The following is a 144179-nucleotide window of genomic DNA, read 5'->3' as shown; positions in this document are numbered from 1 at the left end:
AGTTTTCTTGTCTGAATTTTCCAAAAGTCATTTGGTGATGTTTTATCTCAATTTTTTATTCTTTTTAAAGTTGCAGTGTTCCTCTTCTTATTTAGTGAAGATTTCAATTTTCAACAGATGTTTTGTTTAGGAAGAACATATTATTTTTGGTAAGTAAATAATGTATAATAAGATAGCTTGATATCCAGATCCACACAAAAGACAAGGAAAATGCTCAAGTTAGGGCTCAGGAAATAATTACATGAGAGGATCACAGTTTATTTTCTTCTTTTTTGAGTTTGTGTCTAGTTTTTAATGATGCAATTAATTTGTGTAGTTTATTCTTAACAGGATCACAGTTTATTTTCTTCTTTTTTGAGTTTGTGTCTGGTTTTAAATGATGCAATTAATTTGTGTAGTTTATTCTCAACATTATTGAAGCTGTTTAAGATCTATTTATTAATTGTTTTATATATTATAGTATATTCATCAAATTTTATGAGGTTGCAGATAATCACACCACAAAATTTAAATAAATTTCTTACAAATAACAATATGTCACAGTTTAAGAAAAGATGGATTTCAATATCATGCACATAAATGTTCAAATCTAAACATAATAAAGACTTGCTATGGAATAAAGTTTACATGAAGCAATTTACCTAATTTGATCTTTTTAAATATACATCATGATTCATGTGAAGCTTAAGGGCAACAATTTACTTCTTTCCATTCCAAACAATACAAAACAACAGATGAAATCAATCAATAACTTGTTGAAGGTTTTCTATTATTTTTTTTATGATAACAAGATGGATAGATGATTTCCCTTTTTTGGGGGTACAATAAAATGGATTTGTTATGATATAGATGGCCAAGAAATACAACAATGGAGAAAAATCAAAGTGGATGAAAAGAAATTTCAATTGCGAAGAAATGAGCTCGGTGATGAGTATCACTTCTATCGGCCAATCATTAATAGATTTCTAGAAATGAATTTGAGCATCAGCATGAGAATGACACTCTTGGAAAGATTTGCTGAAAGACGGTTAGGTTCAGTGGCAACGCCCCTTGAGTGTTACCTACAAGTGCACGGGTTTGTCGAGTAATAAATTCCCAGGTGAGTGGGGTATCGTATCCACAAGGAGTAGGGAGTAAAAATACTTAAATTTCTACTTAACCAAGTGAAAATGAACAACAATTATGTTGATAAGGTGTGGTGTAAACAAGAGTAAAAGAAATAAGAAAAAGAAACACAAGTAGGTAAGAGATAAGGCAATCAATAGAAGTGGGATACTTGGATACTGTTCCGCCTAAGATAATCGTTTCAAGTGCAAAACCAACTATTATGCTTCCTAACTAATGCATTAATGAGTCATAGAGATCCTAAGATACATGGTCCCAAATCTAAGGTCAACCATGACTAACTCTACACCAAGTCCCGGTGGAGAAATCGATCAATCTCAACATCTTGCACTGTGTACAGTTATAAGGCGCTCTAGGGATTCCAAGTGATGAACCTTATTCCTATATGTAGACCTAACCCTTTGGTCCAGGCGGAAGGTCCCTAGTCACGATTAAGCCCTAGGTGCTAAAATCACTTCAACGCTTCACTCTATTGCCTTTGCAACTAAGCCCCAGTTGAAGGTCATCCCTTAGCCCGTTCACTCTACTATAACCACAAAGAACTCTTGGAACGTGGAGGTAGAGTAAATCAAATTGAAGGGGAAAGGGGACGCTCCGCTACCTCTCGACTCACCCTCTCAACCCTCTCCAATCTAGCTTTGTCTAACCCTCATAGCGTGTCACCCATCCACAAAGGTTACCACAATAGACTCTCAATCCTAGTGTTACTCTACGGGAGAAATCATTCAACAAGCATTTAAGATTGGAACTCAATTAAAACATTAATAAAGGAAAGCATAATAAAAGGTTTAAAGAAACAATAGAGCTAGTTACAATCAACAGTGAAATCAAATGTAAAGACAAGTAATCCATAGAAAAACCCCCTCGGTGTTCGTGTCGATGGTCATGTGGAGTAGTTGAGTCTTCTCCAAGGGTTTCCTTGTCCGGCCTAGGGCACATCTCATCGGATCAATGTCGATGAAAGCTCCCCCAATAACCTTCTTCCAAGCGAATCGCGATATCAAATCCTTCAAACCACTCCTAAGACATGCTAAAAGCCTCTCGAACCCCTCCGACGACCTCGCAAACGATGGAGAAAAGTGGAAGAGAAGAGGTCCAAAAGATCCCTAAAATCGGGCTAAATCGAGGCTTAAATAGGGCTGGAATCAGGCATCCACATGCACCTGTGGATGTTTACCACGAGCATGTGGATATTCCACGCAGGCGTGGGGAATGTTCACACGCCCATGTGGATTCTCTGGACATCTCATTTTCGGCCGGCTATGAACAGTATTGCTACAGTATTTGGCCAGAACACTCCCAATTCCATACTCTTCATCGATGCAACATAAACGGGTGCACATTTATGCCGTATATCGCACGTCTTCTTCAATCAAAAGCTTCATTGGCGGAGATCTTGTCATCAATGCACGAGTCGGGATATGCAAATGTGACTGCCTTTGTGCCCTCTCCAATCCATTGTAATGACTTGAATTTATGGAGGTTGGCACACATTCACGTATCTTGGAGTCTCACTTGTGTCTTCACATTTGTTCCTTCCAAGATTCCACCAAACAATGCGATTATGATCTACTTTTGGCTTATTTCTTCAATACTTAGCTTCACAACCCTATATGCATGAAAGCAACACAAATGCATAAGTATTAGAACTAAAACCTGATAAAAGTAATGCTCATCATAAGGAAAAGAACACTTCGCATTCTTATAACACAAGCACTTATCATTCAGCAATCTAAAAGCGATTCCTGATAACCAAATCTTCTAATGCCGATGATAAGCACCCCGTACTCCCGATGAATTTCATTTGAAATTTATCTTGGTTTGTAATTTCTATTGTGCCTAAGTTTGTCGTGAATGCAATTTGCAATCCATTTTGTTGTTGCTTAACGGTGGCCGACATCATCTAATTGCTCGCAAGTGTGCTCAGGTGCTATTGTCCTTATCCTAAATGTGCTGGCATGTAGGAGCTTTGATGTATGCATACGCCAAGTATAGCCTCCTGTAGCACACTTGAGAAAAGGAGCAAAAATGGCAAATACTGATTGCGCACTTAATATAAGTAAAATTCACAACCAATACACAGTGTTTACAAAAAAAAACAACTACAAATCATTATTAAAATATTAGCATAGATACATCAATTGCTCCTGAAATTTTAAATGTCTTTGTGCTAACAAAGTCATGTAATCATCACTCATTAAATTAAATGATGATGTATAACATAAAGCTTATTAATATCAGCTGATAGCATCAGAGAAAATTAAAGATTTATGTAACAAAAACCATGTTAAGCAACATGAATATCAAGGACAATCCAAAAACAATTGACTAGAAAGATACAAACTTACCATAAAAAAACAATCTAAAGATATGCACAATGCACATACAACTCAATTTTGGCTACCTGATGTCACACTAATGAAATAAAAATATATTTAGGCAGTAATTTACAATTAATTAAAAATTAAACAAGAAAATTCCTATAGCAAAAAATGATTGTAATGAAGAACTAGATTTGAACACACACACCTAGCTGTGACACGACACTAGTCTGATCATATCATATGAAGCTCAAAATTTGCTGCAATGGTAGCACTAGCCAGTGCATTACAAAAGGTCCGCACATCCTCGTACTCTTGTCCAACAACCAAAGACTGAGAGTCTCTTCAGAATGATTCCCCTGATATAATAGAACCAATCAATGGATTTCTCAAGTATTCTCTCTTGTGATAAGTTCCAGATGTGCTCAAGCCAATTTGGTATCCTAGTCCTTATGGTCTCACCATTGTCATCTTTCAGCATTTTCCCCGCAAAATTATATTAGTTCAACAAAAGTCAACAATACAGATTTCACAAAAGGAAGAAACTAATATGCAATCTTTCTAACAAATAAAATGTCAATTTTGCAAAACAAAATCAATGAAGTAAGATTTCTCAGTCTCTTAAAATTATGGTTTTCTATATATGCAATCTTTCACACAATGCATTTTGATTTCTCAATATAAATCCTGAAATTCTGCAAAACAACAACAATGCAATGAATCATACTATTTTGATAACCACATCATTATATATATATAGATAGATAGATAGATAGATAGATAGATAGAGAGAGAGAGAGAGAGAGAGAGAGAGTTCATGAATCAAAAAGAATCACCTAATGGTTTTCTTAGACTGGACATCTAGCTTGAAGCTGTAGCAGAATCACAATAACAGTGAGCCTTCACGTCAAAAGAAAAATAAAGTCATATATTATTATAAGAAGGGCATATTATTCCAGTATCAATTTGGATAGACTGTAAAACCAAACTAGAGCTTTCTATTTAATTACCTGTAGTTGCACTTTAAAAGCCGCTTGCCTTAGCATTTCATCCCCAACAATATTCCTGATAACTCTCAAAAAGTCATCTTTGCTGACTTCATTGCTCTGCACATAATAAAATGCAGGTTAGTTTCTTTTCTGTTGATAAACACATTGCAGCTTGCTTTCAAAAGAAGCTTATAAAAGAATCCACTACCAATCTGTCACGCCCCGAACCTGGCGCACTGACAAACGGCCGCAGACCCACAGGGTGGACCCAGTGAACCTGCAAGGCCTCAAAACCTAAACACAGACTAGGAGTAGAAAATAAACTGACAGAAATACCAAATAAGAGTACAACTTAAGGTTTACAACCAAGCTCGAATATAAAGCAAATGAAATACAGCATGACCTACAAGGAGGTTCTTAATAACAATACAACTGATACAAAGACATAAGACATAACTCCAAAGAAGACATCTACTAGAAGACTTCTAAGATCCCTGGGTCTACTACTCCTGATCTGAAAAGGATTTAAAATAAATCCATGTGCTCACTAGCCCAGTAAGTAATCTAAAACAAACTGAAAGCAAAAGTTCAAGTCTGAAATTTGCACAAAAATCAATAACACAAAATAGTGTAAACAAAATCAAAAGGTAAAACAATAAATAACAAAATCCAGAGTATGTCTCCAAATTCACTATAAGTGCCAAAGGTCATTTGTTTACCCTCGGTGACAGACCCGAGCCAAAATAACAAAAATCATTTATTTACCCTCGGTGACTCGAGACTGAATATTAGGTGGTCGTTGATTATTTCACCGAACGGACACGGTGCGAAACTATAGTCTCATTTTCCCAAAATTACTTGTCGACAAGGTCAGGGTTTAACCCCACTGACAAAGTTGCATATCTCTCATTTGGAGACCAAAATAATCAGACACAATTCCAAGCCAAAAATACAGAATATTCACAAGTATATATTTTCCAAAAATTCATCAAATAAAATAAAGTAAATAAATAAATGTAAAAGAATATACTCATTTTTCCAAGCCTTAGCCTGGTTCCCACTTTGAAGAAATAATAACAACATTTCACAAATATTTTCCCAAAATTCAAGAAAATAAATGATTTACCAATAAAATATAATACCACAAGTATAAATAATAGTGAAACCAATAAATTATTATTCAACCAATCTCAAGGATGAAATGCGTAATTATTAATACGATGAAAAATACTAAAATTTGCAAAAATACAAAGTCTAATGTGTCTCATCAATTGAAGAAAAATGACCCACCTAATTCCAAAATAGCTAGAAAAATAAATTCAAAGAAAACAATGTCAGAACAAGGATGGTAACAATTTTAGGGAGGAGGTAGGCAAGGACCTAAAGACAAGTGGATTTTTAAGAAATAAAAATATAACCAAATAATAAATAGATAATCTAAGTTAATGGCAGGTGGACCAAAGATTCAAACATTTATTAACCTTAAGTTTTTTTGTTATTGGAAATAAATAGGATTACAAAAAGGATAAACACTTTGTCAAAAAAATTGAAGGTAATAAAGGGAAATAACCTATATAAGTTTTGGCAAGGTAATAATACCATGGTTCCAACTAAGTATAGAAACTTCTCTTCATCTAAAAACATAAGTCATGAACATGATGGCATTCCCACAATAATTTTCAAAGAATAATTGCAAATAAATTTTCATAAATTTTACATGAAAGTAAACCCAAAACAACAAAATTTTAAATACAAGAGTTTAAGGGATTACTTACTTGGTGATCTCTTAAATTCAAAAGAAATCCAAGATGATGCTCAAGGTGGTCCTATAATCCAAGGGAAAACCAACCAAATAGACATAAATACTTGGAAGTGTTCGAGCACAAAGGCTAAAGATAAGCTAGTTTAAAATACCAACACTCTACTACAAAGCATGGTCTTTCTAAACACAAATTAGAACTCAAGGATTCATAGGAAGCAACAAAAACACAAAAACAAAACAAAACATCAAATGCTATAATTAAATGAACACAACTCATGCCCTACCAACATAGTGGTTTACTATGTCAATACATAACTATTTCAATTTATCACAACCAGGATGCATGCCATTTAAGTATTATTGTCATGCACACATAGTAAATAAACATAATCTATAAATATATATATATATATATATATATATAGGGCAGGTGTATGCATGCAAAACTCATACACCAATGCATGAATCATGCAAGCTAACATTTCAAGAGTGTAAACATAAGGTTTCATGCAAATGAGAACATGGTTTCTTGCACATGTATGAGTGGTTTCAAACATATATGTATATACATATGGAGGTGGTTTCATGTGTGTAAATATATATAAATATACATCCTTGGATGCCATGAACTTGAGGTATTCAAGGGACACAAGAGTGATCTAAACCTATAGGTAAAAGTGGTTCAAGTATGACCAACTATTAGTCTCTTGCATGAAAATGTAAACATACATATATATAGCTTCCTACACACTCAATAGCCATGGTTTCATGTATGCAAATATAAATATATAGCTCCATGCAAGGATAAGCCAAACACAAATCAAAATGGTGAAGCTCTACATGCAAACATCATCATCAAAGGCAACCATACACACATGAGAGCATAGATCGCCCACTAAGAGCTTCAAAACATGAATATTTATTAGAAAATAATCTACCACCAAGCTCAAGATTTTCACAAACACAAGCTTCTCCCAAGACTATAGCATACCACTCTACCATCACCAAGAGAGAGAGAGCCTACCTAGCCTTTAGGGAAACGCTGATGGCTACTTGATATTCTTCTCCTCGCCTCCGGATGCCAAGACTACCGGTGGAGACCCAAACTCCGGTGATGAATGATCCTCTTCTTCAACTTCCAAGGGAGTAAGATCAAGTGGGAGAATGGAGAGAAAGAAGAGAGATGGAGGAATGGAGAAGGGAGATGATCATGGGGTGTATACATTCGGCCAAGAAGGAGACAATGACGAGATGGCATCCGGGAATCCCTCCGGGAATTCCTCTCTCTAGAAAAAGCTCCCAGCAAGAAGAAGAAGAAGAAGAAGAAGAAGAAGGGATTAAGGGAAAAGCAAACATGGTTAGCACTTAACTAGGTTTTAAGGAGACAAATAAAAGAGATAGGTCCACCATTCCTAGTGGGGTCCACACAATCAGCAAAAAAGTTAATCCATTTGTAGCATCACACAATCTTAAAATTTCAGGCTTTTATTTTTAAATCTTCACGATCAACTACAAGAAAAATAAGGTTGTGGACTCTAAACTACCCAAAAACTTATACAGTAGGATAAAAATTGCTTACATGATTTCTGAGAAAAGGTTTGAAATTCAATGGATTCAAATTGTGAAGCCCTTTTATTAACATTTAGCATGGCCTAATTGCTTCATCAAATATCAACCTTTTCCAATCACTCATGCTTATTTGAAAGAAAATCCATACAACATGAAATGCCAAGTAGAATTAAACATTTACCCTTAGTTTAGCAAAAATTGATTGTAGCTACATCGATCTATCTTTATCAAGATGAGGACGTAAGATAGAAATCAACATGTGAAATGGTATGGTAGGTGTGATTTCCATCCACCTCATTAAGTTGTTCTCTTGGATTATAGACAATGTTTGTTGACCATTTTAACTCTTGAAATTTATGTTGATATTGGTTCTCAGCTGATGGATCTCGTCTTGCTCTGAAGATTGAACAAAATTTTGTTCAGGTTTCTTGGTCTGGTCATCTTCGGTGTTAGGATTACAATTCACTTCAAATAGCTCTACTTGCTTATCAGATGGAGGCTTGTCCAGGTTTGACAACTACTGATCATGCTCCGAGTGGCTAACAATTTGTCTATCACTATCTTTGGCACCAGACCCTTGATCTTTGGTCTCCACCTCAGATGATGAATTTTGCACACTAGGCTGTTGTTTTGGATCTTGTTGTAGGACTTTCTGGGCAAGACTACCATCTTGACTTGAAGATTTCCATTGTTCAAGCAATGGTTTTGCCGAAGAGCTGATCCCTTGAGATAATGCACATTCATTAGAAATTGTCAGAAGTGAAAGAAACACAATCCATACAAATAAATAAATTATACCATATTTCCTTGATAGAGAACTTTTTGGATTTTTAGTATACACATCCTTAGCAAAAATGGTAGGTACATTTCACTAGTAAGCACAATGATAGGACTCCTCAACAGTTGCAGTAGAGCAACAAATAGACCTTGACATTTTCTGATACAGATACAAATATAATTTCTATATGAGTGAATGGAAAAATAATCTTAAGGCCCATTTGTTAGCCATGATTTTGCCAAAAACAAAAAACATGATTGAAATGATGTCCATCCATTGTCAACTTGAATCAACTTTCATAATGGAGAAATAATTTGGAAAGTAAAGATTCTGCAAATGCATAACAATAATTCTTTGAATATGTAATGTAAACAATAGCATGAAGAAGATAAATCTCATAAGTTAATTCACTTCATAATATAAAACCACCTCCTACAACTAAAATCTCATAAGCCAGAAATATTTTTCACAAATACATGAAGAACAACTCAAGGAACTGAATGGCGACAATAGCTACAGTAACAACCCCTTGCAGATTGATTATCCAAAGGCAAAGTTAATAACCCTGACGCAATTTATAAAGCTCTTCTCAATCCCCAGATTTCCTCCATGAAGAGTGCGTCGATCATCCTGATAGCAAACAAAACATACAACATTAGATATAAAACCAAGATATTATCTAGATTCTATGCAATATAAAAGCTTAAGGAAATAGTATGAAAACCTCTTCTCAAATAGTCCTGTAAATGGATCCTTATCCTCTTGAGCTCCTCCCCCACCTCCCGAGCATCAGGATGATCATCCTGATCTCCGGCAAGGCATCAAAAAGCTAGCTCGCCATGGCTTCAATAGAAGCAAATGCCAGGCCTTCCACATGCCACATCAGCAGTGGATCTAAATGCAGCTACGCGAGCGCCATTGCAATCTGGACGGCAATCTCCACACACACAGGCCACGACAATGAGTGCTTGCGATGAGAATGATCGGCAAGGGTTCTATTGGGGACGTAATTGTAGATGAGAATCAGCCCGCTAGCTCAGATCGACAGCTGGAATCCAAGTTGGATCATGAGATCATCTCCACAAGCTATATATGGGATTATTGGGTTTTTCCATATGTTAAAAGGGTATTTTGATATTACCGAATTGATTACCATGAAGAACCAAACATGGTAATGAATTATTCATGGTAATAAGAGTTCTCAACCAAACATGGTTATATCAAATTACCACAATATTCCCAACTATATAACATTCCCACCCATACTACCAAGGTAATCTCATTACGTGGTAATATGTCATTGCCACGAACCAAACGGCCCCTTATGGTGAAAGCCCTAGTTATCATATTTGATATGCTTTGTGACGAGCAGAAATACACACCTAACATAGACATATCGCGATTAAAGGGAATTGTGAGTAAGCTTACAAATAAGGTACTTTTGAGATTTCATCTCCCTCAATTCTCCAAGTGTGTTAATGAGAATTTCCGTGCTCTTTGCAATCATATGGAATAAATTTTAGGAGAAATCATATTTTTGTTATGTATTTAGATTAGGGGTAATCTCTTTTCACAAAGGAGATTATCTACTTAAGAAATTCTCGTTAGCTCACATTGAGGCTTCAAGGAGTGTTAATGCGATTGTGTAGTGACTGCATCAGCACTACATCGATTCAGTTACACTTTACCCTTGAAAGAGGGGTTTAATATGATTTAAGAAATCTCTTGGTTCAAATAGGATTGCATACTTAGACAACCTTTGTCCTATGCTTTATTAATGACCCTAGAGGGATACTATACCCGGACATTGTCTCTTCCCCTGATTTCTCTTCTACTTTATTCTGTATTTCTTTTGTTCACACATACCTCCACTTTTTTAATAGGTTAACTTTCAGAATTAGAGTAAATACTGGTAATCTCATTCTTCTCTGTAGACCGACATCCTGCTTTCATTCACACTTTATTACATAATCTGCATGTACACTTGTGTTCCTATCATGTCTTCATTTAGATCTCACTAAACTAGGCCTCCGAGGTAGTTAATCTTCTATGGTTGATTCACTTTCCAAATATGGATGTGACTCCATCTAGCTTTGCCTTTCATATGGTCATTGTTTGCACTTCAAAAGATCCTCCAAGTTGATTACCTTGCCAAAAATAACTCCTTCAAGGATATCTTCATATCTTTCTTGTTATCTCTTGCCACATCACCTTGTCTTGTCATTACAGTCTTGCCATGTCATCATTCTTTGCAACATCATCTTGTCATGTCACCATTGACATGTGTCAAATGATGCCAACTATAGAGCCTAGCTCTAACACTTCATAGCATTTGGTAGCAAATATTCAAAGGTACTTTCTTACATCCTTCTACTTCACATTTAACACTAGCTAGCAAAATATTGTTTAAATCTATGTATTCCATCACCTAAACTAATTTCAAGCAATACAAATATAACAACTTCCCTTTTCCTGACCTTATCATTGCAAGCCAATTGCAATGGCGCCAAACTAGATCTATTTTTCCCCCTTGTACTTGTTTTTGGCGAACTTTGACAGGAATTTAAAGTGGGTGCAACTTGTGAGGATGGTATAGAATCACTTGAACGACTGGTATGTGATTCAATGGTGATAATCTAAAGTTTAATTACAAAGAAACTATTTACTTGCATTGTAATTTCCAACCTTGAAAATTTAATTACATTGCAATATTAAATACCCCAAGGAAGCGAGCAACTTTAAAGGGGAGAATAGTTGAGCTTAATGAGAGCTCAACCATTAAACTCCCCATTATGAGAGTTTGGTGCCCACTAAGCGATTAGTGGCCACCAAATGTTCAATCAATGGGACCCATTCAATTTTTTATTAAAAAAATGTTTTTTTTAACATTCAAATGTTAATTTAGCCCACATGTTTTGAAACTTAAACCATTGCATTCATGTAAGAGTTATTTTTTTATTTTTTTTTTTTTAAGCTTTTTTATCTCTATAAATATACTCATGTTTTTAAAGAAACCCTACATTCTACTCCACTTCTTCCTCTTTTGGTTTTATACTCTATTACTCCTCCATCTTCCGAGATTCCAAAATTTTCAAATAATTTTTAAAATTTTCAAAACTTTCAATGTTCTTTCTTTCCATCAAATATGCATAAAATTTTCAATATTCTCAAAATTCACAAAAATTTTCTTCACTTTTAAACAAATATCCACAATCAATCAAGTTTTCCATATGCTTATCCTATGTTTTTGGAACCAGTTTTTTAATCCAAGAATGGCAAGTCAACAACCCAATGCAGAAATAAATAGCCTTCCGATTCCCACAAGCGACCCCAAAAAATTTGATGGATGTTCTTGTGCCAATCAACAAAATACAATAAAAAAATGTTCACTTTTTTACTCTCAATTTTCTCCTTATTCCACATAACCAAAAATTAAGAAGATCATTCTAGATAAAGAACATGAAGAACTAGTTGAAAAGTACCGATCATGGACTATAGAAGATGATAAAATTCTTACAAGTACATTTCTTACGATTTCAATTGATACCATTGTAGGCACTGGCCAAAATGATAGGACATTTTGAAAACAAGTAAACAAGTATTTTGATGCAAATCGATGATCTCCTCCAAGAAGAAAAACAACTAGCTGTAAGCAATATTGGTTCTGAATGCTTCCACTTATTAATGAATTCAATTAATTGTACAACAAATTATTGGGGGAGCATCATAGCTGGTGAATGGAGTGATAACCAAATGGAGGAAAATGCTTGTACTCTATATTATTATAATCATGAAAAAAAACATTTCATCCATGAGCATGTTTGAGTTCTGTTGAAAGACGATCCAAAATGGATAATAAATACTCCTCTTCCTATGTCTTCAAGGAAATTAAAGATCAAATAAAAACGGTGCTTACACCTCTTTTATTTAATGCAGATACAAGTATTAATATAAATAATAGTAAGGTTGAAGTCCGTCCAATTTGTCTAAAAAAAAAAAAATGCAAAAGGCAAAGGCAAAGAGAAAAGGGAAGTTATACGTGCCAAAAAAATATGCATGTAGAAATGCAAACAAGATGGGCTAAATTACGAAAATGGAGGGAAATATATTAATTTATTATAATTCCTATGTTTTTATAAAATATTTTAATAATGTATTTTACAAAAATAATTTTTTAATATATTATCTAATAATTTTATTAAATATTGAAATATTTTTAATGAAAAAAATGTTATAATAAAATGTGCAATGTAAATAGTTACAAAGATGAACAAAATGATTGTGAGTCTCATATTATGGTATAAATATTATGGGAAATAGTCCAATAGATAAGTGTATAATAAATTGATGAGGTGACATGGACATTAAAATCTTGGATAGTATAACTACTAAAAATGCCTTACTGCTGCTCCATAAAAATTGGGAATTCAATTTGATATGCTCCTTTCTTTCCCTCAACCTATATACCACTAAATAGAGCATTAGAATGGGCTAGAAACCAGCGTGATGAATCAAATATCAATACTAATAGATATATATTAGTTAAAATGTATTACAATTGCATAAGTTAGAAAATATAAAACAAAACTCCTTGAAACTTACATAAATTATAGAGGATATATAAAAATATTCCCAACTTTTTAAGTTTTCTATCCAAAATTCTCCCAAAAAAACAGAAAGACATCAGTACTTACTAAGCAGATTGTAGCTGAAGCAATCACTTAAAAAAAATCAAAAGAAAAATCTCATTCAAGATTTATAAAACAATTGACACCAAATTCTTTTTTTCTTCTATTTTCTTCTTTGCAGTTGGTTGAGACAGAATTCCTATTAGTAAAATGAACAATTGTAAAGCAATCTTGAGTTAATAAAAATATATATATATATATATCAATTTTCTAAACAACTATCTAAATTCAAATGGACCTTTTTAAGAATTAGATTCAGAGTATAAAGGATTTGCATTGGTTAATAAATTAACTAAAATAATAACTGAAAAAAATCTTGGTAAGAGTGATGTCAATCCTAGATTAGAATAAAAATTGATGGATAAAGTATAAAAATACCTTCAAATTAATTGGTAGTTCAAGCTCAAGGAAACTTCAGTTTGCCTTGTGTAGGTCGAAAGCTTTAAGAAGCAACAATAAAGATATGGGTCTACTAGGGTTTAGATGAAGAAGAAGAAGCCCCAGTGTCCACTTCAGCCAAAGAAAAAAAGAAGCCTCCAACCCCTCACATTCTTCCAAATTCTAATTTTGTATTTAGTTTTTTTCATTTTTAAAGTTAATTGCATTTTTTATTCATTTATTTATTTATTTTTTTGTTGGATTTCACTCTTAGAAAGTGGTGGGATTTTATTATTTTTTAATTACTAAAAATTTAAATTTCAAGATAAAATGACAATTATAACCTTTCATCTATTGCTTTTTAAACAAATTCATTAATGCCATTTTAGACATCTTACTGATTCTAAATTATCCTATTCACATAAAATCGTTTGGTTTACATGGTTAACTACAAAACAGTAGATTCATACCAGTTCTTAGTGGTTAAAATGTAACACTAGTTCAATTAGGGAATTAGATGGATTTTAATATGGATTCACCAGTTAAACTGGTCAGATTGCTAGTCTTGTTCATTTCTTATAATTATGAATTATAGAATATAATAAGATTGTTAATTATTAACTTGAGTTGTCCTCAAGCCTACAAAATACACTAAATAATTAAAAATTTGACCAAAATCACAACTAAAAAAGTTCTAATTAAGTGAATAAATACAATAACACAAAATAGAGATATAAAGTTTTAAAAAAATGTTAAAAATTATAACAAAAGATAATTATATATAAAAAAAGCTGTCCTTTTGAAGAATGTTTTTTTTATAAAGTTGACAAAAAAACAAAGCAAAAGACAAATGGGTACGGAGGTGCACTAGTTACGGTGGCTTGATTACCTCTTAGTGATAATCCCCCGTATGCAACCCTGGAGTCTGGAGAGAACATTAGGTGATTTCTCACACAAAACTCCCACAAAAGATTCAAAAAGTGAATTGTAACAAACAAAGTAATTGTCATTGAGCTAGACCATTTGAAAATTGGATGTGAGATTTAATATGGATTAATTTATAGCGTAAATTTTTAAAAAAGGGTTATTTTATGTTAGATTGTAAAATGTTTTTATTTTTTATTTTTTTAAAAAAATATTAAAAGTAAAAAAGAAATATGACATATTAGATTCAAATAGACTAATGCATATCAAGTAAAAAGAATTAGAATAAAAATCATATAAGTCATTATAAGTAGAGAGGTTAACCGTAACTAAAGACTTGTAATGTTACAGTACTATTTTTTTCTTACAAAAGTGATAAGTATTATATATATAAGGGGCATATACACGAGTTGAAAATTAATCATTCAACTCGTACAACTTTCAATTAAGGATGAGATATTTGAGCTGTGAATCAGCACCTATTGATGATTCATAACCATTATTATTTTTAATAAATCTGGAATTTGAATTTTTTTTATTATCTCACTTTTGTTTTTGCACATGGTTAAAGTCTATTACGTTTTGTCGTTGCTAAATATTTAGGAGGGTGTAATTAAAAAAAAATTAACATAATTTCTACAAAAATTTCTAGAAAGAATAAACTTATAAAACGGACGACCAAGATATCAACAGCTTATAATCCACTAAACTCAACGATAGGGCTTCACTGGAGAGTTCTAGAAAGCGCCACAATTGTGTTTTTTTATTATTATTATTATTATTTAAATTTTCTCTTATTTAAACGCTCTCTTCCATTTCAATTCCATTGCTGAAGCTCAAAGACACGAGAGATAGCTAGAAAGATCGCGAGGTACACTTCGAAACCCTAATTCTGTTTTTCTCTTCCAATGATCGGCTTCTTTTGGATGATTTCTATTCTCATATAAATCTTTGCTACCTTCGATCGTAACGAGTCCAAAATCTTCAAATTTCTTCATTTTCTGAGTATTTCGGCGTGTTTGGAGTGGGAAAAATAGAGGAAAATTAAAGAGTGTAGGAATGCTGTTTTTTTCTTGTTGTGTTCTGTTTGGGAAGAATTAAGCATGAAATTAGTGTTTTTTGTTTCTGGTTTTCATCAATTCTCCCTCAATCCAAGCATACTTAATTGGTTTTTTTTTAGGCTTTTTAAATTTGTTAAGTTTGTTTCAGACACTATGCTGATGCATGAATGGCTTAATCTGGTAAAATATCTGATTTATACGCGTTTTTTTTTGTTTAAATTTCACTCTACTATGCATTTACCGCAGGATATATGTTTTTTTTTTTTCAATGTTTAGTAGTTGAAGATCATTAGTGATGTGCACTAAATTTGAGAAATTTGAGATTTTTTTAGGTAAATTGTCGAAAGGATGAGTGTAGTGGGGTTTGATATTGGCAATGAGAACTGTATTGTTGCGGTGGCGCGGCAGCGCGGCATTGATGTTGTTCTCAATGAAGAGTCTAAGCGTGAAACCCCCGCCATTGTTTGTTTTGGCGAGAAGCAGCGATTCATTGGCACTGCAGGGGCTGCTTCCTTGATGATGAACCCAAAGAACTCTATTTCTCAAATAAAGCGCTTCATTGGAAAGAAATTCTCTGACCCGGAGCTTCAGTCTGACTTGCAGTTATTTCCTTTTCTGGTGACTGAAGGGCCTGATGGGTTCCCTCTGATCCACGTGAGGTATCTTGGTGAGCAGAGGGTCTTCACACCCACTCAATTGCTTGCAATGATTTTTTCAAATCTTAAGAGCATAGCCGAGCAGAATCTTAAAATGCCAGTTGTGGATTGCTGCATTGGGATCCCAGTGTACTTCACTGACCTACAAAGAAGAGCTGTGATGGATGCTGCCACTATTGCAGGGCTACACCCTCTCAGGTTGTTTCATGAAACTACAGCAACGGCGTTGGCTTATGGAATTTATAAGACTGACTTGCCCGAGAATGATCAGGTCAATGTTGCCTTTGTTGACATTGGCCACGCGGATATGCAGGTCTGCATTGCTGGTTTCAAGAAGGGGCAGCTGAAGATTCTGTCTCATGCGCATGATCGGTCTCTTGGTGGTAGGGACTTTGATGAGGTTCTCTTCAAGTACTTTGCTGCAAAGTTTCAAGGAAGAGTATAAGATTGATGTTTATCATAATGCTCGAGCCTGCCTCAGGCTCCGTGCTGCGTGTGAGAAGCTTAAGAAAGTATTGAGTGCAAACCCTGAGGCACCCCTGAATATTGAGTGCTTGATTGATGAAAAGGATGTTAGAGGTTTCATTAAGAGGGAGGAGTTTGAGCAGATAAGTGTCCCTATTTTGGAGCGGGTTAAGGAGCCACTGGAGAAGGCAATAACTGAGGCTGGATTGACTCAGGATAATATTCACTCAGTTGAAGTTGTTGGATCAGGGTCTCGTGTGCCAGCAATTATCAGGATATTGACAGAGTTCTTTTGTAAGGAACCTAGGCGTACTATGAATGCAAGTGAGTGCGTAGCTCGTGGTTGTGCTCTCGAGTGTGCCATTCTCAGCCCCACGTTCAAAGTGCGGGAATTTCGGGTAATATTCTTTTAATAGTCTGCTTTATTTAGAATTGAAAAAGTTATAAACTGCTGTTTGCAAGTTCTAGCTTAGGAAATCATGTTTCATCTTATCTATGTTCTTTGTCTGTAGCTAAACTATCTTTTTCACATGCAAGAGCATTGAGGTTTCACTTTTTTGTTTATTGGTTTTGAAGGTCTATGATAGTTTTCCCTTCTCTGTTGCATTGTCTTGGAAAGGATCTTCCTCTGATTCACAGAATGGAGCAGCTGATAAGCAGCATACGACAGTAGTATTCCCCAAAGGGAACCCAGTACCTAGTACCAAAGCTCTTACCTTTTATAGATCTGGCACATTTTCAGTTGATGTTATTTATGCTGAACAGGATGATTTGCAAGCAGCAACGCTGATCAGCACATACACAGTAAGTGATCTTATACCGATTCATGAATTCCTTCTAGGTTTGGAAATACATGTGTTAGTTTTTAGAATCTACAATCACAATCCACACCGGATGTTTATGGCAATCATAATTTCTCTCAAACAGATTGGGCCTTTCCAATCCACTAAAGGGGACTGTGCAAAAATTAAAGTAAAAGTCCACTTGAATCTCCATGGGATAGTTTCTGTTGAATCAGCAACTGTAAGTTCTTTGTGGAATACACTTCATTATGTTAACTGCTCCATTTGTATGATGTTCGCATGAAGCTCCTTATGATCCAATCCACCTTGTTTTGTAGATGTTGGAAGAAGGAGTTGAAGTTCCAGTATCAGCTGTGAAGGAGCCAGAGAAAGAAGCTGTGAAGATGGACACTGATGAGACTGCCAATGACTCCACTACTGCTCAAAGTGATGTGAATATGCAGGATGATAAGAATGCAGAAGAGGGTTCTGGTGCTGGGCTTGAAAATGGAGTGCCAGGTCCCGAAGACAAGCCTGTGCGGATGGACACAGATGCCAAGGTGTGCTAATCTTTTATGCTTGCTGTAGTAATTTGTGATAGAGTTCTATAACCGAAGTTCATGTCTCGCTTTACTACCTTATTGCTCTAGTCAGCTATTCCTTTAGCCTATGATGCCAATGATTTTAACATAACCATTTTGACATCAGGACTTCAGCTTTGTCTGTACTAGTGTGCACCTGTTGGCTTGCCTTTTTTTTTTTGTTCTTGTACATTGGAAATAATCTTAGACTTCGATTTTTGCTTTCTAGCAAAAAGTCCATAAGTTATATGGGTTGGAGAACTATAAATGGTTGTTATGCATTCCGCCATTTTTGGTGAATACCAATTAAAAGAAATAGATATTCACCTAAAGACATTTCTCATCATGATAGTACTGTGTTTAAGAGTAGATGGCCTCTCTTTCCGTGTATAAGTCTGTTGTAAATTTATAGCTGCCTTAGACCCTGTGTAGTAGCATTCATATGTATAAGTGTTTAGGACCTGGCTTTCTGTAATTTGGTACACCTTTGAATTCGTAAACATTGAGAAATGCATAAATGCTTGCACTTGATGCATTGCATGCCTATGATGGTTGAGCGACCTGTCAGCTGGCTTTTTTTAAACTGTTTGTTGCTTTATATCTTTGAACTTTTTACCAAGTGTCTTGTTTATTAGAGCTTGGTTTCTCTTTTCTGTTTGCTTCACACTGAGATATTACCCATATTCGGTTTCAGTATTTAACAAATCAGAATTCATCTCTAGTCATGTTATTGTGTGCTTGGTTTATAAGAGGCCCGGTTTCTGTTTTCTTGAATTCATCTTTGTGGGTTGATTAATGCATTTTTAGCAAGGCTGTTATGGACCAGGCAATTTCATTTCCGTTATATCAAATCTTAATAATCCTGTCAACCAAATCAACAATTGTTTGTCTATTGCTATATTGCAGGCACCGAAGAAGAAAGTTAAGAAAACTAATGTTCCAGTTATAGAATCAGTCTATGGCAGCATGTTAGCTGCAGATTTGCAGAAGGCTGTGGAGAAGGAGTTTGAAATGGTCCTCCAAGATAGGGTGATGGAAGAAACAAAAGATAAGAAGAATGCTGTTGAGGCGTTTGTTTATGATATGCGAAACAAGGTAAATCTGTTGTAGTGTATCAAGTAACGTGAATTACACTGTTACACTGTCTTCTGATACTTCATTATGTAAATCTCTGCATCCAGCTTCATGACAAATATCGTGACTTCGTAACACAAGCAGAGGGTGAAGAGTTCACTGCAAAATTGCAGGAGGTTGAGAATTGGCTTTATGAAGATGGTGAGGATGAAACCAAGGGTGTGTATGTTGCTAAGCTTGAAGAACTCAAAAAGGTCCATGCCTGCTTGTGTGGTCTTTTTGCAATTATTCTAGTCTGAAATATTTGATGTATCTGACAACAGTTTCCAAATGCAGCAAGGTGATCCTATTGAAGAGCGGTACAATGAGTTTACGGAGAGAGGGCCTGCCATTGATCAACTCACATATTGCATCAATAGTTTCAGAGAAGCAGCTTTGTCTTATGATCCAAGATTTGATCACATTGATGAAGCTGAGAAGCAAAAGGTCATTTAGTAATTTTCCTTTTTTTTTTATTGTCAATTAACTGCAATGTGTTAAATGGATGCAGATTTTTCAGTCCAAATATATGATGGTTCAAATATATTATACTGCTCCAGATGATATTATGTATTAGTCAGTCAATAGATTAAATTTTGGTGAAAGTGATGCTTCATTTAATATAAAAAGCTGTTTCATCATCCTCCAGGTCATCAAAGAGTGCACAGCAGCAGAAGCATGGTTGAGGGAGAAAAAACAGAAGCAAGATGAATGTCCTAAACATGCACCCCCAGTTCTTCTTTCAGCTGAAGTGAAAAGAAAGGCTGAGACCCTGGATAGGTATGAAGTAAACATAGTATGCTGCAGCAGAACAAACATTTATACACGTGATATTTTACCCAAAGTTATACTGAAATAACTCAAACTCAAACTTTCCTACTCGTCCATTTCTTTCATTTGAAATTAATATATTTTCTCAAGGCTTCCAAGTATTGAAGTGTTTTTGCTTCACAGGTTCTGCAGGCCTATTATGACAAAGCCTAAACCTCCTCCAGCCAAGCCACAGACACCACCGCCAACTGAAACTTCGGCGGAATCACAAGCCAGTGATGAGCAGCAAGTTAAAGGCGATAATGAGATGGGGGATCAGACTGCAACTGAAGCTGATGGTGAGGCCGCATCGCTTTCTGATCAAATGGAGACAGATAAATCAGAGGATGCAAATCCTTTAAGCCCCGGCACATAACTTCTAGTGTCATTGAGAGGTATTACATTTATCCAATATTTTCTAAGGTATGGGACTATAGCTGGTAGACAGGCGTTATAAGAGCGTTTCTTGTTACTTGGTGGGTGTGTTGGTTTGCTCATTAGATGTGTGTTGGTTTTCTCCAAGAACCAAATATTTTAAATGAGGTATATTTGGAGAACCATTCCTTTCTCTAATGGTGTTTGTCTACAAATTTTTGTTGTTATGATATTTGTTGAGATCTTCTACAGTTTCACATATTTGTATCATTATCTCTAGGTTTCAATGTGGTTTCAAGGAATTAATTTAAAAAAAAATCAACTGGTACGTGTATTAAACTGAAGAAACTTGCGGGTTTTTTTTTTTTTCTGAGATGAGCGGTTAATTCATTAAAAAAAAGATGTGCACAAGTTCCAGTAAAATAAGTTTCAGTAAAACATATAGAATTGGGGTTTGTGTATATGTGGATGCCGCATATAATCATTATTTATATATTTAAAAATATGTTTACACCATTTGAATTCTTGGTCGTTTCAGTCCTCTCTTAGCCTTAAGCTTTTGACTGTGGAAAAGGAAATCATAGCTCCTGTTTGTTGTTTATTATGGAGTATTTGACATTTTTTTTTATTCACATCTATCTATAATTATATATATATATAGAGAGAGAGAGACGGTAGATAGGGAGGGCTTGGGAAAAGGATTTTTATTCCAGTTGTCAGAATATAACAGTGAATTTGTAGGGGATCTTGAACTTGTAGAACTTCGAACTTGGACTTGGAGATCGAACAAAAGGAGTTGGAGTCTCTTCCTTCTTTAGATGTCGAGACCTGTAGCAGTGTGGGAAGTGTTCCCCACAAACACTCCGATGGTTAAGTCAGTAGAGAAAAACACTTGTCTTTCTTTTCTCCCCTCTTCCTCAAAAAGTCCTCCTCTTGCTTAAATGAGAGAGGCTATTTATAAATGTATACTTACAGTTATGTAAATACTTTACATGTTCGAGATCGTGGGTGCAAAGGGAGATAATGGGTGTGATGTGAGTAGTGGGTGTGATGTGAGATAGTGGATAAAGCTCTAATATATTTGAATTTATCTTTATTGTTAGATAAAGATTTATCTCTTGAGTTAAACTCAAATTTGAACTCTTACCTTTCGATCTCTATATAAGGAAGTCTCCACCCCTATTTTTAGAATGGCGCAACCTCTATTGGGTTAAAGACTTTTGGCATCACAGCTGAGTTAAAGTATTTTCGGCATTCTTCTCGTGACCATCGAAGATTTAAGCACGGCTTTGTCTCTCTGAAGTTTGAAGGTATTATTAAATTAATTAATTAATTAATTAATTACCTTTTAACTTTCATCAACCGATAGCACTAAAGGGTATAAATTAAGTAATAAATTAATTAATAATATATGTATATATATATTAATTAACTAATAATATATATATATATATTTTGTCTTCCGCCAAGCTTCCGCCATATTAGCTTTTTTTTTATTTGATTAATTAATTATTTATGTATATATATATATATATATTTTAGCACCATCTTGTCATGGCTCGAACGAAGCAAACTAGTAGACCTATTACATCTTTTGGACCTCAGTCTTACTTCGTGATAGGCGCCTGTCTTCCTACCTCTCTTAATGAAGGTGATGTTCAAAGTTTCAGGGCTAAGTACTCGATTCCTTCCGATTGGAGAATTAGTCTCCCCGGTGATCCTAGCTGTCCTTTTTTTGTTTCGCCCTCAGTATGTCCTTTGCCATTCATGCGGGCGTTGCTTGATATGGGCATTTCGCTTTCCTATGCCTTCCTTCATCATGGAATTCTTGAAGCTTAACAAGCTATCTCCCTGCTCAACTTCATCCAAATTCTTGGAGGTTTCTTATAGGCTTTCATATCTTTTTGTTTTTATAAGTGGGCTTAGGGTCTCGATCGATCTTTTTTTCATCTCTTTTTTTCGAGCTTCAACCTTGTAAGGATAAGTTTGGTCGTCATGTCCTTCATGGGACTTCTTCTTTCCTTATTGATGATCTCCTTCCTATAAAGAACTACGAAGACGGATGGGTTCTTGTTTACCCACCAAAAAGGTTCTTGGAAAGGTCCTTACCAATGGTGTTGGAGCAGAAAGGGGGTATCAAGAAAAACCTTACGCCCCACTCGAGAGAAATTTGCTCCCGAGATTCATGTCATTGAGCGTTCCCTCGCCATAATATCGAGTACACTTATGACCCCTTCTAACTTAAGGGCGGCAGGGGTGGGGCGTTCTTGCACCTTCTCCTTCGTTGTCCTCTTATTCTTCTTCCTATCTTTCATCCTCTCATGCTCGATGATACTGAGCAAAGAGACTAATTCGAGCTATGGTGATTTTTTTTTTAAGGAATATATTTGACTATGACCTTCATCATATGTTTTCATGCTCTTATTTAATTTTTTTTTTCTAGATATGGTATCCAAAAACTTTGTATTTGATGCTCTCCAAACGGGTCAACGAAAGCGTGCTCGAGACAATGAGACCTCGAAACTTTCTCAACCCGGATTTTCTCAGGTTCTTACGTTAGGTGCATCTCCTCCTCCAAAAAGATTGAAGTCTCCTACTTCCAAAGGTGCTAACCTTGTCGATTCTGAAGTTGTTAAGGCTTCCTCCAAGGGTTCTGACCCTAATCCTGATGCTCCCCAAGGTTTGAACCTTGATGTTTTCAAGGGTTCTAACCTTGACACTTGCTAGGGTTCTAACCCTCCAAATAAAGGCAATAATGACACTTCAAAGGGTTCTAACCCCTTACTATCATCTGCAAACCTTGTGGTTTCGCGTCGTGAAAGAAGGGAACTGCGTTCTGAGTCACTTTTAGTTGTCAATCTCACTTTTCCACCCATGGAACCACCTCAGGCAATTCATCGAGTATATAAAGATCATGCTGATCTTAGGAGTACTCTAAAAGGGGAACCTTTTAGGTTTTATCCTGGTTTAGTTGATACAGACAGTATTACTCGACCTGGCGTGGCTTCTAGATTGATATATTCTTCCATTCTTCCACGAGATGAGGAATGCTATTTTGCCGATATGCTAGAGAATATAGGTGTTGCTGAGGTATTTATCTCTTTTGTTTTACCTTTTCCTTACGTATAACTTAATTTTGACGTCTTTTTATTTATTGAGGATAGGCTGCTCAACGTTCTTCTTTGGCGTTTGGGTTGATGAGATCCTTGAATTAACGCGTAGAAGATTCAAATATTCATCAGAAGAAGTTGCAGTTGACTATTGAGGACCTTCGAAAACACAACAAGGAGATTACCACACACCTTCAAACTTCAGAAGCGGAACTTGCTAGTTTGAGAGGGTATGCATCCAAATGTTCCACCTTGAATGATGAGAACAAGAGACTCGGAGATAAGTTTTCATCTTTATGTTCGACTATCACTTCTCTTGAGAAAGATTTAGCTTCTGAACGACAAGCTACTTCTACGTTGAAGGATGAGATATCTTCTCTTTGTCAGGCGTTCGACGCTGAGCGACAATCTATCCGTGCTACTGCTGTCTAAGAATATCGTGAGTCTTTAAATTGTTATCAAAGGAAATTTGCAGTCGGTGTTACCTTCAGCAAGACTGGCTTTTATCTTACTCGAGAGCTTCTTGAGAAGGAACATGGTCGTGCTTACCCTGAGTTAGTCTTTTCAAAGACTAGCTCATTGTTGAGCCTTTACCTTGGAGGAGCTTTGATCCCACTGAGGAGGATGTTACTATCTCTTTAAATTCCGGCCTTCACGATGACTTAGACGATCTTATTGGCCCTTGGGAGCTTTTTGGGAAAAATGGTGTCTCCTCCGAAAGTCATGATGATGAGATCTCAGCTTTGCAGGGTTTGGATGAGGAGCAGGTTTTTGATGAGATGCCTTCCCCTGAGCCACCTGTACATCCTGCTCCATAATAATCTTTTTTCTTTTGTAATGATTATTTATAGTTTCCTTATTTAGGACTTAGTGATGACGTGTGAACTTTCAATAAAAGTGATTATTTATAGTTTTCTTTCATAATATTTTGTCATTACTTCAACTAACTCTTAGCTCGATATCATATGTGTGTAAGATATTTGTTATCGACTTCCTTTTGCAAGAATATGTTGACCTTTCTAGCTCATCTCTTCCCATATAAAAGATCAAGCTCTTAAGATGTGTGCTTTCATTCCCCCGTAGAATGAAAGTTTAAGGTGCGAACCGTTCATCTCTTCCTTTATAGAAGATCAGGTTCTTAAGATGTGTACTTTCATTCCCCGTAGAATGAAAGTTTAAAGTTGCTGAACCGTTCATCTCTTCCTTTATAGAAGATCGGGGTTCTTAAGATGTGTGCTTTCATTCCCCGTAGAATGAAAGTTTAAAGGTCTGAACCGTTCATCTCTTCCTTTATAGAAGATCGGGGCTCTTAAGATGTGTACTTTCATTCCCCCGTAGAATGAAAGTTTAAGGTGCGAACCGTTCATCTCTTCCTTGATAGAAGATCAGGTTCTTTATAGAAGATCAGGTTCTTAAGATGTGTACTTTCATTCCCCCGTAGAATGAAAATTTAAGGTGCGAACCGTTCATCTCTTCCTTTATACAAGATCAGGCTCTTGAGATGTGTATTTTCATTGCTAAGGATTTGAAGTGAGACCATGTCAATCTTGTTCTTGAAAGCTTGTTAGCATGAAAAATTAAAACACACGATAATTACGTGGAAAACCCCAATAAAGGGGAAAAACCACGGGACCGTAACTACAGTGCCATTTATTTTTATTGATTTATAACATACAATTTACAGAATGTACATACTCAGCAAATAGAGCTTCAAATGATTGGTGTTCTAAGTCTTTTGAATCTTCTTTCCTTCCAAGGATTCTAGCTTGCATGTTGCTGGACCAATCATTCTTCTTACTCGATAAGGTCCTTCCCAATTTGGGCGGAGCTTCCCTTCTTCTATAAGAGTATTGGTGATGAACGTTTTTCTCAACACGAGATCACCTTCAACAATAGGTCGTTCTTTCACCTTTGAGTTGTAGTAACGAGCTACCCTTTGTTGATAAGCTGCTAAATGTATACAGCTTTGATCTCTTTTTTCATCTAGAAGGTCTAAATTATTTCTAAGTGCTTCTGAGTTACCCTCTTCATGAAATTCAACCATTCTTGGAGAAGATGCCCCGATTTCTACTGGGATTAAAGCTTATGTTCCGTAAGTAAGGTTGAAAGGTGTTTCTCCTGTTGAGACCTTACTTGTTGTCCTATACGCTCAAAGGATTGACGGAAGCTCTTCTGCCCATGCTCCTTTCGCCTTATCTAACCGCATTTTTAGACCTTCCAAGATAGTTCGATTGCTTCTTTCTGCCTGTCCATTAGCTTGGGGGTATGCCACAGAAACAAAGCTAAGCTGGATATGGAGCCTTTCACAAAAGTCTTTAAATGAGTCACAATCAAACTGCTTTTCTCGATCTGCGATTAATATTCTGGGAAGTCCAAATCGACAGATGATGTCTTTCCAAACCATGCTTTCTATCTTTTTACTGGTTATTGTTGCCAATGGTTCTGCTTCTACCCATTTGGTAAAATAATCAGTTGCCACCATTAAGAATTTTCTTCCTCCAGTTGTTTGGGGAAAAGGTCCCAAGAGATCTAATCCCCATTTAGCAAATGGGGTTGGTTCAATATCACTTTTGAACATTGAGGTAGGAGCCTTTTGGATAGGTGCAAACCTTTGGCATTTGTCACACTTCTTTACCTTCTTTGAAGCATCATCTCTCAGGGTAGGCCAATAAAATCTTGCACGCAAGACTTTGGCTGCTAAGGCTCTCGCACCCATATGTTGTCCACATATCCCTTCATGGACTTCTGCTAACGCATATTCTGCATCTTGTTTATGGAGGCACCTCAAAAGTGGCATGGAAAACCCCTTCTTTTAGAGCACATCATTTATCAACGTGAAACGAGCTGCTCTCATCTTTAATTTTTTGGCTTCTAGTGTGTTCGAAGGTAGCTCCCCATCTTTTAAGAATTTCCTAAAGGGTATTCTCCAATCATTCCCATCTTCGATGTTTGCTATGTTCTTCTCTTCAATACTTGGCCTTTGAAGTTCTTCAAGATGTGCAATCCTTCCCTTTGTTTCTATCGATGAGGCCAATTTGGATAAAGCGTCTGCATGACTATTTGAATTCCTATTAACTTGTAATAATTAGAATTCTTCAAACTCCTGAGACAAGGTTTTAACCTTGTGAAGGTATTGGCGTATGACTGGTTCTTTTGCTTCATATTCTCCTAGAAACTGTTGAACTACTAGTTGTGAATCACTATGTGCTATCAATCTTTTCATCTGTAGTTGCTTGGCTAAGCTCATTCCTACTATAAGTGCTTCATATTCTGCAGTATTGTTTGAGCTTAAAAAGGCAAAACGTAATGAATACTCTAGTATATCTCCTTCAGGAGTCAGAACTACCCCGACTCCGGCTCCACGATGAACTTGATGCTCCATCCACAAACATCTTCCATATGTATTCATCTCGCTTTGTTTCAGCTCCTCATCTCCGATTGCATTCTACTATGAAATCAGCTAAAAGCTTGACCTTTGATTGCTTGTCTAGGTTCAAAAACAAATATCATACTCTCCTAGTTCAATCGCCCACTTTGTAAGTCTTCCGAATATTACGGTCTTTGTAATATTTTGACGTAAAGGTTGATCTGTTAAGACCACTATAGGATGAGCTTGAAAGGAGGGTCTTAACTTTCTAGAAGCCATTACAAGTGCTAATGCTACCCTTTCAGCAAAAGGGTATCGAGATTCAGCACCTTGAAGTACTTTACTAACGTAGTACACTGGTTTATCCACTTTTCCTTCCCTCCTCAATAAGACTGCACTTAAAGCCATCTTGCTAACTCCCAAATATACAAATAATGGCTCTTTAGGCTCAGGTCTAGTCAAAAGAGGTATCTGCTTCAAGTATTCTTTTAGCTCTTCAAAAGCCTTGTCACATTCTGAAGTCCATTCAAAATTTTTCCCACCTCTTAAAGTCTTAAAGAAAGGAAGGCTCCTTTCAGCTGACTTGGAAAGAAACCTATTTAGGGCAGCTAGTCTTCCAGTTAAGCGTTGCACCTCTTTGATAGATGATGGAGATCTCATCTCTAGTATGGCTTGAACCTTCTCTGGATTAGCTTTTGTCCCTCTTTGAGTTATCATGTAACCAACGAATTTCCCAGATTGAACCCCAAACGTACATTTGTTGGGGTTAAGCCTCATGTCATATTTCCTTAATACCTCAAAGACTTGGTTGAGTTTTTCCGTATGAGATTCATCTATCTTACTCCCGACGATCATATCATCGACGTAAGCTTCCATAGTGTTACCCAAAAGGTGTTTGAATACCTTGTTCACCATTCTTTGATAGGTTGCTCCTGCATTTTTTAGTCCAAAAGGCATTACTTTGTAACAATATGTCCCTTTCTCAGTGATGAAAGCAGTCTTTTCTTTATCTGAGGGATTCATCTTTATCTGATGATATCCTGAGAAAGCATCCATAAAGCTTAGCAACTCATAGCCTGAGGTCTCATCCACTATCTTGGTAAAGGATATGAATCTTTGGGGCAAGCTTTGTTAAGATTAGTGAAGTCTACGCATACTCTCCATTTCCCATTTGATTTCTTTACCATTACAACATTGGCAAGCCATTCTGGGTATTGGACCTCTTAAATGAAATCAGCTCGAATTAGTTTATCTATCTCTTCTTCTAGAGCATACTGCTTTTCTGGTGCCAAATTTCTTCTTTTCTGCTTTATCAGCTTTATACTCGGGTCCACATTCAAGTGATGAGAAATCACCTCCAAACTAATACCTGGCATATCAGATGGTGTCCACGCAAATACGTCCACGTTCTTTTTTTAGGCAAGCGATCACTTCTCTTTTTTATTTCTTCGGTCATTCCACTTCCTCAAGTAAGTGACCTTATCCGGATCATCATCTTTTTAACCTCACGGGTTCTACTTTTTTTCCATAAGCTTCGGCTTATCGAGTGAGTCTTCCGAGATTGCGAAGGTTTCATCCCTTAACAATTGTTTTTCCTTTGATGGAAGATACATAACGACTCCGAGCTTTCTTTTTGATCTCCTCTTACTTGCCCTATTCCTCCCTGAGGTTGGAAACTTCATTAGCAGATAGCTTGAAGAGAGCACAACTCTCATGTCATTAAGCAAAGGTCTTCCTAAGATGGCATTGTAAGCTGGTGACACGGACTTAATTACCATAAAATTTGCCATTCTTGTAATGTGACGTGGTTCCTCACCTAGCGTGATCGGCAACTGGATTGATCCCATGATAGGAACTGATTCTCCTGAGAAACTAAACAGTGGGGATGACACCTTCTTCAATCTATCACACGATAAATTCATCTTCTCAAAGCAATTCTAATAGATAATGTTTACAGAGCTCTCATTATCAATGAGAATTCTCTCTACTGGGAACTTCATAATGGTTGAGGAAATAACCATTGCATCATCGTGGGGCATGACTACATCTCCTTGATCTTCGGAAGTAAAAGTGATAGGTTCTTCATTCTCTTGTGATTTTCATGATGTTGTTAACTTCATAAGCTTGCCTCGCATAAAGCTTTTCCTTGATGAAGAGGTCTCACTGCTAAGGTTTCACCCCGATGATAACATGTATTCTTTGGGTGAGATGGGTTGTTATCTAAAGTGGGGGTTTTCTCCCTCGTCTTGGAGTCTTTTTTATCCTTCATCCCCCTGTTATCTTCAGATCTTTCCTTTTTTGAGTAAGTCAGTTTCTCGTTTCTCCATGCTTCTGAGGAGACAAATTTGTTAAGCTTTCCTTGGCAAACTAGAGATTCAATCTCATTCATCAGTTCTCTGCATCTATCAGTTGAGTGTCCATGGGTTTTGTGAAACTTGCAGTATGCGTCTGTAAATTTGCCCATTGTCTTATTTGCCTTAGGAGGAAAGGTAAGGAGCCTAGATCCTTCTATACTTGCTAGGATGGTAGAACGTGGTTGGCTTAATGGTGTGAAGTTCTCAAATTTGAGTTTTGGAACTTGTCTGTGTTCATTTCCCCTTCCAGTCTTTCTCCCTTCATCGTTCGTTTCATCTCTATCTTTTCTTTTCTTATCTCTGTTTCCAGCATTGATGTGCCTCATAACATCTTCCGAAAGGATAAACTTATTAGCTTGACTGAATAGATCTCCAAGAGTGAGGGGTTGATCTAGGGAAAGGGATTTTTGAAAATCTCTTTACCTTGTCCCTTGAAGCATTCCTGATACTGCCACTGTAGCTTGAAGATCCTGTACTTCTAAGGTAGCGGCACAAAATCTTTCAACATAGTCTTTCAGGCTCTCTTTCTCTTCTTGTTTAATAGTCAGAAGATACGAAGCGTCCTTCTTTCTTCTAGCATTAATGAGGAATCCATCTATAAATTCCTTCCTCAACTGATTGAAGTTTGAAATTGATCCTTCCTTTAGATTATTAAACCATATGCGTGCATGCTCTGTTAAAGTAAGTGAAAATGCTCTGCACATGATTGCGTCCTCCCATCCATGGAGAAGCATCACTGCCTCATAGTTTTGCATATGGTCATAAGGGTCCCCCCTCCCATAATAAGTTGTTAGCTGTGGCATCTTGAACTTTTTGGGTAGTGGCTTTACCATGATTTCTTTGACGAAAGGTACCTTACTTCTCTGTGGTGTTTCCTCAGTAGGAACCAGCTTCTTCTGTTTTAGTACCTGTTTAATCATCTTTTTTAGATCAGCTGTCTCCTTTATGCTAAAGGTAGATTCCTCCGTATCTCTCTCAAACGCTATTGATTCTCCTTTGTAGGTGCTTTCCACCACCTCTTGGACTTTTTCTGTGTTTTTCTCGGCTAGTGGAAGTTCAACCCTCTCTTGGTTATGAGGACATGGATCACTTTGCTCTTGTTGTTCCATAGCTTGCTTTCCCTTATGATAGAGGTTGGATGGGAGTGTTGCTTGAGGTAGAGCTTGTTGGACAAAGTGCATTAAATCATCCAACTTTCTGTTATTTTCATCGAACTTCTTTTTAAGCGCTTCATATTCGCTTAAGGGAATTGTTGGCATTGTACCTTTTGAGGGCTCAGGTGGAACTTCTAATTGTTCTTGAAGGTTTGCACTTTGGGGAATCATTTCATCTTGAGTTGTAGCCATTTGAGAACGTGATGTCTGGGACTTCTTTGGTGGCATTAGCGTAGACTGAAGAGACTACACGAAGGCAAGCTTGTGTGATGGCCTTTTGATCGGTTCCCACAGACGGCGCCAACTGTTGTTGCCAGAATACAACAGTGAATTTGTAGGGGACCTTGAACTTGTAGAAACTTGAACTTGGACTTGGAGATCGAACAAAAGGAGTTGGAGTCTCTTCCTTCTTCAGATGTCGAGACCTGTAGCAGTGTGGGAAGTGTTCCCCACAAACACTCCGATGGCTAAGTCAGTAGAGAAAAACACTTGTCTTCCTTTTCTCCCCTCTTCCTCAAAAAGTCCTCCTCTTGCTTAAATGAGGGAGGCTATTTATAGATGTATACTTACAGTTATGTAAATACTTTACGTGTTCGAGATCGTGGGTGCAAAGGGAGATAGTGGGTGTGATGTGAGATAGTGGAGTGCTACGTGGGTTTGAATTAGTCCACATCACAACTTACTATCATTTCACCGTGGTCATTGATTTATTTTTCTAACTAAGTACTTAAGTTTATCTTAAAAACGTTTTTAATTATAAGAGATTTTCAATAGTATAAAATATGATTTTCTCTCAATTAGAAGAATGTAACGAAGTCAGAAGCCGGGCATCTCTAACCGGTCTTTATATTTGAAGAAAAAACTTTAAATTTGGCACGTCAATCGGACGTGCCATTGTAGCTCCGTTATATTTTTTAAATTTTAATTTTTATTTCTATTTTGATTTTATGTTTTTTTATTCTGTTTTTTAAATTCTATTTTTTTAAATTCTGTTTATTATTTTTTAAAATTTAAATTTATAATTTTATATTTAATTAAATTAATAACTTATAATTTAAGTTTATATTTTTAACTAATAATAATTATAAAATTAAAGAAAATAATTTGCAAAATATGAATTTATTAAAATTAACGAAAATTATGTGAATGAGTTTACTATATATTTTTTTAAGTGTAGATTTTTTTATCAATCAGATTTTATTTTATATTTAATAAATATTTGTAATAAATATAAAAATTAAAATTATATTTTAAATAATATAATATTTAAATTTAATGGTTAAAAGTGAAAAAGATTTAAAGATGATTAAATTTGTTGATAAAATAAATATATAAATTGTGAAATGAGAAAAAAATATTTTTTTAAAATATTTTATTTTAGAGTTAAAAATAAAGATGGTGGTTGGAAAAGCTTTTACTATAGAAATTGTATTTTTTGAGTACCGAAGCGTTAAATATAGAATTTTGGGTTAGAGATGATCTTAGAAGAACAAAATGACACTTTTATCAGAATCAATGTCATTATCATTTCTAATACCATTCTTACACAAGAAGAGTGTTATTTTATTATCACAAGAGTGATATTTTATTATGTTCAATCAAATGATGAGGTAATGACATTTCTCATCCCATAATTTTGATAAGAGGAAAAAAAATTAATATTAGAATCAAATGAATAAGAAAATTGATAAAATGATATATAATTGACTAATTCGGCGGTAGCTGGGCTTCTTTTAATACTCACCTTGTTTTTTTCTGCAATTGTAACTACCCACTTAACACATCCATAATAATATTGGAGAAATTTTGGAGTTTGTGCAAGCTTGCCCTTATGACGTAGGCGGACTACTTTGTTCCAAATGTTGTAGTTACAGCATGCTCAATTGTTTATGTTGTTACCTCCTTTAAAAAGAATATTGCCCTTAGATAGTCTTTCTTGAATTGAGACCAATTTTCCCATGTGGGTTCTTCTGCTAGTAATGTCTCCCCTTGAATAAGAACTCATTGTGTTTATTGCTTGAGTATTTTGGAGTTGAGTAGTGCCACAGGTTGAACAATGGCTAAAGTGAATTTAATAATAGCAAATGCAAGTACATCTCTAAGAATTTGTTAATAATCTCAATTTGGTCTTTAGTTTTTGGATAACATGAGCTACTTGTGCTTAGAATACGACCTTACAATTTGAATAATATTAAAAGATATATTTAGGTTGCTATTTTGCATATGATACAAAAGTGATAAAAATTAAAGTAAATCGATGATAACGACCACAATTATAAATCATTCATAGTATTGGCACGATTTCAATGGCTAAGAATAGAAGTGAGATAGTAATGAATATTTATTTCTAGAAATGAATATATATATATATATATATATATATATATATATATATATAGGCTAATTTCTTTACTGAATGACTACAAGTTAAAAAGATTATTTCAAAGCTTGGGCTTTAATTATTAATTAGTTCAAAAAATTCCACACATAGAGAAACTAGGGCCACTAGAAGATAAACTTATATGTATGGAAAATTGATTGTTATTATTTTAGCTGTAATTATTATGATAAGTTAAAATTTGATAATCATTTTTTTTTTCAATTTTAGGATAAATGGATAATATTAGGTCAATTATTATGACTAATGGCTCTATGTGGTGAATAAATAGGAAATTTATCATGATATTACAATAAACCTAGCCAAAGTCCTTCGCTTAGATGAAGTGCAAGCATAAAAGACACAAAGGTATGTGTATAACGGTTGTTCCTCTCAAAGGTATAACAAATTAATGATGCAAAGAACTCATAGAAGAAAGGACGATGAATGGAAGAAACTTTTGTAAGCTAGTAAATATTACTGTAAGTCACCAAATTATACCCAATTATCAGTTTGGATGCTGAATTTTGATTTCTATTAAAAATGGTTACCCCATTTCCATTTGGTTTCAAAAAGATGTTAACTAAAGGAATCTAATGAGATTATTCTGACGTGGACACCGACAATTTAACATGGTCGCTGGATTTTCATATCACCTGCCGAGTGCCCTATGTCCTGTGCCACGTGGATTGAAATGCCATATGTGATCTATCATCCCCCTTCTTCTTCTTTCTTCTTCTTCTTTCTTCTTTTCATCTCTCACATTCGAGAATCCCGAGAATCCAGATCAAGACTGTGGAAACATCTAGTAGAGGCATGAAAATTAGTGCATCTTACCAAATTGTTGTTAACTAAGATTTTTCTGTTCCTATTTTCTACATTAGACTTGGTCAGTACTTAGATGTCAATAAAAGAGCAATTTGCTCTAACTTGGTAGGATATTATGTAAGATAGTTTCAACAGAATTTGTTTTGTTTTGGGTCTTTAAATTCAGCATCTTATGTAATGCTTTATTATTAAGGAAATAAGCAGAAGTTCATTCTCCAAGTATAAGTTCTATTCTATGTGTGCCTTAATAGAAATTCTACTTTATTTTATTACATGGTATCAGAGATTGATACAAGGTTCTAATCCTTCGAATTCTTAAGGAAATCAGAACCCTGTAAAAGGAAAACTGCAGCTGTCACACCCCGACTCGCGGGCCCACTGGACGTGGCAATCGCCGCAGTAATCACAAGGAAGGATGCCCCGCCACTCAACCCTCAGGACACCGCAAGGCTGATCAATACACCTAGAATTCAATAATAGTAACAACAACAACAGTAGAATACAGAAAATATAGAGGTTTACAAATACACAAGGAAACAACACTAACAATAGTAGGAAATGCTAGTACATGAAAGTTTAAGAGTTATTTAGATACTAAACCATGCAACAAAGTTTTCTATACACTAGTGGATCCATAGATCTTATAATATGTTCCATGACAACAACAACATACATGAGCTAAAGGAAATACAACAGAAGATAGAACAGTAGTAAATGCCCAGTACGCTGCCACACAGTCACACCTACTACCTGCAACAGACTGGGAGGAAGAAAGAGGGATGAGTAACTCAAGTTACTCAGTGAGGGGAGGTTAGCACAACTTTAGCAGAAATACACCAACAGTAATAATAATAATAAGACATCAAAATAAAAGCTTTACCAAAACAATACTAGTTTAAAAACATTAACACATATAATAGAAGTCTTCAAAAGGATTAAAATAACATAATAATACCAAGAAAACCATTTTTATCCCAATTAGGGTTTACAACACCAAAACCACAAAACATGGTTTTAATAAATAAGCACAATACCCAACACTCACCCAGCATAATGTGGTCTAGAAAACTCTCTAAACCTTCGCCGTGGCCATGGCTAGGTTCAGAGCCGTCAAGGTACTCATGCCCTTGACGTTGACCCATCAGTTCACTAGTTGGTGACTCCGGCTACCCGATGAATATCCAGTCAGGGCTTTACACTCCCACCTGAACTGGCCCTCATAGTACTCAGTCGGTCATCACGCCACCTCAACAGGCTGGCCATGGAGACAGCCTACTGCAGTAGGATATCATCATACAGTCACCACAATAAACACAACTCCACTCAGAGTATAAAAGTCATCCATATTCATCAATCAACAACACCTCGACCATTGTACGAGGACAAGATAAAGCACAAGGAAAGCTCAAGCTTTTAACACAATTTAATTTACAAATCCCACACAAGAAACAACATGGTAATCATTTCCTTTCAACCATTTAAAATGAGTTTCAAGCCTTAGATTTCACAAAATCAATGATTTTCACAACAAATTTCAAGTTTCATACAAAATAAGGATTTCACAAACTCATGGATATATATATATATATATATATATATATTGGTAGATTATAAGACTTTTCTTCATCAACGTATTTTTGAGAGGTCTTGTAATCTTCACAAAGAAAAGAAACATGAAGATGTGGCTGCCTTTGTGCCCTTCCAACTAGTGAATTGACTTGAATCTTCTTTGGAAGTTGGCACACATCTCCACGTTCATGAACTCCTCTCGTGTCTTGGTCCTTGAATTGAACAAGAACTCCCAACATTGTGTCTTTATAGCCTATCTTTGCTTCCTTTTTACTCTTCAAGGCTTTCACAACCTATATGCATAAAAGAACACCAAATATACAATATGAGACATAAACCATGGTAAAAATGATGCTCAATTCATGTAAAACATATATAGAAATATGTCTACTCAAGCACTTATCATATATATATATATATATATATATATATATATCAATCACAAATCCAACAATAACAAATCAAAAGCCAAATGAGACATCCAAGATTTTCTCAATAATAACAATCATTCACCAAAATACCAAACAAGCATAAATCAATAAAACTTACTTAAAACATGATATGTATATATATATATATATATATTCATCTCTAGTTATTGTCATTCTTCTAATTAAAGCTATGCTCAACAATTCCACTGACGGAATTAGCGATTTATCTTCCTCACTAGCTACTCCTCAGCTAAATCTTTGCCTCGAGCCAAGACTTCTCATTGCCAAAGTATAACAAAACACAACAATAATTAGCAAATAAAACAAATCACACAAGAAAAACCCTAAGTTTTCTTACAAATAACCCTAATTCGATCCTAAGGTTAGCTCAAAACTAGGTCTAAAGGTTACCAATGAATTCATGAGGGTTTTAGCTTCACTCTAGTCCAAATAAATCAAAGAAACAACTAAAGATTGTCAGTGCTACAGTAACATCAAACTTGCTACAGTAAAGCGCCCTTATACTATGATTTTCTCCCAATTTACAACACCAATTCAAGAAATTTCTTCACAAACATTCTCATACATGAACAACAAGTCAATGGCTTCAATTTGAGCAAATATACAACTAAATCTATGGAGAAATCTAGGTTTAAAAAAAATCTAAAAACAAGAAAATACAAGAATAAAATAAGGTATAAAACATTAAATCCAAGCTTACCAAGTTCAAGAGTGAGGGAGGAAGGGAAAGGACACTTGGTTCGCCGGCAAACCTCGCCGGAAAAAAAATTTAGGATGAGAGAAGGGTTCGACCAAACTAGGGAAGAAGAAGAACAAAAGAAGAAAGGCTTTTAGAGTAAAAATTCGTGCTGTTACAAAACCAGACTGCTATAGAACCAGCCCGCTACAGTATTGGGCTGAAAAATCTATAGAAATGGGCTAGTTCAATCTAAAGTAAAAACTGGTTATAACAACAGCTCTACACATGGAGGTGGTAAATGGAGGAAATAGTGCCAACACTCAATATGGTGTAGAGAAACTTGTAGGTACAAACTACAAGTATTGGAGAATGTGTATGGAAGCTTATCTTCAAGGTCAAGATCTGTGGGAACTCATTGCTGGTGCCAATATAGAGATTTCCGATAACACTCCTAACAATACTGAACCACAAAGGAAATGGAAGATTAAATGTGGAAAGGCTTTATTTGTCTTAAGAACTTCGATCGGTAAAGAATTTACTAATCATGTTCGTGATGTAAACTCTCCAAAGGAAGTTTGGAATGCTCTAGAAAGGCTATTTTCCAAGAAAAATATAGCAAGGTTACAGTTCTTGTTAATTATTATTTATTTTAATTATTATAATATTTGGATGACTCAATTTATGTTCAATATAATTTACTTTAATTATTATAATTAGTTATTTAAGTTAATGATTATTTTTTAATTAAATCTCAACTAGGGGCAAAATTATCATTTCATTATCAATAATTTATTTAATTAAATATCTATCAGGTAAAAGTGTAATTTCACTTTAATTACCATAATGAAATACTTTTATTAATTATTTTATTTAATTAAATCTACATAGGGGCAAAATTGTCATTTCACTTTAATTATTATAATGTAATATGTCTATTGTTAGTTATAATTTATTTTAATTATTTTAATATTTAAATGACTCAATTTAAGTTTATTAGGATTTACTTTAAATATTATAATTAGTTATTTAAATTAATTATTATTATTTAATTAAATCTTAACTGGGGACAAAAATGTCAATTCACTGTTAATAGTGTTTATTACCCTCTATGCCCCCAATTTTGGAGGTAATGATATGACTTCACTATGCATAATGATATTACCTACAATACTCATTTCCCAAGTTAATAGTAATATATCTAAACATGGTAATTATATATTACTATTTATAATCAATCTCATTCCAACAATATTTTATCCCTCAATCCAAACGCCTCCTAATACTCAAAAAATATTTACTCATGTTGCAATGAAAAATATTAGTTACAAGAACTATTCAATTATGATGAGGAATATCAGTAAAAATAAAATACTCATGCGCAAATATTAGTTGCAAGAAATACTCAATTGTGATGGGAAATATTTATTACAAAAAATACTTAATTGTAATAAAAAAATATTAATCTCAAATAATACTCAATTATGGAGCAAAAATTAATTGTAAATAATATTCTTTTTGCAATGGGAAATATTGGTTGTAAATAATACTCAGTTGCAATAGGAAGTACCAATCTCCTCACTTATTTGTGATAGTTTCCAATGTTTTTAAAACCGGACCGGACCGGCCGGTCGGACCGGAAAAACCGGGAACCGGCCCATAGCCCGGTCCGGTTTTAGAATTAATGTTGACCAAATTTTGAACCGGTCGGACCAAAATCGGATGGAACCCGGTTTTCAATGTTTTTTTGTTTTTTTTTTTTTGTAAGAAAGGACTTAGGGCATGAATTGGCTTTTTTTCTTGATTTCATGATGCTCTTTGAGTCTTGATTTGTCGAAAATATTGTTTGGATTCTTGGAACTTTGGAGTTTGGAGGTATGAGAAAATAAACATAAAAAAGAAATTTGTAAATTGTTTAAGAGGTATAGATTATTTAGGACTTATTTTATTTTATACTTTTATTTTAATGGTAATGATGATCAAATATGAGAATTAAATTAACCATACTTAGTTCTAGTTTTGTTTTGAATTTTTTTGTTCATGCCTTGTCTCATCCTCACATAATTAGTAATTTAATTAGTGGTTTAATTTATGTAGCTATCATCATCCATTTATGATTAATAGATTAAGAAATAAAAGGTTTGGGGAGTTGTATTTGTTGCTTTATCTAGATTAATTATTTGAATCTTCAACAATTTTGATAAAATCATAATGATATTAAAATAAATATTTAAGATAATTATGATAAAAAATATGATAAAGTTTGTTATTATATGTATATATATAGTATATTATTTAAGATAATTATTTATTTATGACGTCATAAATAAATAGTTTTATATATATATATATATATGATAGTTTCAAATAATTATTATATGTATATATTTATGACTAAAAATATGATAAAATTTTTTTGACCAGAACGGGTCGGACCCGTGACCCAAATATGAGACCGGTTCTCTATCCGGTCCGGTTTTAAAAACATTGATAGTTTCAAGTTCTTGCAAATAAAAAATTTATCACTTTGTTTATTACACAAATAATATTTTTGCCGGTGATCATTTAGCCTTTTGCACTGATGAAGCACCGCAAGAAGAATGCTTTTTCTATGGCTAGTTTGAAAAAATAAATGTATTACAATAAGATAGATATGACGACATATGACAATAGTCATATTATATGGATTTAGCTTTTGTGACAATAAATGATTATAAAAAGAGCAGGTTTTCTTGTTGTTCCGAGAAGAAATATTTGATTTGGGAGACTTGTTGCAAATATTCATCAAAAGCAAGAAAGTGCAACCAAAATATTTTAACAACAACAAATTAATCTACAACTACATTGTCAAAAAAATTTTGCATTCCAAGGAAGAATGAAGCACATAATTATTCGCTCCTAATTTATTCATGATCGACTCGATGCCAAAATGAATGACTGTATTGAAGTATTGTTGTCAAATCGTGTATCGTATGGTGTATCAAATTCTTAATTTTTTATCTAACTTAACATAGTGTATCTTTTATCGTAAGATATCTATATAGATAGTATATATATACAATGGCGGATTTAAGTGGCCCATCATATATATATATATATATTCATAATTATATATTATATATATAATTAAAATATTAATCAGTATAATTCATATCAAAAATGCTACTTTTATTTTTTAAAAATTCTACCTCATATTATTTAAAATAAATTAAATAAAAATAATAATATTACTATATTAGATAAATTTGATGTTGAGTGAAAATAAATAATATGTCTAGCCAAACATAAATCCTCAAATATTTTTATTTTTAAATTTTATATATAGATTTTTTTTATTGAACTTATCAATACTTAATTATTAATATTTAGGATATTAATATAAAAATAAAAATAAAAATAAAATCCTAAAAAATGCAATTGCTATTGCAAAATCTCTAAAATAAAAAAAACATTGCATATATCATGGATTGGTGAGTTTTTTCTCTTTGATCAATTATCTCCAAGTTTATGTTTTATTTTCATTATAGGGATTTATCATTTTTTTTTCCTTTGTCTTATATCTAATTTTAATTTTTTTAAAATTTTTGTGTGATTTTTTGTTGTGCAAAAGTATTTATATTTGTTGATTGATTGTTAGTTATTTGTTAAATATTTGTTTCAATAGAAAATTATTGAGAAAAAATGTTATATACTTGTGATTAATTGTTATGAAAATTTTAATTATTCATTAGATTATTTGTTGAATAATTGTTGTATTTAATAATTGACTTATATATGAATTTTTTTAAAGTTGTTTTTTAATTGCAGTATTTGTTAATTTAGTGTTTAACTAATTGAGTTAATCGCTAAGTATGTAGATATGATAGCGGTTTTATACATAAATTAAATTTTTTAGATGGACATATATTTTATATTTTTAAAATATTGATTATTATAATCTCAAGTTTGAATTAATAGAATTATTTAATATTTAAAAAATTTTAAATTTAAATTCAGCACCCCCTTAATTTTAGTTCTGCTTCCACCACTGTATATATATACACATAAATATATAACATACACATTTTCACATTTCTTATGTAACTAAATTAAACATCATTTCATAAGTTTGGAAAATAGTATAAAATCATAAGTTATAGTTTAGAATAGATAAGTACAAAAGTTTTCAAAAATCATCATACATGTCCAAATATACTACATCACTCTCTCCATATTCTCTCTGATTTAAATCTTATGAATCTTATCCAAGTTTGATCTAGATAAATATATTTAAATTGTATTATTTTTTAATTTAAAAGTTGCTATTGAAATTAATTATAAACTTATCATAAACCTCAAATCTAAATTTTTATGAAATCTTTAAAAAATAATAAATAAGAGGGAAAAAAAGAACGAATAAAAAAGTTAAAACTAGAAATGAAAATTTAAATACTAACCGAGGGTCTGAGACTCTGCAGGATATCTTCTTTAGGGTTTTTCCATAAAAAATCTTCTTAAATTATTTTTTTTCTCTGCCATCAAAACTTTACAAAAAGAAAGAAATATTTGAAGCGAAAAAGTCTTTTGGATAGAGTCATGACTTTTTGAATTCTTAAGTTTTAAAATAGCATCGCTTCCTACAATATATGCTATATTTTCATAGATACACACGATAAATTATGTTAATTTAAATTATACCGATACACCCACCGATAGTATCAAAACCTTGTTTTTTAGATAAGTATCATGTGATACGTATCCCATATCCTACGATATTGACAACTATTACATGATAAACGAAATGAATTGATGGTATGTTAACAAAGGCACTTTCATGTCAGAAGCATGTCCACTTCTTATGACTGCTTGATTAAAAAATTGACTAAATTATACTTATTCTTGCATATTTGTTTTATGTGCAGACACTAGCTCCTTAATCTCCTCTATTTTTGTTAGTAAGATAAGTTTAAAAGCAATTGCAATGAGACCTAGTGCTAGCTGACATGTTTTAGCTTGTCAATTATCTGGTGTCATGACAAGTTTAAAACCAGATTTCATTTGTTTAATCGAAATGAAATCTAACTCTTCTCCAACTCATTGTTTTTTTGTGACAAGTTTTCCAAAAGTTGGGGTTGGGTTGCAATCCCTTCTAATGGCCTCTCTGAGGAAATCATTGTGCTTTAGGAACCGTATAGTGGGTTTTGTTACCCCAATGGCAATTTCCAGATCTGGGGTTCACCTCATTATCTCATCCTCTGTTGATACTTGGATTTTTACCACGGTCTACAATACTCAAGTGTTTTCTAAACATAAAAAACTCTGGAGATCTCTTAACGGTATCTCTATCTTAAATTCTCCTTGGTTGCTCACAAGGGATTTCAACGCAATTTGTAATAATGAAGTGCACAGGGGAGGATCTTTCAGAAACTATGCTTCTAAATTGAAGTCTTTCATGTCCTTCATTCTTGATAATAATCTTATTGATCAGGCTTTGTTGGTCCCAGGTTTACCTGGTGTAATGAACAAGAGGGTTTAGCTCGGAGGTGGGCTAGATTGGATCGGTTTCTTGCTATCAATATTTGGTTCCTTAATTTCAATTCTTTCAATAATCAACATCTTGCTCAGGTTAACTCTGACCATACTCCTATGCTTTTAATGACTCACAATTCCTCCCAGTCGACTAAAAACAAAATTTTTCATTTCTATAACTTTTGGTTGGAGTATGAAGGATGCCATAACTTTGTGCTCAGAGCTTGGAATGTAAACTCTCGATGTACTTCTATGCATTCCTTTTATCATTCTATTGTTCATACTAAACAAAATCTTCTCAGGTGGAGGCACATGGGAATTTCTCATATTCAAGAAGAGTTAACGAGCACTAAACGGGAAATCATCAATATATATAGAAGAGGAGTCCATTTTCTTTGGAGATGCTTAGAGAAATACCTGGCTTAGGGCTTTGAGAAATAGGCACAATGCTCTCCTTATACAAAAAACAATCTACAGGGATCAAAGGGCCAAAAACCAATGGCTTAGCAGAGGTGATCATAATTCCACTTTTTTCATCACTCTATTAAAGTCCTGCAACACAAAAACAAAATCCACACCATCAAAGATCCCACGGGTAACATCTTTACTGAGCTGATTGATATTTTATTCATTTTTACTAAAATTTCTAGACTTCCTCTTTTGATTTCAATCTTGACTCTTTGTTTAATGCCCTATAGGATGATTACCCTAGTTTTGTGTGATAAAGATAGAGTGTTTTTATAAGACCCATCTCCAAGAGAGAGATCAATCAAACACTCAATTCAATGCCATGGGGTAAAAGTCCTGGTCCTAATGGGCTCAATGTCAAATTTTATTTGTTTCACTAGAATATTATTGATGATCATCTTTTTAATGTCATCTTCCATTTCTTTGACACTACTAAAATGCCTCATTTCCTAGAGCAAAACTTTCATGGCCTTGATTCCTAATATTGACAACCCTATCTCTGTTAAGGATTTCTATCCAATCTCTCTCTGTAATGTTTGTTATAAGATTATTGCAAAAATTTTGGCCAATTGTTTAAGATCTGTGATTCATAAACTTGTGGGTCCTGAGCAAAATGGGTTTATTCATGGGCATGGCACTTATGATAACATAATTGCAACCCAGGAAATAGCCCATAGCTTAGAATTTGATTCTTCTGTCCTCCCTTGGATGATTTTAAAAGTTGATATTGAAAAAGCCTTTGATACTGTCGAGTGGATTGGTATTCTTGCTACCCTCCAGAAAATGTTTATCCCTGAGCGTTGGATTGCATGGATTCAGGCTTCCCTGTCCTCTACCTCTTTCTCCTTTATCATCAATGGTTACTATTCTTCTTGGATTTCTAGCAGTAAAGGAGTCGAACAAGGATACCCGATTTCTCCCTTACTCTTCCTACTCATCTCCCAAACTCTGACTGTTATTCTCAACAAGGCCTTGACTCTTAATCTTGTTCCAGGTTTTAACGATAATCTTCCTAAAAATTTTAACCATTTAATGTTTGCAAATATTCTCATTCTTATTACTAAGGCCTCTAGAAAAACTACCAAGAACTGTCTCCTGTATCTTGATATTTATAAAAAATTTATCCGGCCAAAAGCCTAATCTTCTTAAATCAGCTATTTTCCTTCCTTCTTGGTGTAATTCTAAAGTTGCTAAAGCCATTTATAAGATTTTGGGGATCAAGTTAGGTAAATTCCCGTTCACTTATCTTGGGTCCCAGTCTTCCCAAGGAAGCTTGCAATCAACCAACTTAATTTGCTTCCTAATAAAGTCAAATCTTAAATCAATTCCTGGAACCAACATTCTATTTCTACTACTGGCCGCTCAATCCTTCATAACAGCACTATCTTTGCTATTCCTGATTATATGTTATTTGTTATGAATCTTCGTAACTCTATCCTAGAATCCATTTCCAAACTTGCTCAGGGTTTTCTCTGGGGCAGTTGTGGCAATAGTAGTGGCTTTCACTCGGTGGATTGGTCTCTTACTACACTTCAAAAAACTAAAGAAGTGCTTGGAATAAAAAGTCTCAGATTTGTTAAGCATGCTCTTATGGCCAAAAATATTTTCCCAATTCTCAATTTTGAAAATAAAATCTGGGTTGAGATTTTTAAAGACAAATACAAAAATTGGCATCCCTAGGCCAACATTAAGCTTACCCATTCTTCGTGGGTTTTAAATCCATTTGTAATTCTACTAATTTTCATCAAGCTCAACCTCAAAATTCTTTCTACTAATCCTGATGTTTTAGACTTGATGAATGACCCTTGTATTATGGATCTCCCCATTGCTTATAAACCCACTTTTTTCAAATATGGATCTTGATTTTGAAGACATTCATTTTAAAGATGATCTCGAGGATAATGCCTTTCAATTCAATTCTTTGAAAATCCTTTTTGGTGAGAATCTTGATGTTAAGTGAATTGAGAGCATCAAAATTAACTCTTCTGCTGAGAATTATTGGGTCGTAGGCCTCTTCCACTCGTAAGGCTTCTATTCCTGCTATTGTTTATGATCATCTTAATAGCAATAGTAATCTTGTTGAGACTTGGAAGGGGTGGAATTGCATTTGGAAGCTCTGTGTTATGCCTCGTATCAAAATCTTTTATTTGGAAGCTTGCTCATGATAAATTAATCGCAGGGAATTTTCTTTACAATTTGGATAATGGTCCTTTGGCCCTTTGCCCTTTCTGTGAGTTGGAAGAAAAAACAACTAAGCATATTATTTAGAAATGCATTAAAATTAGACATTGTTGGGTTTTCTCCTTTCTATGTTCAATTTGTTGCCTAGCAATGTGGATTTTGCACGCTGGGAATTGGTTATTTTTTAACTTTCTTACCATGAACGCTGATTCTTGGGTTAAAGCAATGATCGCTATAATGTTCTGACTCATTTGAAGGAGTGGTGTAATTTTATCTTCAAAAAAGCTACTCTTAGATCTAATACTTTAATCCCCAAGGCTGGAACACTCTGTGCTAATTTTTTTCAGTGCAACGGGGAAAATTTATAGGGAGTTTTCTCAACCCTCTTTACAGTTTAATAATATTTCTGTGTTCACTGCGATGTTTCTTGGAATCCAACGTCTAATAAAGCAAGGTTAGGTTTTATCATCATTTTAAACTCTGGCTTGATCTTAACTGCAGGGTCTTTGGGATTAAAGCATTTTTCTCCTGTAAATACTTAAATTGATGCGATAACTCAAGCACTTCAAATTTGGAAAGCTAAGGACTGGGGCCCAATTATGACTGTCCTGGGGTTGCTCAAATCATTCCAAAACCCTCATCCTTACATCACCTAGCGCTATAATTCTATGATTCAAAATCTACAGCAACTGATGAAATTCTTTCCTCATATTTCAATTATTACTATTCCAAGAAAGGAAAACAATATAGCTAACACCTACAGTTGTCAAAGCAAGCATAACCCGTCTAGGCCCGCCCGTCTCACCAACAGAAAGTGGTGAGTTGGACTGGCCTTTTCTAGGCCTGTTTGGAAGTGGATCTAAATGGGCCAACCTGTTTGGGTTACGGACCTGGGCGGGGTAGGGCAAGCTTTGGGCGGGCTGGCCCACCCTTTTAATTTATTAAAAAATAAATTTTAAAAAATCTTTCTTAATCATTGAACCTTAACATCTTCAATCTTCCTCAATCATTGAACCCTAACATCTTCAATCTTCCTCCCTCACTTCAGACGCCTGTATTCCTTCCTTCGCTTCAGACGTCAATCTTCCTTATTTTGCTTCAAACTCCGCCAGTGATTTAAATTCCTTTTCAGTTTTTAGATGAGGATCCTTTGTTCTCGATGCTTTTTTCTATTAAATTTTTGTTATTGAAGTTTTTTTCTTGTTGATTATAAGGGCTAATTTGGTATTTTATGCATCATTTTTGTTGGATGAAGTGCTAATTTGTTGGAAGTTTATACCTTTCTTCTTTTTTCTTCTAGGGTTTGGAAGGAGGTGGCTTGATCCTAGCATTTCCCTGGGACTGTGAATCTATGAGGCTTGCCTCTGGTTCGTCTCTTTCTATGTATTTTTGAAAATTAATGACAAGCATATGTCTAAATTCCAGTGTGTGGATAAAATCTAATCTTCTCTATGATGCCTACATATTTTATTTTATTTTATTTTGCTTTTGTTCTTATATTTTGAGATCCATCGATGGAGTTGATGATGAGGATTTGTGATGTTTTTAATTGTTGAATTATTTCATGATTATAAAAACACTACTGGTTGTGGATTTATCTTTCATTGTTAACCAATGAATTTCATTGATCTTTCTAGCTTTGAAAATTTTTGCAACTTTTTTCAATGTTAGCATGTTTGTGTTACTCTAGCTATATCCTGATATCGGATGAACAACCTTATCCTAGCTCATAATTGTATTCTCCAAATGTTGTTTTTAGACATTTTGTTAAAATTGGATCAATGTTAACCAATGAATTTCATTGGTCTTTCATCTCTCTCTATTTTTATGGACTAATCTTTAGGATTGAAAAGTTAAATTGCAGTTCATTCTTAGGAAAGTCAATGCCTTTGGCTCTCATCTTTTTTTCTTCAAATTGTTTTAGCATATTATATAAATATTGTGCTTGCCATTTTTATAATTTTTTATATAAATTTAATTATGTTGAATATCTTACAAATTTTACTAACTTCTATACACTTGTAAAGTTATGAGTAGAAAAAAAAAATTAAGGTTTGGTAATATCACATTCATTCTGTAATAATTGTTTTCTATGATCACACTCATGATTAAAACTGATGTCACATTACAATTTGATCTTTCATTTTTCAATAAGTCGAACATAGAGAAATATAGAAAATTTTAAGGACTAATTGCCAAAAAGTATGAAAAATAGCTACTTCATTTTTTTTCTTCATGATTAATTCTATTTCTGAAACTTTAATCATTTGAATATGAAAATATCTCAAGGTATTAAGTCAAAAGTTTAATAAATCCAATATTAGATTATTGGTTGAATATTTGTCGTTTTGTTATACATTTCTAAGTGATGTAGTTATATTTAAGATTATTTTTAATATGGAGAGAAAAATGTCATTTCTAAAGGTTAGGTGATTAATTAATCTATGACAGGATATGTATCAGAAATTATCTAAGACATATTAAATATCATTTTTGAGAATCAATCAATTAAATATTAGCATAATCCTGTCATTTTTTTAGAATTAATTATATCTTATCATCTTATCATGTATGACATTTGATATATTTTTCATACACATTTGCAAAATAAATAAAAATCATGGAATCCTCCTCTTTGAATAAAAGTGTGAACTTAGATGAAGAAGAATTGGAAAGCACTAAATCTAGTAAGGAGACAACTAAAAAGGCAAAAGAATTTTTTGATGTATATGTTTGGAATGTTTTTATAAAGAAAGGGTGGATCAAGATGGCACACAAATAGCAGGATGCAAGGGATGTAAGAAAGAATATAAATGTGGGCGTAAAAAGTATGGGACTTCTTCTTTGAGGCGCCACAAGGATAATTGCAAAATGATTACAATGAATGATGTGGGATAAATGTTTTTTATCATGAAGGGAAGCTAAGGTCTAAGAAAGTAGTCCCAAAAATTGTACGTGACTTATTAGCTGCTGTAGTTATAAAACATAATTTACCATTTTTCATTTGTTGAATATGATGGTATTAGATCTTGGATGAAATATGTAAATCCAGATGGTGCTTGCATTTCTAGAAATATTTTGTTTCTGATATTACAAGAATATATATGAGAGTGAAAGGAGAACTTAAGCATATTTTGGGTAATATTCAGAACAAAATTTTCTTAACTTCATATGTGTGGAATGTATGCACTAGTGAGGGCTACATTTGCTTTTTTAAAATTTTGTTGATGAAAATTGGAAATTAAAGAGTAAAATTCTGAATTTTGCTAAAATGTCTCCTCCACACTTGAGAGTTGAATTGACTGCAATGTTACTTATATTTTTGAAAGAATGGGGAATTGAGAAAAAAGTGTATTCTTTGACATTAGATAAATGCGTCTAGCAATGACAATATGCAAGATATTTTGAAAGAGCAGCTGTCTTTGCATGATAGTTTGTTATGTGATGGCAAATTTTTTTCCTATTCATTGTTCAGCTCACATATTCAATCTTATTATGCAAGAAAGTTTGAAAGTAGCTTCCGAAGTTTTGCATAAAATCAGAGAATCTGTCAAATATGTGAAGGGTTCAGAACGTAGAATGAAAAAATTTGAAGAATGTGTGGGCGCAATTGGCAACATCACACTAATATTGGCTTGCTATTATAAGTGTGCACCTGTTGGAATTCGACAAATTTGATGTTAGATAGTGTCCTTAAATATAAAAGGGCATTTGCTTCTCTTCAATTGAACAATAGAAATTACAAGTATTGCCCTTTAAATGAAAAATCGAAAAGAGGAGAGAAAATATATGAGTTCTTGGAGCCATTTATGACACGACCAACTTGATCTCAGGATCTTCTTATCCTACATCAAATTTGTATTTTATGCAAGTTTGGAAGATTTGAAGTTTTATTAAAAGAAAACTTGTCAAGTGAATATGTGGTGATTAGTGACATGTGCACAAGGATGAAAGAAAATTTTGATAAATATTAGAGACAATATAGTATGGTGCTTGCATTTGGGGCTATTCTTAACTCAAGAATTATATTGTCAATGTTGGAGTATTTTTTTTATGGGAAGGTTGAGAGTGATTCTGCTAAATGCCAAGAGAAGGTGTCACTTGTGAGAACAAAGCTATACAAACTTTTTGAGCATTATTCAAATGCTAATACATCAAGTTCTTCACAACCACAATCTTCTTCTATCATTACACCTACATCTACACAAAGTGGTGGAAGAATTAAAAGTAAGGGCAAAAAAATCTTTGATGTAAGTGCTATAACACTCACTACAAGAAAAATGCTATTTGCAACACATAGATTTGTGACACGTAAAAGTGTTGCAAATTTGAGACACAAATTGCAACAATTTGAGACATAAAACTAAAAACTTTGCAGAAATAACCAAATTACGTTGCAAAAAAATGGCTATTCAAAAATGTTGCAAAATGTGTCACAAACGTTTAGGGATCCAGCATGTAATTGGTTTGCAACACAAATTGCTACACATTATTTGCAACGATCTATTGGTATTGCAAAATGTGGCACAAAGTTTAAAGGTGAGTTTTGGTTTATGGGTAATTGCAAGACAACTCCTTTATAAACATTTATTTTATTTTACCAAGAATGAAAAGTTAACACGTTGACGGTTTTTTCTTTATTTTCTTTTTTTATAAATATGGAAAATTTCATGTTATAGAGTAAAAAAAATACTCTACCTTTATTTTGGAAAAGTAGTTTTTTATTTTAATACTATTTCTCTGTAATAAAAACTTCTAGTATTGAATTTCCACTTACTTTGTAATGTAAATTTTGAAAAATGGGACCTTAATATAATTTTACCAAAGCCTAGTTCACTCTAGCATCCTTCCTCCTTTCTCCTGGAAACTATAAAAATGAAAGCATAAGCTCATCATGAGCCTAATCCTCTTCTTCTCTTCATCTGGTATCGATGAAGCGCTCATCGTCGAGGATGTTTGGCTCGACGCCTCCCATGTCAGCTTTTCATCCTCCTCCTCCGGCTCCTGTGATCTTCTCTGCTCTGATAGACCCCTGGCTTTGTTGTCGTAGTGTTTCTTATAGTTATTTTTTTGGTGGGGTGTTGAATTGTGTTTTGGATTTTATTTAAAGTTTGGATGATATTTCTAAGGGTTTTCACATTACTTAGTTTCAATTTTGTTTTTCCTTTTATTTTATTTTTTTGTTAGATTTAATTTGGAATTTGTTCTTTTTTGTGAGGAGACATCGGAATTGTTGACTATTAGGGTCTTGATAGAGATATCAATCGTTCCGGCTCTGCCGCTCCGCCGTGAGACATTGGAGCTCGTTCTCCGAGTATATGCTCTATATCTCAGGTGAGAACCTCAATCATTCTGGCTATCCATTCTCAACAAGAGCATTGTATGCTTTTTGTGATCTTGAACCCATTCACGTTCGTTTCTCCCATCATTTAGAGATCAGTGTTAACTTTAATCTGCTTTCATTGTTTTATCGCTAAATTTTTCTATCTAAGGTTAGTTATCGATCACAATTTGAGAAAATTTTGGTCATAATCAATAGTCTTTTCAATCTGATAAGGTTCACAGAATCACAAGAGCGTCGGTTCATAGGCGAATGCTTTGCAAATCTGTGTGATTTCTTGTGCTTCTCCATATTCATCAGTAATATGTTTCCTTTTGTGTATCATTGAGAAAAATTCAAGGGCTATGGATCTATCACAAAGAAAATTATTCTGATGTTATTTCATAGACAAATTCTATGCAGATGTTATATTATGTTATATTCTTGGCGTTGTTCATCATATGCTTGTTTTGTTGTTATTCCATATTTAAATGCATTTTGTTTGTGAATGTATATCAATGAGAAGAGTTAAGTAGTTATTTATTCTCTACAAAAATTTGGTTAATGAATGTCTGAATAGGAATTTGGCAAATTTAGGAATGTGCATAGTTCTATACTTATATTTATCTAAATGTTATTTTTCCAAAATAGGCTCTGCTTTGGAAGTGAAGGACCTCTATTTTGCTCCATTGTTGCACTAATCATGTCATGTCCATATTTATAATATTGAAAAATATACCTTATATTAATTGAGCTTATCATTATCACATAAAATTAAAATGTTTCACTAATCATTATCACATTCAAGAATCAAATCATGTGCCATTTTTCAAAAATGTCCTCTTTACTTTGAGTCACAAATACTTTACACAGAATAATTTTTGCTATTATTTGTGGTAATCATATTGTTATAGCACTTTATTACTAAAGTCATATTTATTACAAGGTGTTTCACTTTTCATTGTTTTGAAATTCTTGGCCTGTTAGATATTTTTCTATCAATTGCCAAATTAGATTATCAAATTTTCCTCATTCAAAGAGTATATACATCATAGGACAGTAATAAGCCTGAAATATTTTTAATGTTAAAAATCAAGTTCCATGGTACGCATACAACTGTTTGGTGCTTAAGTTTTGGAGTTCTCAAGTGAATTCAATGTTTCTAATTGAGTTGTAAATTTACCTTCAATTTGACACTCAATTACCAATATACAGTGCCTCAGTATAATAATGTGGTGCTTTGTTAATTCTACAGAATACCATGATAAATGATATCAAAATGTCACCATATGGAAGGTCACCATAATCATTACACATTTTCATAGATCATGCTTAATGAGCTGGAGAATATGGAAAACACAATGTTCAGAAAAAACATTGTATTTCTACAGATTTCTTTAGTGATCAGTTTTATGGTTCTGAAAGTGATGGAAGATACACTTGGGTTTATGTAGATTGTCAAAGGAAATATCAATATGATTGACCATTAATTCAAGTAGTAGTTGTGGTACTGCTTTTTGTTAACAATATTGATGATTCTGTCTTTAACTCAAACTTTTCTGGTGTATGGCGGTATTCTTGCTATTGCTCAGCTTAGCTGAAACCTTGATGCTACTTACAATATTGTGATGGTCCCAAAAGAAAAGTATTTTGTATGAATGATCATGCAATTTTACTTTGTTCACAAAGCTTAATTTACAATGAGTGAACTTTGCACATTTTTGCCTCTATTCCTTTTGGCTATTATTTACCGCCATCAGAGCCTTATCATGTCTCATCCTGTCATTTTTTTCAGTTAGCTTTGCTCTCTTAGATTGAAAATTCCTTGATCAAATGAACTATGATGCATGGAAGAAGAAACTATTTCATGCAGATGATTGTCTTTCTCTTTTCTCAAAAACTAAAAGAACTTAAGTAAACCCTGAAGATCCATTTTTAGATACCTTCAAGCTAAGGTTATTGTTTGAATCCATATTCAAATGTTTGTATTCATCTATATTTTCTAACAGCATAATTTTTAGTATTGTCTTCATGCAATACTGGAACAAACATAGACAAAAGCTTTGACTTATCAGGTATTCATGCACCCATTAAGGCTCTTTAAAATTTTACTGATGCTAAACATTTATATTGTAATATATTTAAAGAACCAGATGCATATTCAATATATGTTCCTTGTGACAGCTTTTTCCCCCTTTTCTACTATATGTCTTCAGAATATAATTCATGTTAATGTTGTAGGCTTAATGATTGCTAATTACATAACAAAATAAAAATTTTTGGGGAGTGTTTGAAGACTGCTCAAGTTCATTGGAAAGTAGAGACATGCTCAATTTTATCAAACTTGATTCAAAGGATATTATTGTTTTAAGGGCCATGTATGAATGTGTAATGGTAGACTGCTAACAAGTTCATGGACAAGTAGAGATATCACCAATGTTATCAGACTTGTTTCAAAGGATACTGCATGTCAAAGTCCTGGCTTGTAGGAATTTATGGAGTTGCAGCTGTGGTTCCACAAATTTAGCTTTGGGAACAATAAATTTTCTTTTTTTTAATTACTTCTAGAATTTGACTGATTTAAATTGCTTGAGCATGTTCGAATGCACCTCCACTCAATGGCTCATACTTTATCATCCTGCTCTCTCACTTATCTTTTATCATTGTCTTTAGGTGGCTTCCAGATTCAGCACCATTGACCTCAAATTTTAGACATCTAACAATAGAAAGAGTATTATTTTCAGGCTTTGTTAGGGAAATAGATTCTAGTTGATTCTGGTTTACTTATTGCTTGTTCACTCCCTTTTTATCCTAGTTCTAATACCAACTCTAAACATGTATTCTACAACTAATAAGAGTGCTAACTTTGAGACAACCATTGATCCTCATGCTTGGTCTTTCACCGGAAAGGAAGATATGCATGACGACCTCAGTTTATTCAGCTAAACTTTGATTCTTATAACTGATTTTTTTTATTTAATCAAATTACTTGATCTGTTATCTTGAAATTTGGACTTAACTCTTTGAATTTTGTGGAACTTCTTGCAGTGAAGAGTCATGCTCATCCACAGCGTGTAATTCTTCATAATTGTATACTTCTAATTGTATAGTTTTGATTTTAATTTGAGCATGCTCATTTTTACGCCTATTACATTATTTCTGCAGTTGGAGATGAGAGTTATGAATTTCAATCTCAGTCGATTGGAATTGGGAAGTGGATAGAGCAATTTTAATGACAGGGAACAGTTCCAAAGTCTCTCTAAAAAAGTTCAGAAATTTTCTGCCAAGAAAAGCAATTCAAGCTGGTTTAGGTAGAGTTTGCCAGAAAAACAATTTGGTTGGATCGCAGCGATCTGAGAAAGCTACTAAATCCAATAAATCATTCTTCTGATTTAGTAGCTTTACCAGTAAATCCAAGATATTATCTATATCATAGTATGTATCTATATCCTTGCGGTGAAATTGTCCTTGGGTCTGAGTGGTCCACCTCCACCTTGATATGAGATATCATCCATTTCCTTTCCAATGGTGAGTAATTGCCTTTCCTTTCAGCTTTTTAAAATTCTTTAATTGCCCTTGCTCTATTTTAAATTTTTTATTTTTTTCATGCATTTCTTATACAAAAATTTGATTCACTCGCGGAACATTGATGTAATTCCAGTTTTTATTTGGGGAAATTAGTACGTTATGTCTCCATATTCCTTTGTTTCGTCACAAATTACTAATTTTTTTTCAAAATTGTGAATCAACTACTATTAAAGACTTTTGCAGATACTATATGTTAAGTATCTGCAATCATATTTCTGAGAAATACATGAGAATACTAGATGAGCTTGAGAACATGCATTCTTGTGAGGCAATTCTCATCTCATTTATAATGTCAAAACTATTCCTTTATATATATATATATATATATATTTGAAACTAAGCATCTTTTTCTACTGATAGGATAGAGTTGGTTGGGAGAAGAGTGATGAGCTCATGACTAATCACATGGATAATTCATGCATTAGAAGGGTGAAATGAACATGAATGTGGAGACACAATGCTCGACATTGTTATATTAGATGTTTAGATTATTATATTTTGTATTTGATTGTCCTATTAGATGTTTCGACCATTACATTTTGTATTGATTTGTTGTATTAGATGTTTGGACTATTATGTTTTATATTGGATTGTTATTCTGCATACTTATAGATGTTTATTTTGCAAAATATTATAAAAGTTATTATTGAGGACTGTATATTAGACTTTAAAACAAGTTTATAAAAAATGTTTTAAAAATTATTGCAAATAATCTCAAACCGTGTCACAATTTTGTTTGTTATGAATAATTAATTTGTGACATAATTTGTGACACAATTTATGACAATCAAAATGTGTCGCAAGATTTTGTTGCAAAAAGTCTCGCACATTTGCAACAAAATTTGCGACACATAAAAAGTTTTACAACAATCAAAATATATTACAAGGAATGTTGCAAAAAATCTCACACATTTGCAACACCATTTGCGACACACTAAATGTGTCGCAAAAAATGTCGCATATCGTTGCAAATTGAATTGCAAATATTGTCTCAGAAGACCCAATGAATTGCGATGAAATTTGCAACGTTTTCATTTTGTAGTCGCAAATGTTGCAACACATTTTTTTCGAAAAGTGTGGCAAAAATTTGCGACATCTGAAACGCGACACATAATATTGTGTCACGGATTATGTTGTAGATTTTAATCTGCGACACATTTTTTTATTTTTTGTGTTGCAAAAATATGTCCCAATAAGCGTTTTTTGTTGTAGTGACTTTTTTCTTTCTTTCTTTTTCTATTTCTCTAATTTGTTTATATTTATTAAATGTAGGAAATTAAAGCATTTGAGAGTCAATCAATTACAAGTGCGGGGAAATCTCAATTGGATCTTTATTTGGAGGAGCCAAAACTTGAATTTGCATATTATGAAGATTTGGATGTGTTAGAATATTGGAAGAATCATAAGCATAAGTTCCCAATTCTTGCATTAATGGTAGGCGATTTCTTGGCTGTCCCAATAACAATTGTTGTATTTGAATTGTTTTTTCAAATGGTGCTCGTGTGCTCAACAAATATAGAAGTTATACCCTTCATGAAAAAGTACAAGCTCTCATTTGCAGCCATAATTGGTTGCATGGTTATAACATGTGAGGGTTCAAACATTTTTGAAGTTATTGATGAAGATAAAAGGGAAGGAGGAGATGGAGAAAAGGAAAATTTGAATGATCTAATGGTGGATGAATTTTAAATTTTTAATGAACTTTATTATTGTATGTCTCTTAAGAGAGAGATGAAGAATTATAAAATATATTTTTGTCATATGGTTGATGGACTATTGCATTATTGATGGGAATATGCTTTTAATGAACTTTATTATTGTATATCTTAAGAGGGAGACAGAGAGACGAAGAATTATGAAATATATTTTTATCTTATGGTTGAAAGGTTATTGCATTATTGATGGGAAGATGTTTTTTGTTGGAATTTAAAAGATGGTTTTGCTTATGAACATGAAGGAGGGTCAATTTTCATCATCAATTAGCAATTTAAGTTGTCATGTGGATGTAATTGTTGTTGCTTTTAATGGATGATAATGTTTTTATGTGCTTTTATGTGGTAGTGTTATGGTATTTATATTTCTCTTATCTATAGCTTGTTGTCTTGTTGGTGTGGGAATTTTTTAATGTTATGCTAATTGGTGTTGTGGGTATTTTGTTAATTACTTTTGATATTTTAGTTGTGTGAGATTTATTGTGCCTCATACGTAGATACTCTTTGGTTATGTAATTTTTGTATTATGTTTTGTGCTTTAATAGATTTTTTTTTTGTTTGGTTTAATTCAAAATAATAAATATATATAAATATATAATTTTAAAATTATTTTATATTTTTGGCTGGCTGGCCCACTCAATTCACCCACCCAAGGTGAGTTGAATTGGGCTGGCAAAATACCAGCCCGCCAAAATGACGGGCCAGCCAGCCCACCCTGGGGTTTTGGCAATCCGCTGGTCAACCCATTTTGACAGTTCTATTGACACTTTAGCTGAGCATGGAAGATTTAATCCGTAGCTTTCTCTTTTACTACCAAGGCTTAGATTGGCCATTTTAGTTGGAAGACATCTGTGTCCAGTGAAATCTTTATTTTTGTCACTTTTAATTTGTTTTTTCTCTTGTATTAGCTTTTGCTCTTTTTCTTAAAAAAAATTACTTTATAATTAAGCATGTATGCAGGCACTTCACTGCTGGGAATAAATGTGTGTGCAGCTGCGATTTCCTGTATTTATTTAATTTATTTGCTTTTGTGTAATGTCTTATTTAGAGACTCATATGTAATCCGTGCACATTTTAAAAAGTAAAGAAAAAATTGGATGACTTGCCAATCTAGACCATACATATCAACCGTAAAAAAATACACACACACATTCTGCGTATGTATGCCAAAGGGCTTCTTATCCTGAGGAAGCACACAAAGATTCCATGCTTGTTCCAAATAACGAGAAAGATCGAGTTGGCCATGAATGCAAAGAGTCACGTAGAAGCAGAGAGTCTGGGTACAAAAGTTGGCCGAGGTCGCATTAACAGAATAGTATCTTTTCATGAAGAACATAAAAAAAAGGAAGTAATGGTTGGCTGATCGTCTTCTATATAAACACCCTCTCTACTAGTTGCATTCATGCAAGGAACTAAAAAAGAGTCATTTAGAGCCATGGGGAACCAAGTTTGGATTTTCATGAGTTTGCTAATTATTATGTGTGCGCTGATTAATCCAAATCTCTCTTTGGAGGAGAATGAGAAGAATAAGGACGGAGGAAAGGTTGTAAGTAAGCCTGAGATGTTCTTCAACTCAGGCTCAGGTTGGAGCAATGGAGGAGGATCGAAGGGATGGAGTTTTGGACGGTCATTTAGTTTTGGCAAGGGAAATGGCTTTAGTTATGGATTTCATTCTGGTGTTGGGAGTTCTGGTGGGGATGCTAGTTCTGGAAGGTTAAGGGATTGTGTAGGCAAAGGTAGGGGTGGTGGTGGTGGCGCAGGTGGCGCAGGTGGTGGTGGACATGGTGGAGGTGGAGGTGGCATTGGTGGTGGTGGTGGTGGTGGTGGTGGAGGTGCTGGTGGTGGTGGTGGCATCGGTGAGTGCTGGTGTTGGTGATGGCATTGGTGGAGGTGGTGGTGGTGGTGGTATTGGTGGAGGTGCTGGTGTTGGTGGAGGTGCTGGTGGTGGTGGTGGTATTGGTGGAGGTGCTGGTATTGGTGGTGGCATTGGTGGAGGTGGTGGTATTGGCGGTGGTGGAGTGCTGGTGGAGGTGCTGGTGGTATTGGTGGAGGTGCTGGTATTGGTGGTGGCATTGGTGGAGGTGGTGGTATTGGCGGTGGTATTGGTGGAGGTGCTGGTATTGGTGGAGGTGTTGGTGGTGCTGGTGGTATTGGTGGTAGTGCTGGTGGTGGTGTTGGTGGTGCTGGTGGTGGTGCTGGTGGTGGTATTGGTGGTGGTGCTGGTGGTGGTGTTGGTGGAGGTGCAGGTGGTGGTGGTGGTGGAGGAACCGGAGGGGGTATTGGAGTTGGTGTAGGAGGTGGTGGTGGTATTGGAGTTGGTGCTAGTTCTGGTGGCGGTGTTGGTGGTGGAGGAGGAGGAGGAAACAGAGGTGGAATTGGAATTAGTGCAGGAGCTGGTGCTGGTGCAGGAATTGGAGGTGGTATTGGTGTTGGTGCCGGTGTTGGAGTTGGAGTTGGAATTGGAGGTGGTGGTGGTGGTGGTTTAGGTGGTGGAGCCGGTGGCGGTCTAGGTGGTGGAGTTGGCGGTGGTGCTGGTATTGGTGCTGGAGGTGGAATTGGTGGTGGTGGTGGTGTTGGTGGTGGTGGCGGTGGAGGTGGAGGTGGTGTTACTGGTGGTGGTGGTGGTGTTGGTGGTGGGCATGGTATTAGAGGCAATGGAGGTGGAGAAGAGAGGGGATTGAGTAAGGTTGATGGAGGGTATTTGAGAGATGGAGGGGAGAAGCATCACCAGCATGCATGGGAACACAAGCATCCAGGGAAGAAGGTCGATGGTGGACCTGATAATGCTGTTCCATAGAGGACTCTCAGTAACAGTCATCACCAGCTTTACAATGTCACAATGTACTTGTTGTGTTGTGTTGTGTTTCTACCAGTAGATGGATTTGTTTATGCATCTTAATTATGTATGGGAGAACTTGCTATTTATTATTCTATATATCATCCTATGTTGCTCTTAATCATATGATTTATAATGTGATTATATATATATATATATATGTAATCAATCTTAAAACATACTCCAGTGAAACAAGATTTCATGATTCAAATTATATCACATCAATCTGGTTTTAAGAACTTTATTTCAGGGTCTGCAAAAAGAATGGAGTAGATACGCTGACCTTTCTGAGTTGTGCTGTCACATGAACCATGAGAGTTGTAACTTTGGCCCTTTTTTCTTAATTTTCATTAAGTAAATATTAATATTAATAAAAAGGGAAATTTTCAAGAACAATGCATTGCAATTGAGATGGACCATTAGACGTGATGATAATGAAAAGGATGATGTCCATGACTTGTGACTCAAATGACGTGACTGGCCCAATGGCACAGAAAATAGCAATTATCGAACCCATACAGTGCACTGGCACGGCCCAATAACTGGCCCGGTCCGGCCTGGAAATTTCTAATAGCCTAACACAACCCAATAGTTTTTTTTTTATTATTATAGAAAATATATTTTAATCGTTTCAACAACTGTAAAAGAGATGAATTTTATTTTTCCCCATTTATATAAAATTAAATTCTCATCTTCTCAACATAAAACAAGAAAACTATTTATGATTTATTTTACCATCATAACTAACTTCAGAAATTATAGTTACTGAATTACTACAATTTTTCTAATACTAGACAGACAACAAAAAAATCAACAAATATTTAATAATTTTGTTTTATTATTGTTTTTATAAAAAAATATAAATGCTTTGGTTTGACTGGCTATGTATAAATTCTACTCACTTATTAGTTCAAACTGTTTTGTTGAGAAGAATCATAAGTGTGCATCATTTGGGGATTTTATTCCCCCATTGTTTAGAGAAATCCAAATTAAACAACTCAATTGATTATGGTGTTTACTTGCACCCTTAATTAAAATATTAGACCATTGAATGATGTGACTCAGGTATTGGCACTTGGGGTCTACCCACCAAATTGAAGTGATTGGGCATTTCATTAAACGTTGGTTTATTTTAATGCAACATAATAAGTTATGTTTAGTAGAAGAAGATTTGAGATGGGGGAGCAATTAAAATTGGGTTAGGTCTAATGGAAAGTGTAAACGAAGTCTTGCATGAATAGTGACATACTAATCAAATGGAACTTGGATATAAGCATTGTCCTATTAGATTAAACTATATGCTTGCTTTGATTGCATAAACATTTGCTCATAATTTTATTGTCATTGTATTGTAATCATCTTTTTAATATTAAGTATTAAAATATTTTGGCCAAACACGTATTAGCTTAATGGCACTAGATCTCTTGCGCACAGATAAGAGACTCACATAGAATATTTCAAAAAAAAATATTTATACACACCTGTAATATATGACTTCTCCATATTGGCTAGGGTAAAAAAACTTTGTTGTTTAGTTAAACTTTTTGAGTAAATATTTTTAAGAAAAAAATAAATGAAAATGTTACTTTATCAAAATTAGAAAAGAAAAATAAATAAATAATTATTTCAATGAAATGGTTGTGAGATAAAAAAAAACAGAGGTCAAGGACTCTCACATACGGAAAAAGCATAGAATGGTAAAACTATATAATACTTAACCTATGATCCTTCTCAAAAGAAGGGATCAAGTACATAATCAAACTATTTATAATCTCAAATAAAGCTAATTAAACATTTTTTTATTACTACCACTGCCTACCTGCTTCTTTGAAATCAAAGCTAAGTAAATAAATAATACGAATAATATTAAATAAATAAATATTCAAAGTGGCATCTTGTGGAATTTTTCCTGTTTTGTGACAAGGAGCAGTTTGCTTCAATAATTGCCCCAAAAAAGTAAATTTACTAAAAAAGCAAACAAATACTATATATATTTATATGTGTGTGTGCGTGTGTGTGCGTGTGTGTGTGTGAAATTTTACTCTCCTTTCAATGCAAGAACACACTCCCAACATCATCAATCTCCACCGTCCAAAACAATATATAGATTTTATTCACCTAACACAATGATATGTTTTAATATATACATTTTTAAATCCAATTATGAATTTACTTTTTTATTTATTTACATGATAAATAAATCTATATTCTGAATATATATTCCCTGCGTTAATTTTATTAATCCATTTTAACTAATTACATACATTAAATAAATCAGTTAAAATTAGCTAATAATTTAAAATAAATACAAAATTATATTAAATTTTTAAAATTATTTTTATTTAAAATATAATTTAATAAAATGTGTAGATTGAACACGATTTATTAGAGGTTGTAGAAGTGTATTAAATGCTCTCTCCATTCCTAAATACACGTTGTTTAAGAATGTTGCATAAGAATTAAGGATAGCATTAAATTATCTAAACTTTAACATAAAAAACAATCAAATTACTAAATTATCCCTCTCTTGAAAACTATATATTTTTCTTGGGACTATAAATATTACTCTCTTCATTTATAACTTAGGAAACTGAAGATGGGTAAAATTGGGAAAAAATAAATAAATAAATATTACCTTGATATTGTAAAACGACAACTATTTTGGAATAATTTTTTTTTCCTAAACCGACATGTATTTTGTAATGGAGGGAGTATAAATTTTAAATTTTAAAAAATAATATTTTTTTATTTTTATTTTTTTAAGTGGACAAGTAAAATATAAAAATAAAAACTCTCTAAAATGTGACAAGTAAAAAAACTGAAAAAGAGCAATTTTCTATATGTTTTGTGCTAATTAAATCGTTTAGTTAAAAACAATTATGGAAACACTATGATAATTCATATAATTTATATCTAATTAATAAATATAAAAATTATATTCTTTAAATTAATTCACTGATTTTATTACCACTATGATTGATTAGGTCCAAACTAACCCAAAACATGGCTAAAATAATTAAATTATTAAAATAAATGATTTAAAAAGATCCATGTTGATTGTTATATGTAAATATATACCATTTTTAATTTTAAAACACTTGTGTAAAATTTAGAAATGCAAGTGGGGTGAAATCCGTCTTGATCAGATGAGGATTCTCTGAAATAGGACCCCTCCTTCTATGCAGGGAAGAGGAAAACATTTTCCCACCTAGTAGGATGGAGCGGGGATTCCCAATTCCCCACAGGGTTCACAACAACAAAAATAAAATCATATATTTTAATTTTTATTTATTTTAAAAAAAAAACAACAAAAATATAATATTATAGTGACTAAATATTTTGTTTTTTTGGAAAAAAAATATTTTTTTGGTTTTTATTAAAAACATTTTAGTAAATATAACTTTATAGTTCGATAGAACTTTAATTTAAAACAATTGAGTTTAAATTCAATCTTAACAAAAGAAATTAATATATATATATATATATATATATATATATATATATATATATATACATACCTTGTAACCCTGATATTGGAGTTAACTTTGATGCCTAACCTCGACATTTGGGTTACAAGGGTACCTATAGACCTTACCTTGTAATCTTGACATTGGGTTACTAACCCCAATGTTAGCACTTTGTGTTGGGTGGGATGGAGATTACCCTGTACCCCGTAGGGAATCCTAGTGGGGAAAGTGAGTGGGGAGAATTTCTCTCTTACAAAAAATTTTGGGGTGAGGAATCCCCATCCCGTGGGAAGCAGGAGAGGGGACGGGATCTCATTTCCCTCCTTGCCCTGCCCTGCCCCATTTACATCCTAATGTGGATAGATTATATATAAATATAAAACTGTATTTCAACATATATTTTTCATGGAATAATAAGTGATACATTTTATTCTAATTGTTATATTATTTTCATTTTTAATTGATCTTTTTTTAATTTAACTTAAAACAAGTTTATAAAAATAGAATAAAATTAATTATAAAAATTAAATTATATAAATAAAGATAGGGTTTTCCAAAATGAATTCCACATATAGCTCCCTATTTAAGTTTATAAGTTTAATTTTAAAATGATAAAAATCAAATAAAATTAAATTAAAAAGTATTAAGGTTCTATTTGCAATTAACTTTTCCTCTAGTTTATTTTTATTTTTTATTTTTTGTTAAATAAAAGTGTTATTTTTTGGATTCACTACACTAGGTTCCAAGCAACTATGTGCGGGGGTGGGCGCCACGTGGTGGTCGTGCACACTCGATGGGCCCACGTTGCCCGCCACTCGCGTGGGGTACGATGGTGACAATCTCTGTCGTCCGATGTTCCATCAATCTTAACTTGTCAACCTTCTAATTACCTCAAGATCCGCACTCTAAGGGGCAAAACTGGTCTGAACAATAACAAAAAGGACTCACAAAGCGCATGGCGAGTTCACATGGACGTTTTTATAGGCAAACGTTGTTCGTTTTTTTACGGCGTTTATGAACGATTGAGCTTCTACAGCTTAACGAAGCAATTTTGATCTTTAAAAGGATGGTTAAAAAACAGTGTTTTTACGGCGTTTGTGAACGATTGGGATTCTACAGCTTAACATGGCGGTTTTGATTTTTAAAAGGACGGCTGAAAAACTGCACTTTTGGTTGTTGGTTTGGAAAAACTCGACCAGTTTGGATGTTTAAGTTAATGCCACATACTTTTTAATTAAAACATAATTTTATTAATAGAAAAATAAAAGAATATTTTAGGGTATGTTTTAAATAAGATGATTCCGTAAATAATAATAATATATCTATAATATTTTTATTATTTTTATTATCTTATATAATAGAACCAAAGATCCCAAGATTTGAAATCTACAAATTTCTAAGTGATAGTTAGATCAATATCTAACGCCCCATGTCCTCACTTATTTTCTCTTCAAATACAAATTTCATCTATCCTTTTGCTTACTTTTTTTTATCTCCAGCAGACTTTCTACAAACGTTAGTAAATAACGTGTGTACACACAATTTATTACATACAATAAAAAGACAAGCTCATATATTTTATGTCTTGTATTAAATAAATATTGATTTATATGAGATGAAAATCAAATATTGTTAGAGATAGATAAATAGGGTTGGTGTACAAGGTTATCACACATGATCAATTTGGAGGGCACGTTTCCACTGTCCTTGGAGAGATTTGAGCGTCTTATCACAAAGATCTTTTAAGAGGGTTTTATGCGGTCTCTCCCATGATACAACTAAAGATCATGACTTGGGAAAAATGTGATTTTCCAAAACATCACTACTTTAGAAGAAAAAGTTAGAAAACCAAGGAGTTTTAATGCAAATGACTTCTATACTATCAAATGACTTAAATTAACCAATATTATAGCCTCCAAAAGACTCTTTTGAAGAGTTACAAATGAAACCATTAACCTTCAAATGATGTATGTGAAATGTCACATCTTTTAGGTCTGATAGTATTATTGAAAAATAGTAATACTCTTTCAACCATATTAATTAATTAAATCACTCAATAGATGCTTTTGAAAGGTTACCTATTTTACATTATATTTATTTAATATTAACCATCTATATAACAAAATATAACAAAAAAAAATTATAATATCATGTATAATGAGTTCATAGTGAAGAAAAAACATAGAAGAGTAATTAATTAATTAATTAATTAATAATAACATTAATAAATTATTATTATTATTATTATTATTATTATTCTAAATAGGTTAAGTGGAAAAACTAATAATGACCGGTTTAAAGTGATCATTTCATACATCAAGTGCTTAATAAATGTTATTCAGGTTATTCATGTCATGTATTAGGATTTAATTAAACTGTGACACCATGTAGGATTTTATCCCTTCAAATCATAAGTTGCCACGTCAGAATTTTATCTTCTGTTTTTGAAAAAAAAAATAAATTTTATTATTATCTAAACCTGTAAATACTAAACTGAAAACTCTCTCCCGAAACCCTAAATAGTAAACCGCAAAGGGGGTTTGCGGTTCACTATTTAGGGTTTTGGGCTTAGGGTTTAGGTTTTAGAATTTTGGGTATAGTTTTTATAGCATTTGGGTATATGATTAGAGGGTTTTAGGTAGGGTTTAAAATTTTAAAAATTTAGAGATTTTTACGATTTGAATTTAAAGTTTATAAAAAAAATAACATGGATTCCAACTTGTCATCCATCATTTAAAAACCCTATTTAGTCGGATGTGGTGATTTATAATTGTAAGGGGATATAATTTGATGTGGTGCCACCGTTTCATATAATCGTGCCTCTTCATGGCACATACAAAGTTCCAATCCAGACTCAAAAAATTGGGTAAGCAATTTAAATGGTCACCTACTTTTTTATGTGTTTCCATTTTAACCATCCAATTTTAAAAAAATTACAATTTGATATTCTACTTTTAAATTTTATTATATTTGGTCATCCGAGCATACATCGTTAATGGCGATCACATATGACATACGTCGTGACACATCTTTTCTTTGAGCAGTGAATCTGAGCTGATAAATGCCACGTCTGATCACCGTTAATGGTGTATGCTTAGGTGACCAAATTGTAATAAAAACTAAAGATAAAAGACTAAATCATAATTTTTAAAAGTTAGATGATCAATATAGAAACACACAAAAATGTATTGGATCATTTAGGTTATTTACCTTAAAAAATTTAAGCAAGTTAATCATTAAAAAAAGTCACAGTTAATACAAAAAAAAAATATTATTTTAATATATTAAATAAGATTAGAAACACAAATGAATGATGAGATAAAAACAATCAAATGAACAAGTTGGGGAAAAATATCCGCTATAAATACACAATATGTACACCTCTTTTAGTATATAAGAAAATTCTTACATAATGACTGAGTTCTCAGATCTCGGAATGGTTATAGAAAAATGATCCTACACAAATGTCATCACTTAAAAATTTTATAAATTCTTCGTATGTTAAAAATTCTATTTTTATCATTTATGTAGGGATAATCATTACATCTTATTTTTGCTATTATGTTCGATTCTCATTTTGCTTACGCTTTCATGAATATGTTTTTACCCAACTCTTTAATTTTTAACAAAGTTATAGTTTATAATTAAAAAAAAAAAAGAGCAGAGACTAATTGTCATTATTAATCCTAATCTAATAACTTAAATTTTTATATAGATCAACCCAACTAATGTTTGTTGTATATATAAACATGTAATTAATTAACTAATTAATTAAAAAAAGGATTCCATCCATGGTGCCATATTTTCTTGCTAATGATGAAAGAAGAGGGACCAATGAATGGCAATGAGAGTTCTTTACAACCTTTTTCTCTTTAACATGCAAGTCCCACAATAGTCTGTCTTAATAATTAGTACAATTTCATCATCACATTCCTCAATTTTCAGCAATTTCACAATCTATGCCCAATTTAACTTTATTTATTTTTTATTATTAACTATTGAATGTTTCTAAGAACGTTCAATTCAAAGTGAAAACATGAGGACAGATTTCCTAATCCAAGTAGGCCCTCCCAATTGCTACAAATTGTACAATTGGATAATCAGATCTTATGATTTGGTCTCTTCATGCTCTGCAGGTGATTTGAATCTCAATGTATCATGTGAGGATTAAATTATTTAATTGATCTAAGTTCTTCTTTTTTTTTTAATAATAAGTACATGGAATATCTCGCTAAAATGCAACATATGTATATTCAATAATAAATTACTCCCTCTAAATACGATAATTATAGAGATTGATTGAATGTTTTTCTTTAGTTATCTACTGTAAAATCCAAACTCATCAATTGTTGTGATCAAATATAATTATGATTTTATCACTATAAGCTCTACTTTACCCGGTACAACAACTCTAGACATTTAAGAGATAGCTTAACCCTTGAGCTTGATGATGATTCTATAAATAGACATACTCATTGGTAATAATTTTTTTTTCATAGTTGTTTTTTTTTTTAAATGCATTGTTTTCTTTTGCTTGATGCCATATCTTGTATAGTATTTGGGTATCTGGTAATTTCTATTCTGTTTAGCTTCTTTTAATAAATTTATGGATAATTTATTTTCTTAAAAATTATAGCAATTACAAATATTACAAAGGTCTTACCTACCAACGGGTGAGCCTTTTGTACTCAAATTACATTTTAGCATGTGGATAAAATTAAATCCCACCTCATAGATGCTTCTCACATCAAATCTACATGCTCTAAAATGCCCTAATCTCATGCACAAATTAAAGTGCTAGATTTTTAGAGGCAAATGGTGGTAGGTAAAGGATGACTTATTTGAAGACAAAAAGAATCTTCCGTGTTTCAAACTGTTAGGGAATACAGTTGTGTATATAGCTGTATATCTATATTTGTATAGCTACCTTATTTATATAACTGTGTATCTATATATACCTTGTACATTGTAGGTTTTGTGTTAATGAAATATTGTTTAATCTTTTTAACCTAACATGGTATCAGAGAGGTTTTTCTAAACCCCACTTTTTCCGCTACCGCCTCCCGATCGAGCGCATACAGGCCATCTGGCAGCAATCGCGCCTCCGACTGCAGTGACTCATTGCCGCCCAGCCACGCCATGCCCATCCCGCGTAGCCATCACGTCCCCACACAGTGACCCCGTCACACACCGCTGCCACCAAGGCCTCACGGCTCACGCCGCCTGCGCCCCTAGGCCCCGCATGCTCAGCTGCCGGCGCCACCAGTGCCGCTCACGCTGGGCCTACAAGGCTGCCCAGCCTGCCGCCCACGCTGCTGCCGCCTCGACGCAGGCTCCGCGCCGCTGCTAGCAGGCTCGCCACTGCCCTAGGCTCACAAACGCTGCAGGCGCGCATGCTCTAAGGCTGCGCAACAAGATGCCCGGCCCCACGCGCCCGCTACTTCGTGCGCTCGCTGCGCTGCCTCGCTCGCTGCCTGCGCTCAAGGCCGCCGCGCGCTGCCTCGCCCTTGCCCTCTTGCGCATGCTGCTGTTGGCAGCCGCAAGACGCCGCTGGCCACCAGCGGTGCTTTTCCATGGCTCTCGCCGTGTTTCATCTCGCAAAAGGCGGATGTTATGCTCAACGGCAAGAATTATAAAAGCATGGTCGCTCCACTTTCACGCGTGCTTCTTTCGCTGGACTTAATCTTTTGGGTCATGTTGATGGTACCCGTCCGGCTCCGCTTTTCTAGTGCCGCCTCTTCGGCTCTTCGCTCACGCTTGTCGCCGCGCCTCTTCCACGCACTACATCGACTTGCTCAAGTGGACCGAGGATGATGCCTCGTCATCACATTGCTATCATCCGTCGACACCCGTGGAGTCTTTCCTATTCGCTATCGCTTGTGATCTTTCTACGCCCAAGGCGATTTGGGATCATCTCACCAAGACTCTCATCTTCCTTCCAACAAGCGCTAGGCTCTCCTCGCCATGCACTCACATCTACCTCATCGCGGAGACGCCCTGCGCTCTGGATTTCTTTTGCCGCGTTTTCGAGGATTTATGGCGCCGCTGTGATGAGATGACACCCTTTCTCCTTTCTCCCGACCGTGCCAAGTGTCTCGCCATTGCTCAGATCGTGATTATCTTCGCATCCTTATGAGTTTCTCATGCGCTCGCCTAAGTTCGAGGGCCGCTCTGGGCTCGCCTACTAGACCGGGTTACACCTCCTGCTCGCTAGTGATACTCCCGCATATGTGCTTGCTCGAGGAGACTCGCTTCGGGTCCTAGATGTGGTTCCACCACCGCCGCCCTCACTGCTCTTGTCGCTCCCTCAGCAGCACCCAGGCTTCGGGCTCATCGCTCCTTTGATGCCGCCTCGGTCTTAGCGCTCCCGTCCGTCCCTCTATCTCAGCCTCGGGACTCGGTTTCAGTGCACCTCCTCGACGGTCAATTCGGTGTCATTACTGCCATGCTCCTGGCCATATTCGTACTGAGTGTCGCAAGCTTCAACGGGCTCAGATGACAGATGGCGAGCAAGAGCACATGCCCACACCACCCCTCACTCTACTCAAAGTGGTCCGCATCTGCGAAAGCGCTTTCACAGAACTTATTCGCAGCCTTTCCAGAGTCGATATCTCCTTCTTCGGCCCCGAAAGACTCACTCAGGATGCCTCCGACGCTCCACTCACCCATCGGGCCGCCTCTGCCTGTGTATTTCTTCATCCCTCTTGGTTACTCGACTGAGCTTCTTTCATATGACCCATGATGCTACCCACCTTCACTCTCTTCATCCTTTTTTCTTCCGATCTTCGTGGTCATTATTGCTAATGGCACGACACTCCCTCGTCCCCTAGTCGCGGCCTCCCTACACACCACTCATTTTCATATTCCCCGATGTCGCCTTTGTACCACGACTCTCCATGAACCTTATTTCGCTAGCCAACTCCGCTCTTGGCTATCTTGTTATTTTTTTGATGAGTTTGGTTGTCGTGGTGCGTGATCGCCTTATAGGGACCCTCATCGAGCCGACATCGCCATAGTGGGGTGTATGTGCTCGATCATCTTCGTCTTCCATCCTCTTCTACATTCCCAGCAGCCTCTATTTATTGTTTTTCTACTGTTCGTTTCCATCAGTGGCATCATCGGCTTGGGCCATCCTAGTGGTTCTCGCCCTGTCTTTTCTTATTCATCAAGGCTTTTTAGGGTCGTGGTTTTAGTTGATACTCTCATTCTTGTTCTAAGCTTGTAAGCTTGGCAAACAGCCTACAACTCCCGTATCCCTTCTCGAGTGTGTTCTAGGTCCGTCTCCGCTTGAATTAGTTCATTCGGATGTTTGGGGTCCCGCCCGCTTTGTTTCCAAAGGTGGACATCGTTATTATGTTATTTTTGTTGATGATTTCTCTCACACTTGGATTTATTTTATGCGTTCTCGCTCTGAAGTTTTTAAAGGTTTATATTGATTTCTCTAATATGGTGCTACTCACATTTTCTCTCGCCACCATCTCGCATTTCCTCCGCCTCGATTCATGAGGGGAATATCTTTCTCATGAGTTTCTGTGGAGGTTCTCGCCTCCCACCAGCACTTTTCCTCGGCTCTCTTGTCCCGGTGCCCATGCTCGTAATGGCAATCGCTGAAAGGAAACATCGTCATATTCTTGAAACCGCTCTGACTTTTCCTCTCATTGCCTCCCATGTCTCCCTCACTTTTGGGCCGAGATCGCCCTCATCATGCTTACTCTCATCAATCTTCAACCCTCTTCCTTTCTTCGGTTGTAGTCCGTGGGAATGTTTTTCTCCAGCCCCACCACGTTATTCTCATCTTCGTGTTTGGTTGTTTGTGTTATGTCCTCCCTATGCCTCGAGAGCGGACTCAAACTTTTCGGCACTGCTCCTTTGTGTCTTCCTTGGTTATAGTCCCCGAGCACAAAGGCTATCGGTGTTATGATCCGTTACACGCCGCCTCCCAGTATCTCAGCGTGATGTCTCTTTGTTGAGGATCGTCCTTTCTTTGTTCCTTCCCTTCCCTCTTTCTTCTCACTCCTCTACTACATCGACCGACTGCTCGGGTCTCATTGTGTCCTCACCCTACCTCCTCCGTCCCCCACCTCCACCGTATCTCTCCATCTCGCTTCACCGTGATCGCCGACCCTCCCCGTCCATGTTTCTATTCCTTCCTCCTCTTCCTGGCAAAGCACCACGCGCGCCAACGGTTTCCTCTCGATGTGTTCCCCTCGCGGATGATCCCCCAGCACGCTCGCTATCCCTCTTCGTGATCGTCATCCCCGATCGCCTTTAATCTTGTCTCTCGCCTTCTGACCTACCTATTTCTCCCTCCAACTGGCCCTCCGAGCCATCTTCTTACCCGAGAGGTCAGCAAAATACCCGAGTGGCAAGCCGCTATTCTGCTGAGTTGAGGCGCTCGAGCGCACCTCTACATGGGATTTGGTTGTCCCTTCCTCCCGGTGCCGCTCCCCATTACCCGCAAGTGGGTCTATAAAGTCAAGACCTCGCCTCCGACTGCCTCAGAGCGGTACAAGGCTCGCCTTGTGGCTCGTGGTTTTCAGCAGGAGCAGGGACGAGATTATGATGAGACTTTTGCTCCCGCTCGCCATATGACTACCATTCGAGCTCTCATTGTCAGAGCCGCTATTCGACGTATGGTCCCTCTTTCACCTGATGTGAAGAATGCTTTTCTTCACGGGGATCTTCAGCAGGAGGTTTTACACGCTCCTCCCCCGGTTTTTTCTTCTCCTCCTCTGGTTTGGTTTGTCGCCTGAAGGCTCTTCTATGGTCTCAAACAGCTCCCGGGCCCTGGTTTGAGCGCTTCAGCTCTACTCGTAGTTGCCGCCGGTTTTTCAGCTCTAGTCCGCATGATCCCGCTTTTGTTTGTGCACTCTTCCTCTCGTGGTCGGGACTTTTGTTGTTACTTTTATGTGGATGATATGATCATCACCTGCGACGATCCCGCTCATGTGGATTTTTGTCAAGCATCACCTTCACAGAACATTTCCGTGATGATCGATCTTGGTCGATTGAGCTATTTTTGGGCATTGAGGTCACTTCTACTTCACCGGTTTTCGGGCTGTCCCAAGAGCTATTACACATCCGACATCCTCGCGACGGCAGCTCTCTCTCGACTCTTGTCTAGTAACCACTCCTATGGAGCTACATCTTCGCTATAGCGTCATGAGGGGACTCCTTTATCTCGATCCGACACGCCTATCGCCACTTGGTTGGGAGTCTCGGGTCTATCTTACCCTCACCGCCCGTATATCGCTTATGCTCGCGGCATGTTTTGAGTCGGGCTTTGTTAGTGCACCTACTGCTCACTATGCCCATCTTTTGAGGCTTTTGCGCTATCTTCGGCGATCTGCCTCGAGGCCTTCTTTTTCTCTCAAACGACAGCCTCCCGGAGCTCGCTCTTATTCTCGATGCTACTGGGCTAGTGATCCGCCCTCGATCGCGTCACATCGCGGCTCGCTTGTTCTTGGGCTCTTCTCTCATTGCTTGAAGTCCAAGAAGCAAACCGGTAGCTCGGGTTCAGAATCGAGCGTAGCCGACGCTATGGCTACTCACTCGAGGGAGATTGTTTGGTTGCGCTGGCTTTTTCAGCATGATCTTGGTGTTGTCTCACATGCTCCTACTCCTCTACATTGTGACAACACCGGTGCCATTCAGATCACTTTGAATCTCGTCAAACATTCCTCTCCAAGCATATTGGTGTTGATGCTTTCTTCTTGCGTGATCGAGACGACAGAAAGGCATTCTGGCTCCCCAGCTTTGTTCCTTCCGAAAGGCCACCATGCGATCTGTTTACTCAAAATCTCTATCACGGGCACAACATGATTTTTCTCTTGTCCAAACTCGATGTTTGATCCCCGTGAGTTTGTGTGCGGGTAGTTAGGGAATACAGATCTGTATACAAATCAGATATCTATATTTCATGATAGCTACCTTATTTATATAATCGCAGTATTCATATATACCTTGTACATTGTAGGTTTTGTGTTAATGAAATATTGTTTAATCTTTTTAACCTAACACAAACATGAAAAATGTTCTTATAATTATTCAACAAGCCATAAAAATCTTGTATTTACAATAAAGTAAAAAATTTTATGGTTAAATTTTGGTTGTTCATTTGAGTTTTTAAATAAAAATATGTTTATTTTGCAGAGATATTAACTCCACGTTTATGCATGTTTTTGACTTATCTTAAATAGAGACTTTTATCGCTTATTTAATAATAAAATTAAATAAAAATAAAAACATGTTTATTTTGGTTTTTAAACTTAAAAAATTTGTTTATTATGGCTCTTAATCATATGTAGACTAACAATAATATGACACAATCACTTCAAAAAATAAGATTGTAAATCAAGATCCAAATTTAAGAGAAGTCTAACTCTGCAACAAAATTTTGAACTTCAATGTTTGATGCATCTTGAAAAAAGTTACGGAAGAGATAAGACTATTGTAGGATTAAAGAGTATATTTAGTCAAATATTAGGGTGAAGGAAAATTCATATTTGACATGTTGTTTGACTTAATTAATATTAATTAAAATTTTTATGATTAAAAATTAACTTTTCTAAATAGTATTAATTGTTTATTAATATTAATATTTAATAAAAAAATATTATTGAATATATTTATTTAAAAGATTTTTTTGAAATATTTGTATAGTGTCTATCATATTTTGTTTAGTTGGGAACAGTTATTACGAGATAATTTATTTTTTTTTTAATGTGTTCTTGTCATCAATATAAATAGTAAAAATCAAAAGGTGATGGGATAAGTATAAAATTTAAATCTAGGTGCATGGTTTAATAAGAAAGAACAATTATTTTTTTTTTAAAAAAACAACAATAATACTTGGCAAGTTGAATGGCACCTAGGGTAAGGGTAAGTTTTTCTTCTAAAGACTATATTAGATCAACTTTTCTTTAACATCCAAAAGATAAAAAATAGATTATAGATGAAGCAAACATCGGTAAAAGAAAAAATGTTACAAGGTTATATGTAATTTTAAACTTTATTATTATATTCAGCGTCTCAAGTTTTTTTTTTTCCATTTTTTTTATTGAAGAGTCATTATAAATTCTCAACTATGTTCTAAGGAGTTAAACCCTTAATTTTTTACACAGAAGTTAATCACATTGTTACTCGTTGTTGTGTTGATGGTTGAATGTTTCAAATTTATAAGAATTGTTTTAAAAGGTATATAAAAATGTAGCTATTTTGTTATTAAAAAAACTTATATATTTTTTTAAAAAAATATAGGCCTTGTTTGGATTGACTTTTAAAAAAAAAAATTAAGTTGGGTAGAAGGATTTCTGAAAAATGTGTTTCTCAAAGTAAGTTGAATCCTTTGCTGTATTTTGTGTTTGGATATGTTAATATAGAAGTATTTTTTATATTTGTGAAGTTATTTGGATGTGCATTCATAGAATGACTTTTATTATTATGCATTTATAATCTTGGAATTAGAGAAGATTGGATGGTGATGCAAAAAGCTTGGAGAGAAACCTTAAAAACCTAAATCATTTTTTTATTTTAATAAGAGCACTTAAATAATTGTGTAACCCCTAAAACTGTTTCTGAATTTTTTTTTTTCTATCAGAAATATCACATCACCAACTTCTAAAAAAAACAGTGTTTCTGTTCTTTTTATAGTTTTTTTTTTATCAAGAATCTAATTCAAACAATTTTTTTTAGCCCAAAAACATTTAAGTTATAAAAAAAAATGATTTTGGGCTTTCCAGAAACTAATCCAAACAAGACTATAGTCAAGTGAAAGTGTTTTGTTGGAGTGATGTTTAAAAATTAACCATTTGATTAGGATATATAGAATAAAAACTCTTTATATTCCTTTTATTGAAATACTGATTGTCTTACTAGTGTGGATAATATATTATCAAAATATACATAAAAATATAATTTTAAAAATAGAAAAAATTATAGCCAAAGCTGAGTAGATATTAAAAAAAAAAGATTGCTTAAGATTTTTAATATAAATGAAAAAAAAACAATGCTTGAAATGGAGGTTTCCTATACAAATATAAAAGGAAAGAATGTTCTATGTAATAAAAAAAAATGGGTCGAAGTTGTTGCGGCTGTTATAGCATTATAGAAGTACTACTGTTTATGAACTATTTCATGCTTAGGTATTACTTACAAAATTATTTCAAATGGATTTGATAGATCCTTGGGGGCATGGTATATCTTTATTTTCCAAAGTTGTATGAAAAGATAAATTTATTAACTCGATTTAGTTATTAAAAATCTTCAGGATATGCATGTGACCGGGTTTTCATCACCCTGTGACATATGACGTGGTTAATAAATTCTTAAGTGATCGATAAATTATCGTAATTGATGCACTATTCTAAACTTGTTTGTCTTTTGTCTAAAGTTTTTTTTTTAATAAAAAAAACTCACGAAATTTATCATGTCAAAGTATCCATCCATGCATAGAAAATAAATACCAATAAGTCACATTTGCAACGTTATATTTGATTCATCACAATCGAAGTAAGCAATTAATGCGAAATAAGTTACCCCCAAGCCTGAAAATTTTACCAAATCAAAGCACTCTATTTCCAATAACTTTTTATCTCCGCTTAACAACTTGCTATATACACCATATTTAATGCAACCAATTCAATCTTACTTCATCATCTAATGTGGAATTACAAAACCATTAATGTTATAATTACTCTCATAAATCATGATTTTTGAAGACGTAATTGAAGAATATCTTACTGCATATAACATATTGATTGTTCTTTAATGCATATAAGATAGGGTATCGTAATAAACATATTTATTATTCCTTTTTTTCATTAGTTCTCAAGAATAATTATAATTATAATTATCAAACAACAAGAATTTAAGCATAAAATAAATATACAATTTTTAACATTTATTGTCTCCTTTGAAAATAAATATATTAAATTCTGACCTGAGAATTTATTTTATGCATACTCTTAAATTTGCATCAAAAGACTCACTTACCAAAATATCATATTTTTAAATTTTTGTGTATATAAAAATCAACTTACTGATTTAAATCTATCTTTTATAAGAGTCAACATTTTGCCCGGGTCAAATCCTAAAAATTTCTTCATATAAAAGTTTAGATCATCAAAATTACATACATGCAGATTAAAATTTTTCATGATCTAAAACTCATAATCCTAGGATTTAAAAATGCATGAATTTTATAAAAAATCACTTTAAAGTATTTAACCATTGTAAATAACTTTTAAATTTTTTTTTCTTAACTAATTCAGTTAGTATTTCACAAAAAAAATATTTTAATTAACACATTCAGTTTTTTTTTATTTATCAATTTTATCTAATTATATAGATTAAGAAAAATTAATTGAACTTAGTTGGTAGACTAATATTTATAAAAATTATATCAACTTTTTTAATATTATTTTTATTCAAAATATGTTTTAAAATACATAGTTTAATATAATTTATTGAAAATTGTAAATGTAAAGGTTAAATTTAAAAAAATAATATTTTATATTTTATAAATTTTTTAAATAAATAAGTAAAAAAATAGTGGAAATTGCCAAAAACCCTTTTAAGTTTGTAAAATTGCTAAAAAAACACCCCTGCTAGTTTTTGCTAATCCCCAAAATCCCTCCTCCTTTAAACTCTATGTTTTTCAAACCCCCAAACCCCAGAACGGATGTGAACGGAGTGAGTTTCAAATTTTTGGACGAAAATGCCCTCTGCATGGGGAGTCGTGGGTCAGCCCTATCTCGGGCGATTTGAGAGGAAGTGGGCGGTTTTCATGAGGGTAATCCCAGAGACGCAATTTATCGAGCCTTTACTTGCTTTTTCTCAACTCACGCCTTCGACTTTTCCATTTCAGTCGCCTCCGAAATTGTCTCTCACCCGCGAAGCCTCCCGTAATTGGCATTTCATTAGCTTTTCCCTTTCCACCGTGATCTCGAAGGAGAAGTCCCCACAGAACTAGTTGGCATTTCATCGGGCTTGAAATCTAAGGTATTGAGTTTGGTTTTATGTTAACCTGCTCGTTATAAAGAAAGATTTTTCCGGCTTTTGTTTTGTGCTCTGCTTTTTGTTGGAAGATATCAAGTCCGCAGAGGGATTTCTGGGACCGGGGTTTTGTTAGTATGCAGGAGATTTCTCACTCGGGGTTTTGTTTTGTTTTGCATTTTCGATGTATACACTATCGAAATAGTTTTTTTCGATTGTTATGATTTGTGTAATATTTATAATGTACATTTCCCCTTTCGCTTGATATGGTTGCAGCTTTTACAAAGGAGGTTGACGCTTAAGAAATGAGATGTTACAGCTTAAAAATTTGTTGTCTCTGCTTAAGTATTCTTGTCTCGCTTTAAAAAAACATGGGTCTCTGCTTAACATTTTTATATCACTCGCTTTAATAACCGAGAGTTTACCGCTTAAAACCTTATATTTCCGCTTAAACTTTTGTCAATACCGCATGCTGAATGTGTTGTTATTATCGAGACTTGTGATTACGCCGCACAACCTATTTGACACCCGGCCAGGAGACCTTAGCCGAATTGAAAAGATAACACGACCCTCGACACCGGGAGATTATTCGAAGGACACCGCTTTGCGCTGGCTCAATCGAGCTGGAAGCTATATACCAAGAGAGGGGCCCCTTCTTGATTCTTCTTTTGCAAAGGTACGATGGTCGCACCAATAAATTCGTGGATCGGGAAAGCCTCACGAAGTTTCGCACCTCAAGATGTGGCCCCTCGTTTTGGTCTCATATGCGATGGCGTATGCGCAGTTGTCTTCGTAAGAAGAAAACCAGTCGACGTCAAGGGCGGTGATCTATCAAAGACCCACGAGAGACACAGAGACTCCATCAAGAGCACTCAGCGCAACTTGTTCGACTGCAGGGGAGAAGAAGATAATTTTGTCAAACTCCCGATGGCGACTCTACGTGACGATCCCTCTTCCCAAATACATCATGCTCGGTTCGAACCGGATCGCTGATTACGCCGATGATCTACCGAAACCCATGGGCGACACGCATGGGCGCAGTAACGCATAAGTGGCTTATGGAGGATATTCCACAAGCAATCACCGAGCGCAAGATAGATGCGCCGGAAAGAAGACCAACATTGTGGTACATTAAGGGTTGCTCGGTCGCGCTTAACGCTCCGGTTTTTACGAGATGACCGAACGGGAAGAAAGTCCGCTTCGAAAGATCCCAAGGATGTCGTACTACGGTGAAAGTACTTACCCAAGCAAGCGATGGTAGAAACGAGCTTGTCATCGTCAATGGAAAAGAGGTAATAAATCATGGACAATGTTTAACATAAGTCTTTAATGTTTAAACATTTTTATTTAGCGCTTAACTTTAGTATTTACCGCTTTAAAACTTATTCATACTCGGTTTAAATATTTTTGTTCTCCGTTTAATTATATTCTATAACGTTTAAATATATAAACATTATGTTTAAATATAGTTTTTATAGTTTAAAATGAATGATTTCGCTGAAATTGTTTGGTTTACATATGTTAGTTTCCCCGGAAATGGTTCCCATGAACGTCAAGAAGAAATATTTGTTTCGGGCTAACCGACGGATGGATGCCATCAGCTCCAACCACTCGGGCTCAAGGCATGATGAGCAGGGCACTTCATCGCGCGCTACCGGACGCCATTCTCCCACTTCCAAATTTCCCACCACGCCGCAAGCATTCCCTCGACACGAGAAGCCCTCCCCTACCACTTCAATCAGAACAACCCCCGCCACGACAACGACAGCCCTCCCGATTGTGGCAAATTTCCCGACCATGGCAGCTTCTCCGACCGCTGCAGCCCCACCTGTGACATTACGCCAAGATGTCACCGAAACTCTTACGCAGTACGCCAGATATTGACGACTCGAGTTTTTCTGCTTGTCGCCGTGGTTGAGGCGCCGGAAGGACGTTTCACAACACCGCGCCATCCCTCGAAAGAATCAAGCACCCGGGACTGAACGAGGCGCCGGAATTTCGACTGCACGACGACATCATCGGGAAGGTCATTCCCAAGGCGGCTACATTCAAAAGAGACTTCGCGAAAAAGAGGAGAACAACATCGCCTCGTTCTCCACCGCCTGACCGACGATGAAAACAATAGCAACACCATCGGCGGCCGATGCTGTGCTGAGAAGGACATCGAGACGATGCGGCCGGGTCTACGTTGAGAAGGCCGCTGACTCTTTCTCGATGAAATCTCGATCCTATGGAACCGGCCGCCGAGATTGCGTGATCAAAGATGGACACAATCCCTCAAGATCAAGAACAAGTTAAGGGTGTCTCCCAATGATGCTCGCTGCTACGGCCACGGCTGAGAAGATCGCTGAACTGCTGCCGCGGCCGACAAGAGTCACGAGCCCAAGCGTGACACAATCCCACCACAACAAGAACCATGTAAGGGATGTGGCTCATGGTTGATGTCAAGCCGCCGTCGTCTCTCAAGATCGAGGCGACACAATCCCACAACAAGAACAAACTATGGGTGATGTGTTCAGTAGCTGATGCTCGCCGCCATCGCCCCTCGTGATCGAAGGAAGATGCTCAAGACCCCGACCGAAAGCAACGAGAGAGACGATCAAGGCCAATCAAAAATTGACCGACTGGCTTTCGAAAGCTTTTTATTCAAGAAGAAGAAATGGGTTGGCCTCGAGTCGTTTTAATCAAATACGAGCAGGAGTCGATGAGAATCTTCCTCAACCGCTTCATCGACGGTAAGTGTAAAGTTTTTATGATATTGTTTAAAGGTTTTATTATAGTGTTTAACTATTACCTAATAGTGTTTAATACCTTTATGTTATCATTTAATTTGTCTACTTAACATTTAATTATATATAATATCATGTAACAATTGATAATATCATTTAAATATTTACAATATGGTCTTATTATATCTCGTTATCGTTTAATCCTCAAGACTGCTGTAGGAAGAACGACGCTGCCCAAGCACTACACGCGATCAAATTATACACGCGCTGAGGGAAGGAGATGGTCATCGATGATGTGATGGATGCTTTCAGCATGCATAATACAAAAGTCGCCGAGCAAAGAGCCATATCCTTACAAGAAGCGCGCTCCATCACCGTATCACTACATGCTGTTTATGTCAAAAGCGTGACGACGCATCACGATACAATTATGGCTATGATCGGGATGTCGTACAAGAACCGCATGAAGTTCAAATTGTCATCCTCCCGATAATCATGAATGGCCACTTCCATGTCGTCGTCTCCCGACAATGATAAACAAGAATACAGCATTATTCTTCATGTCCGGGTACGATAAGGGACGCCGTTGGACATGGTAAGTTCTTTAATTATGTCCGATCATATCCGTGGTGGTATTTAAATCGGTATTCTAATCTCGACTTGCATATCTCGACAACTGGAATCTATCTCGACATTTGTGCTCGATATGGAGTTCAATGAGTCGCGACTCAAGTAGTACCCACTCAGCGGACTACATAGAAACCCCACGCAAAAACAAGGAAGCGATCGATTGCGCCACGCTACGTCGCTTTATCGAGCAATTACTTTGGGGTGAGAAGTTACTGCCACTCGCATGCATGCGCCTTACCCTCGCATTAAGGTATGTTACCCGATACTTAAGGAGGGAGGCGTACCAGTCCATGACAAAGGGGGTCAGTCACAAGAGGGTTAAATTTTGTTTTTGAAGAACACGTCCTCTATATCCGAGTGTCAATTTTGTTTTCGAACGTAACTGGACAAATTCAATTCATTGTTTTCGTGTTCGAAGAGCATGACTTTGTATATCTTAATGTAAATTTTGTTTCTTTTTGAATTGTAAGCGTGTTAAATTCCATTCGGGCCATTTCATTGTTTAATTTATCGCTCTAATTGTGTACATTTCACTTTCATTGTTTAAATATACTATATATCGCTTTAAACATCGCTTGAAATATTTCAAATTACAGTGTATCCGCTTAAAATAACAATGTCTCTCGTTTAAATATGGAAAGTCGCCCATCAATACACAATGTTTCCCCGTCATCGTCGACTATTAACAATGCCTAGTCGGCGACGCTTTCATCGCAAGATCGCTCGATCGTGATCGGATTCATGGCACGGTACGAATGTAACTCGCGGACATCAAACGCTGCGACTCGATCCTCTTTCGCTCTAGGCCGCCAGTCGCTCTTCTCGCCACAGCGGTCGCAAACGAAGCTCACACTATTCCGTCAAGGCCCGCCATCGTCGGGTATGGGGAATATAGCCTTCAGTACGCCCTTTAGTAGATTGTCGACGGTGAAGTACCCGCTAATAAATCGATGTACGTCTGGTGTCCGTCGCATTATTGTCGCGCAGCGTTGTTTGCAGAGGATACCATAAACTTGCCACCTTCGATACTGAACAGAAGTTCGATGGCTAGATCCACAGAGTTGTCAGATCTGGGTCGATCACTCGTAATGATCATCGACACAACGACCAACACGTAAGATTTCTACCGTCCCTCAACAATGATCTCTACCTGGAATGTACGTCGCGCATAAGTAGGTCTCCCATTTGTCTAGCTTGCTCACGCCGGTTACATAACATGCGCATTAACTCGAACCCCGGCAAATAAGGTTAAACAAAGACAAATGATGGTTAAATAATTTTGTAAACATGTTTAAAACATTATTGTAAATACTTAAACGAAAGGATTAATATTTAAAAATCGACAAGTGTAATTAAACAAAGATTGGGAATGTTTAAAGGGTAACACTAAATGTTAAGTGTAAACCAACATTCGCAGACCTTATGGAGTCGACCATTTTCGTCACCGGTAAATGACGAGCTTCCTTGATCCAAGCATTGAACGAGAGAAACTTCGAGACCCCATCGCTCACATATCTCAGCTAACACCAACTCCCAAGAAGTCTGAGCCGTGAACATTAGCACTCTTCCCTCTCCGTTGAATCTAGCAATACCACAAAAACTCTCCATAATATATCGGCCGAAAACCAAATCGTACAAACCAAATGAAATGAAGAACAAAAAGAAGACGAAGAAGAAGAAGTAGAAGATGTAAAGAACAAACAACGATCGAAGGCAAACAAAAAGCTGCAGAGTTAGTGCGATAGAGGTTAGACTAGACGTGATGTGATTGGGCGGTATTTTTTTCCCTCCATCCCAAGGGCAAAAAAGGGAAATATATGTCATCGTCGCGAGGAAGACATATTGTCATCGTTCGAATGAAAGTTCTCAACTCAACATGAGTCTCTCGTGTAAACGCTCAAGCTTTTTATGTTTAAACAGGATACATATAGTGTTTAAAATAACGGTTAACCTGCTTTAACTAAAAGTCTATATCATGTAAATAATATGTTATTGTTTAAATTGAATGCTTTCACCGACATCGCGTTGAAGATGGGTACCTCCCGCTCACATCTGTTTAAACATCTTTACGTATTTTTCTTAAACACCATTGTCATTGTTTAAAGAGTAACTTGAGTATTGTTTAACTTTTTTTCTATTGTTTACAATGACGCTCTTTTGTTTCCCACATTGTTTTTTTACTAGGTCTCTGCTTAAATTTCGTGAAGTTCACAGCTAAATAAGCTTGTTTCGCTTTTATTTATAAAAGATTTACAACATTCACAACGTCCGCCGGACTTTGGACACTCACGACTCGACCCTCGTGATAACTAAACAAGTGTCCAGACATTCGAATGCTCACGCAGGGTCTGCATAACATGCGCATCAACTTGAACTCGCACAACGTATAACATTAAAAAAAGGTTAAACAACACACATTCATGAAAATGACTAATAATCAATGTGTCGTGGCTCGGACTTAAACGAAGATCCCCGATAGTTAAACACGTAACGTAATAGTCAGTACTAATCAAGTCATTTTCTTAAACAGTAATGAAAAGTCTCAGTGGTAAATGTCAACCCCGGCCTTAAAGGATATTTCCTAATCTCCTCCTCTAGAGAATCCTCCGCAATCACGCGATACGTGAAAAACTTTCTTTTCATTTCCCAAAGTCGAAATGCTCCCTTAATTGCTTTCCCGTCATCCGACCGGGGAATCCTGCGCATTCGATGCGATTATGAGAGCATTTCGCCTTGAGCGTGAAAAAGATAGTTTAACTAGTTCGATGATTACGGCTAATCGATTCTCAAGATAAGGAAGAAGGCTCACGAAACATCCTTTCTGGATAGAGTGGTTGTCCAGTGGGAAGAGGAGGAAGAGGAGGAGGAGGAGGAGGAGGATAATCGTGACGACTGAGGAGTGGTCATGTCCACGGAAGGGTTCTTCCTGGTTATTTATGGTGTGAAGTCCACAAGCAAGCTGACTCTTCATATCCGAGAAAAAATTTAAACGCACAGTGGACCCACATTGACTGATGACAACGAACGGGATGTTCGGGATATTTGATAGTTATCGCGTAAGAATTAATGCCGAGTCATTAATTCTTATGCACGGATACCATAACCTCTGTCACCCTGCCACGTGGCAACTCGCCAACAATTCGGATCAAACGAAAAAGATCACCGCTTTTACGCGAGACTTTTGAGAATTTACACGTTAATATGATTAGTTATACATATAAAAGATAATGTTAAACGGAGATGACAAGTATTAAACGGATATGGCAGTTATTAAACATATTAGTAATATATTTAAACGGATAATAGCAAATATTTAAACATTATTTAAAATATACAAATAGATAACAACAAACGAGAAGAACTTTACAACGAAATGAACTCGTTTTCAAATGGAGACGACAATGGCACATGCTCTGCCTCGACAATAAAATCGACTACAGCTCATTTTGAAGATGAAGTGCACTCGACCAATCCGATAGAAATCAACTTCATTTTCCATTGGAAAAACCGATTTATATATTTCGGCATGATAACCTTCACCCGACTACCACAAATGAGTCGCCATAATAAACACTGCGGAATGGTCAAACCGATAAGAACGAAGAGATTCTCACCAGATACTAAACCCGGCAGAATCAAGTCGAACAAATCAAATGAGGAGAAATGAGGATAACAACAAGATGTAATGCAACTCCCTAGGCATTGTCTAAGCAAAAAGCCCTCGAAAAAGTTGAACATGATGTGATTTCGGCTATCTTTTCCCACCATTTTCAGGCCAAAAATGAGATTTCACAACACTGGACCTTTTGAAGTGAGCGGTAGGGGGTAAAAGGGAGTTAAACACTAACGGAAGGGTTGTCGGGTGTGTAAAAGTAGGAGGGGGTTTTTGGGAAGTTTTGAATATTACGAGAGGTGAACAGTAATTTTCCCTAAAAAATAACAATGGAAAAATTTTAAATATGATAGGTTAGAGGAAAAAAACAAGGGAGTAAATCGTTATGAATAGCTAGATTATAGAAAATCTAGTTTTTAAAAATACAAGAAAAATATTTTCCAAAAACAATTAGTTTTTTCCTCCTAGGCGTACATACCATGAAATCATGAACCATAAATACCTATAAATAAATAAATAAATAAATAAATAGGTACTTATTTAGTGGAGCCCCCTCCATTGGTCCTCATCCCAATTAAATCGGGCCTTGTGGGCCCTACGCACTAAACCCAGGGGTCAGTATCGAGGGGCCCACATGGTCAGCTTTGTCCTTTTCTGGACTCCCTGTCCGAATTAAAAGAGAGAGAAACCCCACCCGACCTCCTTCTTTTTCTCTTTTCTTTTTCTCTCTCTTTCTCACTCTCTTTCTCTCTCTCTCTCTATATATAAAAAAAAGATGCCAACAGTGATTGCTATTTGGGTCCCACACATGCAGGCACCTACATCTCAACCGTTAATTCACTCTCTTTTCACATCACACCGTCCACGTACAACTCTTGCAACGGGGAGCAACGATTTAACGGCTCTGATTTACGATGCTCAGATGGGACTCAGATTTGACCCTTGATAAACGCTTACTGTTTCCTAATTGTTTTTTTTTTCTTGCCTTTTTTTTTTCTTGTTTTCTTTATTAAAAAAAAATCTCATTAAATACAGTGAATATTCGTACTATAGTTTTATGGATATTCATAAATCCATATTTCTCTTTTTTTTGTTTTTAATATATTATTATAATTAATTGAAAATTGAATAAAAAAATTGTATTGCCACATGTTATACTAATTCATAAATAAACAATATATATTACAAGAAAAAAATTCCCATAATTAAAGATATAAATTTTTAAGAACTGAGTGGTTGGTTCTGAATAAAACTGAAATTCAAAGCAGAAAAATCTGAGGACGGTCTTAGTCAGACTCTTTCCAAAATGGAATCCAAAAAATTGTTATATACGGTACATATACTTGAGTATATACGTAAGCATTTTAAGTATAATTATATTTATTTATTTATTTTACTGTCAGTCATGAATGGGATGAGTATTTCAGAAGCCACACTTGTGCTCTGATTTTGATGCAAACAGCCCCAAAAATGAATAAATGAAAATGAAGTGAGAGAGTGTGTTGTAGTATTAAGCAAGCTTTGAAAGTAAGAAGAGGGGTGAGATGAGAGAGAGGGGAGAGCATTGTGAGATATAATAGAGAGGAGAGTGGGGGAGAAGGAGGGGAGGAGGAGAGGCCAAGGAAAAGGAAAAGGTGGCTTCTTTTTCATGGTTTCACTTATGCCATGCTCCTCCTTTTCATGGATTTTCATGGACTCTTGTCACCTTGCTCTTTGGATTTGGTCCCTGAAATCACATGCTCTTGCTAGTTGCTATTGCTCTCTTTTTGTGACTCTTTTTTTAATTATTATTTTTTTCTTGCTTGATAAAAATCTTGGGCTTTATTTTTTTGTGTTTGTGTGTGTGTTTTTTTTTTAATTATTTTTGTGTTGAAGGATCATCAGGGTCTGTTCTTTCTTTGGTTTATTTTTTATTTATGAATTTGATTGTGTTTTTTTTTTATTATTTATTTATTTTTATCATTTGTTAAGGTCTGTTTGATCATGATGAATCCTCTTTGATTTAGAAGTCCAATATATTCATTTTTCATGAATGCATGTACATTGGCATTACCAGATTGTTCCTTTTCCACTGATTTTCAGAAATTATTCAGGATCTTAGCTAAAAGTAAAAGAAAAATCTAATTTTTTCTTTTTCTTTTCTTTCATGTTTGTGACATCTCAATTGATCTTGTATTGTTTCAAACTGTTCATCAGTTGATCATCAAAAATGGTTTAATGATCTTTCCCTTTTTTGGTTTCCTTCATTGTTTTGCAGAAAGTGCAGTGTTTTTTTTTATTCTCAAATGAGGAGAGAGATGCTGAGGAAGAGGAGCTCCTCATTCTTCAGTGTTCCTGGTCTCTTTGTGGGGTTTAGCACCAAAGGCCAATCTGATTGTGATTCAGCCAAGAGCCCTACTTCTCCTTTGGATTACAAGCTCTTCTCCAATCTAAGGTCCTCTAGATCATCTTACCTTGATACCCATTACCCCAAAAGCTGGGACTGCTCCAAGGTTGGCCTTGGACTTGTGGATTCTCTCAGTGATGATTGTGGGATCCCCTCTGGAGGCTCTGAGAACAGGAACATTGTTTTTGGATCACAAATGAAGATCAACATCCCAAACCCCATGAAGGAAAGCTCAGCATTGGATGATGCCCCCAAGTCCTTGCCCAAGGACTATGGCATTCCTTCTCAGACTGAATTCAAGCCTGTGGAGCTTGGAAAGATTTGTTCTTGCTCATTGGTTAGGGGGGGCATAAATTCTAGCAGTAATTTTTCGGGTTCCTTACCGATAAATTTTGGTTCTTCTCACGGACTCATTGCTTCTCTTTCTGCTAGTGAGATTGAATTGTCTGAAGACTATACCTGCATTATATCCCATGGTCCTAATCCTAAGACTACCCACATTTTTGGGGATTGTATTCTGGAGAGCCACCCTTCTGTGTCACCAAGACTCATGAATAAGGATTTGGGAGTTGGAGGAAGGTCTTCCTCTTTGCTTAAGTGTTCAGAGGATTTGCCACCCCACTCCCCTGATGACTTCTTGAGCTATTGTTTCTCTTGCAACAAGAAATTGGAGGGCAAAGACATCTACATTTACAGGTTTGTCCTGTGTCTAGTTTACTGCATATTTCATCCGATCATGTGGCACATGACCATCTATATATATATCCTTTCATGAATCTTATTGTGTGATTAATAGCTTGCTTCTTTATGATATGGTTGGTTTGATTTAGTTTCATTGTGCTATTGGGACCAAACACACTCTGCTACTGTGATTCTGCTTATTGGTTTTGTAAAGATTTGCATTGCTCATTAGACCTTGTTGCTAATTTAATATGGATTGTTTGAATTAGTGAATGTTCAGAAGGGGCTTTTTATCATTGTTCGTAGTTAACAATTTGGATTGTTTAAATTCCGAAACATTTGTGTTTGCTCTAGTTATGGAGATTTTAGCTGAACTACTTTTCATCGGCGGTGCATTGTAGGGGTGAGAAAGCATTTTGTAGCTGTGATTGCCGTGAGCAAGAGATTTTGATCGAACAAGAAATGGAGAAGCCAGTGACTGATTCATCTGATTCTCTCAGTTCATCGTTTCACGACGAGATCTTCCCTGAAGGAATGATGACTACATAGCATGAAGGATTCATCCGGCTACAATTTCATTGATCCGTGATTATTGAACTCTTTGAGGTAAACGACTCGATCATCCGTTTATGAAGCGCTGTTGGTGTGCATCTTCCTTGGCGGCCATGGATGATCGGTGTGTACATTCGACCGTTTGCTGATTATGTTTCGGTGATCACAATTGGTTTCGATGTGTTTGTGGTCGGTGATCTAGTATTATTACCTTTTTTTCGCCTATTTTTGCAGAGCTTTGCATTTGGATAAACTTGCATTTTGTCTTATGATTTTGATCAGCAGAAGGGTGTTAGCCATATTAAGGCTCCCCATTTTCTTTTCTTTTTTGTTTCTTATCATCAATGTGCTGAACTTCATAAGATCATGAATGGATATGAGTCATTTCAATAGTGATAAATCTGTGTTCCTTTAACATGCAATTGATGTTCATGTTGATCTTATGGAAATCAGTGGAAGACAAGGTCTTGAATTAACATGATGTTTTCTTGTTCATGTGGACCATGTTCTTTTTAATTTTTATCATATACATATATATATTTCTAGTGATATTTGTGTGATTAATAGCCATTGTTTTTGTTCAGCTTCTCATAAAGAACTCAAGTGGGAAATGAATGTGTGAAGATGAAGTTGTGTGGTCTTTGTGTCAGTCTCAATCTTGGTAAATGATGAGATTGGAGGGCTCTGATGTGGGTCCATTTTGCCTTTGTTTTGATGGTTCCTCTTTGATATTTCCACTATGTTTGTTGCTTGTGACTTATGGAGACTGATTATATAATTTTTTGTTTTTTAAATAATAAATGGGTCCAACTACTTGGTTCTATCATTTTGTATGGTGGTGAGTATGTCAAATAACCTCCAAAAATCTTGTAGAATTTTTGTATTCATTTGAATTCAAGTAATTTTGAATTATTATGGGAATTCTTGTTTTTTTCTTTTTAATAAAATTATGGAAATTCTTGTGTACAATAATGTATAGAATCCCATGATCAGCAAAAATGGTTTTTGTCTTGGTTCAAAGTTCACTGCTAGATCAATCACTTTTTTGACTTTATTAGATAAGATTAACTTTACGTAAGATTTTTCATTTTCGAGAGATTTGGGATCGAAAATTTACGCTGAAAATAAAGTGGTATAATCTGTTAAAGTTTTGCATGGATACACTTCACATCGATCACGTATTCTCGATTATTAATTTTTAAATGGGGTGTTTGTAAAAATCACTTGCCAACCTCTGGTCAATCTCCTTTTGTTCATTGAGGTTTTTAAAAAAAATTATGCAATTAGTTTGGATGAAAAGATTGCTAATTTTTCTTATAACTCTGACATCTCAGTGGAATTAAATGGTCACATAATCCATCAAGCAATGGATATAAAAAGATTGACATAAATATAAAGTGACATTATTGGAATATGAGAAATAAGAGCTTACTTTTGAACTTTCAGCTTTTATTTTTATTTTTTTTAATATAAAAAAATGAAAAATTTAAGTAAAAGACGTTTTCCCAAAAAGAATTTCAGTTGAACTTGACTTGGAAAAATAGAAATTTCATTAGGTTATTCATGTTATATATTTTAATAAAAACATTCATTTACCTACTGATCCATGAAGACAAATCTCACAATTATTATTTCAGAAATATTTTATTAAAATTGATCACCCTTACAATATAATAATACTCTTTTTTCCTGAATTGACATTGAACATTGTTAAACAAAGGATGAAGACCATTAATAACATTTAACTTTTGCTTGAATAACTAAGTCAATTTCAATCCTTAGTCATTGTGACTTTTTTGTTACCTACTAACTTTGGTAATTCCATTGAGATTAATCAAATTCATATGAGACTAAACTTCTTCGTTAATAATAAGATGTCTCTTGGGATTAATCTAATTGGCTTGTAACTAGTATATATATATATATATATATATATATATATATATATATATATATATATATATATATATATATATATCAATTGAAGACAATTATGTTCTTGTAATTTATATTATATTATGTCATCTAATTGTTATGGTTTCTTGCAATCAAGCTTTGAGTTTGTATTGAGAGGAAATAGACGAAAGAAAAAGGTTGAATAATTCTTTATTTTATTTTTCTATCTACACAAAAAGAAAAACAAATTTCTTTTGTTGTTCTTTCTTAAATGATAAATCGGTGTTTTTTTTTTGCCATATCTAATGTATGATATTTAATATTAATGTCTTAATGTCTTATATTGGAGTGATATTTTTAAAATCAAATTATTTGTTTTATAGAGTCTGATTTATTGCACATTCATAGCTGATAATCTAAAATATTACCAAATAGTTAAGTATAAAATGTGTCCCTAATAAATGTTGTTTTCTTTGTTATTAAATCAGAAGCCCAATAAAAATGATTCATTCTGTGTTGTCACAAATAAACTTTTAAAAAAAATCTTTTTATCATAGTTATCTTATGGAATTATTTAAACACAATAATATGATTGAGACAATAGATCATCTGACATTATTCTAGATTCCATTTTGGTCCACATGAAAAATAATCATGTCTGTAGCTATCCTGACATTGACATGCATCTCAAATAAAAATATTATTCTTATTTTTAATTAATAATACTATGAAATATAAATAAAGAACTGATAAATAAAACCAACAAAATTATCAACCAAAGAATGAAGGAGCTGGTGACCGACCATCTTCTCATAATAATAACTGCAGAAAAATACATCTGAGTGAAGACATAAATTAAATAATTAATTTTCCATTAGATGCAAATCAAACATATATTAATGGACTTGAAATTAAATGACAAACATGATTCAATTTTGGTTGGCTTTGGAGCAGAATTCATCGTCACATTTGATCTTTAGTTCACCTGTTCACTTCTCACTTGACATGTTTGTCAAACAGTATCATAACATCAATCAGATGGTTCAAAAAGAAATCTGAAAACTTCAGTGTTTCTGCAGAAAATTTACATTTCAAAATATTTTTAAGTACAAGCCATACAGAACAGTAAAATAGAGTTCAGTTTTCAAATGCTTGAAGTTGATTTCCATGACTTTTCTATGGACGGATGGCTGATAAATCCAAAAATCATTAAATTAATTATTCAGAGGTTGTGGAAGGAATGCCTGCAGGTTTTTCGATCTGGCGGAGTCTTATAGGACTTGCAGTTTAGACATTTCTGAGCAACTATGTGGAATTTGACGTCGGAATTCACACCACAGTCATTGCACAGAATGTGGACCTGCAGGAAGATAGCATTAGTAATTTTAACTCGAATGAATGCGAGGATAAGAACTAACGGTAAAGGACCGAGAAATGGTAAAACAAACAGATAAGAGATATCAAATGAAGTGGCATGGAAAGTAAAACAGTCATTGCTATAAAAATTATAAAATGAATCAAATTGAAAGGTAACCTTGCCAGTTGCCATTGCTTCATATATTAGAAATGACCTTTCTAATGAACTAACTTGTTGAATAAATTGAGGCCCTTAGGATCAATCTTTGAGGTAAAACTAGAGAAAAAGAAAATTTTTGATAGATCTATTTCTGATTGCCTATGTTTAAAACCCAAATGATGATTTCATTTCATAAAATACACAGAGGAGATACTAACCATTAAGTTATGATATGACTCGGGCATCGGTGTAGCTGCTATCACAATGTCCAGCTTCTCCCAGACCTTTGACATGTCACACACAGACTTGCAGCAGATAGGGCAAGCATATTTGGAGGGTTAATTTTATGAATAGTCATCCAACTTTGCCTTTTTTTCATTTCAGTCATCCAACTTCAAAACGTATCAAAGTAGTCACTCAAGTTTTTAAAAAGTTCACCGGTCAATCACCAAAGGATTTCCGGTTAAAAAAAACCTACGTGGCAGCCGAAAAGTCTGACTCAGCCAAGCTATGTCCACATCAGCGACAACTATTCCCTGTCCACGTCATGATAATAAACTGAGTCGGCAATCACTATTACACGTCAGCTTCTTCTCTACCCTCATCTTCTTCTCACCACTGTTCTGGAGATTTCCAGCTCTCCCAAGCGTAGGCACTGGTGGACGAAGCCTTGTGAAGATAGCATAATCTCATACAGTATCTACCCAAGAGAAGATGATTTTCCTGAGAGACCTGGTTGAAGCTTCACGAGTTTGTAGAGATGCGCCCTAGTACCCAATAAAAGATGTTTTCCTCCTATGCTAGCTTCATTTCTTCAGAATTCAACTGTTAATATTAAGTTAATTGTAATATGTATTTTCGGTTAATTGTAACATTTCCAAAGCAAGAAACCAATTTTTTTTTTTTGCAAACGGCTTTCATACATGGTTTAATAATCCATAATGGCAATAGCTTGGCTATTCTCAGACACGGTCTACATATCAGTGCAATAGTTTAACACAGCTTGGTTATTAGTAGATGTCTGTGATTTGAGCATACAAGATTAATGGTAGTAAACAATTGTTGTTATCAAGGGAAAAACTGGCAAAAATTTGTTGTTGTCTGAAGGTTGTACACAACTTGGCTATTAGCATATGTCTGTGATTTAAGCATACAAATCCATTTCATTTGCACTTTGTCTGATGGTTGTCAACCATCAATTAATTCATATATAACAAACCAAAATATACAAATTTTTGGTTTGAAGTTTGTCAGCCAATTTCAAAATTGCATAACTGCATTTACAAAAGTATAATTTACATCTTTGGCTTCTGAAGATCTTCTGAAACACAATACAAAACTGCATAATTGCATTTAGATGAATGCATCTCATTCACACAATGAATACATCGCATTCACACATGATAAAGTAAAATACCAGAAAATGCAAAAGATTGGTTTATAAAGATCTCCAGCCAAATACCACAAAATACATAAGTTTTAGGTTTGAATTGAGGATTTTTCATGTCACATTCTTCATTAAAGTCTGAGTATTTAGGCTTTCTTGCTACCAATTCATCTTCATCTGTTGATGAGCAAGAATCCAAGTCATCAGAGTCAGCATAGTCTGACTCAATATGCACCCCGCTAGTGTGTTCATGAGGTTCTTTTTCCATATGAACCATATCCCTAACTGTTTCAGTGGCCTCCATAGGTTCTTCTTCAGACTCATCGCTGAAATTATAATCAGAATCCTGTAGATCACTATCTTCTCCATCATTTTTCCTATTACCATCCATTCCAATAAGTGAATCTTCCAGATCAATTTCTTCTTCTACATCTTCTGCTTCATCTGATTCCTCTTCCTCCACATTGGAGACTTTGTCATCAATATTCTGGCCCATTCTATTGCCCCTTGTATTGACTCCATTGGATCCATCTTGATCACTAACACCTTGTCCACTCCGAATGAACACACAGATCTCCTTATTGGAATTTGCTGCCATGGCCATATTAAGTGCATCTAGATCATTCTTAATCTCTCTTAATTCCTTGGTTCCATTATTTACATCCAACCACCATAGGGTGCAACATTGTACATCTAACATAAGACTTCTGCCCATCGACAACAATTCAACTTTTGAAATTTGATCTGCACAACAATAATCCACAATTCCAACCAGATTGCTCACACTGCTCTGTGTAATGCAACTTAATGGAGAACTAAACTCATGCTGGTATCGAAGCAAAAACACACAAGGTTTATAGTTATTGTTTTGCAATAACTATAATGGCAACAATCACAATTTTGAACACTAATCCCTAAAACTAACTCACATTGCCCTTAAGAGGAAAAACCTAAGGCAAAAATTACTGCTGCACTTATATTTTTCATTACAATACAAACATGTTCTCACTAATGATGCACTTATATGTTTAAGTACGATAAAAACACAAGAAGGAGATATCATTGGAAATTCATCTACATTGGAAAAATCATCATCAGAAAAAGAAACCAAGGAAAGAAGGTAAATGCAATAAATCTTCTGATGAAATGGCAACAGTATATCTTAGCTAATCTATGTTTATATACAATAAAAATAATTCATTTATGGACCACAAAGCATTTTTTAAGTTCTGGTCCACTTGGGACCACAAGCATTCACACAAGTTATATTCCACATATGAGAATATCCAACATATTATATTTGACTAGTGTTCAGTGTAACAACAATTCACAATCTAACACTTGCACAACATCCACATTTTGTACAGCGTCCACATTTAACACCAAACAACAAACCCTAACTCTTGAAAGTGACAACCATAAACCAAAACAACAAACCCTAACTCCTAATCTACATTGGAATGCAATTCTACAAACCAAATAAGAAAGAAACTAGAAGCAAAGTTGGGGTTTCCTTACAATACTCTGGTGACTTCTCCCCTGCTTGTCGAATCTCCCCAATCGATCGACATTAGTGCTGTGATTGTTATTTCCTTTCACGGGTTGTTGCTTTCTCCCTTGATTTGTTGTTTTTCCTCCCGATCACCGGTTCATATAGCCAGAGATGAAGCTCCAATCATGGATTCAAGAGTCTCTAGAACCGTGGTGAGATGAAGATGAGGGTAGCCAAGAACAAGAATGGGAAAGTAATCTGACGTGTAATAGTGATTGCCGACTCAGCTTATTATCATGACGTGATGACGGGAATAGTGGTCTGACGTGGACATAACTCACTGAGTCGACTTTTCCATCTGCCACGTAGGGTTTTTACCCGGAAATCCTTTCGGTGACCTAGGTGAACTTTTAAAAACTTGAGTGACTACTTTGATACGTTTTGAAGTTGGATGACTGAAATGAAAAAAAAGCAAAGTTGGGTGACTATTCAAAAAATTAACCCCATATTTGGACATTGTTTAACTTTTAATTAAAATGCCAAATAAATGAGAGATAACTTCACTATGTAGAGAACTAAAATACTTACTGTAAGTGTTGTTGCATTTCCTTCAAAACAATTTACATGAATTGTGTGCCCACATGGCAAGACACTCACATCATTTGTTGATTCAAACAGATACTGAAAATCAATAACCATGCATTCAGAAACAAACATAAAAATAAAATGCAGACAGTATATAATAACAAGAAATAGACGAATCACGTCAAAACATACAGGACAATCATGAAGGAGAGCCCATTCAATGCAAGGATGACTTGTCTTTAAAATATTGGAATAGCAGCAACCTTCAATTTGAAACAAAATAAAAATCATATTGCCAAACATAGGAATGTTGAACGTACAATAGGCAAGCTCATCATTGGGAAAAGGAACAGCTAAATTCGCGAGCACGTTTTTAAGTTTTTAACTAATCATAAATAAACTTTCACCAAAGCACATCTCATCCAATTGTCATTAACTGCAGAACTAATTGCAATTAATGCTTGGATTGGGTCCTTATGGGATAAATATACAAATTATACACGAGTTCCCTTAATCTTATTTGAAGGGGAGTTTCAGTCAAATCTTCTGCACAAACATGAGGGATGTCAAACGAATAATCCAACTGAGCGATATATATATCTAAGAATGCAGATCATGCATTAGCACATGAACATTATGGTGCAAAATAACTGCCAAAAAGAGAGGATGTCGTCAACTCAACCGAAAAGTCTAGCAGAGAATATCCAGGTTTTTCACTAAAGAAAAACATAATCCCAAAGGGACAATGTGCACAGGGCAGGGGTGAGCACTTAAACTAGACCAACAAAACCAAAAATAATAGTAGGCAAATTGGTTGAAACTTCTAAGAGGCTTAGGAGGAATAATATAATCCAACCACCATTTGGTGAGATAACATTTTTACAAACAATCACAGAGAGCAGTGAAAGATTAGAACCATTACCATGGTGCGGTTGTAGCAGTTCCAATAGTTAGTTCTATCAAAGCTAAAGAAGAAATATATTAAGAAATATATTAAGAAATAATTTCAACACAAATCCAATATCACGAAATATATTAAGAATTAATTTCCTTTATATAACAAAACAGAAAGTCTCAAATCAAAACCATGCATATTCTGAAAAAAGATGCAAAATAAAGAGCTACTAAATGAACCTGCAGATTCCACAGCCATTGCAGTGGTATTGTTTAATTTCTTCGCGGTCTGAAAGATCAGAAAAACAGACCATGTTAGCCACGCAATTGCTGGAAGATCAGAATCTCATTCTAGATATCATATGGTGCATAAATGAAATTGGAAACTTGGCAGTTAGAATTACTGGTTATAGTTAGATATTTACATCATCATCAAACAATTTGCATGTCTCACAGAAGTATCTCCCCATGGATACACCACAATGGATGCACACTTGCTGGATCTGTGTGGGAACATAAGTACAACAGAAGGAAATATGAGCAACAGCACCAAGAATACATACAACTGAGGAGCAAGACATTAATCATGAACAAATACATTAGCCATAGTTTTTTTTTTATGTCATTGAAGTAAAGAAAAATTGTGATCAATTAAGAAGCCACTTAAAATATTGAATTACTGTTACATTAGATACTTATGGGCAAATAACAATCATCACAAGTCCTGATTAAGCTGGTGTTATCAGAATGGTCTTTCCTTGTTGTGCAACATGTTAGTCAAAATTTCTCAAACAACTGTATGGTAGACAACAACTCAAACACAAACACAAATCAATAAGGAAACATTCATTATCCGATATTAAGAAGTAAACTATCGCCTGGACACTAGAAATGGGCTAGAGTCTCACCATTTGTTCAGTGCCACACAGCGAACAGATGACCTTATGAAAAAAATCAGCAGTTATTCAGTTAAGAAAAAGAAGCCTTCATCCAAAAATTCAAATCTATAATTGAATAAAGAATAAAATAGAGTGGTACATTTTGCACTTCATGCCGAGGAAGGTTATGTCTATGCACACTTTCAACATTAATCGAATTCTGTACATGTAATTTGGTAGGTAAGATATTCTTCAGAAATTATCCATCAACAAGACTATATTGTGTATCACTAAATGAGCATGTCACTTAAACAAAATGAAAAGAAGATAAATCTATTGTAGTACCATATTCTTGTTTGAACACATTTTCAGAAATAATAGTAATGGATGCATTAACAAGACATCAGAAACACAAACTCATTACCACAAGCATGTCAGTGTGTGAATAAAGAAAGTGATCATGAATCAAAAGCAAAACACAAACAGATTAGTGATGAAAAATGATTACACTAGGTTTGTAGCCTATCCATCTACTTGCTCACCTGTAGATTCTAAGAAAGGCAACATTGTTTTAGATTAACAGAAGAGTCAAGAATCTAATTTGAATTTCATGAAGATATTTTAAGTAGCATATCAACTACAATCAGCAGAGTATAGACAATTACTCTTTCATGAAATAAACCACAAAGACTGGTGGTCTTACCTGTGCCTCATTATGGCAGTCCCGGCAATCAAAAACTTCATTGCAGCATGGGGCTTGAATGCGGCACCTACGACGATAATGTTGACATCTGAAGATAACACGACACTGGGGTCAGTTAAAAACAAAGAGGCAAGATTGAAGGCAAAGTAACCTAATCACATACCCAAATTGCATCACTGCTCTTTCTAATAATTTATTTGAATTGAAGTTCTCATCAATTTCTGGATCATTTAGATTCAGCTGCAAGCATGATGAGGAAGCCTTAATTTCAATGCAATGTTCAATTGTGCCATGTGACTTCACATGCTCTTCACAAATAAGAGGCTCAGAATGATACACTAAGGCCTCCATTCTCTCCTGATATCAATAACCCTGAGGCAGCAATAATTGATACACCTGCAAACAGATGGTAGTTAACAAGATGGTTTTGGATTCAGAAAGCATTTTAGTCACCTGATCAAGCCAGGCAAACATTTAGTTGATTTCTTCAATGCTGCAGTAGAACAATTCAAGTCAGCAAGCACAAAACCGAAGTAATTCTGAATGGCTCCAATTAGCATATCTCCAACAGATGGGTTTGACAGAACAAAGATAGTAAACTCCACGTCACTAGCACTATGCTGCAGCGATGATCTTTGATCTCCAGCAATTATCCACCAATGTGAGTTCACTCGATCATCAGTATTAGCATGAAGACCAAAACAAACAAAATTTTGTACGAGCAACAACTCCATTTCTATTCTGGTAAGAGCAACATGCCAGAACATCAAATAGCAAACACACAAAAAATGTTTGATGGAATGCAAAGGATTGGATGAAGTATATCTCAGTGATTCTTTACTTGAGTGACGAAATTTGTGAGTGAAACTATTTAGCCAGCTACAAGATTGAGAAGGATTTGATATTCGATTTGTGCACATTTTTTTTTTTTTAGCAACAATATTATGACATTGAGATGGATTTGCCCAATCTGTCTAATGGCATCCAAGCGGCACCCTATGAGAATTTGGGCTTTTCTTTTTTCTTTCTTCAGTTTTGGGCATTGAATATACTGATAAATATTTGATGTTTAGTTACTAATCAAGCATAGTGAGTTGCCAAAGAAAAATGTTTATTCTCCTCAACACTTTTTTGTTAATCACTTGATATAGAGGAGCATGTCAGCATATGGAACTAGTTATAGATAAGAACGTATGAATACTTTGTGCTGAATAGGGATAAATAGTCCTGATATTCTTTCTTTCTTTTTTTCTGTTACTAATCCTTCAAATGAGGTTAAAATTACATAGGAAATAAGTCTAGTTACTTAGAACACTTAAAATAAGCAATCCTCTTTCAACAATAAAGAGAGTAGAAAAACTCTCAGCACTTTAAACCAAATTTATTAGTTGAAATATTAGATCCCTTCTATCCACCTTCATCCTCACAGGGTAAAAAACTCCATTGGACTTCCTACATTCCTTTAGTTGATGCCTACTTATGGAGGCCATCAGCCCACAAACCTCAGCATGTCATTAACCGTGATCTCAACCAATTGGTCTTCAAAATCTAATTTCTAATGACATCAGAATTCATGATCCTAGAGCAAAAGGTCATAAACATGAAAGTTGAAAGGTTCTACGCATTTCATAAACATGGGGAACTAACACATTACTTACCAAAGTTAAAGTTGAACAACAAATTCCAAAAAATTAGCTGAATAAACTGATTTTCAATTAAAAGTTGGAGAAAAAAATATATCAAAAGTAGACATGTATTAACAAACCTAGAAAATAAGAAAATTTGCATATTTAATTCGGTTCATACAAACAATCATAAAAAAAAATAAAACAAAATAAATTAAAACAAAAATCACAAAATAAACAGACCTGGATTACACTACTAACAATGCAAATCAAACACATTACAAAAGAAATTTTTTTTTCTGAATTATATAGATGCCTCCTAATAGCTTGTTGGATCTGCATTTATTAAAATTATAGCGTAACACATCAATCTCAGACAATATGAAAACCTAACCAAATTTAATGGAAAAAATGAGATATTTTACTAATTGATCTAAAAATTGGTACTACTAGGGAAAAATCAAACAAATCACCAATTCCATTGAGATAAAACAAAATCCATCTGAAGTAACTTATTTTAACATGAAAATTGATCGAAAATGAAGGAAAAAAAAGAAAGAAAACACACACAAAAAAAGAATTTTCAATGAAAAACGAACCTGATTTCGGAGATCGTCATTCCAACCGTGGGCAAATCAAAGGATTGGTTTAGCTTTCTCCGACCAATATACGACAGAAAGGAAGCAAGAATGGAGAGAGTCGAGAGATGCATTTCTTGAGAGCTAGAATGAGTGGGTTGTTGATAGAGTGTTTGCATGCATAACCCTATACTGTAAGCGTACAGGTCGTCAAGTAATTGAAAGGTGAGAGAACATGTTATTGTATTTGTAGGGATTGTAGAACACTAGTACTAACCCTATGTTCACAATTTAGCCTAAAATCAAAAGGGAACGTGCTAAATTCTAAGAAACTAAGGGGAAAAACAACTAGTAGACTAAAGAAGCAAAAAGAAGAGTGATTGAATCAAAGGATGTGACAGGTGCCCGAATAAGACTTTGCTTGGATTAAAGAAAGGTAATTGAACTTACTAAGAATTGGATCTAAAGCTTGTTGGAACCAAAAAAACCAAAATTACACCATGTGCTCTCTCAAGACTCCTTAGTGTCTAATCCTATGCTTAGGTTTGAAGTGAATCTCTCCTACTCCTATCCTCGCATGATTGCAATGAGTTCTAGGGTTTTCATATCAAGAATCGGGGGGTTGCCCTTGAAAAATTTCACTCGAAAGGTATATGGCAGCCTTATTATCTTTAGCGAGCATCAATGATACCTATTCATCTATGTGTGATCTTCTCATAAGGATCTCTCAATACACAAGTGAAATCAACATGGAAGTGTCACTCTCGTTACGCAAAACCAACATCTAACAACATAAATGAATCCAATAAACCAAAGACAATTCAAATTAAGAACATGATAAAAGTAGTGAATCCAAGCTACATCAAATCCGGACATCCCAAGGAAGTTAACCCTCCATTGGGGTCTTATTCAACACAAAGCAAAAACCACAAGAACAAAGCTCAAAACCCATGATAGAGAACCCCCTTGATGTTTGAATAACGCTTAAGATCAATTTAGATCGGTGTAATCGCCGTTGAACGTCACCTCCTCGGCTTCCACCTCTTTCCTCTTCGTCTTTTCAGGTGCTCTAAACACTAGCCGTCACTTGTTAACCCAAAAAGAGGTCAAAAGAATCAAAGAATAGCCCCTCTCTTTTCCACATGTCTTTTATACCCTAGAAATCTGATAAGTACACGGGCATGTACAAGGGCGTGTTCTCAGCTGTATATCTTGGTTGTGGAGCTCAATGCCCTCGAGAAAATGCTATCTGAGAGTTACATGGGCCAAGAAAGAAGTACATGGGTGTGTGCTTTTCCCGTGTAACAATCAGGAATTTGTTTAGCTCTGCATTAGGATTTACATGAGCATGTAACCAAATTGTGTAAAAGTATACGGTCTATAGTACACAGGCATGTACTTTTGGCCGTGTATCTCTCAGTGAGTTGGTATCTCTTGGTATCCTTAAATTATTGCAGTAGTATATCGTAGGCGTATTACTGTAGCAAACCCACTCTGGATGAGTTATTGTAGTAGTAAAATCCAGAGAAGCACATGGGCGTATCTCTCTAGAAACTTCCCATTTCTTCAATTTCGCTCCCAATTTTGTTCTCTGGCTTAAAACACATGTATTTGTTGGGATCTTATCACTCTAATAAGGGAATTGACATGCGAAAAATACATGCCAAAAAGCAGGATAACAAAATTTTAACGACAAGTAAACATGATAAAATCCTAGAGCATGGAAGACCTAGGATTAAATTCAAAATAAATAGATAAGTAAAAGTTATACCTTTCTTTTGATGATGATTCTAAACGCACCCTTGTTTCCCCGAAATCGAAAGGGACTACAAATCGTGACTCCCATCTACTATCACGTACACACGAACGCCTCTGGGAATCAAGCATGTATGCTAGTACCTCAAGAAACAACACTTGTTTCTTGGTTCAAATAGAAAGCACCCGAGATCAAGAGAAAAAGGGCTGTAGGCGCGACGACGGCGGGTTCTGGAGGTGGGATTCGACGGCGGCGGCCAAGGGAGAAGAATGGGTGGTGACTAGGGTTTCTTAAGAGACAATCTCTCAATCACTTTATTTTTTTTTCTCATATGTCCACATTAGGGTTAGAACATCTATTTATATTGAAAACCCAAAACCCTAAATAACAAAAAAACCCTTACTCCTAATCAAATTAGGAATCTCTTCTTTACTTGATTACTTAAACCATTTTAGTTAACCAAATCGATTAGATTGGATCAACACCTAATAAGACCCAACTAGAATAAGCTATTCACTCTACCTAATTTAGGTTTTTCACCAAAACCCTAAATAGGTGGTCCAATAAGTAACCAATATTGAACCTTGATCCCGGCATTCTTAGTGTACGATCCTGTAGGCCCATTTAACATTGGTAATGAGCTTAACCAATTTTAACGCTTATAAATCATAATTATTCTCTAGCAAGATAATACGATTACCCAATATTAAATGAAGGTCAATTTCGAGAATTAATGGAACCTATCGCAACCTCATACAATCCTTTGCCACTGAATATCTTAATTAGCATTAGGCATGGAGCGAGTCACCCTTATTTTAATGCTAATTAATTTCTTGATCTCTTAGTGAACTGACTAGGTCAAGTAAATGATAAATTTTATCATTTCCCTTGGGCGTGGCCACACACTACTCAGTCTTACTAATCAAGTGGCCGGTGATATTCACTCTCTCTACAGAGAGGGACAATCCCTTCACTTCATCACTCATATCTCTCAGTATGAACCGCGACATGCCCAAACATACCCGTACTTGCCACTCAGTTATGAATAACATTAAGCGTAAGTTAAAACATGTAAGGATTCATCCGAGATCTATAGTGATTTTAGGTCGAAGGATTCGAGTACAAGAATTACTTGAGAAAAACACTTATGACTTTACAACCATGTAGTGTTCTCAAGAGTGGTTCGATCCAGGTACATTGTTCCCTAAAATGTATCTTTTGATTGATATCCCATATCCTATGACCCGTAAAACAATGCCATCTCACGAAAAACATACTAGTCTTAATTTATTTTCATTCCCATGAAAATAATCGACTAGGGACATTTTAAATATTGTTCTAGTTTATGCTTCAAGGTTTTACTATCCAAATCACGCATTTGATAACTTGAGCAGAACCAATATTCAAGGATATTTTATCTTATTAACTATACATAGAAATAATAATAGATAAAATGATGTCTCATAATAATTATCCAAATAATAAGAGTTCATATAATGTATTGGAGTAGGGCTTACACTAATAGTATTTTGGCCTGGAGATACAAAAGGGAACTACTAAGTACCAAAGCATCTGAAAATCAACTTGAAAACAAGCATAATTGCATGAAATTACATGTGGGAGAAATTAATGTATAATTAACCACTTATCAGTTATCTTCTAAGATATTTAAATGGACAATGAAATTACACTTTGACCCAGGCGAATCAAAAATTTTTTAGAAGATATACGGGTAAATGCGGAAATGGGGATAGCCTGCCCGAGTTTCAATATTGGAAAATATCTTTTGATTGTGTTGTTTGTAAGGCAATAACAGGGCTAAATTGGCAGGCCTTTTTGAGTCGTGGCTCAAATGTGGGCCCAATTTCCGCTCAAATTTTTTTATATATATTTGAAAATGGATTGGCCTAGGTGAAACATTTTCTAGTTTGAAATTTGAAGATCAAGAAGTGAAAAATTTTGGATAAGAAGTGTTAAAACTAGTGTTGTATAGATTTTTATCATTAATATGACCCTAGTGACATGTTACTTGGAGATAAAAATGAACAAAATTTGCTATATATAGATATCTTTGAAATATGTAAAGATAAAACAATGTGGTTTAGTACCCTAAATGGTTTTAACCTAAAAAAATAAAAATAAAAAACACGGCACATCAAGATAGGTCAAATCTAGCTAAATCTCACTAAGTGGTTTTCGCCTTCATTACAAGAGTTCTCTCAAATTATCTCTAAAAAGTTGAAGCCCTTTTAATGATCAACAAAGAATTTGAGATGAAGAACTTCCAACTAGAAAACACCAATGTTTGTGAAATCTACTCAAAGAATCCAAAGAATATAAACTATTGCTTTACCCGTCCCCCTCCCCCCCTGGCGCACGCGCACGTGCTCAAGATGGGAGAGGAGAAACCATGTTGAGTTTGGAGATCAACTCACAAAAACTGATTTGGCGGATGCAACTTAGTGAAGAGATCTGCAATTTGCATGGCGAAATATGTTTACTCAAGATGTAAAGTCCCATAAAGGAGATGCTGACGTATAAAGTAACAAACAATTTCAATAAGTTTGGTTCGTTCATAGAAATCATCATTATGTACAATCTGAATAGCACTGCAATTGTCACACAGGATAGTTGTTGCGTGTGAAAAAGGAACACCGAAAACTTAAAATAGCCATCATAACCATACAAGCTTTGAGGTAGTATCAGCAAGAGCTCGATATTCTGCATCATTATTGGATCAGGCAACAATAGTTTGCTTTTTTACTTCTCCATAAGATAGCTGAGTGCCCTAAAACATTATATTAATCAGTGATAAATCTTCGATCAGTGGGGTCACTAGCTCAGTCAGCATTAGATTATGTTCACAATTTTAGAGGTGAGTGTGAAAAGTAATGAGGACCATAGAACTTGGCTCCCTTGACATAACGAAGAATGTGGAGTATAGCTGCACAGTGAATAGTCCAAGGAACATACATGAATTGACTGACTATATGTACTGCATAAGCTATATCAGGGTGAGTCACTGTGAGGTAAATAAGGCTTCCAACCAATTGTCGATAAAGAGTGGGATTTTCTAAAGGCTTGCCATCTAATGGTGTAAATTTTTGATTTGCTTCAAGAGGTGATGAAGTGATTCTAACATTTGTGGGCCCTACTCGAGATATAATGTGGTATTTCGACTCCTTTTTTACTACTCCATCTTGTTTCAACTTGTTTTCTTGCGTACATTTTGTGTGTAGGAGCTTTCGGAAGTGGCTGCAAGGGCTTAAATGAGAGGCCATACTTGTCTTTTCAAGGTCATTCTTGTCTTTTAAAGCCATGCTTTTCCTTTCATTCCTTTTAATTTTTCTCTTGGAGAAGAAGGAGATCTCTGTCCAATGTGTTGGGTTTTTTATTGCAGTTGCTATTTCACCTACAACGACTATGAGATCACCCATCATCGAAGGATTTTTGGGCACTTTGCTTGATCATTGGGACCTCTGAGTTGACGACGTCGCTGGGCTGCTAACAATTGGAGGAGTAGGATTGATGTCACCATCATCATCACTAATATTCACAGCTTGGGCTGACTCAACATTGTCGTCATTGTTGTTAACCTCATTTTTAGATCTCTCCCCAAATTCTGAGAATAGAGAAGTCACATAGGACCCCGTCGCACTGTCTTCCCCACATATTATCTTGAGGACCTCGTAGTTCTCTATTGGCTTATTAATGAAAAGCCTTGCAGCTGGGTGTGCCTATGACGAAACAAAAATTTGACATTGTCACATATTGCTTACGTGTGTATTTACAAAGAAAAATTACATATTACCTCAATGTACGTCAGTGCGACAATTGGATCAAGTATAATTGTTTTTGTTGCATCATCCCAACTAGCCCCGCTGAGTTCTTTTGCCTTTTTAATTTCATGCATAGCGTGCCTTAATTGTTCTATAGTGGTTTCTCCACATTTTTGGGGCTGAAATCTGTTTTGAATCTAGTATTGACAGCCACTGCAGTGAAAGCAAATGCAGCTCGTTTAAAAGACTTGTCACATTTGAAGCCTTTCATCCCTTGGTCCACAAGCAATGGAATAAGGAAATTGTCGTATTCTGGCTTCCATCTCTTATTTGGGAGTGCCACGCTTGTTGCCGGTAAGCTTTGAACAACCAACATCACTCACTCGATTATGACCCTCCATTTTGCTTAGAATTCCAATAAAGGAATAAGTTAGACAATTCAAAGGATATCAAATTTAAACTATATAGTTGCAGGTTCATACATTAAAAAAAAGAAAATATTTGAACAAAAATAAACAACATAGCCATCACATATCACAAGTAAAAAAACATCTCATGCAACAATCACACAAAACCACTATAACGAACCCACATATCGTTTTCTATTCTATCCCTTAGCTCCACCCATTGCCTATTTTCCTCCCGTTGTTCCCGTTGCGACCGACCTTGCGTTGAGACCAATTGTTCGTGTTGTGTGCTTCCTTCATTCAATATCTTATTGTTCGGGTCGACACTGGCTATATAGTTATGGATAATGCAACAAGCAAGCACTAACCTTACCTAGTGTCTTGAATGGGAAAAAAAGGTGCGAGGTTAGAATCTTGAATCTATTCTTCAGTATAGCAAATGCTCGCTCAACCTTTGATCTCAACATAGAGTGCCTAAGATTGAAAAGTTCCTTTGGATTTGTTGGAGGCCTTCCACTATGTTCCTTTAGGTGGTATCTTACGCCTCAATATGGTGCTATGAATCCATTCATAGTTGTATACCTGGCGTCTACCAAGTAATATTTTCCTATAACAAGGGATAATGTTGTATTAGGGTTCTTATAATGTTAAATAGTGGTTCAAGTTTAATTTTTCCCCACCTTCTATTATTTTGAGTCCTTCAAGTTATGGTCATGATGTTGCATCTCTTATGACGGTAAAATCATTTGCTGATCCTTCCCAACCCACTAGAACATAGGTAAACTTTAGATTAGGGTTTACCACTGCCAGTACATTTTGAGTTGGACCTTTCCGACCACGGAACCTAGGCAATTCATGCATAGGTACAGAAGCATCGATGTGCGTCCCATATAGCAGGTGCTGCCGGGGGGTGCACATAGTCATCGCGAATAGCACATATGGCACGAAGAACGTTGTTAAAATACCGGTTAATAGTTTCCCCAGAGCGAAGGAACTCAACACGCATGGTCCGATTCTTAGTGTTGTGACCAACTATATGTAGGAATATTGCTAATTGTTCTTCTACAGATATGTGTCTGCTGTCTAAAAGTAGATGCTTGTCACGCATGATGGATGCGAGATGCATAAAAGGCCCTACGTCCATCCTAGAGAGCTGACGAAGTAGTCTCGACCACTCCTTAAAATACGTTCCATATTTTTTTTCTAGTTAGGTCTCGAAATATGGAGGGTTCCTTATGCCTTGCATGCCTAGTTAAATGAGTTTCCTCAAGTAAATAGGCAACAATGATGACAATTGTTGTAAAGGCTGCTGCCAAAGGCCTCGCACAGTCATTTAGTTGCCAAGAATCCATCTACATAATGGATGAGTAAGTTATGGTCTTGAATAAGCCTTCTGGATAATTGAATTTATTGCAAGTAATGTAATTATGTGTACCAATAGCTTTATATAGCATGATATGTCATATCATGTGACATATATGAAAAGCAAGATGAAAACAAAAAAATAACAACATGATCTAAGATGCAGATTAGGGAATTTGTAAAAAAGAAACAGGGAAACACATAAATAAGTAAGAAATAGCTGAAAAAAAGGAGTATAGGTAGCATGCAAGTTAATGAAATATTATCATAAAGAAAAACATGAAGATAACAAGGTAAAAATAACAAATTATGGAAATGCAATTAAAATGAGTAAAACAACACCACATCACAAAACATAAATCCCATGAAATAAACTTGCATACATAAACACTCCTTAAGTCACCACCAAAGGAAAAAGACATGGAATGCATGATAATATATATCAACTAGCATATATGATAAGCTTTTTTTAAAAAAATTGCCCAAATCAGCTGCTAGCATACATGACAGGAAATTTTAAAAAGTAAAGGAAATAAAAACAATTAAAAAATGGATTAGTTAAAACAAAAGTTAACAAAACATAAAGATTACTATGGAAATCAAGCTAAAAAAAACTCATGACCAAAAACTTGAAACATGTACAAAGAAAATAATTTACAAATGAGGTACAATGACAAATTAGTTAGGTGGTTACAAGAAATAAATATGGATTCAAGAGAATCAACAACAAAAATAAATAAATGAATAATAACAAACAATGGAAAGAACAATTATAATGAGGAAAACAATACCACACAACAAATATTTGAACAAAAATAAGATACCTAGGGATTGGCATCATCGTCTTTCAAGGAAGAACCATTTTACATGCTGTCTCTCTTGTTCTTGATGTCAACAACAATAATGGACTAGAATAGGAAATCTCAATTTTGCAGAAGTATGCCTAGTTGTAGCAATAAATCTATACATTTGGTTCCCGCCTTGCACATGATGGTTCTTAGTTACTCTTGCATGGCAATACAATAAGAAGAAACAGGAAGGTCTAGAGAGTTTTACATTTAGTACTATTTGACCATTACAATCTACCTAGTTTATCACACTGATTTTGGCAATAGATAGTTGTTTTCATTTGAAGATTTGCGTGTTTATTGTTGCCTTAATTACTACCATAATGAATAAATAATTTACCGTGATAAAAGAAAGGATTATCTCCTTTTCAGAAGCTTTATACATTACAAACCAAAATCATCCAAGACAGAAAGAGCAAACCACAAATTAAAAATAAAAAATAAAAAATAACATTTGAAGCCTTTCCAAATGTCTGAACCGCAAAATGCATGTAAATTTCGATGAGAAAAGGCTGCAAACTAATTAGAGAATCTCAACACAAACCAACGATTCAATAGATAAGAAAGAAGACACAAGATAAGAAAGAAAAAAACTAACATTTAACAAGATAAATACATGCTAAAACAAATATAGGAAAAACCCCAAACAAAAGGGTAAAAAATTCAAGAGAATCAGTTAGAAAACCAACCAAATCATTAGCTAACTACCTGAAAGTAGATAAGAGACAACAACCAAGTTTATCAACAGCCCTGCAAGGAAAAAATGATTTAATTGATGAGAAAAAAAACAAAACAAAAAAGAAGGAATAAATCCTTGCTAATGAAGAGGAAAAAAACAATACAAACCTTCAAACAAACCAAATCTAATCCCGACTTCGTTGAAAGGGACAAATCAGTCAATATGGAGACCCAAACCTAAAACACATGGGAGAATTAAAAAAATAGCTTCCATAATCAAAATTAAACAAGTTATAAGATAGATCAGCCTTGAGAATAAGGGGGAAAAAAATCTTTGCTAACAAACTACATCCAGTGAAATTGATGGTTGTGGAAAAAGATGGGAGTAGCCTTACCATGAAAAAAACTAGTGTCGCAAGAAGATGGTGATGATCGAGAAGGTGGAAAATATGTACCATCATCAGCTAAGGAACTTCAGCAAGAGAGGAGATGTGAAGATAGAGGACAAAGCAAGAAGGAAGGAGTCTCTACAAAGAGGGAAGGAGGGTGCCCATAACCCAGCCATGTGACCCACGTGAATGATGAGAGACACTTCAGTCAAAAAGGAAAAAAGAGCTGAAGTGGACTTCTGGTCTTTTTTTAGGGAAGTCGAAGGCTGAAGTGGGAGGGATTTGGAGGTGTCAAATCGATCAGTTCAGAATTAACTTCGGTCAACCAAACACAAGGAAGTGGTTAGGAAATATCCACTCCAACCACTTCAGCCCATAATGAAGTGAAACAAACACGCCCTATGCTTCTAGAAAAGTATTAGGTTTATGTAAAGAAACAATAGAATAACAATGATAATCATGGAGATGGGAAGACAGTTGACTTACTCTCATAGAGCGATAGAGCGCTTTAAGGGTATAGAGTTAGATTGAGAGGACCTAAACTCCTGGACAAGTGGAACACAAAGTATGGGATCATCAGATAAAGATGAAAACATTTTGTGCTCCCAAAAGGTAGCATGACGTGAGACTTGTAGTCGTTTTGAAATGGCATCCCAACATAAATAGGCTCTACGTTCAAGTCTATTATTCTCATGAGGTTGATGTTGAACAAAGCATGTATAACCAAAAACAAAGTAGTATCTTATAATTGGGTGCAAAAACCATAAACTCACATATAAGGAGAAATATTACTAATGGTGGGTATAGGGATATGATTGATAGCATAGACAGTTGTGCGAATAGCTTCTCCCAAAAAACATTCAGGGCATTTTGAAGAGATAAGCAAAACACGGGCAATATCTAGGATATGCCCATGTTTGCATTCTAACAAAAAAAATTATAACATATTAACAAGATTAAGCCTTTTATTCCAAAGAATCCAAACCAAACATGACAATTTCTTGCTAAACATATCTCATATTGAATTTAATAAAATGAGAAACCCTAAATCCCAAAATGAAGTGGTCATAGGGGGTGTGTGAATGAAAGCATGTATCTTTCAAAATATTCTGATTGTGATTGCTGACGGCTAATTTTATACGAGAAAGAGAAAATAGAGGAAGAGAGAAGATGGTGAATGGTGAAAATGTAATGGAAAGGTTGGGAAAGGCTTGGAAAGTGAAAACATTATATCTATTAAGTTTTATTTTTAAATTTTTATATGTTACTTTTTTTTAACTTATATTTATTTATATATTAAATATTTAAATTTATATAAAAATCAGAATTAATCTTATATTTTATAAAAGTAGAAGAAAAAGTAAAAAATGATGGGTTATTGATGAAATTACAAAAAAACCCTATAATATATATATAAGGTTAATTACGTAATTTGCTTAACGAAGCGGTTTTGAAGTCAATATATATAACGTCAAAAAAACCCGCCCTACCTCATCTTTTTTTTTTTAAAAAAAAACACCCCGATTGGAGCAGATCGAAGCGGAAACCGCATGACAAGGTGGAGGCTGTCATCCCTATGTTCAAATCTTAGCACATGTATATGAAGATCACATGCGTTGTAAAGCTTAGCTTTCTTGTGTGTATCGGTCCTAAAACATAATTTGTGCATATCTTTTTTTAATTGCCACTTATTTTTTCCAAATGTAAGTTTTAACCTTTGGTTCTCACGGATTCCCAATAACAAAAATATGTGAAAAAAATTGAACACATTAATTCGAGAAATCCATAGTGTAAGTATTCCAATTCACATTATCTTTAATTTTCACCGTCTCCTAATAATAATCACCACTAATTACAGATAAATATCTCTAAATCTACTAATTACTATTAATTACATACAAATATAAACATATAATTACTTAGGTAACTTAAGGAACACGCTACAACCTTAATATCTATCTCTTGAGTGTGATCCCTCTTTCCCCATCAAAAAAGAAAACAATTACAAGCTGTCTATCACTTGGAAGGGTCAAGCAAGAGCAATCATTCCCCAAACGAAATAAAAAAACCCATTATATTGTAGTTGTTTCCATTGTTTTTTTAATTAAAAAAATTATTTTTATTTTTTGTAGTTATTCAATGGGTCAACATAAGAAATCAAACGTTCTGATATTTTGTGAAATTACATGAAATCATAATAAACTTCAAAACTATTAATTATAATTTATTGTTAATAATTCATAATAAGTGATTAATTATTCATCATTCAAATTGTTATGTAAGTTTTTAAAGTGATTTACAAGGCAAACGGTTTGAACAATCCATTTGATTGGCAAATGTGAGAACACAAATTGCATATCTTTGTATGGTGGGCAGATAATTGCTAAATTTTTATTTTTTTAATTTCATCAACGTAGATTGATTTATATTATATTTAGCTTTTGGAATTATTGAGACTTTTGAAGCAGAAGGCTTTCAGTCATTCCATCTCCCGTCTCTATAAGGCACCAACTCAACATTTTGTATTGAATAAAACAAATTACGCAATGCACAAACAATTCAACATTAAAAACTGATCACAGTTGTCCAGCACCAATAAATTTAGCACATGAATTCAACAATTCCTCCATTCAAACTTGTGTGCATTTCTAGATCAATAGAGAAAACGGGATTCTCATAAGCAGTTCTCTCTTTCTGGTTTTATTTTTTTATTTTTATTTCATTTGATTTTATAAATTTATAATTTACCTTTTTTTATACAAATAGATGATGAGAAACCTTTCATTTAAAAAAAATCAAAAATTTATTATGTGAGTTTTGGTATTTTATTTTGAGTCATTTCGTGTAACAAATATTATATACATGAGATTTGATGTCAATTAGATCAAGATGTTTTTTATCTATAATTTATATATATATATTAAATTATATTATTTTTTAATATTAAACAATTTATAAAAATACTAAAACTCTTAATATGCTTTAATTATACATTTCCACACACTTTCTAAACTTTTTTTTTTTAATTTTTTATATCTACTCCAATATTTTTACTATTTTAATATAATAATTAAAATACTCCTAGTAGTGATGATGGAAAAGCTAGATGATACTAAACATGAAGCAGTAGGACAAAATGAGCTCGATATAAAATTTTCATTGTTTTTTCTGTGAGGATGCCGAAAATAACTGACTTTTGTCTTTCTTATGTTTAGGATTACACCTTCAGAGTTTAGAGTCAGATCATGGGAATAAAATAGAGATAATTATATAATTTTAATTTAAATGGAATTAAAAAAATTTTAGAAGGAAGAACAGTTTAAGAATTTGATAAATTTGAAAAACATGGTTGAGTAGGAAAGATTGTCGAAATTGTCATGGGTAATTTTTTATGGACTGATTAAATAATAAACTTGGCAATAATCCCGGAACAAAAGCTAGCTCTAAGAAATTGAAAAATTATATATATATATATATATATAAACTTGGCAATAATCCCGGAACAAAGCGCGTGAGGCTGTTTCAATGACGTGGCGGGTTACTTTCACGGGCTACGCGGTGCGGTGCGCCAGAGAGAGAGAGAGAGAGAGAGAGAAAGAGCCTGTTGGCGCCGACGATCCAGCCGTGCACGATGTGACACGTGGACCCCACTCACGTGCTCAATGGTTGTCTTTTGGTCCCACTTCCTCTGGGCCCACCCTTCTTTCTCTCTCGCCCACTTGAGATTCAAATCTCCATGCAATTCTCTTCATCTCAACCGTTCGTTCCTCCACATCCTTCAAATGAATTTTAGCACGTAAAGGATTTCTTGACCACTTGGAAATGTTTTATTCTTTATTAATGTTTCTCTAAAAATTGACAGTTGGGTTTATTAACTTTATTTGTTGTTTTTAATGCATAAAAATAAATAAATAAATAAATAAAATAATGCAACATATTTGTTAATGTTTAACTTTGACTTGCAAAAAGTTTCAATTCTAGCCTTCAATTGCATTGATACATCATACATGCTTGCCATGCATGGCTGTCAACAACAAAACAAAACAAAAAAAGTTAAAGTTCAAAAGCTTAAACAAAATTATTAGTAGCTAGCTTATTTTTGAGTCAGAATTAAAATTCTATCATTTAATATTAAAATAAGATAATAATATGGTTTTCTCATCATTGCCTCAGATTTTAATTTATTATTATTTTATTGCGAAATAAATATTATTAATTTACTATATTTATTTGGAGGAGGTAGTTCCAAATTTGTATGTATTTATTTATTTATTTTTTAGATAAGGATTGCTTGTCAGTATTTTTAGAAATATTTTGTAATTAAAAATATTTTTTTGGATTTTAAAATCTCAAAAATAGAGGAAAATTAAGTTGATCAGGTTAGAAAAATAAAATAAAATAAAATAAATTAATTACTTAAAAAAAAATCACACATTGGCAAAAAAAAAAAAAGATATATATATATATATATAAATATAATTTTTCTAAAAGCTATATTGACTCTCACGGTCTCACCCACTTCTTTATTTTTTAAAAAAAAAATCCAAAAAAAATAACAGTTATATTAGTCAAATTAAAACAACACAAAATCAGACAATTACGGAGCTCTTAATGTAAAATTAAAAAAAAAATGAAAATTATTATTTAGACATCCATGCATTTGTAGAGAGAGAGAGAGAGAGAGACTAACCAAGCTATTGCAAAAAAAAGCATCTCTTAAATCTCTTTCTTTGTGAAGGTGGTGGGCACCCTTTGAGCTGTGTTCTAGCTGTCCTTCAGTTCATCCTTCTTAGCACTCATCCCTCCCTAATCACCACTACCACCCTCACCCTCTCTCCCTTCCCTTTCTCAACTAAAATCTCTCTCTCTCTCTCTTCATCTCGTCTTCTCCGATGAGATGAAGAGAACCATACTGCTTCTCATCGCCATTTTTTTCTTCTCCTTCTCCATCTCTGCTGCTGCATTCTCCACCCATGGCCTCACAGCGGCTGAGGCTGCACGGATCCGCCGCCGCCAACTCCTGGCTGTGGGTGATGGTGGCCATGTAGTCCCTCCATCTTTTGTCTTCGCCAATGATCACCAGAGAAACGCCTACATCGCCCTCCAAGCATGGAAGCAAGCCATATTCTCCGACCCCCAGAACCTCACCGGCGACTGGCAGGGACCCAACGTCTGCAGCTACTCCAATGTCTTCTGTGCGCCTCTTCCTTCCAACAAATCTCTCATCGTCGTTGCCGGCATTGACCTCAACCATGGCGACATCGCTGGATACCTTCCCGATGAACTCGGTCTCCTCACCGACCTCGCACTCTTCCACATCAACTCAAACCGGTTCTGCGGCATTGTCCCTCGCACGTTTGATAAGCTGAAGCTCCTTTTTGAGCTTGATCTCAGCAGCAATCGCTTCGTCGGGAAGTTCCCCGACGTCGTCCTCCGCCTCCCGTCCCTTAAGTTCCTCGATCTACGTTTCAATGAGTTTGAGGGCACGGTCCCCAGCGAGCTCTTCGATAGGGATCTGGACGCCATCTTCATCAACGATAATCGCTTCGTGTTTGATATCCCTAACAACCTGGGTAACTCGCCGGTTTCGGTGATCGTCCTGGCGAACAACAAGTTCCATGGCTGCGTTCCTGCTAGCATCGGCAACATGACGAGGTTGAACGAGATCCTTCTTCTCAACAATGGGCTGAAATCTTGCCTACCGCCGGAGATCGGGAGGTTGAAGAACCTCACGGTCTTCGATGTAAGCTTCAATGAATTGGTAGGACCATTGCCTGACACGATCGGAGGGATGGTAAGCTTGGAGCAGCTGGACGTGGCGCACAACCAGTTCTCTGGAGCAATCCCTAAGGCCATCTGCGAGCTTCCACGGCTGAAGAACTTCACGTACTCATTCAACTACTTCACTGGCGAGCCTCCGCAGTGCTTGAGAGTGCCCTCGTTTGACGATCGGGTCAACTGCTTGCCTGGCAGGCCGGCGCAGAGATCCCAGGCGCAGTGCAGTAGCTTCTTGTCACACCCCGTCGATTGCAACTCCTTCAAATGCGCTCCGTTCGTCCCGTCTTTGCCTCCGCCTCCACCGCCATCTCCGCCGCCTCCATCGCCGGTATTCTCTCCTCCCTCTCCTCCGGTAGTGTTACCACCCCCGGTATACTCACACCCACCACCTCCACCACCACCACCTTCTCCACCGCCGCCATCTCCATCGCCGCCACCGCCGCCATATTCATCTCCGCCACTGCCGCCAACTCCGTCCCTTCCCCAGCCATCACCATCTCCATCGCCATCACCCTGCATTCGATCTCCACCACCTCCGCCACCATCACCATCTCCACCACCTCCCCCGCTCTTCTCCCCGCCACCGCCTGTTCTCTCTTCCCCACCTCCGCATTACTCTCCACCACCACCTTCGCCATCTCCGCCACCACCTTCATCATCTCCACCACCTTCTCCAATCTATCCTTACCTCTCACCTCCACCACCCCCATCACCTTCGCCTCCACCACCGAACTCCCCTCCTCCTCCGCCACCCTGCATTGAGCCACCACCACCTCCTCCTCCGTGCGTTGAGCCACCACCACCACCTCCTTCTCCATCCCCCTCCACCTTTCGTCTATAAACCTCCACCATCTCCTTCTCCTCCACCTCCCTCATCGCCACCTTATAACTACTACTCACCTCCCCCGCCATCTCCTTCCCCTCCACCACCTTCTCCTTCTCTTCCCCCACCTTATCACTACCAATCTCCACCTCCACCTTCTCCTTCTCCTCCGCCACCTTACCACTACCAATCTCCACCTCCGCCTTCCCCTTCGCCTCCGCCTCCGTTAACTTATCACTACCAATCTCCACCTCCGCCTTCTCCGTCTCCTCCGCCACCTTATCACTACCAATCTCCACCTCCGCCTTCTCCGTCTCCTCCTCCACCTTATCACTACCAGTCTCCACCACCGCCTTCTCCGTCTCCTCCTCCACCTTATCACTACCAGTCTCCACCACCGCCTTCTCCTTCTCCTCCACCACCAACTCACTACCCATCACCGCCCCCACCCTCGCCTTCACCTCCGCCACCTTACCATTATGTATCACCGCCTCCGCCTTCTCCATCACCACCTCCAGTGCCTTGTGAGACTCCTCCCCGCCCCCCGCCTGCCCCTGTATACGAAGGTCCATTGCCACCAGTCACCGGAATCTCTTATGCTTCTCCCCCGCCACCTCCTTTCTATTGATTCTTTTGGGAGTTTCCCCCTCGTCCTGCCTAACTTCAATTAAAAAGAAGTCATCTTGCAGCCCATCCATCTACCTCTCTGCATTAATGCAATTTCTGATATTATGTTCATGGTTTGTGATGAAAAGAAAAGGGGATGGGATATGCTGATTTGGGAATGGGCAGGAGAGGTGGAGAAAGTCTTTCCAGATTTTATTCAGATTCATGGTTAATTTGATATTTGTGAATAAATTTGGATGGGTGAGAACAGAGAGAGGGATCACCATGAGAAAGAAAGAGAGGAAGAGATAGTAGATGCGGGGACATGAATGTATAGAGCTTGAGATAGTAGATCAACTGTGGTATTTATCCTTATTTTTCATATACTCTGTTTGATGTTCTTGATTATTTCTTTATATGCTTGTTTATTATCATATGAAAATGATACATTGTTCATATTTCTTGCGTCTGATCAATCTTGTGTTCATGAATAGTCTAATCTAAATATGCCCATTGCTTTCTGATGTTACCTCCAAGTTCTCCTGTGGGAGGTCCAGACTTCAGTAGTTTTTTTGTGCTACAGGGTGATGCTTGTTATCAATTTTGTTTCTGCATTGCCTTCAAGCTCTAGCAGTTTTCTCTGAGGAAGTTGTGAGTTTGTGCTATTATATTCCTTTGTGATCCATTTATTGGTTCAAGGTGTGCTATAGTTGGTGTTATGCTAAAGTCATGAATGTTTAAGAGTTAACTTTTGGTACAGTGGTGAAGCATTTTGATCTATTTCTGCTCTATATTTTATTTGCATAAAATTTTTGCTATCAATTTGCATTGTTACCGATGTTCACATGTTTGCATCAAGTTGTGTTCTGCAGTAGTTCTTGCTAGTAAGCTCTTCCAAATTCCTTAGAACCTTAACACAAAAATATATTTTGCAGATGTCTATTCTTGACTTACCTTCATATCTGTTAAGCAAATTTCTGTGTTATTATTTTTGTAGGTTGTGTTGTATGAGCTCTGGACACTAACTCAGTGTTGATTATATATAGTCTTTGAATAATTTCTTCAGCTGGTTCTCTTGTTTCTGATCTCTTCTTCACCATAGAACCTTATTTTTCCTTGCAGTTTACATTGTTAATAATGTTGCTATAACTCTAAGGCTATAACCTCATTCTTTTGAAGATGCCTTGTCTAAGATTGTTGTAAGACCTGCTGCTGTGGATTAGTAGGTGTTTGGAAACTCTTGCAGGCTAAAGTACATTATAAGCCTGGCAGAGACTAATTCAAATTAGATGCCTTAAACATTTCAATGACCAGACTGTTTGGTAGGCCAAAAAGTAGGGAGTGGAGAATGCAATGTATCTCATGCTAGTTGATGAGTTTGATTAAGGTACTGGTCCCCTTCAACACCCATCCTTTTCAATTTTACAAAGATTAAAACACTGATAGTTGCTTCTGTACTTTTGAGTACTTAATTTAAATACTTACTAACTCTTGCTTCATTGGAGGCCATCTACTGATTTTGATTAATAGTATTTTTTTTATGATGTGTGAACATTATTTGGGTCTTGGTATCTCTCTATTAAGAATTTTAGCTTGTTTTGCTGGTGATTATCATCTAGATTTTGCATCCCATGAATGCATACTAAAACTGTTATTAAGGAGGATATCATTATAGAAACCTTTGTTTGCCATTTGTGATGTGGTTGTGGTGTGCCAATGTTCACAAAAGCCCATGTTCTTGGTCCCACCATGATTGGTCCCTTTGTTTCTTTGCTAGGGCACACTACACATGCATTTTGATCACTTTTTCTTTTGCCTTTTCTCCCTTGTCTCTCTCCATCATCATCTCTTATGTCAATTATGGTGATGAAGAATATCTTATTCCAAGCCACTCATTTGCTTTGCATTCTATGGTGGAAAGCTTTAGCATTCACTAAAAAGCTCAATTAATATTATTAGAAGAAACTAGAGGTAGTGGGAGGCTTCATTAAATTTAATTTATATCTTAAAATGTGTACGGATTTGCAGTCTGAATTTGATGTCACCGGTGAGGATGTATAAGTTGAATGATCAAATTTCTGATTTTTTGATTTGTTTATATATTTTAACTATATATGCTTTTGATTTGTTTACATATTTTAACTATATATGCGGTTGGTGTATTTATTTATTATTGTTTAATTTTATCACGGTATATTTGATAGGTTTGATGACCTGAACTTTGATATATATATATACATATATATTATTAATTTGATCTTATAAAAAAAATTGAGATGATTTCAAACTTCATGTTTGTGTTTTTCGGGTGGTGGGGTTAAACTGATTTAAATCCATATTAAACATCAATATTAAAAATTGAATTATTCTCATAACAAGAATTATATTTTCTGTTCTTACAGAGATAGTAGCACACTTGTTGTAAGTTAAAGAGTATAAATTAGAGAATAAGTTGTACAATGAAAGTTCATTAAGCACTTCATTGATTGCAGTGGTCCAATGTGGAAGCTGTCAACTTAATAATACTCTTTGAAATCAGAACACTAGAGGAGTGGTTTTAAGCACTTAAAATTTAATGAATCTTTAAATGCTGTGTGACCTTCTTCATCAATCATTCCACGTGAGCGGTGTCTTTTTTCTGTTTTTGAGTGCTTTTATTACTTATTACTTATTAGTCAGTGACATAAAATATGCTCCACTGTACTGCACCCATATTTAATAACATATATATATATATATATATATATATATATTTAATAAATGGATATTTCACTTCCCCCTTCACAAGATTGATTTGCCCCATCCGAAAGTCCTCTTGTTGATATCAATTTGTCGTACATGTATAAAAATTTGTCATTGGACTCATTATGAATATGTGTTCACTTCTCCCTCACAAGAATGATTTGCATGTAAATTTCGCTTTTAATGTGTTTTAATTGATAGTTGAGTCTTTATTAGAACTCTTATGTTGAAAGTTTAAATTGTGGATGAGAGCGTAATTTTAAGAATGTGAGTAATGGTTGTGTGAGTGTGATCTAGTGCTCATTTGTGTGTGAGTTCATCTTAACTTACTCAACTAAAACTCGTATTTTTTAATAGTTTAGCCGTTCATCTTAGTTAAAAAAAATAAATAAATAATTGCTTATATAAATGTTTAACTTTGTAATCCCATTTATACACCTTGAAAGTATAGTAATTGGTGTTTTGGACTCTGGATTGAACTCTCAATCTATGATAAGTGAGGGTTACTTGGCTTGATATTATAGGTTACTTCAAATGTCATTTACAATTTTTGTCATGACATGAAAAATTATGAATTAATTTGAAATTTTTTTTTTGAAGATCTTCGCAAATCTTATAACTGAAGTAATTGTTCTATAAAATTTAAATTTTTGGATATAAGCTAGCACAATTAAGAACAAATTTTAATGGTTGCAATGTTATTATTATTATTATTATTATTATTATTATTATTATTATTATTATTAATTTTTTTCACATTTGCATAATTTAATATTTGAATAAAACAATTTGAAATCATATAAATGATTCAATACAAACACTTGTGCAGTTGAATGCGAAATATAGACCTGAACCATTTAATACGATACTATTGCACATGATATTTGAATTGGTGCATGTTATATTCAAATTGCGATGTATAGTACTAAATCTCATATGCAATAATTTAATAACAGCCCAAATATTATAGTACTAGTTCAATTTTTAAATGTAACACAAATTTTATTATTGCACTCTATATATGCATCATGAGATAGTTAAATTTTCGATCTCATGTATGGCAGTTAAGTACCTTAATTGATTTGTAATTGTTGCCATGTCAATAATTTAGACACTTCAATTAAGATTTTAAAATATTACTCCTCCGATTTTTTTTATTTATACATTTTAACTAAATCACATGGATTAAGAAAGTTAATTAATATTAGTTAATAATCTAAAATTTATAAAAAATTATATTAACGCTCCAAGATTACTTTTATTTAAAATATGCGTTAATAAATGAGTAGTTGAATATAATTTATTGAAAGCAGTACAAGTATATTAAATATAAAACATAACTTTAAGTAACTTTAAGAAAATAATATGTAATGCTTCACAAATTTTCTAAATAGATAAATAAAAAGGATAAAAAAAAATTTCTAAAATAGGACAAAGTAAAAATGGCCTGAGGGAGTGAAACGTATGCATTTAAACAATAGAGAAGTTCTATTACAATCCTCATGAAGTTGCATTTGACTATTCAAACCCTTAGAAAAAAGTCAGCGAGCTTTCTAAATCCTTTCAAAATTTATATCCCCATTTAAACCTTGATTTTTTAAAAATTAATTAAAATTTTGTGAAATTACATTTTTACCCTCTTTCTCACACATTGCTTCCTCCTCGCCTTCACTAACCTCATCAACTGCCACCAATTCTCGGTTGTCTTCTCAATCCTTTCCTCTTTCCTCTCTAACTACCATTCTGACACCTCTTTCGCCATGTACAAGCTCCTTTACATTAGTCAGTACCCATAAGGACGCCAACGACAAATCCTACTGATGCCTTTCCCAGGATCAAGACTTCGAGGACAACGTCAATGTACTCTTTTTAAGGACCACTAGGAGAATTCAAGGAAGATCATGTTAGCAAGCATGGAGGGGAAGGACCTATGGAAGATAGGCGATGTAAAGAGATCACGGGAGTAAAAGAACTTGTGTTCTGGCTATCATTTCTTTCATACTTTACAAATTTTATATAATGTATGAGGCTTGAAACAAGGCTTAAAACAAGGCATGAAACAAGGGTGTCAGGTTGACATGACATCATGCCACATTGGCTGACCTTTATGTTACTTTGTGGGATTGTATGTATATAATGCAAATGAAGGTATGTATCAACGTTCCCCCTCAAACTCAAGGTGGTAAAGAATTAGATAACTTGAGTTTGGAGACAAGATTATGAAATCGAGAGGTTGAATGAGCTTTAGTGAATATATCCGCAATATGATCTTGAGAGGAAACAAAAATGAGATCTACTATATTATGATGAACATGATGACGGACAAAGTGGCAATCAATTTCAATATGATTTGTGCGTTCATGAAAGACATCATTATGGGCAATTTGCATTGCACTATGATTATCACAATAACGAGGAGTTGCAGATGAAGATGAAATGCCCATACTCTGAAGTAACCAATGAAGCCATAAAAGCTCAGAAGTAGTATTAGCCAAAGTGAGATATTTAGCTTCAGTACTAGAATGGGACACAATGGTTTGCTTCTTACTATACCAAGAGTTGAGAGAATCACCTAGAAAAAAAAAACTAGTAGTAGATCTATGGTCTGTAGGATCACCGGCCCAATCAGCATCTGAATAAGCTCGGAGTTGAAGTGAAGAAAGACTAGAGTAATGAAGGCCATGGCACAGGGTACCTTTGATGTAGCGAAGTATACGAAGAACAACAACATAATGAGTTGTGTGTGGAGCTGTCATAAATTGGCTGACTATGTGAATAGCATAAGCAATATCAGGACGAGTGACAGTAAGATAGATAAGACTATAAAAAAGTTGTCGATATAGAGTGTAATCCTTAAGAGGTGAGTCGTAAGAAATAGAAAATATAGTATTGACCTCAAGAGGAGTGGTTGCAGTTTTATCATTAGTAAGTCCTGCACGGGTAATAAGATCAGCATCATACTTGCCTTGAGACAAATAATACCCTGTGGAGTCAGAGGTAACTTCGAGGCCAAGAAAGTAGCTTAAGGTACCAAGATCCTTCATCTCAAATTTATGGCTAGCAAAGTCTTTTAAATCATGGATGCCCTGTATATCATCACCGATAAGAATCATATCATCAATATACAATAACAATAAGATGATACCTCTCTTGGTCTTTTGAAGAAATAAGGCATGATCATGAGGATTGGATTGAAAGCCAGAATGAGAAATAGTAGGACTATATTTGGCAAACCAAGCACGTGGTGCTTGTTTAAGTCCATAAAGAGCTTTGCGAAGAAGACTGACTTTATTCCGAGGATGATCATATCCAGGAGGAGGTTGCATGTAGACTTCTTTAGAGATATCTCCATTTAAGAAGGCATTTTGACATCTATTTGAAATAGAGGCCAATGTTTGAACAACATCAATAGCAATAAGTGTACTAACAGAAGTGATGCGGGTTACAGGAGAAAATGTTTCCTCATAATCAATACCATATTCTTGAGTAAAACCTTTAGCCACAAGTCGAGCTTTATATCGCTCTATTAATCCATCAACCTTGGTCTTGATTTTATAAATCCCATTTACAACCAACTAGAGATTTATCTGGAGGTAAGCCAACAAAATCCCAAGTTTATGTGGAAACAAGAGCATTAAGTTCCTCTTCCATTGTTTTCTACCACAAATGGTTAGTACTAGCCTCATGATAAGTACGGGGCTCATAAAGAGAGACAATAGCAGAATAACAATGATAATCTCGAAGGGTTACAATGGGTTGAATTACACGAGAAGAGTGACGAAGTGGAGGATCAGAGGAAACCTGAATGGTTGAAATGAAAGATCGAGGATTCACAGAAAGGAAGATTATTTTGGAGTGTGTGAAGATGAGTCAGTGTTGTTTGAGTCATTTGTGCCTGTATTTAAATCATCAGGAAATAAAGAAATATTGTTGTTTGTAAAAAAACGGTGCAAATGATGAGACTCGAAAGGGAGATAAGGAGGAAAACATCATATGTTCCCAAAAACTGACATGACGAGAAACATGAAGATGCTGAGTAAGAGGATCCCAACATCGATAGCCCTTATGTTTAATACCATATCCCAAAAAACAATATAACCGAGCACGAGGTTCTAATGATGAACAAAACAAATTGATCCAAATACTCGAAGATTATGATAAGTGGGACAAGTGCCATAGAGGCGATCAAAGGGGGAAATATTATGAAATGCAAGGAGAAGGAATGCGATTAATAATGTAAACCGTTATAAGAGCAGCTTCCTCCAAAAGGACTCGGGACAAGAGGATGAAAGAAAAAGAGCTCTAACAGTGTCTAGAATATGCCTACGTTTATGTTCAGCACGTCCATTCTGTTGAGAGGTGTTGGGACATGAGCGTTGAATAATGGTACCATGAGTTGAAAGAAACTGACAGAGTTTGATATCTCGATATTCCATGGCATTATCTGTATGAAAAATTTTAATATTGAGAGAAAATTGAGTTTTAATCATAGTGGCAAATTGTATATAAATTTGAGGCAACTCAGATAATTTTTCATAAGATAAATCCATGTATATTGAGAGTAATCATCAACAAAGATGACAAAATACTTTGAAACACCAATAGTAACATTAGGAGCGGGGCCCAAAATATCAGAATGAACAAGATCAAATGGTGCAAGGGAAATAGAGTCACTAGAAGTAAAAGGCAAAGCATGATGTTTAGAAAATTGACATGAAACACAATCAATCTAAGCATTTGTTACTGAACCTAAACATCCACTAGAATCAAAGATTCTAATCTAGAAGATGAAATATGATCAAGATGGGAATGCCAAATACTAGGGGAGAATAACAATAACAACTTTGGATGATAACAATAGAGAAACAAGCTTAAACAATCAACCAACCTTACGCCCTATCCCAAGAACCTTCCCTGTCTGTGAATCCTGCACAATACAACCATGACTCAAAAAAATCATGTTCACACCGAGTTCACATAACTAACCAACTAAATATAAGGTTGAGAGATAGTTTAGGAACATAAAGAGTGTCATGTAAGGATAATTTTTCTTGTGAGATGCTACCTATATGTGTAGTGTGTAAAACAGAGTTATCAGCAGTGTGAACAATAGGAGTGTGAGAGGGTTTTGAAATTGAACTAAATAACTCTGAGCTAGAGGTCATATGATTACGTCAAGCAGAATCAAAATACCAAGTAGAGGTATCTGGGGTTACAGACAACATAGAAGAAGAAGTACCAGAGGTAGGTTGTATTTGTTGAAGGAGAGCTTGGATGTCTTGGAGAGAGAATCTGGGAGAATTATCCCTAGAAGCAGTACTCTTAGTAGCAGAAGCAACGGTTAAAGCACATGTCACAATGTTAGATTTGGTTGAATTACTATAGCCAAATCTTTTGCGCTTGGCTTCGAGTTTTGAACATGCAGAAATCAAGTGCTCGAAATTTTTACAATATTTGCAAAAGCTTTTAAGAGACATAATGGAGTATGGAGAAGTAACAGGAGTTGAGGGAACAAACAAGACAACATCTATGGAAAGAAAAGATCGCTCAAGCATGTATAGTATTAATGCGAGTCTCCTCAGATAATACTTCTCTAATAACTGTGTCAAGTTTGGGTAGTGGACTGCGATGAAGAAGTGCAACACTAATTGACTCAAACTTAGGACGAAGAGTCATAAGCAAATACCAAATACGTTGGAGATCATGAAGAGATGTATATATATATATTTGTAGAATCTATATCAGTCCAATTAGGGTCATGTCATAGGCTGCCAATTGATCCCATAACACTTGTAACTGAGATACATAACTGTGAATGGTCTGATCAGGTTGTTGACGCATTCGAGGAATTAGGAAAAAAGTTGGAATTGATGAACATCATCTGAAATAGCATATCGATTTTGTAAAAAATCCCAAACATCTTCAGCATGATCAAAATGATGGAATCCGAACTTTATAGCAGCTTGACAAGTGTTACTAAACCAAGTTAAAATTTGGTGAATTTTTGTTGTCTCATTGATCCTATCATTCAGTGAACTTGGTCTCAGTTTCATCATCCTGCCTTGTAGGTTTAACAACCTTTTCGATGACATTGCGCCAGAGAAGTCTTCTAAGAAAACTAAACATCTCTTGAGCCCACAAATCATAATTAGAACCATCGAAAAACACCCAAAAAGGAGCTCCCCAACAAGGTCAACAAGGAGCAGAGGAAAAAAAGCTTTAAAAGAAGACTTTTTTGCTTGATCTTGACTTGAACAAACCCCTTGCCTTAAAAAAAAACCTCCTAGAAGATTGCCTGAAAAAAATTGCCCACAAGGAAATCACCTTGCAAGGTTGGTTCTAATACCATGTGAAATGGTGCAAAAGAACTTGTGTTCCAGCTATCATTTCATTCATACTTTACAAAGTTTTATAATGTATGAGGCTTGAAACAAGGCTTGAAACAAGGGTGTCAGGTTGAGATGACATCATGCCACATTGGTTATCCTTTATGGGGCTGTTTGTTTGGCCGGATTTGAAAATACTTGGATTTGAAAATCCTTGGATTTGAGAAATCCTTTGTTTGTTTCAATGGATTTCAATCTCCTTTGTATTTTCAAATCCAAAAGTTATGGGATTATGGAATTCGGCCAAAATGACCGAATTTCAAGATCCCATCCAATGAATTCCATCTAGTAATTAACACAATAATTATATTTTATAAAATATTAAATAAAATATAATTATAGTATAATTAATATTAGTAATATAATATATAATCAATATATTATATTATATTAATTATTTATTAAATAATTAATATATTATATTTTATTATAATAAATTAAGTATATATTAATTATATTAATTACACTATAATTATATTTTCTAAAATATTAAATAAAATGCAATTATAGTGTAATTAATATTAGTAATATAATATATAATTCATATATTATATTATATTATATTATATTAATTGTTTTAATAAAGAATTAATATATTATATTTTATTATAATAAATTAAGTATATATTAATTATATTAATTACTCATAATATTAATTATACCATAATTATATTTTATAAAATATTAAATAAAATATAATTATAGTGTAATTAATATTAGTAATATAGTATATAATTGATATATTATATTATATTAATTATATTAATTACTCATAAAATTAATTACACTATAATTATATTTTCTAAAATATTAAATAAAATATGATTATAGTGTAATTAATATTGATAATATAATATATAATTAATATATTATATTATATTAATTATTTAATAAAATCTAAATTAAAAAATCTCTCCAACCAAATACAAAATTTTGTGATTCAGCATTACAAATACATCCAAACAAACACTGGATTTGACTCTCCTGAATTTTCAAATACAAGTATTTATAAATACAAATCCACTGTATTTTCAACTACATCCAACCAAACACCCTTTGTGGGATTGTATGTATACAATGCAAATGAAGGTATGTATCAATCGAGAGGAAGGAAAGGATGGAGTAGTGGATAGAGCGAGCATGGGAATAGAGCTTGGAGAGGACTTGGAGTAGTCTTCCTACCTAGTGATGATGAGACTTCTCAATGTGAAGGACCAGAGACAGGAGATCGGAGTATGAGAGGGTATCGCCGGAGTGACCAGCGATAATGAGGCAGCAGGGATGGCTGGTAATGATGGGACATGAAAAGGGCATGGAGGGCTATTGAAAATTGATAGAGGGGATGAAAAGGTGCAGATAGAGCAAAAAAAGTAAAATAACAATATGAAAAAAAAAAGGATTTTATTGGTCGTTGCCAAAGTTCTAGGCCATATTTCGCCACTTTGAAAATATAGGACTTTATATCAAGTTTCCCTTTAAACAGTTATACTCTATATTTGAATCTCTGCGCAATGTCACGTGCATCACATCTTATTAGGACACATGTCCTGAGGTATAAAATATCCATAATTTTATAATTTGTATAAAAATATAAAATTGAGAAATATAAATAATATTCAAATGCTAAGTAATAAAGTAAAACAAGGCAAATATAAGATCAATCTCTAACAAAATACATTCTCAATGCAATATAGTCAAGATGTATGCTTCTCACTAACTGGCTGTGAGCTCGACTTGTAAGTTGTCACTACAAGAAAAAAACCCTTCAGTCATGAAATTATTTGCCACGAAACCTAATTTTGTCTCTAAAGGCTATTTTAGCCACGGAAATTACTTCGTCGCTAACATGACCGTGGCTAATTGAGATGCATCTCATCTACGATGAAAATAGTCAATTTTTTAGACGAACGATTATGTCGCTAAGTGCTTTGGCGATCATGAAGATTGGTGCGACTCCTCAAATCCTTAGCGATGAATTATTTCATGCCTGTTGCATCCTCATTTCATGGCAAACTGTTTTGGCCCCCAAAATGCGCCGCCAAAATTTACATACTAAAATTTAACCAAAATTATTTGGTTTGCTAAAATTTACATATATAATATAAATTTAAAAAAAATTTAAATTTTACACACATATATATATACATATAAATTTCTACTATTTTAAATCCTTAAAAAATATTAATATAATTTTAAAAAAATTAAGAGATAAAATTTAATAAATATATTTCATAATTTTTGAAAAATATTTGAAGTGCTTTAGAAAATATCATGTAAGTAAAAATACAAAATCCGAACACTTCATTATAAATAATTTTTTTTGGAATATAAATTTTGTTAATACTTTAAAAATTTAAATAATTAATTTTTTAATTCATGAAAACCTTTTTTTTAAATCATGTAAGTAAACAACACATTATTATAAATTATTTCTTTTGGAATTTAAATTTTTTAAATATTTTAAAACTTTAAAAAATTAATTTTTTTGGTTCATAAAAAATTATATATATATATATTTAAAAATAAATATTAAAATTTTATCTTTCTATATTTAATTTAAAAAGATGTAATTTTTTTATAATATTTAAATTATTAAATATATAAAAATAAGAAAAATTATTTTTAATTTTAACTAGCCCACTTAAAAAATATAGTGAGTTGTTGGGTAATTAGGTTTTCTTTGAAGAAAATCTAATTTAACCAGCTGTCTTCCTCAACTCCGCCTCCCCATATTCTTCGCCCCATTCGCGCTCTAGCTCATCTCCTCTCCCTCCACAAATCCCAGCCAACAGTCGCTTGTTTAGTCCAGTTCCCCCTCGTCTCTCTCATCCCGTCCGGCCAAAACCCAAGACTAGAACCACCACGAACTCGGTCATCTTCATCCTTGGAATTTTTTCGTCATCGGGGTAAGGATTGTCTCTTTCCCCCTGTTATTTTTCATTCAAGATCATATTTTAGTTTTTTAGCCACCGACTGGGGTTATTTGGTTTTGCTTTGAATCTTAAATGAAATTTCAGTTTTTATTTTGATATTTCAGTTTTGGTTCTAAGTTTGAGGGCTTTTCAATTTCTTAATTTGCTTGAATTTTGATATTATTGTTTGTAAATTGAAAAACAATGGGTTGAAGTTTTTTTATTCAAATTTTCTTACTCTTATCTTATATAACCATAAGAGTTTTCAGTGGTTGAAGTCATGATTGACTTAAATACTTGTTTAATTGTTCAATACAACAATAAGTTTTTTTTTTCATTTAAACTTCAACATAAACATACAACAATGAGTAGGGATTGGATTTACGACAAGAAAAAATTCAGCAGAGAGTATGCAGTTGGTATTGAGTCATTCTTTAATGTTGCCAAAAATCATCTGAATGCCCAGAATGAGGCTCATTGTCCTTGCTGCAAGTGTCAAAATATAAAAATGCATTCGATTGCTGTAATGCGAATGCATTTACTGCAGGATGGCATGTCACCAGTCTATGACACATGGATTTATCATGGGGAACAATTTGAGCAGCCACAGTCAAACAGGGAAGATGTGCTTCCACCTGATGCAGATGTTCATGAGATCTTAAATAATCGATTCCCACGAGACTTGGATCACGAATCGGTGCGAGATGATAGTTTCAGAGACAACCTTGGTCTCGGGGACGATAACAGAACTTATGAGCATAGAGTTGAGGCTGCTAAGTATGAAAAGTTGATGACTGAGGCTAAGTGTGAGTTTTTCCCAGGTAGCAATGGTTCAGTTTTGATGGCTATGGTCATGTTGATGAATATGAAGGTTCAGAGTCATATAACTAACAAGGGGTTTGACACACTGCTTGATATCCTCAATTACCTTTGTCCTAAACCCAACAGCATTCCTGTGTCCTTCTATGCTACAAACAAGATGTTGAAAGATTTGGGCTTAGGTTATGAAAAAATTAATTCATGTAAGTACAACTGTGCTCTGTTTTACAAGGAGCATAAATTTCTAGATAGGTACCCAGAGTGTGATGAGCCAAGGTACAAGCCCAGTACTAGTGAAAAGCGGAAGAAGATTCCACAGAAAGTATTGCGTTATTTACCCCTTAAGCCGAGGCTACAAAGGTTGTTCATGTAAGCACAAATGGCTAGAGACATGAGGTGGCACAAGGACAAGGGAGTTGATGAAGAAGGAGTTATGAGACATCCTGTCGACTCTGTTGTGTGGAAAGAGTTGGATAAGTTGTCCCCTTAATTTGGTGAGCCACAAAATGTAAGATTAAGCCTTGCGACTGACGGATTTAACCCTTTCGGCAATATGAATAACAAACATAGTTCATGGCATGTGATCTTGGTTCCATATAATCTGCTGCCCTGGATGTGCATGAAAGAAAAATATACCATGTTGACTCTACTCATTTCAGGCCCGAAAGCACCGGAGAATAATATTGATGTGTATTTAAGGCCGTTAATTGATGAACTGAAGGAATTGTGGGAACACGGTGTGCACACATATGATAAGTTCACTGATTCCGAGTTTACCTTGCATGCTGCACTATTGTGGGCAATCAATGATTTTCTTGCATATGCCAATTTATCTAGGTGGAGAACTAAGGGATACTTGGCATGTCCTGAGTGCCTTGAGGATACGTCTTCTTAGAGATTAAGGTGGATAATTTGTTACATTGGGCACCATCGGTTCTTGAGAAAGAATCACTTGTGGTGTAAATAGAGAATCCACTTTGATGGAAATGTTGATATGAGGGATCCCCTTCGTGAGTTCTCGGGTGATGACATACTACAATAATTTTGACACCTAATGTTTTGTAACCATGGTAAAAGTCCTGCTAATGAGAAGGACTGAAAAAGGAAACAAACGTCCTTGGAGCTTAATTGGACAAAGAAAAGTATTTTCTTCGAGTTGGAGTACTGGTCCAAATTGAAAATTTGACATAATTTGGATGTAATGCACATTGAGAAGAACATATGATCCATATATCCTAGCAACCCAGGCTCAACAGATTTTTATCTGGATGATCCAAAATTGGGTAATGGATGGAAGGTGATTCAGAAACTCACCACAGACATGTGTGGGATGTTCCTGAAAATGAAGATGCTCATGAAGAAAAACTAATGAATCTTCATTGTATGGATGAAGTAGATGAGATCCAGGAGATACATGGACCACAAGAAGATGATATACCAATCCCATCACTTCTTAGGTGGAATACAGAACCAGAAGAAATCACTGATATTGACCAAGTTGATCTAAGCTCAAATCCAACTGAAGATGGCTTAAACAATGATCAAGATGAAGATGAATATGAAGATGAAGACTTATCATTTCAGGATAAAGAAAATTGTGTTCATAGTGATGACTATAGTGATTTAGATTGATAGCTTGTTCTGCTTGTGCCTTAGTTTCTAATGTTTCAATATCTTTAAACTATTGGAGTTCAATCTGTTTACAACTTCAATGACGTTATGATATGTATATATTTATTTTTTTCAGATATATGTTTGTTCATTTTGGTAATATGTAGGATGTTGAGGAAAGCATTTAGCCCGGGAAAGAGTAAGAAGAATCAGGCCGGTTTGAGCCAAAGGCAATTACACCAAACCCCACATCGGCAAGCACCGCCATCACCTTTGACACGGTCACAGTCACAGTAGCAGCTGCAACTACAACCGCAGTCACAACCACCATCACCTTTGACATGGTTACGGTCACGACAGCAAGCAACAGTAGCCACAGCCGCAACCACAGGATCCAATCCATAAGCAGGCCTCCACCTCATCCCAAGGTTCACGTGCAGATGGTAAGTTGTAGAATTTAGGTTAGCCAACTCTACTTGCACTCTCTCTCTCTCTTCTATTAGCTAGACATGTATAAATTAATAGATAAAGACACTAAACTAGCTAGAGGACTAAAACCTTTGCTCTAGTTGTAGAATTTAGGTTAGACACCTTTGCTCTATACAGGTATTAATTAAATATATAGAAGTTTGTTTATAAACTTGTATCTAAGCAGACAATCAACTGAAATTATTGTAACATTTTGATTCTCTGTAACTGCATATACATGGTTCAGACTGCTTAATTGCATTTCTTATACTTTATTGCCCTAAATGTTGTGTAGGTTCTACCACTTCCTAGAGAGTTTGTTACCCATTTGTAGGCCTAGCCAATTGTGTTAGATCTCGGTCTGGATTGATTTCTATTTAGTGGGACTGCGAACAAAAGGCGATTGCAACTATTGAGGCAACCAAGGCATTCACCAATGAAATTGGGTGTGTTACTCGAAGTGGAGCTCCATTAATTGGTGTTAATAGAGGTTGGAGCCGGGTTGATCTGGAGGTGAAGCAGGATGTTGCTAATGCGTTAAAGGTTAATTATTTATTATTTGTATGATCTCATAAATTTTGGTTCTTAACAATTTATTAAAATTCTTATGTTTCTTTGCCCTGTTTTGTGTATGTCTAATCATATTAGTTCAAGTTTGCTGTGGATTTAAATGATGAGAACATTTGGTGTTGGGTCGATGACAAAATGGGAAAGCTATATAAAAGGTGGCGAGCAAAACTCCACAAGCATTACAAAAAATTAGTTGCTCAAGATCTTATGGTTGCACGTGCCACTCCCCCACCTCTGAAATTATTCGGGGGAAAAAGAAAAATTGAGGAGTGGTATTACCTAGTTGACACTGTGTACACTAATGAGCGATATAAGGTATATTAATTGAATTTCCATGATATTAGTCAATATTAGCAATATTCTCATTATGTTGATCTTGTAGAAAGCATGCACAACTAATGCAGCAAATAGGCAGAAGGTTGTGGTTCCTCACTGTGGAGGATCCCGCTCACTAATCAAACATGTGGAACATGCCAAGGTACTTAATTAGTTAAAGTTAAAATTGGGTCATTTCTATATTGATGATACTAATGTTTATCACTCACTTTATATTTTTTCTTTGTCAAATAAAAATTAGGGTAATCGTATCGAGGCTTGGTATAAGATGCACTATTCTAAGTGTAAAGGCACTTACATCAGTCCTGAGGCGGAGAGAAGGGCGGTAAGAATAATAATAACCTCTGATTCTTTTTGGTTGATTTACAATTTAACATGAACAATAATGAAAATTTCATTATTGTTAAGATTTTTTTAATGTCCTTGAAGCTTAATTAAAACTATCCATATCATAGGCAAATCTTAAATTTCTGGTTTGGTGAGAGCTTTGGAAAGAAAATTTTCTCGTTTTGCACTTATAGCCTTCTATAGTATAATGAATAGAGGCAATGAAATATTTCTGAAACTTGGTTGGGATAATTATGGTAGCTAATTATCTTTTTTGTTTAATTTTTGTAGAAAGTTTACAAGGAAGAGTTATTAAAGATCAAGCAGAAATTAGCTGAGGCATCAGGGACTTCACTAGAAGATATTTAGGTTCCTCTTTCAGTTCAGATGAGTATCTTTGTAGATAAGAAGAAGAAACGTGGGGCCTTGACTACTCCTTGAATGTAGGGAGTTCCTCACATGCTCCATCTGTCGGTGCATCCGGGGAAAAAGTGCATTTGCTTCGAGGACAAGTGAATCAGCTCCAAACGACAGTCATAAACTTCTACGGTCTACTAAGAGGATAATAGTCGATGTGCAGCTAATTTTCCTCCTCCTCCCTGATGATGATGATGGTGATGGTGATGGTGATGGTGATGGTGATTGTGATGATTTTTATGAGGACCTTTAGGATATATAGGGAGCTCTTAGATATTGGAGTATCAAGACTTTTAACATATTATGAGGACCTTGATGATAGATAGGGACCTCTTGGATATTGGAATAGCAAGACTAACATATTTTGTCATTTAAATATTTGGGAATACTTATTTCGAAATGTTGTTTTGTAAAACTGGTGTATTTATAAATTTTAATATAATTTTGTTTATGAAATTGAATTTATGATGGAAACATACGGCCATAATTGAAATGAAATTATATATGCAAACAAAAAATAATTTAAAAAAAAGGTTTTTTTTATTTAGCGACAACATATTTCATCACTAAAGCACCGCTTTTCCATCGTAGAAATTGAAATTGCTGTAACACCTGATATCTTCAGCGATGAAACTTTTTCGTCGCCGAAAGTTTTTGTGACGAAATTTGGCACAGAAAAATTGGTGTGAATTTGTTTGAGAGCGAAGCCTTGAAATTGTTAGCAACAAACTTAGCTACGAATTATGGCTGTCGCCCCTCCAAAATGTTAGCGACGAAGTCAATTTTTCGTCGCGGTATGTAGGTTAGCGATGTGCCTATTACGACAAAATGGAGCGACGCAAATTGTTGTCACTAATGGGTTGCAACGACGAAAAAGGGACTTTCGATGACAAAATGGGTTCATGACAAAAGGGTTTTCTTTTTGTAGTGTGTAACACCTTCCAGAACTCCTTATAGAGAAAGGCAGGGATGTTATTGACCCTCTTTTTGCATGCTATCTTGGAGAGATGTTATAGTGACCATGAATGTTAGCATGCATACAATGGATGAGGTATTAACATCCTACTGACACCTTATTCACCCTATTGATCCTCGTGCATTGGTTAATTTCTATTAGAGTTTGAGCTCTAGGTGTGATCTAATACATACATATAGTTTCCTTGGTCGTACCAATTTAGTTGATTCAAGTGTATCAATAAAGCCCTTAATTTTTCTATTGGTTTAGGTAATATTTTAGAATATTTGGTTAGAACAGAGCAAATGTAAATCTTTCTAATACATAAATCATACATGTATAAGGATCTTAAATTAGGATCATATATAAATAATTCTAGTACATATAGTAGTTTTAGCTACACTTGATGTGGAATTTAGTAAAGCCATCTTGTTAGGCCAATAAAATAAAATAAAATAAAATAAAATAAAACAGTGAATAAATCGGGTTTTCTCTCTTGTCTCTTTCCTTTTAATTACAACTTTTCAAATTTTGATGGAATTGTCTTTTAGAGGTATGCAAATTAGTAACAATAATAAGTAGTGAGAGGATCAATTTATACACGTTATCTTTTTAATGTGGTATATCATTAAGTAATCAGCTGAATAGTCAAGATTTGTTCACATGTAAATATGTTTTGATGTTACTTTTTAGTATATTTTGTAATTTGGATTTCAAGTGATTTTTAATATTGGGCCAAAATCTAACATTTTTGTACTTTGCCCAATTAATCACATCAAAATTAACATCTAATAGTGTAAATATTTGTGCACTTATAAAATGACAAATCTTTTCTTTATGTTCATCAAAGCTACTGTAACACAATGAAATACCGAAATACCGGTTATGGTAATTGTTCATCATTTATTTAAAATACGCCTTTTCATATATCACAATAGTTAGCAAATCATCACTCTAGGCCTCTAAGTGATATATATACTTAAATTGATCACAATCATATCTCATTCAAATCATCATGTTTCAGCTATTCGAAACACAACATTATGTATACACAATCACAGAACGGGAAATTCATAAATGTATCTCCAAAACACAATTAATTGAGCTTAAAGTGCAACAATTATCATGAAAGCTTCATTCATTACAAATGCCAAGATCCAATCTAGATACATGTTCCTTAAAAATCTTTGGTGGTAAATGTTCAATAAATTAATTTATGATCATATTACCGAATCTAATACACTTTAAATTTCTGAACTTCCTCCTTAACGGTAAAATTCTTAATTTTTATATGTTTAACACCCTTTAAGTATTTGCTATTTTCGGAGAAGAATAATACTACAGAATTATCACAGAAAATTTTTTAATAACTTTTTAATGGTGTTGACAATCCTATTACTAATATAAAATTTTGAAATTATAATGCATGAATTGTGACTTCAAAATGTGCCATGAATTTAGTTTCCGTAGTGGATATATATAGCAACGATAGATTGTTTAGCACTCTTCCATCATCTTGTCCCTTTAACTAACTAAAATAGATAGCTGAAACTGCCTTTTGTGCTATTAAGGCATCCACTATAATCTGAGTATGAATATCTAAGAACTTCTAAATAATTGCATTTTCTATATGCGAGCATGTAATATTTTGTTCCTTGCAGGTACTTCAAAAACTTTTTTTGTTTAGCTTACCAATGATCCATTCCAATAATAATTTGATACCTGCTTAACATTGCAACCATAGACCAAATGTTTGGTCTAGTACAAGATTGCGGATACATTTAAATTACTACTAACATAAGCGTAAGGGATTGATTCCATTTATCCATATCATTCTTTGGGCATTATATGAGATTGAATTTGTCATTGTTTTAAATTGGAGCAATTCCAATTGAATGTTTGTCCATTTTGAATTTCTCTAGAATTCTTTTGATATAGCTTCTTTGAGACAATCCCTATAATCCTTGTGATCTATTACAGAATATTTCAATTCCTATTATGTAAGAAACCTCATCTCATGTCTTTCATTTCAAAATTCTCTGAGAAAAATCTTTCGTTGGCATAACAAACCCATATCATTCACAACAAATAAGATATCATCAACATATACAACTAGGGAAACAAACTTATTCCCACTGATCTTCAGATATAAACACCTAGCAATCAGTGTTCTCCTCAAATCTGAAAGATGTTACAGTATAATTGAACTTAATATACTATTGTCAAGAATCTTCTTTAAATCCATATATTGTCTTTTTAAGCTTACACACAGAACGATCTTTTCACTCCAGAAGAAAGTCTTTGAGTTGATCCATATAAACATCCTCCTTCAGATCTCTATTAAAAAAAGTTATTTCCATATCCATTTGGTGGAACTCTAAATCATAATGAGCAACCAATGCTATAATAATTCTCTAGTCTTTCTTTGAGACTAGTGAAAAGTCTCCTTATAGCCAGTGCCATAATATTTGTCATTAAAAAAATATAGATAACTATAACATGACAATCATCAATAAAAGTGATAAAATACTTTTCTCTACCAAATGGTTGAACATCATAAGTTTTACATATATCGGTGTGTATAATTTCAAAAAGTAGTTACTCTTTGTGGTTTTTTTTTCTTTTTATGTTTAATTTGCTTTCCTTTAATGCAATCTAAATATAAAATAAAATCAGTGAATTTGAAATTCTGAAAAATTTCATTCGTCACTAATCTTGTTAATCTTCCTTTGGACGCATGATATAAACACTTATGCCACATTAGTTAAAGAAGAAATTTTATTTAACATACTGTACTCACTTCTAATATTATGATAAATAGTATAGAAGGAGTTAGTAAATTCATTATCAAGTTTACACGTATATAAATGATAAGTGCTAAACTGATCATATTTTCTTTATCATTTATAGTGCATTTAGCATGAAATTGTACTTGTTTAGCATCTCATTAGTACGAAATTTCATTCTTTTATTCACAACAACCTTTATTTCTATTTTAAGAATAAAGAGGTGAATTTGAGGACATTCTGAAGCAAAATGAAGCAAGTTGCTGAATTAAGGTTGCACCACGACTCACAACAAGCGTTATAGAAACACACGACGCCCGTTGTCTACATTCACCATTATCGTGATCAAACCGTGACAACATGAGCTCACTAGTAGCAACATAGAAGCCATAAAGGCTTCATAATGGCTATTGTGAAGCTTAAAATGACCATTGTCAAGATCATAACGCCAAAGACCGTGCCAAGACGCAACTTGGAGCCCAAGCAACAACTTACTCACAACGAGCATCACAATGCCCGTGGTGAGGCTGTGGTGGAGTCGATTACTATAAATACCCCAGTATTCTCTAAATTCAAAGAGACTCTTTTGCCGAAGAACCTAGGGTACCAAGATTCTGGAGATTTAAGTGGGAGGTAGACGGTGTTTCTTCTATATTCCAACGGATTCCGGCGGATTTCTCAAGAGTGCATCAATGAGCATCATTGGAGAAGATCGCGCGTGACAGGCATCTTCAAAGATCATCATCAGAGTGGCGTGAATGACACATCATCGCACAATGTTGGGATCCTCTATTTGATGCTTTGTTTTGTATGATCCATAAGAACCTAATTCGATGGGAATTGTATGTCTAGGTTCCTCAGTTATTATTTATGATTGATTGATTAATATAAATTATTCTAGTTTTCACAATCATTGCATGTTCTTAATTGATTATTACAAATTGATGTGGATGAGGAGGATATGCCCCCATATTGATGACACCCATGTCATGATAGATCTATGGATGTTCTAAGAGGTTAGGTATAGCTAGGTTTATGGATTAGGGATTGATTGCCCTTTAGGCTTAGGGTCTGATTAGTCTTTTCTGGAGGGATTCCCGTACTTAAGGCAACCATAGGAGGCTGGGGTGGAAGAGGTTTCATCTTAAGTTCCTAGTAATTTAGACCTAGTTACCATGGTAGTGGGGCTAGTAGGCCTTTGAATTCCCCCTGTTCGAACCTAGAACACGATTGACATTTAACACCTATTATAATTAATAATCAAGATAACTTTAGTACATACTCCCAACTCTTTCTAAGTGTGCTTAACGTCATCTCCAATTGTATTGTTTAATTGTGTTATATAAGCAGAACTAAAGAAAGAGCGTAAACGATTAGGCTATTGATTAAGTGAAAAGAAAGTAATAAGAGCCTCTCGCCGTTCTTGGGGAAATATGACCCTCATGCTCACTCACAAGTTATTACTTGCTAACCCATATACTTGTGGTAGAATGGACCAATTGTAGTATTAAGTGCATACTTGCAAGCTTATATTTGCACACCCATAACTTTTCCATCAATAAACCATCAGTTAAAATACCTAAACCAAAGAACAAAGTACTGTTGTATAAGTTAAAACAATCATATCCAAGTTTTAAATTAAAACCCAAAAAATCAAGTCAAGAAGTGGAGACTAAATTTTGTAGAAACTAAAGGTATATATAGTGTTTGTGATTGATCTAGATAACATCAAGAATCTAAGATCAAGTGATAAGTCCTTATGCCTTTAATTGGAGCCTTAATGAAATTCTAAAAAAAAATATCATTTAGATTTATGGTTAGGATTATAAGGAATCCCTATATCATACTAGATATGTGAGTAGCATCACCAATATTAAGCAACCAAGTATTATAAAGAACTTTACTTAGGTTTTATTCAAAACATATGGAAACATAATGTATGCCTTTCTTTTCATAACAAGCTTTACATTTATGGAAAGTCTTCTAATAGTTAAAGAGATCAGATAATGAGATGAAAATGAGCTATCCATTATTGAACAAGTGGAGTTTAATTACAAGTAAGAAAACAAAGTTCCCAAGAAGAATTAAGGATAATTACTCGAAAATAGAAAAAAACCAAAAGTTAAGGCAACAAACTAACAAATTAGAGAAGAAACGTTCAAACATTAACGTAAGAATGACTCATTGATATGTGTGCTAAGACGCCCATCTTAAGTTAGGCAATGTGTAACAATCCTAACTTGAAGAGGTTACGTTCGAATGTTTGTTAGGCAAGCGCTTTTGTGAGGATGTTAGCGAGTTGATCGGCAGTATGTGTCACGCCCCGACTTATGGGCCCATAGAATGCGATAACCCAAAGAGGGATATCCCACCACTCTACCCTCAGGTCTCCCCAAGGCTGACAAAACTTGAATTCTCGCAATCCTGAACAAAACCCATAAATAGAAATATCCAATGCTACAGAGTACAAATATACATAAGGGGAAGCTACATACTCAACATTAGAGTAAAAGGTAACTCAAAGGTTAACTAAGACATCATACAACCAAGTTGACTTGTGAAGTAGACCAAGCGACAATAGAACTGATTTCCAAGAACCAACAGTGCTAATAGATCCATGTATGCTATACAATGCACATATGCTATACAAATACTACAAGCTATGCCTTGCACTCCACTATACCACACCACCTTTAGAACCTAAAATCTAAAAAAGGGGGAAAAAGAGAGGGTGGGTTGGTCACTCAGTGAGTTAATTAGCACAACTCTACAAGAATATAATAAAATAATAACCATAAATTACCAAAATAATGTTTTACTAATAATACAACAAGTTTAGAACAAAAATATATATAACAGTAATCTTAAATACAATATAACAAAGGATAGTGTAAAGAAAGCCTTTTTACTACAACTAGGGTTTTCACCAAAAAATCAATGAAATACAAACATGGGTTTTACACTATAAAACAAGTTGAACATCAAGCTAAGCTTTTACAAAAATGTATATATAGATCCAAATAGTTTAGTATATAAAATAAACTATATAGTACCAGTTTTCAAATTTATAAAACATAATACTCATTGTCAAATCAAATCTGTGGGAGGATGCTCTCCTAAGAGTGACAGTTGGGCTTCGCCTCCTCACCACAAATTTAAGATGACACTACAAAAGAAACACAACAGAATAATTCTCAAAACTCAATCACATGAAAACACCAACTCATTAGGATACTGTGATCTAGAAATCTCTCTAAACCTTCGCTGTGCCGTGGCTAGGTTTAGAGCTGTCAAGGTACTCATGTTCTTGACGTTGACCCATCAGTTCAATGTATGGTCAAAAAGAATCAGCAAGTCTTTTCGTGCCACCTCAAAATGCTAGCCGCTAGGACCGCTTGCTACAGTAGGGGTAACACCATCTTAGCCAAGTAATACAAGTATATGTCCACACAAAGTCCAATATCTAGAACAATAATCAATAACCAAGAATAACTGTTATTTCCTCAAAGAAATGATAAACACACAAGCATATCCAAAGTATTAACACAAATTAACTCACAACTTACGAATCAAATATCAACCTGAAAATCCTTTCTTTTGAACAATACTATTTTGCAAACATGAAACATAAATAAAATAACTCATTCAAGGCAATAAGCATCTCGATTCAAATATAAAAGCCTACAAAACCTTACTCAAGCAATATAGTATATATATAGGTAAATTCCTAGTAGAATTATGCATAATTAATCCCACTCACAACTTAGATGATTTAAAATTCCCTGGACACTAATCCTCCACCTACTCTCCGATGAACATCCAATTAGGGTCCTACGCCCCTTCCTGAATAGGTCAAAAAGAATCAGCAAGTCTTTTGCGCCACCTCAAAATGCTAGCTGCTAGGACCGCCTGCTACAGTAGGGGTAACACCATCTTAGCCAAGTAATACAAGTATATGTCCACACAAAGTCCAATATCTAGAACAATAATCAATATCCAAGAATAACAGTTATTTCCTTAAAGAAATGATAAACACACAAGCATATCCAAAGTATTAACACAAATTAACTCACAACTTACGAATCAAATATCAACCTGAAAATCCTTTCTTTTGAACAATACTATTTTGCAAACATGAAACATAAATAAAATAACTCATTCAAGGCAATAAGCATCTTGATTCAAATATAAAAGCCTACAAAACCTTACTTAATCAATATAGTATATATATATAGGTAATTTCCTAGTAGAATTATGCATAATTAATCCCACTCACAACTTAGATGATTTAAAATTCCCTGGACACTAATCCTCCACCTACTTCCCACCTCGAGGTGAGCTCTCACCTCCTAGCCAAAACACACACACACACACACACACACACACACACACACACAAGCAATAAACAAGAATTAAACAAAGCACACCAATCTAAAGAAACGAAACCCTAGGTCACACTAACGTGCAACCGTCAAACAATCCTAGGGTTAACCCAGAACTTGCTTCTCAGGTTACTAATGGATTCCTAAGGTCATGAGCTTCACTCTAAATTAAAGAATTCAAAGAATAAATAAAGGTTTGCTGGAGCTACAATGCTTCTATAGTAATTAACCTACAGTAATAACGGGTTTCTTGCAAATTTTGGTTCTAGGTTTACAACAATTCTAGGAAAATAAGTATTACAACCTCCAATCAGGCTTCCAAGGTAATTTAGCAAGAAGTAGATCCAACTACAAGTTTTCAAGCCAACAAATACAACCCTAATCCATCATTTCCATCGAAGAAAAACAAGGAAAAGAACAAGGCTTACAAGTGCTTACCTCTAGTACCCAAGGAAAAAGAATGAATGATGGATCTAGGAGCTAGCTTTGCAAAAAGGAGGAAGATCATCCAAGTTCATCATCTTCTCCAAAGGATAGTCTAGGAAATGAGAGGTAGGAGAGGAGAATGGAAAAAGATTAGGGAGAACAAGGAAAAAGGGTTGAAGTTGTCAATAAATTCTCTGGTAGTTACAGTACCCGAGCTACAATGTTGAACAAAAACTATAGTACTGGGTTGAAAAGCTATAGTAATGAGTTGGTTATAACTACAGTATAGACTGCTTATAACAGTATGGATATGAAGCACCTAAACCATCTTACTTTGAACCTGTTTGCGAACATAGTGGAAGTCCATTGTTATGTGTTTCATTTGGTTGTGAAACGTGAGATTATCATGAAAATATAAACTCTAATGTTGTTAGAGTGGATTGTTGGTGCCTTTTGGAGGAGAATGAATAGTTCTAATAGTAGGTTCTTGACCCATGTTGTTTCAACAAGCACTTTAGCTACTACCTTATACTTGACTTCAGTAGACGAGCAAGTTGTGGTGCTTTGCTTTGTCGATGACCAAATAATGGGATTAAGTCCAAGGAATAGTAGATAGCTAAAGGTGGGCACTTGATCATTAATGGCTCTAGCCGAATCCGCATTAGAGTACATGCTAAGGTGGATATCATTGCTCTGCTGCAAACACAAGCCATAATGGGATGTCCCTTTGAGATATCAGAGAAAATGCTTGAAGACTTTCCAATGGAGTTTTGAATTTACATGCATGAATAGCAATAGCTTATTGGCGAAATAATATATGTTAGGCCTTATAAATGATAGAAACTGAAGGTTCTTAACTACTTATAAGTAATGAGTAGAATTAGAAGAAAGTGCATGATCTCTGACCTGGAAAACGCAGGATTATAATCAAGCATCTCTTCATCATGCAGAATTTCAAAGATATTATTTGAATGACACAAGATGGGGCAATAAGGTCATCTTAAGACTTCAACAATAAGAAAGTAATTAATGGTACCAAGATCTTTAATAGTAAATTAGCGGACAAGTGATGAAATAAATTGATTAACTATGGCAAGGTTGCTCTAGGTAATAATAACATCATCCATGTAAATGAGGATGCAAACTATGGTAGCAGTGCTATGACGAATAAAGAAGGAATTGTTAGACTTGCAAATTAGAAAGCTCACAGAGAATAGATGATACTTGACTCATTATACCAAGCTCAAGGAGCCAACTTTAGACCATAGATTGATTTGCGCAATTGACATAAACTTATTAGTTTCGTGCTCTCTTTAAAGCCAAGTGGATGATATATATATACCTCTTCTTCACGATAGCCTTGGAAGATAGCATTATTGACTTTGAGTTGCTTGAGCGTCAGTTGTATTAGACAACAATGGAAAGTACAATATGCATAGTAGTTGGCTTAACCACCAACTTGAATGTAGAATGGAAATCAATGGTAGGATGCTGAGTAAGGCTCTTGGCAATTAGACAAGATTTGTATTAATCTGTCATGCTATTTGCTTTCTGCTTAAGCTTGAACAACTACTTACAAGTAGTGGCGGAACTAGGACTCATTGGTAAGGGAGACTAAAGGCAAAGTGTAATTTTTTTTATCTAACAAAGCAATTATCTTTGATAAAATTAGTTTGATGATATATCAATAATTTGAATGCAAATACAAATATATATATATATACATATATATACCACAATTTGAACTATTGTCATTGTGGTATTGAACATACGAGATATACAAGAGGTAGTAATTACATACCATGAGTTTGCATTTGTTTAAAATGCTAGAATTAATCGATCCTTTTTAATATAAACAACTAAACTATTAATTTATAACAATTGTTGTTTATTTGGCATGCCACAAGTGCAACCACAAATTACATAACCTTAAGACATGACCAATCAAGCACACCCATGCTTCATGTTCAAAAGGTCCAAATAAAATATTATTACATCAATTTAAATGTGAAAGAACAAATTAAAATTTTTATCATTGGCTGAAGGCAGCCTCGCCGATACCAGGGGAGGCTTCATCCCCCTTTTGGTTACACCCCTGCTTACAAGTAACAACATTTTGGTTAGGATTATATGACACCAATTCCCACATTTGGTTTTTTAATAGAGCATCAAACTCATCTTGCATAGCTTCTCTCCACTCAGGATATTTGTTAGTTTGTGTGAAGGTTTGGGGAATAACAGTAGGTTCAAGGTTGACCATATAGTAAAAAGTTTTCATTGGCTTATGAATGTTGTGTTGGGATGATATAATTGTACAAGATTAAGCAGAGATGGATTGAGATCATGGTATAGGGTTTGATAATGGGTAGGTGATGGATGGGAATTGGTTGAAGGTTGATTGTTCGAGTGTTAAGTGTGAGTTCATGGGATAACAATTGTCTCACACTTTGGGATTAGACTTAGTAGATATAGAAGAAACAGTAGGATTTTCTACAAAGTGGGAAGGTAATATTGTTGGTTTTTGAATGAGTGGCTGGGTTATAGAATTGGGAATAGGGTTTAGTGAGAGAGAACCTGTTGGAGATGGAGGATGTGTACCTATTGTTGGCAAGTGATGAGTGTATAATTTTCATGTATTTTATATTATTTTGTACACTCATTTAGCTTGTATTGGAATTATTTTGTGGAATTTGATGCTAAATCTAGTGGGTTTCATATTCTCAGGCTTCTGACAGTAATTACAGATGAGAAAGAACTACAAAGAAGCGTTCTAAACCTTAAATGAAGAAGTTGAAGCTCTCTCTGTATTATTTGACTAAAGACAAGGCAAACTGGGTGGCTTACAGGTAGCTTACTGCCTACCTTGCGGCCGTAAGTACTTTCTAGAGAACCTTTGTGGGCATACTTATGCCTATAAGGAGGAGCCAGAACCAAACTCAAGGACCTTATGGGTAAGGCTTATGCCTGTAAGGATGTCCATAAGGACCATTCAGAGGAGTTTACTGACCACAGCTTACGCTCGATAGGGTGGTCGCAAGAAGTAGCACAGTGAAGTTTATGGTCCAGTACTTACGGCCGAAAACTGGACCGTAAGACAAACAAAAGACCTTACAGCCATAACTTATGGCTGTTAGTGTTCCCGTAAGGCTCGCAATCATCTTCTCTAGCTCCCTTACAACCACATCCTTATGCCCATAAGTAGATGGATATAAATAGTATGATGAGGATTTTTAGGGCATTCTTGGATTTTTTTTTGTTTTTTTCTTGGAGGCGAAGTTAGGGAAGAAAGGAGACAAATCTCTAGGGCTTAAGAGGCTATTCTAAGGGTGATTTGGATCTACATTCAAGTTGATTGGAGTTCTTAGCCATCAAGCTCACCTTGGCAGCATGCGTGGAAGGTTCTTGAAGCACTCTCCAGCGATCCCACTCCGGCATGCATGATTGAGAAGGGGGTTTTAATGCTTTCTATTTTACTTGCCATATCTTATATTTGGATTAATATATTTCCCTCTATGGAGAGCTAATTTGTTAGATGTTTGGGCATAGTTGAAATGTAGGGTTTATACTTTGACAATGGTTGTGGATGCTTATGCTCTTTTATTTCATTAATTGCAATTCATATTTTTATATCTAATAGCGTGTTTTTATTGAATGATTATTATTGTGGAGAGAGCCCCTTAGTTTTCATACGTTTGATGTGCTTGATGACAAGAACAAATTCCCATCTAGCGTAAACATGCCGCAATCCGAGGGGATTGTGAGTAAGCCTCTAGTTAGGGTACTTTGGAGACCTCATCTCCCTCAATTCTCCCGAGTGGGTTAGTGATTATCCATGTGCTCTTTGTAATCATGTAGAGTAGATTTTAGGAGAAATTATATCTCTACTTTGTATTCAGATTAGAGATAATCTCTCTTCACAAGGGTGATTATCTACTTAAGAGATCATCATTAGCTTGCAGCAAGGTTTCATAGAATGCTAATGCGATTGTAGGGTGACTGTATCAGCACTGTACCGATTCAGTTACTATTCATCTTTGCAAGAAGGGTTTAGTATAATTAAGGAAATCTCTCGGTTTGAATAAAATTGTATATATAGACAACCTTTGTCATGCACTTCATAACCCTAGATGGATACTATGTCTTGACTTTTTTTCTTCTGTTTTATTTCTGTATTTCTTGCTTTATTCTCTCTTGTTCACACATCATTCGATCGATTAGGCTAATTTTCGGAATTAGGGCTACTACTAGTATTCACTTTCTTCGTTGTGGACTAACACTCTGCTTTGCGCATACTACTATTACATGATTGGCACATACATTTGTGTTCCCATGAGCGAGCCACAAGAGTGACAAATTAGCAAAATAACTAATTTTGGATAGCCGACTCATATGGGGAGAGGCAATTTGAGAATGGTCGAATTAGGATGTGAGCTATGAAGTAGCGCTAATAGTGGACTATTCCATTGAAGAATTTAATCATTTTTTTCTTTTTTATATGTGCAATGTTTGATAATAAATATTTTAATGGGAAAAATGTTTTCATCATGAGACAAATAGACAATGAAGGAAATTGAGTCAAAACATTGGTGGTAATGACGAGGTACAGAGAATCCCAAATAAATGGGGCGGACCTAGGTTCGAGTTTATTTTTGCAAGTGTTACTTGAGCCATGATAGCATAAACACCAAAAGGTTTTTAAAGACTAATAATATGCCTTTTCATTAAATAACATTTGGAAAAAGGGAGCTATTGATTCAAAGCGAGGCTGGGAGATGATTTATTGAATAAACCACATGATGGAAAGTGAAAGACCAAATGTTTGGTGGAAAAGTTGCTTCATGTAGAAGAGTTCTTGTTGTTTCTATGATATGTTGGTGTCAATATGCAGCAATAGTTACACTTTATGCTATGTATGGAGGAGTTAAAAGATATTCTTTGCCATTAGAATTTAGATAGGAATTAAAAGTTTTCTACTCTCCACCACCATCTATGTAAAGGGATAAAATTTTGACACCAAATTTTTTTTTCAATTGGACGATGGAAATTTTTAAAAATTTCTTGAACCTTCACTTTTATTTTTATAAGTATAAAGAAAAATGAATTTTATATATGTAATGATCGATAAAAACATA

The 144179-nt window shown here is 35.0% G+C and overlaps 7 protein-coding genes across 7 annotated transcripts; 5 read left to right on the top strand and 2 right to left on the bottom strand.

Annotated features, from left to right (window-relative positions):
• Positions 1–15261: 15261 nt before the first annotated feature.
• Positions 15262–20634, top strand: LOC120261163 (heat shock 70 kDa protein 15-like). The gene is given in 11 exon segments (XM_039268917.1): positions 15262–15405; positions 15928–16678; positions 16680–17114; positions 17293–17520; positions 17644–17739; positions 17837–18058; positions 18986–19174; positions 19261–19407; positions 19490–19639; positions 19842–19972; positions 20147–20634. Coding segments are annotated over 10 exon segments (2565 nt in total). The 5' UTR covers positions 15262–15405; positions 15928–15943; the 3' UTR covers positions 20379–20634.
• Positions 20635–56476: 35842 nt separating this feature from the next.
• Positions 56477–67158, top strand: LOC120259931 (glycine-rich cell wall structural protein-like). The gene is made up of 5 exons (XM_039267388.1): positions 56477–56846; positions 56932–57042; positions 57093–57221; positions 57288–57617; positions 66830–67158. The coding sequence occupies exons 1-5, from the start codon at positions 56477–56479 to the stop codon at positions 67156–67158; spliced, it is 1269 nt and encodes a 422-aa protein (XP_039123322.1).
• Positions 67159–83785: 16627 nt separating this feature from the next.
• LOC120262200 (FCS-Like Zinc finger 10-like) lies at positions 83786–86330 on the top strand. The gene is made up of 3 exons (XM_039270275.1): positions 83786–83945; positions 84569–85393; positions 85780–86330. Exons 2-3 carry the CDS (start codon positions 84597–84599, stop codon positions 85925–85927), a joined length of 945 nt encoding a protein of 314 aa, XP_039126209.1. The 5' UTR covers positions 83786–83945; positions 84569–84596; the 3' UTR covers positions 85928–86330.
• A 2402-nt stretch (positions 86331–88732) lies between these two features.
• Positions 88733–96187, bottom strand: LOC120260742 (probable E3 ubiquitin-protein ligase RZFP34). The gene is made up of 11 exons (XM_039268299.1): positions 95735–96187; positions 95445–95638; positions 95282–95369; positions 94739–94798; positions 94609–94641; positions 94126–94203; positions 93941–93989; positions 92999–93069; positions 92810–92902; positions 89561–89626; positions 88733–89186 (listed from the first exon to the last, which is right to left on the bottom strand). Exons 1-11 carry the CDS (start codon positions 95753–95755, stop codon positions 89049–89051), a joined length of 891 nt encoding a protein of 296 aa, XP_039124233.1. The 5' UTR covers positions 95756–96187; the 3' UTR covers positions 88733–89048.
• A 6010-nt stretch (positions 96188–102197) lies between these two features.
• On the bottom strand, positions 102198–103384 carry LOC120262487. The gene is made up of 2 exons (XM_039270615.1): positions 103052–103384; positions 102198–102977 (listed from the first exon to the last, which is right to left on the bottom strand). Exons 1-2 carry the CDS (start codon positions 103151–103153, stop codon positions 102708–102710), a joined length of 372 nt encoding a protein of 123 aa, XP_039126549.1. The 5' UTR covers positions 103154–103384; the 3' UTR covers positions 102198–102707.
• A 7996-nt stretch (positions 103385–111380) lies between these two features.
• LOC120261132 (leucine-rich repeat extensin-like protein 3) lies at positions 111381–113978 on the top strand. The gene is made up of 2 exons (XM_039268864.1): positions 111381–113263; positions 113370–113978. Exons 1-2 carry the CDS (start codon positions 111601–111603, stop codon positions 113930–113932), a joined length of 2226 nt encoding a protein of 741 aa, XP_039124798.1. The 5' UTR covers positions 111381–111600; the 3' UTR covers positions 113933–113978.
• A 12336-nt stretch (positions 113979–126314) lies between these two features.
• On the top strand, positions 126315–127142 carry LOC120259929. Its single transcript, XM_039267387.1, has one exon. It carries the CDS (start codon positions 126315–126317, stop codon positions 127140–127142), a length of 828 nt encoding a protein of 275 aa, XP_039123321.1.
• The last annotated feature ends 17037 nt before the right edge of the window (positions 127143–144179 follow it).

The sequence above is a fragment of the Dioscorea cayenensis genome, chromosome 5 (genome assembly GCF_009730915.1).
Source record: "Dioscorea cayenensis subsp. rotundata cultivar TDr96_F1 chromosome 5, TDr96_F1_v2_PseudoChromosome.rev07_lg8_w22 25.fasta, whole genome shotgun sequence".
NCBI classification, from domain to species: Eukaryota; Viridiplantae; Streptophyta; class Magnoliopsida; order Dioscoreales; family Dioscoreaceae; genus Dioscorea; species Dioscorea cayenensis.
This window is presented reverse-complemented; position numbering and strand designations above follow the sequence as displayed.

Coding starts and splice junctions, on each gene's coding strand:
- LOC120259931 (XM_039267388.1), top strand. CDS start 56,477: ATGGGGAACCAAGTTTGGATTTTCATGAGTTTGCTAATTATTATGTGT. Junction 56,847..56,931: donor TGGAGGTGGAGGTGGCATTG/GTGGTGGTGGTG, acceptor GCATTGGTGGAG/GTGGTGGTGGTGGTGGTATT. Junction 57,618..66,829: donor TGGTGGTGGTGGTGGTGTTG/GTGGTGGTGGCG, acceptor CCTGCGCTCAAG/GCCGCCGCGCGCTGCCTCGC.
- LOC120262200 (XM_039270275.1), top strand. CDS start 84,597: ATGAGGAGAGAGATGCTGAGGAAGAGGAGCTCCTCATTCTTCAGTGTT. Junction 85,394..85,779: donor AAAGACATCTACATTTACAG/GTTTGTCCTGTG, acceptor GGTGCATTGTAG/GGGTGAGAAAGCATTTTGTA.
- LOC120260742 (XM_039268299.1), bottom strand. CDS start 95,755: ATGTTTGCCTGGCTTGATCAG. Junction 95,370..95,444: donor AGAGCAGTGATGCAATTTGG/GTATGTGATTAG, acceptor TGTTATCTTCAG/ATGTCAACATTATCGTCGTA. Junction 94,642..94,738: donor CTCGGCATGAAGTGCAAAAT/GTACCACTCTAT, acceptor TTTTTTCATAAG/GTCATCTGTTCGCTGTGTGG.
- LOC120262487 (XM_039270615.1), bottom strand. CDS start 103,153: ATGCATGAAATTAAAAAGGCAAAAGAACTCAGCGGGGCTAGTTGGGAT. Junction 102,978..103,051: donor TCGCACTGACGTACATTGAG/GTAATATGTAAT, acceptor GTTTCGTCATAG/GCACACCCAGCTGCAAGGCT.
- LOC120261132 (XM_039268864.1), top strand. CDS start 111,601: ATGAAGAGAACCATACTGCTTCTCATCGCCATTTTTTTCTTCTCCTTC. Junction 113,264..113,369: donor GCCACCACCACCTCCTCCTC/CGTGCGTTGAGC, acceptor CGCCACCTTATA/ACTACTACTCACCTCCCCCG.
- LOC120259929 (XM_039267387.1), top strand. CDS start 126,315: ATGAGTAGGGATTGGATTTACGACAAGAAAAAATTCAGCAGAGAGTAT.